The sequence below is a fragment of the Macaca nemestrina genome, chromosome 9 (assembly GCF_043159975.1).
Source record: "Macaca nemestrina isolate mMacNem1 chromosome 9, mMacNem.hap1, whole genome shotgun sequence".
NCBI classification, from domain to species: Eukaryota; Metazoa; Chordata; class Mammalia; order Primates; family Cercopithecidae; genus Macaca; species Macaca nemestrina.
The window spans coordinates 137,759,928-137,903,130 of NC_092133.1; the positions used below are offsets into that span (position 1 = coordinate 137,759,928).

General features: G+C 44.9%; 2 protein-coding genes, 3 long non-coding RNA genes and 1 other non-coding gene across 17 annotated transcripts; 3 read left to right on the forward strand and 3 right to left on the reverse strand.

Moving 5' to 3' along the window:
- Nucleotides 1-16,261: 16,261 nt before the first annotated feature.
- Nucleotides 16,262-72,176, forward strand: LOC105494366 (interleukin 2 receptor subunit alpha). 2 transcript variants are annotated; one of them, XM_071070517.1, is made up of 8 exons: nt 16,262-16,546; nt 53,625-53,816; nt 55,315-55,425; nt 57,969-58,184; nt 59,711-59,782; nt 60,152-60,223; nt 61,421-61,487; nt 72,034-72,176. In XM_071070517.1, the coding sequence occupies exons 1-8, from the start codon at nt 16,483-16,485 to the stop codon at nt 72,089-72,091; spliced, it is 852 nt and encodes a 283-aa protein (XP_070926618.1). In that variant the 5' UTR covers nt 16,262-16,482; the 3' UTR covers nt 72,092-72,176. The 2 variants fall into 2 exon arrangements, with proteins under 2 accessions (XP_070926618.1, XP_011761022.2); XM_011762720.2 differs by lacking the exon at nt 72,034-72,176 and adding an exon at nt 66,599-66,944 and having other exon boundaries at nt 16,263-16,546.
- On the reverse strand, nt 26,531-60,154 carry LOC105494365 (uncharacterized). Of its 4 annotated transcripts, XR_011608321.1 has the most exons (8): nt 59,121-60,154; nt 45,246-45,308; nt 41,797-41,940; nt 40,952-41,025; nt 36,583-36,699; nt 34,248-34,547; nt 32,193-32,298; nt 26,531-26,895 (listed from the first exon to the last, which is right to left on the reverse strand). It is a non-coding gene; the product is annotated as an uncharacterized lncRNA (long non-coding RNA). The 4 variants fall into 4 exon arrangements; XR_011608320.1 differs by lacking the exon at nt 45,246-45,308; XR_011608322.1 differs by lacking the exons at nt 36,583-36,699; nt 45,246-45,308.
- Nucleotides 60,828-65,810, reverse strand: LOC139356428 (uncharacterized). 2 transcript variants are annotated; one of them, XR_011608326.1, is made up of 4 exons: nt 65,719-65,810; nt 65,507-65,628; nt 63,149-63,217; nt 60,828-60,959 (listed from the first exon to the last, which is right to left on the reverse strand). It is a non-coding gene; the product is annotated as an uncharacterized lncRNA (long non-coding RNA). The 2 variants fall into 2 exon arrangements; XR_011608325.1 differs by having other exon boundaries at nt 65,507-65,624; nt 65,719-65,807.
- On the forward strand, nt 62,327-62,467 carry LOC112428976 (small nucleolar RNA SNORA14). The gene has a single exon (XR_003021058.1). It is a non-coding gene; the product is annotated as a small nucleolar RNA SNORA14 (small nucleolar RNA).
- An 8,711-nt stretch (nt 72,177-80,887) lies between the features above and the next one.
- On the reverse strand, nt 80,888-84,958 carry LOC105494371 (uncharacterized). The gene is made up of 3 exons (XR_011608327.1): nt 84,855-84,958; nt 82,309-82,553; nt 80,888-81,635 (listed from the first exon to the last, which is right to left on the reverse strand). It is a non-coding gene; the product is annotated as an uncharacterized lncRNA (long non-coding RNA).
- Nucleotides 84,959-108,039: 23,081 nt separating this feature from the next.
- Nucleotides 108,040-142,251, forward strand: LOC105494369 (interleukin 15 receptor subunit alpha). Of its 7 annotated transcripts, none has more exons than XM_011762726.3 (8): nt 108,484-108,684; nt 123,008-123,202; nt 125,554-125,652; nt 128,803-129,000; nt 129,582-129,614; nt 131,008-131,118; nt 138,545-138,620; nt 141,804-142,251. In XM_011762726.3, the coding sequence occupies exons 1-8, from the start codon at nt 108,597-108,599 to the stop codon at nt 141,913-141,915; spliced, it is 912 nt and encodes a 303-aa protein (XP_011761028.2). In that variant the 5' UTR covers nt 108,484-108,596; the 3' UTR covers nt 141,916-142,251. The 7 variants fall into 7 exon arrangements, with proteins under 7 accessions (XP_070926617.1, XP_011761028.2, XP_070926615.1 ...); XM_071070514.1 differs by having other exon boundaries at nt 108,495-108,684; nt 125,557-125,652; XM_071070515.1 differs by lacking the exon at nt 125,554-125,652 and having other exon boundaries at nt 108,495-108,684.
- Nucleotides 142,252-143,203: the final 952 nt, after the last annotated feature.

A 143,203-nucleotide genomic window follows, 5' to 3' on the forward strand; every position in this document is an offset into this window, starting at 1 on the left:
AAAAAAAAAAAAGCTTTATGTGGTCTGACCCCCCCAAGTAGGAAGAACACAAGGGTCTGGAAACCAAAGGGCATAAGCGGCCTTATCATTGCTCCCGACGACCCAGCAGTGGATCTTGTGTTTCCTAGTCCTGCAACTCTGGGCTCTGCAGGGCTGGAGGTCCTGATCCCCAAGGAATCACACTTTTGCCAAGGGACACAAAAGTCTCAGTGGATTATGAGTTGCAGCTGCAGCCTAGGCACCTCGGGCTTTTTGTATGACCCGGATCAGCAGATCAGGTGCACCTCAGCTCCTCAAGTCACTCCTTGTGCCACTTGTGATGCCAATTGGACTAGTGTATCCTTTCTAGTCTAAGAAGGACATGATGACCAGGGACACAGACCCCCAGGGATGAGGGCTGACTACCCCACCAGGTAAGCCCCCAAGACCAGCAAAGATGCTGTCCGGGCCCGCGGCTCTCCGGGACACAGGGTGCAGGTGAGGATGAGCATCCGCTGTGGCTCGGGGACAGCGGCAGCCACAGGAGTTGTAGGTCTTCCTTTCAACCTCCCTCTCCTCAGTTTCCCCAGAAGAGAGGTCAGCAGCAAGCTGGAGGTCCTGTTTCTTGGTGTCCATGGAGAAGTCTATCCGAGCAGTGTTGAGATGGATGAAGGGGAACACAGAGGTGCCCCAACCAGGCCCCTAGCGAAGGACATAGCCATCTGCTGGGAGCTAACAGCAGATATACTTTAGCCACAGTTGTATGCTGGTGGGCCTCAGCTGCAGAGAACTACCTCACCCACAAGGATACCCTTCTTCAGGGGATCCAAAATGACAGATCGTGGTGGGAGCAGACAGGGTCGGCCATGCCAGCGCACCCCAGGATGACTGACCCGCCAGGTGCTCTGCAGCTCCCACGGCTGGCGAAGGTTGTGTGGCAGTTTGGCTTCTCCCGCTGCCTGGTCCTGTCTCCTTCCCTGTCTTTTCACAGATGTTGATCCCAATCAATATCCTGCAATCCCAAATCCATCTCCTTGTCTGCCTCCTGAGTGTCTAGACGGCACTGATGACTATGTATGCAACATGCTTCTACACGCTTAGAAAACTCTCTGGACAAATGCACACCAAGAAACTGGTTTGTCTCGGGGAGGGGAAGTGGGTAGCTTGGGACAGAAAGTAGAGGGAAATATACTTTTTATTATTTTCCCCTTTTGGATCATATAAATTTTTGTACCATAAACATGTATTTCACTCAAAAAAAATTTAAAAATCCAAAGAAAAGAAGGTCTAAATTATTAGTATATGTTATTGTTTGATCTTGGTATAATGAGTGGGATAGAAGTTTAAAGAGAAGAAGTGTTCAAAATGGAAAACAGCAGGAGAGAAAGAGAAAAAGGAGGGGTAAAAAGAAGAGGAAAAATAAGAGCAAAGCAGAGAAAACACATTTTATGTGGTGGTTTGGAACGTTTGGGTAGTGTGAAAAGCTTGCCCTTGGTGCCTTCTAATTTCCCCTCTCAGACCTGCTCCCTATCCTAACAAGTGCCACCTCTATCCTCCACAACCTTCCACCACGTTATCTCTTGCTGTCCCTTGGAAGCTCCAAGCACAGATCTCTCTTTTGTTGTTGTTGTTGTTGTTGTTGTTGTTGTTGTTGTTGTTTGAGATGGAGTGTCTCTCTGCTCCCCAGGCTGGAGCGCAATGGCACGATCTCGGCTCACTGCAACCTCCACCTCCCGGGTTCAAGTGATTTTCCTGCCTCAGCCTCCCGAGTAGCTGGAATTACAGGTGCATACCACCACGCCCGGCTGATATTTTGGATTTTTTAGTGGAGACAGGGCTTCACTATGTTGGCCAGGCTGGTCTCGAACTCCTGACCTCAGGTGATCTGCCGGCCTCAGCCTCCCAAAGGGCTGGGATGACAGGCGTGAGCCACTGCACCCAGCCAGATTTCTTTTTTTTTTTTCTTCTTTATTCTTCTAGTGTCCAGACTTTGATTATAATTAATCAATTAATTCATTGAGCAACTATTTATTCAATATTCAGGGTATATTTACAAGGGAAGAACTGTGGTAAATATTCCAAAACACAATCATGTTGAGGTGTGCATGAATAACAGGACCCTGATTAAATGTTAGCCAAGGCGTTTGATTTAAACATTTAAAAAGAAAACTCCAAAGACAGAAGTGTTGGAAATACTTAGAAACTAATAGCGAGCTCACCTCTGCGCTGTCCTGGTGTGCAGGTGGTGTGTCTTTACATTGCTCCTGGTGCTACAAGAACAGCTACACGGCTACTGTCATTTTAAGACCGTGTGTACAGATTCCAACTGTCCAGGATTTCATCATCACAGGTAGTCACATATTCACACCCGAGTGGATGCAACTCAGCTGTGCACTGAATACTTTGTGCAAAAACACCCAAAGGGGACTGCGGGGTGGAGGAGACTGCGGGATGGAGGGGACTGCGGGGTGGAGGGGACTGCGGGATGGAGGGGACTGCAGGGTGGAGGGGACTGCGGGATGGAGGGGACTGTGGTGTGGAGGGGACTGCGGGGTGGAGGGGATTGTGGGGTGGAGGAGACTGCCAGGTGGAGGACTCCCAAGTGCACCAGACAGGTGACTGGTGAATATGCTACAGCACTCGGAAATATACCAACATACACCCCACACATATTTATTTTCAGGAAGGGCTGCCCACGCAATTTCACCCCCTTTCCTCCCAGAAGAATAGATCATACACAGATTAGTTGAAATGAAGTAGGTTCATCAGTTCTAACAAATGCACCACTCTGGTAGGGGTGTTGATAGTTGGGGTGCCGTGCATGTGTGGGGGCAGGAGGCACAGGGGAACTCTCTCTACCTTCCACTTGAGTTTGCTGTGCACCTAAAACTGCTCTAAAAACAAAGTCTATTTTAAAAGAAACCTCACAGTTGCAGTCGCCACAGCTGCCTCCTGCTGCTGCCCCATACCCTCGGAGCACAGCTTCTCAGATGAGCTGTTGGTCCAGCACCTCCACAGCATCTCCACGCAGGTCAGAGCAGAGCTCTCAGCTCCTCGTAATCCTAACCAGCTCCCGCTCATCTTCCCGATCTTAGTAACTGGCAGCATCTTTTTTTTTTTTTTTTTTTACGGAAACAGTTTTTAGTTTTTAATGAACTTGTAAACAAAAAAGCTCCCATTTCAAAATAAAAACAAAATCCCAGATCATATAGATGTTTACAGTGATTACATTTATCTAAGCAACATACGTACATGTTCAGTTGTAAGATGTCTGGCAACATCTTTCACTGAGTACACAAGCCAGAAATCTGAGTCATGCTGATTCTTCTCTTTTCCTCCCCCCAACCCCGCTGCATCCAATCAATCAAGTACGTTCCGTAGGTTCCACTTCTAAAGTAGATTCCCTAAGTGGTCACTGTTTACCATCTCCACTGCTATGACCTGAGACCTCAGCACTGCCACTTCGACTGACAAATGCGAAAACCCCATCACTTCTCCCTGCTCCCAACCTTTCCATCGCTTCCCATCAACTCTGAATATAATCCCAAACTCCTCACCTGGCCTACGAGGCCTTCACTGACCCAGCCCCTGTCTCATGCATCTCTGACCCGGGCCCCTGGCTCATGCATCTCTGACCCTGGCCCCTGGCTCATGCATCTCTGACCCTGGCCCCTGGCTCATGCACTCACGCCAGCCTGCTTGCTGTTCCTGGGACATCGAGTCATTCCTCCTCAGCGACGCTCTTCCCCCAAACAGCAACATGGTTTGTTCCATCACTGTATTCCAGCTCCACCCAATGGCTTTCCTCGACTTCGTCACCTGAACGAGCATCCTCTTCACCCCATCCCTGGCATGATTGACTTACCTGCGTTATTTTTCTTTGTGAGACTTACCGTCCAGAGCATTACACCATATTTTCATCGGTTTATTTGCTTCTTATCTGTTCTTCTCCTCAGAACTTGAGCAGTATTATAATACTTGAGCATGGATTTGGTCTGTTTTATTCTCACTATGATACAAGTACTTATGTACCTAGCACATAGTAGGTACAACAGAGCACCAAAAATGAGCTCGCAGAAAATGAAGAATTTCATTATTTGTCTTAAAAAGGCAAACAAGCTGGGCACAGTTGCTCACGCCTGTAATCCCAACACTTTGGGAGGCTGAGGTGGTCCAATCCCTTGAGCTCAGGTGAGAGCAGACTGGGCAACATGATGAAACCCTGTCTCTACAAAAAATACAAAAATTAACCAGGCAAGGTGGCACGAGCCTGTAATCCCAGCTACTAGGGAGGCTGACTGAGAGGATCACCTGAGCTTGGGAGTTAGAGGCTGCATTGAAATCATGCCACCGCACTCCAGCCGGGGTGACAGAGCAAGATCCTGCTGTAGCAAAACAAACAAACAAACAAAATGCAGGTAAGTTATTAACATGGGGAAATATGGGTCATAAAGGAGAGAGCTGACTTTTTCAGAAAAAGACAGTTATTAGGTATCCAACAACCGATAAATGGATAAAGAAAATTTGGTATATATACACAATGGAATACTGTTCAGCCATGAAAAAAAAAAAGAATGAAATCCTGTAATTCTCAGTAATACAGATGGAACTGGAGGAATTATGATAAATGAAATAAGCCAGGAACAGAAAGTTAAACACTGCATGTTCTCAGTCACATGTGGAAGCTAAAAAGTGTCAGTCTCACAGAAGTAAAAAGTAGACAGAGGATACTTGAGGCTGGGAAGGGAGAGAAGGGAGTGATAGGGACAGAGATATTAAAGGACACAAAATTATAGCTAGACAGGAAGAATAAGTTCTAGTGTTCTGTACCACTATAGGATGACTACAGTTAACAATAATGTATTACATAGTTTCAAATAGCTAGAAAGAGGTGGGGCGGTGGCTTACACCTGTAATCCCAGCACTTTGGGAGACCAAGGAGGGTAGATCACCTGAGATCAGGAATTTGAGACCAGCCTGACTAACATGGTAAAACCCTGACTCTACTAAAAATACAAAAAAATTAGCTGGACATGGTGGCGGGCACCTGTAATCCCAGCTACTTGGCAGGCTGAGGCGGGAGAATTGCTTGAACCCCGGAGGCAGAAGTTGCAGTGAGCTGAGATCGCACCATTGCACTTCAGGCTGGGTGACAGAACGAGACTCTGTCTCAAAATAAAAACAAAAACAAAACCCAAAATAGCCAGAAGGAGGATACTGAACATTCCCAACAGAAAGAAATGATGGATGTTTGAGATGGCGGATGTGCTAATTATGCTGCTTTGATCACTACACATCATATGTATCGAAACATCACTATGTACGCATGAAGACGTACAGTTATGATTTGTCAGTTTTAAAGTAAAATTTTAAAAAAGAAAGAGAAAGAAAAAGACAAGTGAGAGAACTAGAAATTCATCCCACACCCACCAGGGATGAAATTAGCCTAATCTCAACAGAGTTCAGTCTCTTCATCTAACAGACAAGGAACAGAGTCCTTCATCGCATGTTGGGGAGGGGAAGAATGAGGTTACTCAAACAAAAAGTTTCGAACTTCTCAGAAAAAAAATGAATTTCGTCAATTCGAGATACGGCTAATACCCCATCTGGCCATGACTGACGAAACAGACCTTTGGATTCCGTGAAACGAACCCCTTGCTAATGTCACTTCTGGTTCTTCAGGCCTCCTTGGCAGGTGGCTGGCTTCTCTGTTCTAACTTAACCCTCCAGATGTCATGTGAAAAAAGTATACTTGTTATGAAATAATCCTCTGGCTTCATTACCCAGGAAGTCCCTGCTTTGTGTTTGGTCTTTGTTTTTGTTTTCTCAAGCTCTGACAGCAGAAGTTTCTGGGGGAAACTGTGGGTCTTTATGGACGGGGGTGAAGTTGTTTAGAACCTAAACTAAACAAGATATTGTATTTTCTTCCTCACACTCTCTTACTCACGTACTCAGAAGACAAAGGTACTCCCTTCAGTTCCCAGAAGTTGGTCTGCTCTTTTTTGTTTGTTTTAATGGTAGAGACAGGGTCTCGCTCTGTGCCTAGGCTGGAGTGCTGTGGCACCATCGCTAGCTCACTGCAGCCTCAACCTTCCAGGCTCAATGATCCTGCCACCTCAGCCTGCTGAGTAGCCGGGACTACTGGCACGTGCTGACATACGCAGCTAAGTTTTAAATTTTTTCTAGAGAATCTGCTCTCACTATGTTGCCTAGGCAGGTCTCAAACTCCTGGTCCCAAGCCATCCTCCCGCCTCAGCTTCCCAAAGTGCTGGGATTACAGGCGTGAGCCACCACATCCAGCCCACTTCCGCTCTTAGGGACAGGCGAGAGCATCCCAGAGAGCACTCGGTGCTCCCAAAAGAAGGAGGTGACAGAGCCCACGTCCCCTCAGCCCTTCACGCAGCCTCCCCTTGCCTTCGTCTCCTACTCGGCACTGCGGCTGCACTAGGACCCCTCACAAAGACCAGGAGCCTCATGAAGAGGACGAGAAGTTCCTCCAGTACCAGTCAGGCCAACATGTCAAAACTCGCATAACTGGCAGAAACACAGAGGCATCGACCACTCCTCTTGACAACAGGGTTGGTAGAAGAATCAAGGGCCTGATTTTGATGCCCGGCACAAGTTATGGGAGCAGCAGGGTACATGCCGCCCAGGGGCTTCCGGAAGCTCCTGGTCCACCCCATCAAGGAGCCGGAGGTGCTGCTGAGGTGCAACACATCTCAGTGGGCTGAGACTGCCCGCAATGTTGCCCCCAAGAACTGCAAAACCATCCTAGAAAAGCAGCCCAGCTGCCCATTGGAGTCACCAATCCCAGTGCCAAGCTGTGCAGCAAATAAAACGATTAGACGGCTCGTGTGCACATTTTATTTGTTTTTAAATAAAACCACAAAAAAGAAAGAAGGAGGAGGTGGAGGAAGAGGAAGGAGGGAGGAGGAGGAATTTACATCAGCAGGCTGATTACATACTAGTCCTTGAATTCACGGTTGAGTGTACTGACCATTCTCCCTACGGACACTGGAAGGTTTCTGTCAAACCCTTCATAGCATAAATGTGGACTCTAGACTTGGGCCACAACTGAATGTTATTTTTTTCTCGAATCCAATTCCATAAAGTAAAAGCCTGATGAAATACAGTGAAGGCTGATGCCCTATTAACCGTGTTTCCCAAATCCAGAGCTCTAAAAAGTTTCTGCATACAGTCATTCATTCAATGCTTAATGACTGAGTATTAATTCCATTATCAGCACTGAACTCAGCACTAGGAGTAAGAAGGTGATCTAGAGGCATATCCTCTCTCTAAAGATGCATAGAGCCTCGTCAGAATGATCAGCCGTGTCTCCAGAGAACTACAAGGCAGTTCTAAATGCCCTGAGAGTGATGGGCTTGTGGCATGTGTAAGGGTTAGACAGACCTGAGACCTAGACATGACACCCCTCCTAACGAATTATGTGAGTGTGGGTGTTTCACGACCACAGTGAGACACGATGCCTGCACTTGTAACATGGAAATAGTGATGGCATGCCTACCCCGCCAGATTGCTGTGAGAAGTCAGCAGGAGAGACACGCAACATTCTCAGCACAGTGCTTGCCATGTAGTAAGTGCCTAATCCATGCTAGCGATTACTTTCAATATTCCTAAGATGCAGATAAGGGAACAGCCCGGAGGAGAGGGAGCACTTCCAATGGGGGGGATGCGGTGAGACTTCCTTCAGTAGGTAGCACTGGAGCTGGGTGTTAAGGAGTGAGTGAGCTTTGGGCTTATGGATTTAACAGAGGAAACCAAGAAAAGAGGAGGTGGCGTCGTGGGAACAGTGAGCAATTGATGATTTTTGTTTTGTTCTCTGGTTCGCTTGGGGACATTTTTGTGGCAAAGACAGCACGAAGGATAGCGAAGAATTAATATTGAAGAGATAGGCCAGGGCAGGTTATGAAGGATTTTGAATACCGGGCTAAGAAATTTGGGCTTAATTTCAAAGACGTTACGGACACTCCTAAAACGTTACGTTTTAGATAAGGGAAAAGAAAAGTGTTCTTCAAGAAGGTTAAATTGGGGCTGGGCACAGTGGCTCATGCATGTCATCCCAGCACTCTGGGAGGCTGAAGTGGGCAGATCACCTGAGGTCAGGAGTTTGAGATCAGCCTGGCCAACATGGTGAAGCCTTGTCTCTACTTAAAAACAACAAAAAAAATCAGCCAGGCGTGGTGGTGGGTGCCTGTAATCTCAGCTACTTGGGAGACTGAGGCAGGAGAATTGCATGAATCAGGGAGGCAGAGGTTGCAGTGAGCCAAGATTGCACCACTGCACTCCAGCCTGGGCGACAGAGCAAGACTCAGTCAAAACAAACGGCAAAAAAGGATTAAACTGGAAGCAATGGGTAAGAACGGTGGAATGGAGAGACATGTTTGAGTGAGGGAAGCCAGCCGAAAAGCTGTACAGACGTCTAGACAAAATGTGACACAGCATGCCTTCACCTCCCTGCAAAGACCACAGCCCACTGAGCTCCAACGGGGCTTTGGAATCCGTGTCCTGGGCCGCCATTGGTAACTCATCAGTGCTGGCTTGAGAGATAAACTCTATTATCCATCCCTGAACTAAAATCATGACAGAAGTGGCCACGGAGTTTTGCTGCTATCCCCCCAGCAAACACGTCCTCCACTCAAATGGAAACGGGGCCTTCTGACAACAGCACTGGTCACCATAAGCCGCAAACGTTAACAAAGTCAGTTTTCAATGGTTAGGGATGGGGCATTCAGTTCATGATTCATACAAACCACCTGTTCTCTCCCAGTGTTTTATGGGTGGCACAACCCACAAGTCAATAGTGGCTTGGGAACTAGACACTTGAGTAGAGTTGGTTTATTTGATTCATAGTGGATTTTGGTTTTCCACGGGACCCCTGTGCCCTTGTCTAGTAAAATCTGGTGGAAATTACAAACTGCAGAAATTCAACTCAGTGCTACAATAACAGGATGCACCTGTAGATTTCGTAGAACTAGCAGCAGCGTTTTCTCTACACCACTTTGAGAGAAATAACCCTGTTTGCGTAGTGCCAACCGGGGCAGAATCTGAAGTGTCTTGCCTGCCTGTCAGCCATGGGAGGCACTGATCTCAGTAACATCTACCCATCCGCCATCCACTTAACAAGCAAAGATGGAAGACCCTCGTGCTCCAGGCTTATCCTGCAATGGGTCATTTGCTTTTGATGGGATTATCAATTTGACAGACGTGCTTGCAATTAATTGGGGGCTTTCTGCTTCCAATCCAAATTCCCACAGTTAGATCGCTAGCGCTTTGGGAGCAAAAACCCTTCTTTGTTTGTTTTTGCTTCTCCCAGACCCTGGGCAAGAGCTCCCTGTTCCTGGATCCTACACTGATACGCACTGAATTGAACTATACTAAAGGGCACACCCAGGAGTGCATGAGCTGAGTAAAACGTAATTCGTGGGACCTCATGTGGACATTTCAGGTCCATGTCTAACAAGATAAAGGAGAGAAAATCCTGGGGGACGCCACAGGCCTGGGAAAATGACCTCCTACGAAGCCTAACAAGAACATCCAACACATAAACAGCAGGCTCTCTGCAACGGCTTTGGTCCTTCCACTGCCACGCTCCCAGAAAGCAAAGGGTTCTCTCCTGTTCGGATTTTGGCTCTGAGACCACAGCTCAGCACATCACTCCTCTAGAGAAAAGAAAGTCTAAGATGAGAGAGTGAGGCTGCTTTCATGTGGTGCCAGTGAGTAGTGCAGGGCAGGCCTGATCGCTGAACGAATCCCTGCAGATGTGAGCGGTCATCTCCCCTTTTGAGTGCCCATTTCTTTTCCTCTTTGAGGAGACTGTGAGCATCTTCCATGCAGGGCTATGTTTTCGCTTCTTGGCTCTCCCCACAGGTTCTAGCATAATGCTTTGATTAATGGCAGTCAACGTTTGTTGGTGGATTATGTGACAGAGGTGAAATTATTTGATCTGGGTTTCACCTTTTCCTTTCCCCCCTACCCCTCCCCTCCTTTTTTTTTTTCTTTTTTTTTGAGACGAGCCTCGCTCTGTCACCCAGGCTGGAGTGCAGTGGTGCGATCTTGGCTCACTGCAAGCTCCACCTCCCGGGTTCACGGCATTCTCCTGCCTCAGCCTCCGGAGTAGCTGGGACTACAGGCTCCCGCCACCACACCCAGCTAATTATTTTGTATTTTTAGTAGAGACGGGGTTTCACCGTGTTGGCCAGGATGGTCGTGATCTCCTGACCTCATGATCCGCCTGCCTCGGCCTCCCAAAGTGCTGGGATTACAGGCGTGAGCCACCGCGCCCGGCCTTTTTTATTTTTTTTAAGAGGCGAGGTCTTGCTCTGTGGCCCTGACTGGAGTGCAGTGGCACAATCACAGCTCATTGCAGCCTTGACCTCCTGGGCTCAAGTGAACCTCAATGCCTTGGCCTCCTGAGTAGCTGGGTCTATAGGCACGCGCCACCACGCTCAGCTTTGCTTTTTCCTTTCCTCGTGCTCCCCTGGCGGAGATGCTGGTAAACAATGAACCAGTCAAGAGGACAGCAGCCGACGGGAAACGGGAGAAACCCCGTGATTCCAGGACTAAACAGGCCTCCCGCTAGTCCTGGCTCATAGAGGAAGTCATGCTCTACGTTTCAACATGTCCTCAAAGCTCCTTCAACTCCAAAATGCGTGAAGACAAAATGGGAATTTTACTCAAGATTTTTGTGGGCTGTTGGGGAGAAGAGTTAACATTGCAAAGCATATTGCAAACCTTTATCTTCAAATGATTTTAAAATTTTCTTCCTAGTTCTTAATTATTTCTCCAGAACTCCCCTGCTCTTTCCACTCTGGGTCCTTTCTCTGCCAGTCTCCTCAACGTGACTTCTCCGTAATCGACCAGTATTTCTTTTATTCTACAGAGCAAGTTTTCTCACCCTGGGCACCTCTAATTTGCATGTTATGCCACCACACCAAGTGAGCGTCGGAGCACCAGTGTTTTAATCCCTGAAAACTGTCCCCAGGGGATTCAGCACAGAGGTCCTCCTGGCAGCCTGTAGTCTCCAGAGTGACACATCCTCAACAGTCAAAGTGAGCAAGCTATGGTGTCCATCGCCAAGCGGGGCTCACCATTCCCTTCTGTGTTCGCTTCTCTCCTACCTCCTTCCTTATCCCATCCTTCCTCCTTCCTTTTTATTTCTGCATTCAATTATTCATGGTTATTCATTTCATATGGGCATCTATGCCACTTGGTTCTACAGGCGTTTTTTTTGTTTTTGTTTTTTGTTTTTTGTTTTGAGACAGAATGGCCCTTGTCCCCCAGGCTGGAGTGCAGTGGCATGATCTTGGCTCACTGCAACCTCCACCTTCTAGGTTCAAGCAAGTTTCCTGCCTCGGCCTCCCAAGTAGCTGAGATTACAAGTGCATGCCACCACGCCTGGCTAATTTTTGTATTTTTAATAGAGGTGGGGTTTCGCCATGTTGGCCAGGCTGGTCTCGAACTCCTGACCTTAGGCGATCTGCCCACCTTGGCCTCCCAAAGTGCTGGGAAAACAGGCATGAGCCACCGCGCCCTGCTGGTTCTATGGGCATTGTCGAAGTGACCACTAACAAGCCCCGAGGGTATGTAAAGGAAAATGAAAGGTGATTGATTTCTCACCACCTCTCCCCGTTTTTCCTCTACACCTTTGCCCCTGCTCCCCAATCTAGACTCTAATAAACAGAAATGATTTCTGTTGCAAGCTGAAAACTCGTTAGAGTGGTTGGGGCTGGGAGGTGGCAAGTCAAACTTTACAGTTGTCTGGATAATAAATGCTGTCTTCAAGGACTGTCCGACATTGTAGGAACAAGAGAAGAACCCAAGTGAACAACGAACTCCTGTCCACAAACGCTGCTGCCTCTCTGCCATCTCCTAACCTCAGCCTCACACACTTGAATTTCGCCAATCCATTTGATGAGCTGGTATCAGTGAATTTTCTCCTGGCCAAAGCTCACAAATTTTGTTCCCCGCTTCTTGCCCCATATCCAGGCATTAAAAACCACGTTGTCCCTTTGCCTGATATTCTGGCATCAAGCCTCCTTGCCATTCCAATTTATTTCACCTTCCTCCAGTCCTTATTATTTCCTTCCTGGAGAGTATTTCAGCATCTCTATGCCTCAGTCTCCCCTGCACACCACACCAGTTCAGCCTTATTATCATATCACTGAGCTGTGTTTCGCCCGGGTTAGACAGCTTCAGTGGTTGAAGTCTATAGATCTTATTCTGTTTTTCGAGGTCCACTTGACCCTGAATTCAGCTGACATTTCTGCCCTTAGCTTCTACCCCATTCTACTTCTGGTTAACTATGGACCACACTGCTTCTTCGGGAACCATCTACCAAGGCCGTATCCATCCTTCAAGGGCAACACGTGGGCCATTCCTGATCATGTCAGCTCAGCAACTTTTCCCTCCTAAATTTCAATTGCTCTTCTTATCATAATCACTAGTATTCGCCCCACTGTACGTCTAGAAAGAAAGTGGTCTTAAACCTAAGGGAAGGCAGTCTGGGTCAGAAATGTGTTGTCCGCTGTGATGAGCAGTTTCTTCTGGGAAGTACCAAGCATTTCTGATAATAGAATTGAGCAATTTCCTGATGAAGTGAGACTCGGCTTTCACTGTTGACCGGCTGTCCCTGGATGAACTTAGTTACCTTTAACCAAATGTTCCTTTCTTGAACTTGAACTTAATCTACTAACGTTATCTACACGCCTTTCCCCAAACAAACAAACAAACAAAAAACACAAAAGCCCTCTAGTAGGAAAGAAATCTTTGAACTGGACTTATTGGAAATTACCTCCTTGCAGCAGGTTTGAAACAAAACTTTGAATTTGCCTCACAAAGAATTTGTCTGAAACTGCTTTAGTATATGCTAATTATGTTCGTATGCACATGTGGCTTCATACATAGTGGTTGGACACCCATATGTGCTATGCACTGTGTTGGGTGACGTAAGTTCACAGATAAACTGGACATAGGGCTATCCTCTAGAGGCCCACAGTTTGACACCTTAACCTGAGATCCTTGGACCTTTGAAGTTCAGATTGCCCACTACCATTGGGTGCGGTGGCTCACACTTGTAATCCCAGGGACCTGTGGGGCTGAGGTGGGAGGATCGCTTGAGTCCAGGAGTCTGAGACCAGCCTGGGCAACATGGCAAAACCCCATCTCTACAAAACCTACAAAACAATTAGCCAGGCCTGGTGGTGCATGCCTGTGGTCCCAGTTACTTGAGAGGCTGAAGTGGGAGGACCACTTGAGTGAAGGAGGTAGAGGCTGCAGTGAGTCGAGAGGGCAACACTGCACCCCAGAAACCCTGTCTCGAACAAAACAGAGCAAAACAAAACAAAGTGCCCATCATGCTCCTGAAACTTCCTACGGATTTATCCAGAGTATGTGCGGATGTGCATTTTTTCCAAGGAGAGAAACCAAAGGTTCTATCAAATTAAGAGAAGAGTTTTTACCATTGTGGAAGACAGTACAGCAATTCCTCAAGCATCTAGAATCAGAAATACCATTTGACCCAGCAATCCCATCAGTGGGTATATATCCAAAGGAATAGAAATCATTCTACTATAAAGTCACATGCACCCTGTTTATTGCAGCACTATTTACAATAGCAAAATGGAACCAACTGAAATGCCCATCAATGAGACTAGATAAAGAAAATGTGGTACCTATACACCATGGAATACTAGGCAGCCATAAAAAGGAATGAGATCATGTCCTTGGCAGGGACATTGATGAAGCCGGAAGCCATTATCCTCAGCAAACTAACATAGGAACAGAAAACCAAACGCGGCATGTTCTCACTCATAAGTGGGCGTTGAACAATGAGAACACATGGACACAGGGAGGGGAACAACACACACCAGGGCCTGCTGCAGGGTGGGAGTGGAGTGTGAGGGGAGGGAACTTTAGAGGACAGGTGAGTAGCTGCACCAGACCACCATGGCACACGTGTACCTATATAACAAACCTGCACGTTCTGCACATGTATCCTAGAACTTACATTTAAAAAAAAGAGTTTTTAATCCCAAACAAGATTAACAGCAACTAGAAGAAAGAAAGAGATATAAATAGTGAATTGCAATGCGGCATGGCAGGTGTTATGATGGAGTAGAAAGGAGTGGAAAAGGCCTCCTGGAGGAAGAGACCCTCAAGTGTCTTTCCATTTCACCTGTAAACTCATTAAGGGCAGAAGCTTTGCCATAGCTTCAGTATGAGATCTTGGGCAATTCATGACAAAATGGGTCTGCTTTTGCACTCCCCCCCCCACTTCCTCTCACATTACTGCATTGTGCCATGCAGCATCAACTGGAAACCTCAGTGTCAGCAAACAACGACAGAGCGTTCATCTGCAAGGTGAGCCAGAAGAGCCAGTTCAATGACTTGTTTCACCATGGTCCATCTCAGAACCAAGACTTGGGCCTCTTATTTATCAGAAAAATTGTGGGGGCTTTGTGATGTGGCCTTTAAAAAATCTTGTCATTGCCAGGCATGGTGGCTCACGCCTGTAATCCCGGCACTTTGGGAGGCCGAGGTGGGTGAATCACCTAAGGTCAGGAGTTTGAGACCAGCCTGACCAACATGGTGAAACCCCATCTCTAAGAAAAATACAAAAACTAGCCAGGTGTGGTGGCGAGTGCCTGTAATCCCAGCTACTCAGGAGGCTGAGGCAGGAGAATCGCTTGAACCCGGCAGGCAGAGGTTGCAGTGAGCCGAGATCACGCCATTGCTCTCCAACAACAGCAACGACGACAAAGACATTAGCATAAATTTAAATATTTTATAATGACAATCCATTAACTACTTAAAGCATAAGCTATTTTCCAGGAGAGGCAGGAAGTTCATTCTAGTTCCACGCCCAAGAAGAAAGGAGTTTGACTTTGGTGGGAATACTAGGAATTTCTACTGAAGCAGTCGCCAGCACAGTGAGAAGCGTTCCTAGAGAGGAAGTTATACCTGCTGTGGACTTTAAGAGAATCTTGTCACATTTGGATAAATTTTTTGAGACAGAAGTCTCACTCTGTCACCCAGGCTGGAGTGCAGTGGCGCGATCTCAGCTCATTGCAGCCTCCACCTCCTGGGTTCCAGCAATTCTTTTGTCTCAGCCTCCCAAGTAGCTGGGATTACAGGCGCCCGCCACCACACCTGCCTAATTTTTGTATTTTTAATAGAAACGGGGCTTCGCCATGTTGGCCAGACTGGTCTCAAACTCCCGACCTCAGGTGATCTGCCTGCCGAGGCAGGCAGATCATTCTCAAAGTGCTAGAATTACAGGCATATGCCACTGCACCTGGCTAATTTTTGTATTTTTTTTTTTTTTTTTTTTAGTAGAGACAGTGGTTTCACCATGTCATCCAGGCTGGTCTCGAACTTCTGACCTCAGGTGATCCACCCACCTCAGTCTCCCAAAGTGCTGGGATTACAGGCATGAGCCACCGGGCCCAGTCGACATGATGCATTTTGGGACCATGAATTCCTTTGCTTGCCCGGATGGTTTTCTTTTTGTTACTATCTTTGCTTGCTTTCTAGTATTTAAAAAATTGTATTTTGCTCTAACTCTGCAATGGCTTTAAGTCTTAGACAAATTTCCAGGGAGCAAAACACAGTCAACCATTTCACAATAATCAGAAGGGAGCTCTGATCAATAAATAAGCAAGACTGAATTTTACAAAAAATTCCAAAGTTTAAAACCAAAGCCCACTTTTTGCATGATCCTTTAAGAGAAAGACAAATCTGGAAGCAAAACACCTTATAAAATGACAATGCACTTTCCGAAGCCCAGGGAACCGTGGTGAAATCATGATGGCTAGTACAGGTTGTAAGTCTTGGGGAATTATTTATGAATTCTCAGGACCCATCAGTTCGCTGCATCCGTCTCCGTTATTTGAATATTGGAGGCTGCCTGACCAGAATCTTGGCAGGACTTTGCTCCTTCATCCCGGTGGTCCCTGCTGACTCCTCAGGACGTTACAGCCCTGGGGGAGGACTCAGCTTAGGAAGTGCTGGGTGAGACCACTGCCAAGAAGTGCTTGCTCACTCTACCTTTAACGGCAGGGGAATCTCCCTGTCCTTTTATGGGTGTAGCTGAAGAAAGGATTCATAAATGAAGTTCAATCCTTCTCATCAACCCCAGCCCACACCTCCAGCAATTGAACTTGAAAAAAAAAACCTGGTTTGAAAAATTACCGCAAACTATATTGTCATCAAAAAAAAAAAAAAAAAAAAACACTTCCTATATTTGAGATGAGAGAAGACAGTGCTAGGCAGTTTCCTGGCTGAACACACCAGCCCAATACTTAAAGAGAGCAACTCCTGACTCCGATAGAGACTGGATGGGCCCACAAGGGTGACAGTCCAGGCGGACCCATCTTCCCATCCCACATCCTCCAGCGCGATGCCAAAAAGAGGCTGACGGCAACGGGACCTTCTGCAGAGAAAGACCTCTCTTCGCTGTCCCGGCAGGTCCCAAGGGCCAGGAAGATGGATCCATACCTGCTCATGTGGGGACTGCTCACGTTCATCACGGTGCCTGGCTGCCAGGCAGGTAAGGGCCTGTGGGTGCCTCCGGAATTCCAGGAAGGCTGATGGGCCTCCCTCTCCCCAGCCACAGAGCCAGAGGGAGTCCCCAGGTAGATGGTTCCAAGAAGGGAGTTGAATCTTGGGTTCCACCTCTTGCCTGTGACCCACGGGGACCCCAGTTTATGCCTCAGTGTTCCTTCGTCCGTCAAGAGAGCCTGAAATAGCATTAGGTTCTCCTGTCCTTCTCAGTCCTTGACGATTAATTCTGGGAAGAATGGTGTGGCATGATATTTGGGATACTTGGATGTTAACAGGGCCCTGATGAGCAGGTTCCTCAAGAAATTATCTTTTATTCTTCAGTGAATTTCCTTTCTTCTCTGCACTCCCACCCCCCAGCTAAGAAGCTATCAGGAAGCTCTTTAAGTTCAGGTTAATTTGCTGGAGACATCAGTACTCATATATCAAACACTGAGATAATTTAAGATCTCAAAAAAGTTTAGCTTCAAGGTTGTATTCATTGCTTTTACTGCCTCAGGAAATAATACCTAGGAATTTCCTTACAAGTGCAACTTTACAGAAATTTTTAAAAATATGCATACTCTCTTTTAGAACATTACTACTTCTCATAATACCATATATATACATGATATGTATGTGTATATGTGTTTATATATGCAAATTTTAAATTTCATTCCTTCTTTCAAATGGATTTTCTCAAATTTTTTTTTTGACACAGTCTCTGTCAGCCAGACTGGAGTGCAGTGGCGCGATATTGGCTTACTGCAACCTTCGCCTCCCAGGCTTAGCGATCCTCCCACCTCAGCCTCCTGAGTAGCTGGGACTATAGGCACAAGCTACCACACCTGGTTAATTTATTTTTTTGTAGAGATGGGATTTTGCCATGTTGCCCAAGCTGGTCTTGAACTCCTGGGCTCAAGAGATCCACTCACCTTGGCCTCCCATAGTGCTGGTATTACAGGCATGAACCACCGTGCCTGGCCAAGACTTTTTTTTAAAAGAAATAAAAAACCACCAACTTCTACCTCAAACCACTCTTCCTAATTGAGTGTGAATTTTCTAATAATGTCTTCCCTTTGCTTACTCAGGAAGACAGATAAGAAAGTTTACAGTTTTTTTTGAAAGTCTACAATGACAACAAGTAGAATGCCAACTGGCTGCAGAAATAATTTATTAAGAAATGAAGCATGATGATGCATTTAAGGAGTCTGCTTGCTTGTTTAGGGGAACTGGCCAAGTCATGCTGGGCTGTGTGCTGGCCCAGATGTAGGAATGTCTTTAAAGAGGAAATTTTATTTACTTATTATATATTTTTCATTTTATTTTTATTTTTTGAGACGGAATCTCGCTCTGTCGCCCAGGCTGGAGTGCAGTGGCATGATCTCAGCTCACTGCAACCTCTGCCTCATGGGCTCAAGCAATTCTCCTGCCTCAGCCTCCTGAATAGCTGGGATTACAGGTGTGTGCAAACATGACCAGCTAATTTTTGTATTTTTAGTAGAGATGGGGTTTCACCATGTTGGTCAGGCTGGTCTCAAACTCCTGACCTTGTGGTCCACCGGCCACAGCCTCCCAAAGTGCTGGGATTACAGGTGTGAGCCACCATGCCTGGCCTATATTTTTTATTTTAATAGGTTTTTGGAGGACAGGTGGTGTTTGGTTACATGAATACGTTTTTTAGTGGTGATTTGTGAGATTTTGGTGCACCCACCACTGAAGCACATATGCTGTACCCAATGCATAGTCTCTTATCCCTCACCCACCTCCCACCCTTTCCCCTGAGTCCTCAGAGTCCATTGTGTCGTTCTTATAACAAGGGTATACTTTTAGGAAGATTTTCAATGTGATTTCTATGTCCACAGGGTCTTTGCTAACTCAGTCCAAGCCAAGAACAGCAAAATCTTGACAATTAATCATGCTCTGCCTCTGGAAGACACATTTCAAGTAAACTCGTGTTATTTCTAGCCATTGGTGACTTATCCAAGGGTCTGAGTGGTCTTGGTGGGAGGAGGGGAAGTAGAGTCCCATAAGGACTCTTTCACACCATTCTCAACATCTATCCATACACCATCTGCCTCTCAACACTATAGGGAATACAAAAATGAGCAAGACATAGCCCTGACACTTAAGCAATTTATAACCAGGTGAGGAGGAGAAAAGCATAGATATAAATACAGTAATACCAGTCAGAGTGTGGTAAGACCTACGGAGCCTGGGGCTATCAGAGAAGGCTTCATGAGGGTGACATGTAAAGGGAGCCCCAAGGGACCAGTAAATTTCCATCAATGAGATTCCGGGGAGAGAGGCCCCTATAAGCCAAAACACAGGAGCGCCTTAGGGAGCAGCAGGTGGTCCACTGTGCTCCTACCCTGGACAGGGAGGGTGGGGATATGGGAAATTCAAACTGGAAAGTTAGGACGAGGTAAAATGAATCATCTAAGGCATTAGGCATTTTTAGTCTCTATATTACTGGGCCCTGGGATGTGGTCAGAAAGAGAATTCTCCTAGTTATAACTTCTTAACTTCACTTAGTAGGTGATAAAGAACTACAAGAAAATTTAAAACTACCATTTAGAAAGTAACTTCTATGTGCCAGATGTGTGTCTTATTGTAATCTTCCTAGCCACTTTGCAGTATGGATGTCATGAACCCGTAGATGAAGAAGAACCCAAAACTCAGACTCGCACAGGCAGTGACAGTGCCAGGGTTTGAACCTGGTCTCCCTGGATTGTTCTGTTTCTGTTTATTGCAAACAGGGTCAGAGCTTTATGGAGATGAGGTTGGCATAGAGTGGAGGGAGATCAGGTGCACACAGACAGGTCATGAGGCTCTTAAAATTGTCCAATCACGAGGCAAACGAGGACCCAGTGGCCAAAGACAATGACATGGGTCGAGTTTCTGGAATCAACAGGAATTCTCTGGCATCACTCCAGGGTAAGAAACCATTTCATCACAGACTTTTTTTCTCCAAGAGGAACCCAGTCTTGAAACAAATCAGACTTTTTATTCCTCAGGGTGAGAGTTCTCTAATGAAATCAGACTGTCAACAGATGCAATTTCTAGCTGATTCATAAGGGCAGATTTTCATTCTGAAAATTTCCAAAGCCACCATTTAACATGGCAAGGGTTTATGAGGACGTATTAGTCAACTTGAGTGTTTTTAGTCTCTATATTACTGGGCCCTGGGATGTGGTCAGAAAGAAAATTCTCCTGGTATTACCAATATGGCACGTTATTGAAGGCACCTTTCTCAGAACTGTGGAAATTCTGAGAGCTTATGTGTCCCTTGATCATCTTTCTTTCATTCTAGGAATTCTGTGATCAAATCTTTATCCTCTAGACTCAAAAATAATTCTTTAAAAAAACAGTGCGGAAACCCATTGAGATCATGTGTTTGTGTAATTATCCCTTCTTGTAAAGACAACTGCCCACAATGGAATTTCCCATCTTCGCCTTTGTCAGTCAAACACAAAATGTTTAACCCTTCACATTTAATCTTTCAACTTCTTGAGATCCCAAAGTATTATTGCTACTGTTACTTCTTCATTCATCTTCAAGACATGCCTTGAGGCTGGAAGGGCTTTTCGTAAACATTGGGAGCGCTTCATGAGACATTTGCTACTTTCCTTAAAACAGCATGCCTTAAACAGACGGTTTGATAAATCACCTGGGCGTATGCTTCATTTTAGATGGGAGAATTGAAAAAGAAAAAAATTGACTTTGCAATTCTGCACCAAAAGAATGAGTTTCACAAATGCGTCAGTTAGAGGTGCTAATATAGAATGGTTGGTGGGCTCTATAACTCCTCCATCCCACTCCCCTGATAGAGAAGTATTCCTAGGCTGGTTTTTGCCTAAAGGCTTGGGTATTCTGAATACTTCTTTGTGATTTTTTTTTTTTTTCTTTTTGAGACAGGGTCTCACTCTGTCGCCCAGGCTGGAGTGCAGTGGCGAGATATTGGCTCGCTGCAACCTCTGCCTCCCGGGTTCAAGCGATCCTCCTGCCTCAGCCTCCCCAAGTAGCTGGGATTACAAGCATGTGCCACCACGCCTGGCTCATTTTTGTATTTTTAGTAGAGACGGGGTTTGACCAAGTTGGCCAGGCTGGTCTCGAACTCCTGACCTCAGATGATCTGCCCGCCTCGGCCTCCCAAAGTGCTGGGATTACAGGCATGAGCCACCACGCCCAGTACTCTTTGTGATTTTTTGTTGTTGGAGTCATTCCTATGCTAGTGATGGGCACCATCAAGGCAGGCAGTCCCTCAATGTGGTGGCTGTTCCGGCTCCTTCCCCGCTCCTCTTCTTGCCCAAGGATGAGCAGAAACTTTACAGATAAGGAGAGAATTCCCTCAGGAAATGAGGCATGTTGCCTGAGGTCACAGGGAATAGAATTAGCAGGAAGATAAACCTTGCAGGAATCAGAAAGTGGGCCAAAGCACTGAGGAGAGGACACCGGGAGGGCGTGAGTTTTTGACAGATTTCTCTCTGTAAAATGAGGAGGTCACCCAGAGATCTTGAAACTCCCTTCCAGTTCCTTCACTCTATGTCAAGAATTACAGAAAGGAAATAAAATAAGCTCTGCTTAAAAGGCATTTTCAAGCTGGGGAACTTTGGGATGAAAAAGTTTCCCAAATGAAGACATACTGGCAGGGTCAGGGTTGAGCGACTGTAGTGTGTCAATGCACCAAAGCCTGATGTCTCCTTGTGGGTTATTTCCAGCTCTGAAGAAGTACTGCCTGGCAGCCAGCATGACCCATTGCTTTTGTAATTGCTGCAGCTGCAGGTGTCAAGGCAAAAACTCCACTCACTCAATTCTCAAAATCTATCCAATACCTTTTATGCCCCCTTTCAATACTATAGGAAATGTAAAAATGAGCAAGACATAGTCCTGATCCTTAAGAGAGTCGTAAGCTGGTGAGGAGAAAGGCATGTATATAATCATAGTAACACAAGTCATATGTGGTAAGATCTACTGAGCGTGGGGCTATCAGAGAAGGCTTCATGAGGGTGACATGGAAAAGGAGTCCTGAGGGACTGGTACATTTCCATCAGTGAGATACCAGGGACAGAGGCCACAAGACACAGGGCAGCAGGTGATCCACTGTGCTCCTACCCTGGACGGGGCGGAGGGGGGAGGGCGGTATCCTCTGCTGTTTGTTTGCTTGTGTAGGAATTTTCCCCTCAAACAATGTCCTTGTCTCCCATTGGAGAAGTTTTACATGAGTTGGAACCCGTCTCTCTTCTCTATTCCAGGCCATTCCCTGAGAGAAGAGAAAAGGAAATCTTTTTTTATTTGGACAGTCTCACTCTGTCACCCAGGCTAGAGTGCAGTGGTGCAATCTCAGCTCACTGCAACCTTCACCTCCTGGGTTCAAGCAATTCTCCTGCCTCTGTCTCTTGAGTAGCTGGGATTACAGGCGTACACCACCATGCCTGGCTCATTTTTTGTAATTTTAGTAGAGATGGGGTTTTTGCTATGTTACATAGGCTGGTCTTGAACTCTGAACCTCAAGTCATCCACCTGCATGGGCCTCCCAAAGTGCTGGGATTATAGGCATGAGCCACTGTGCCCAGTGGAAAAGAGAATCTTAATTCAGTTGATTACTTCTAAAAATGATAAGACCTTCTTCACTGAAAGAGTTCACATAGAAGCTGAACTTGAATCCAGCCCTCTTAAATTTCAGTTCAATATTCCCTGCACATCTGCAATCTATACATGAATTCTCAGTGGTATTCCTTCATCCATCCATTCATGCATAAGGATTACAGAGATGAAGAAAGTTCCAGCTCTTGTCCTCTTGTGCTCACAGTTTAACACGGGAGACAGAACTTCTGCTGAGTGGCTCCCACCCTGAAGTCAGCCAACAGTGTTTGCCGATAGCCCCCACTGAATACCCCCACCATATTCTCAAGTAACTCACTCATTTAGGGGAAGACAATAATATAATTGTCTCTAGAAATTTTAGGTATTTTCCACTCTAAGATTACTCCAGTTTTTGACTGATCTCAAGGCGACTCTGGGGTTTGCTTCTGTCAAAAAGAAACACAGTTCCCATTGGGAAATGTGTGGAAAGTAATTGTTCAAAACGCCAGCTGTACGTTAGTGTGCATCCAGGATGCTTTAAAAAGTGATGTCTGAGACTAATTAAGATGAATTAAGTGGACTCTCTGGGGAACAGAACTGAACATCACAATACCTTCTCTTCAGTTCCTTGTATACTTCCAAATTGCACGTAGGATTGAAACTCACCAAATTAGAGAGATGGAATAATGACTTTCATGGTTGGTCTGATTCACTAGGAACAGGTGTGCTCAAGCAGTACTTCTCAGCTTTTAATGTATTCAGAAATCATTCAGGGATCTTGTCATGGAGCAAACCTCGGGAGGTTAGGGGTTAGCGCCTAAGATTCTGGTGTAAACAGATTTCATAGGAGGCCTATGTTGTTGGTGCATTTTGAGTAACCCCATTTTGAGTAACAGGGCTATCGTGTCAGAGAAGAAATAGGCATTGCTTCTACCCACACAGAACTTGCGAGTGAAATGAGAAAATAGGCTGAGCATGATAGCTCACGCCTGTAATCCCCGCACTTCGGGAGACCAAGGCAGGAGGATCACGTGAGCCCAGGAGTTCAAAACCAGCCTGGGCAACATAGTGAGACTCTGTCTCTTAAAAAAAAATTAGAAAAAGGGAAAACCAATCTGGGAAAGATCAAATATTGCAAAGAATGTCATAAATGATCAGAATAGGGAGAGTGACATGCTACCTGGAGAACTAGAAAAAAAATTCTCAGAGAAGGTGGCCCTGGGACCTCCTGGCTCTGAATGGCGGTTCTGAATATCAGGAGAGGGCTGGAGGATGGTATTTTCTAGTGATGTTGCTGGAGTCATATACATGGACCATGTTCCATCAGTAGTGAGCTGACCAATTAGAGATGAGGCGTTTGCCAGGACAACTACATAATGAGCCATATTTCAACATACATGCAGTTTTGGGTGTGTGTGCTGAGCAAAAGGAGTCTCAGATTCTCGGACAAAAATGAATACTTTTGGTCAGACAGACAGCATGTGAGTGCTTCTCACCCAACTTCAACCCTGCAGTGTCTACAGGTGTCATTGGTCCCCAGCAGTTGTCCTTGGTGCAATGGGTCACTGATCACTTATTGCCAGCACCACATGACCCTGGACGGCAGCCAAAGAGTTCCTGAGCCTTGTTTCCCTACCTCCACATTTTTTCCCTGACCCAGCCTGAGCCACGTGCACACCACAAGGCTGGAGTCCCAGGGGTTTTGTCCTGATAGCCCATTCTCCCACTCCCACACCTAACCAGTTCCCCAGGGGTTCTTGACCAGCAGCTCTGCCTACAGCCCTCCACCCAGATCCTGCTTACAGGAGGGGTTCAGGTGGCTGGAAACTCCAAGGCAACAAAGTGTGGGTGGCATGGGTGGAGTTGACCGGAAGGTCACTGTGCTGGGAGGAAGAGGAACGGGAGGAAGGAAGGGGCAAGATACGGATCAGGAGTATTCACATCCTATGCCAGCGAAGGGGCTTGCCCCATGGTAGAAGGTGTGGCCGGACGAGCTCGCTGGCCCGTGTCCCCCCCTTTCCCAGGCCTTTCCCTCCCACGCTGTATGCAGTGCAAGAACAAGCTGATGCAATTGGACTAGCAGCAATCGAGTCCGTTTTTCCCAAAAGGAGAAGAAAGAGCAATGTTTTAAAAGAATAAAAAGGAAGCTGCAGCCGGGTGCAGGGGCTCATTCCTGTAATCCCAGCACTTTGAGGGGCCAAGAGGGGAGGATCCCTTGAGCCCAGGAGTTCGAGACCAGCCTGGGCAACATAGTGAGACCCCACCTCTATTTTTCAAAATGATAATTAATTTTAAATAAGGAAGTTGTATTGAAGCCATTGGTTTCTTTATTCTAAAGAGTGTGGAAAATAGGACAGTCTCCAACAGGCCCTGATTTCGTTTGGTAACAAAGTGAGCAAAGCTGTAGACCAGGGAACAGATGGCTAGTTCAGGCCGGCCATGCACCAACTCTGAGACTGAGAGCTATGTTTCTTTTTGGGCTTCTTTGCTTCAAGCTTTGTTCCAGAAAACATTTGAACACTAGCTAGAACCACGACAGTGAATACCCATTGCCTAAATGCTGTCTTTCAGGTATTACGTTCAGACATAGTATTACTTCAGTTAATTCTCAAAATAAAGTAGGTCATATGATCATCTCCGTTTTATTTTATGCCTGGCGAACTGAGGCTTACAGTGGTTAAATGGGTTGCCTGATGTAGCCCAACAAGGAAGGGGCTAGGATTGGAAACAGGCGGTCTCATTCCAGAACCTGCCTTTTTTCCTCCTGTCTAAACTGCTGCTAAAGGTCAAAGACGAAGGTGCCATGTGAGCAGGGAAGTTATTTTTGGTTTTTACAAAGGTGAAGTAATAGGCTATGAATAATGCCCACTGCTCCTTCAGCCCCAGGTACATTCAGTGAGGCGGTACCCACAGAGCTGTGTGGCACTCCTCAACCTGCTGGAGCAGCCGGCCTCCTGCAGGATGGCTCAAGGCCCATCTGGTCCTGGGGGTCTGGCTTCTCTGGGTTCTGATGTTCCCTGCAGCCCTCCTTCTACCCCCAGAGCAGCTTGGGGCATCTTTGGAGAAAGCGGCACTGTCGCACCTGCCCCAGCAGCCACAAAACAGAGGAAATTCTGAGCACCTCCGGGCGTGAGTCACCACACCACATTCAGGAATTGCCACCTCTGCCCACAGAATCACCCACTCTTTTCTGTTTGGGACCAAAATAGATACCTCCTTCAGAAGCTTCTGCTTTCTGTACTCTCAGCAATAAAAAAACAAAGGCAAGGATAGGTGTGTGCCTCTGAGGCGTGAGAGGGGCGCGTTTTCTCCCTTCGGAAGGTTTTCAGAGAGAAGTTGTTGCTACAGCAGTAGGGGCAGCAGATGGGTTGCGGGTACAGGAGGAAGAGGGAGAATCAGGGCGATCGGAAACAACCTCTTGTGTGGCAGGACTGCTGGCTACTGGTTTGCTCATTCCTTTGTTCATTCATTAATTCAGCAAATGTTCACTGAGGAACTGCTGTGTGTCAGGCACAGGTCTGAGACACAGAGATGAATAAGAGCCCGTCCTTGACCTCTGCACAGACAATTATGACCCAGGCTAAGTGCTGAGATCAAGTTCAAAGGAGTCGATGGAACACGCAGATTGATGTTCATTACTCCTGCAAAACCCAGCACAGCTCACATCAGGGACTGCCTCATTCACATCATGTTCGATGTGACAGAGAGGACAGCAGAGAGCACTGTTTTGTCATCAACTACTAAAATTATCAAAACCAAACGCCACTAATTTTGAACTTCAGGTCGACAGAGGATGTGGAGTTTTCCTTTGCTCAAGAAATTCCTTTACAGAGAAAATGGGAACATTTCAAGTGAGAGTATTTCAATTCCTTTAATAACAACCTGTTTGCCACCTCACATTGCCCAAGTATTCTAGAAGCACTTTTCTCATAGACAGCTCTGACCAACTGCCCCACGCACATGCATGTGAACCGTTCCCCAATCTTAAAAGTCTGTGACCCCTCCAAGGAAGGGAGGAAGGAAGGAATCGTATTAGTCCCGTTTACATGATTATATACTTTGTAGCAAAGCAGCAATGTTTCTTTAAAAAATTATATATATATATATATAGCTGGGCATGATGGCTCACGTCTCTAATCCCAGTACTTTGGGAGGCTGAGGCTGGTGGATCACCTGAGGTCAGGAGTTCAAGACCAGCCTGGCCAACATGGTGAAACCCTGTCTCTACTAAAAATACAAAAGTTAGCCAGCTGTAGTGCTGCATGCCTGTAATCCCAGCTACTTTGGAGGCTGAGGCAGGAGCATCCTTTGAACCTGGAGGCGGAGGTTGCAGTGAGCCGAGATGGAGCCACTGCACTCCAGCCTGGGTGACAGAGTGAAACTCTGCCTCAAAAAAAAAAAAAGAAAAAGAAAAGAAATATATATGTGTGTGTATTTTCTCCTCATGAAATGAGCCCCTTGAAGCAAATTGGCCCATCTTTTCAGAGAAAGATCAGTTTATTATGTTACCAAGTAAAGGGCAAAGGAATCATTTCTAAAAGTTTCGTTTGAAGTCCCCGGCATTTAAGTTGACGTCAGCCTCTTCCTGCCCCGGCGCCCTGAGAGTTTCCCGGGAGTTTTGGGGATGACACCCAGCGGCATGCGTGACATCTCGCTGGCTGGGGGCAGGCCTGGTGGCTTCCCCGACGATGAAACCAGGCAAAGCCTGCAACACAGCTGAGTACCGGTGTGGTCTCTGCTTCCTGTCCTTGTGGTGGCACCTCTGCTTAAAGCCTGATTTAGAACAAAAAGAACTTCTGTAAAGGAGAAAACTCCTTATTTTAAATGGAAAGCAAAACAAACAATTACAAAAAAAAAAAAAAAGTTGGAGGGGGGTTTCAGAATAAACGGGCCGTTTCTCCAGACATCTCGCTGACGCCCAGGTGGCACTGAGACCACACGGTGAGCTTTTCGGCTGATGATGTTGATCCCTGGTTTACTGCACTTTGGGCTTTCACTACCTTTCACCCACTGGACCTTCAGTTTCACTTTCCCTCTCCCAGAGTCTCTCAAGCTCTGCTTCTCTGGCCTCGTTTTCAATCCAGTGCAAGAGGACCTGTAACCAGGGCACCCGTCCTCCTCCTCGTCCTGCGCTGGGATCCCAGCTCTGAGCACTTCCAGGCCAGACAGGCCTTGCTGCATGCTCTGCTTCTGTGATCTCACAGATTCCTCACAACCACCCTAGGAGATGGGGACTGTTAGCCCCATTCCCCCCTACCCCCATTTTTTGAGACAGAGTCTCACTCTGTTGCCCGGGCTGGAGTGCAGTGGCGTGATCTCGGCTCACTGCAACTTCTGCCTCCCAGGTTCAAGAAATTCTTATGCCTCAGCCTCCCAAGTAGCTGGGATTACAGGCGCCCGCCACCATGTCTGACTAATGTTTGTATTTTTAGTAGAGACAGCATTTCACCATGTTGGCCAGGCTGGTCTCAAACTCCTGACCTCAATTGATCCACCAGTCTCAGCCTCCCAAAGTGCAGGGATTACAGGCTTGAGCCACCATGCCCTGCTACCATTTCGATTTGACAGATGAGAAAACTGAGACCATGAGGCAGTAATTCACTCGCCCAAGAAAGCAAAGAGCCAGTAGATCTGAGCAGAACCCATGCGTTCAGGCCTGACATAGGAAGCAAGCTGTCAACAGGCACCGTTAATCTCCTGGGCTTCCTAGGCAGGCCCTGAAGCTCTGGTTTTCAGTCACCCTGTTATTCATCCCCAAGTTGATCTCCCCTGAAAGCACCTGTCATGATGCCCTTTCCGCTGCAAGAGCTCCAGTCATTTCCATTGCATCAGGGGCACTTTGCTACCTCCTCTGCCTGGCACACAACACGCTCTCCCGCCAAGACTGTTCCCTCAGCACATAGCACATCTTGGCCAGTAGGTCTCCTCCTGTCCTTCAAAGGGAACCACCTCATTTGTGATTTCCAAGCTGGACTCCCAGGAACACCGTCTTCCCTTTCTGGATTAATCTTCCCTGTCTTGTCTGCCTACTGGAATTTTTCCCAACCAGAAAAGCATCTTGAGAGAATGGAAAAGTCTTATGAATTTGGAAAGTTGACAGACTTGAATTCAAATCCTAGCTTGAACTTGCGAATTTCTACTTTCCTTTACGAAAACCTTTGCGTGCCATTCTGTGCAGGCACTAGCAAGATGGTAGGAGTGAGATGGATACAGTAGGGTGAGTGCCGCGTAAAGAAAAGGGAGCTAAGTCTGGGACTGCAGAGAAATGCCACGAAGCACAGACAGGGGAAGGGTCCCGGAGGCTTTCTAGAGAAAGATGACAGCCAATGGGAGCTCTTCAGAGAAAGCAGGAGTCGAGAAGGCGGAAATGCATTAGGAAGTGTGGCATGAGCATGATGGTTAATTTTAATGTGTCAACTTGCATGGGCTAAGGATGCCCAGAGAGCTGGCTAAACATTCTCTCTGGGTGTGTCTGTGAGGGTATTTCCAGGAGACACTAGCGTTTGAATTGAATAGACTGGGTAAATTTCTTGTTGGTAGACTAAGTAAAGAAAAATCACCCTCACCAGTGTGGTGGGGATCATCCAACCATGGAGGACCAGAATAGAACAAGAAAGCAGAGGAAGGTTGCGTTATCTCTGTTCAAGTTGGGACATGTGTCTTCTGCTCTTGGACACTGGCACTCCTGGTTCTCCAGCTTTTGGACTCTGGGACTTACAGCAGGGCCCCTCTGGTCCTTAGACATTCAGTTTTAGACTGAGCCACACCACCAGCTTTCCCAGTTGTCCAGCTGCAGCTGGCATCTTGTGGGACTTCACAGCCTCCATAATTGAGTGAGCCAATTCTCGTATAAATATTCTCTTATTTTTCTGCATACATCCTATTGGTTCTGTCTCTCTGGAGAACCCTGAGTAATACAATGACCAAAGCCCAAGACAAAACACGTGGTGAGCTCCAAGAGCCACACAGAGTCCCGTATGGCAGGAGAGCTCAGACACATGGTGGAAGCAGAGATTTTGAAGCTGGGCATGAGCTGTGTCTTGCAGCCTCGCCATGTCACTGGGCTTAAACTGTGTCCTGGAGGGAACAGAACATCCCAGAGGGGTCTCAGTCAGGGCGTGGCTTGTACTTTGGAGAGACAGCACTGGGTTTATGTGAAGAATGAAGGGAGAAGAGAAAGCACTGGTCTATGTAAAGAATGAAGGGAAGCAGAAAGGCAAACCTGTAGGGCATTGAGTAACCTCCATGGAAGTCCATGAGGGCAGGTTTTTAACTTTGGTGGGCCTCAGCTTCTGTTCGTATGAAATGGGAATAACACAGACCCTGCTGGGTGCTGGAAGGCTACATAAGCTAGCCTGCCTAGAGTGACCAGAGCACAGTAGGTGCTCACTAAATGTGACTTGCTGGACTTGTAGTCTGCATGGCCAAAGGCCCTTCCCTTGGACCTTTCCATGTGGATGCCTCACAAGCTGCTCAGTCTACACATCCAGAACTGTCCTCCCTCCCCGGAACCTACTCTTTCTCCTCTCCTTGCTATTTCAATGAATGGCACCCCATCTTCCCCATTGCCCAGGAAATCTGGGCAAAATTCTTGTTTCTTCCTTTCTGTCCTCCATGCACCTAATCCAGCCTCAATTTTTGGCAATTCCAACTTCTAAAATCTCTTAACGCCAGCAACCCCTCTTCTTGCTTACTCATCACCACCCATCCCAGGATTCCCACGACAGCCTTCCTGTGATGCGAGACAGACACATGACAAGGGCAGTTGAGGGTCAGGGCCACAGGAGCAGGATGCAGCCAGCACATGAGGGAGGGCAGGCGGGAGGACAGGCGGACACTCGTGCATAAGAGCACACGCTTGTCAGGCTGCCTGGGTCCAAGTCCTAGCACCACCACCGAGGGGCTGTGTGGCTCTGGGCAAGTCCCTGGGCCTCTCTGTGCCTTAGTTCCTGCCTCTATAGAATGGAGATGAGAAGAACACATCATCTCATAATTAATTATTGCATAAGTATTAATTTTAATTATATTGACTATTATACTCTATTAGTGTATGATGTCTTTTATTATATATATTTATCATATAATATACTAATATTAATGAGTACACTATAGTATTTTATATAACATATCTTAATTGTTTATTATATATCTGTATAGTTATTATTTTATTATCATATAAGATAATTTCATATGATAAGATGGTATTTTATATATTTCATTTATGATATATTTATGTTATAGTTATATACTTTATTATATTTGAATTGTGATGTCTAATAAAATAATAGGTATGTTAATTATCCTTCATATTCATAATAAGCTCCTTCATTGGTGTCAGGGAAGCCTAGAACGTTTCTGCGTGTGAGCTCTGCTGTGTGCTCGGCATGCAGTGTGTTGCATCTCAGCTGATGTGATTGCCGTTCTTGGTGGCCAGGAGGCACAGGGTGCAGGATGCAGGGTGCATGCTACAGGCAGTAAGAGCTTTGGAGTGGGCTGACTCCTGAGCCTTCCTCTGGTGCTGTGGCTTCTGAGGCCCCCAGGTGACAACCAGCCTTTGCCATCCTAGTATTTCCTCTATGTTCATCCTGCCTTCTGAGTGTGGGACAGGCCACACTCCTGACACCACCAGCATCAGGTGCTGTGCACATGGCATGAGGTCGGGATGGAATGCTGTTGGCATGGGGATTGTTCCTTGGGCTAGCTGTGTCCACATGGTCTGATTAACCCCTTCTGCACATCAGCAAGGGTTCAGCCCCTCCTCAGGGCTAGGGCATGTGCAGGACATGCAGTGATTTGAGAGTCCTTGGATAATGCATACATGTTCTCCATGCAAGCATGCAGAGATGGAGAGGGTCTTTGTCCCTTTCAGTCCTAACATTCTGTGGCTTAATAACTACATGTCCTACACCCGAGTAAAAAGCAGGATCTCAGCACTGTGCTGAGGAAGCCTTTGAACCTTCCAATAGGACATGGGATCCCCGCCTGCATCTTAAGTTCCCATGTCCTTAAGAAACATGGCCACCTTGGAATTCAGCTTTCTAAGAAGCCCAGTGTGAATGCTCACCCCCACTAACCCTAGGTATCTGTTGAAAAGAATAGAACCCACCTACTGAAACTATCAGAGATCAAATGTTGTATGTTGACTAAGAATTTGTGTTAAGGCAGGAATAGTTGAGAACCAATACTTTAAAGGAACTCTGAAGAAATGCAGCCTGTGCTTCCTCTCAGCATGGCTGCAGGAGACGGCTGGGTCAGCAGACAGGCCTTTTGACCCACCCACAGCTGAATACAAAGACTGAACTCAGCAAAAGCCTTGAGGTTGCATTTACGTGTCTGAGGCCAGTCCCTGGAGCACAGGCATGGGCTTTTGGTACCATGTAACCTACAACTTTAACCTCTCTGTTCTATGCTGTCCACTCCACCAGTCCCACAGTGCCTGAAATGTCATTGTCTTCCCTGATGTCTGGGGTAGCATCTGTGAACATGTGGATCTGATACTTTCATGATGCCGTCTGTCTCTACTGAATCCTTCTTAAGCAAAATTACAGTAGACTAGCAGATCATGGTAGTATCTGAAGGCCCCAAGACCCCAGAACCTCAATCAGTGCTCCCCACTTCCCATGGTTTTCTCCCAAATGTGCTTTCTCCCAAATGTGTTTCCACATTTGGATTGTCATTCTCTGTGAAAGGGCATGATCCCTGTCAACAACACACAGTATATGCAATGTGTGTCTTGTGTAAAACTGAGTGTGAATTCTTGAGAGCAGGAAGGAAAAGGGGTACAACAGTGCCCCCTGGGAGATGGCTGAGGAGCAGGGCAGAGTGAGCCTGGCTGCTGGGAACCCCTGACCAGAACTCTGGGTTCTGGACCTGTGGGCTTGGCCTGCCTGACACAATTAGGATTTGTGTCAACAGGACCGGCCTTCACCTGACACCAACTGGGCTGTGGTTCCCAGGAGAAACACTTAGCATCATGACTTCGGAGGTTGCCATCGTTTTTGATGACTTTTTCTTTTTCCTTCTTTTCTGTTTCCTCCTTAAGTTTCTACCTGTAAGTAAGTTATACTTACTTATTCTGTCTTTCTTTACACTCTCAGGGGAAATTCCGTTGAGTTGAAAATTTCCTCAGCTCCTCGCTCCAGTTTCTCAGAAGAGTCTCTCTCCTTGCAGAAAAGACTGTGGGCGGGAGTCACCGATTTAGCATATTTCTACTAAAAATATGACTCCATCCCAAGAAATTGGTTTTAAAGATTTGAGGAAAAACTGCTTTAAGATTTCAGAGAAAGAAAAAGAGTCTGTTTCTACTTCCCCCTTTTAAATCTGATAACTTTTATTTTAATCGGGTTGACATTCTGTGGTGAGCTTGTGGTTAACTCTTTCATGCCCGGAAACCTGTTGTCGACCGAGAAGACTCCCAGGATTAGAAAATAACCAGCACCCAACGTTTCATTTGCGGAAGCATTTGAGGTCCCAAAATGTGATGGTTTAGCGGCAGCTGCTTGTAGGGGTATTTTTGGTTTCCTGCTTCTTTTTTTCCTTCTAAGTAAAGAGAAAATAACTAGATCCCTCCACCCCACCATCCCATCGTTGTGTTGTTGTTGTTTAACAAGTGTTGAGTAAGGCACAGTCGTTCTCCAAAAGGGTCTTACCCTGTGAGTTACTCATTTTAGGGTTGCGGAAACTCTGACTATTTGACCCAGTCAACCAGGCCTCAGAAACTGTGGGTCAGATAACAAATAACTACAGTGCTTCTGTGCTAATTACTACAGAGATGTGCTCAAGTGCCTGGAGATCTCCTTGAAGCAAAGGTCTCCTCCTTGAAGCACACGGCCTTCTTCTCCTTTCCCCAGGGAATCAGGCAACTTTTCTTTGATGACAGCAACTTCCTTAAATCCCCCAAGCCCTGAAACAGGCACTTTACTTCTCCCACATTTCCTTCAACATTTGTGCTTGCTGAATGAAACAAGGAAGGGGAATGTTTGTTTGAATGAACCAATCAATGGGTAACAGCACCAATGCTAATGCGAACACACTCAAGTACTCATTCAGAACCTACCATGGCCCAAGGTTTGTGCTCTGCTTTTGGGTGCTGATCCAGCCAAAAGAATGGGTGGAGAGGGAGTGGTAGGTGAAGTCCCAATACTACCACTTATATTTTGGATTCTCTTATTTTTTCCTCTGGTCACATGCATACATAAATTTTATATCTCTATAATTATGCCATTTAAAAATCCTCCTACTGAGGTAGAAGGTGGGACTCAACTCCAGAGGCAGAGCTCTGACACCGGACCAAATTGAGGACTAGCAAAAACAGGACTGGGGCAGAAGCAGCTTTCCATAAGAACACCCATGAGTGTGCCGTGTCAGTTTACCATTGCCATGGCAACACCCAGGCATTCCTGCTCCTTTCCATAGCACTGACCAGATGACCCAAAAGTTACTACCCCTTCCCTAGAAATTTCTGCACAAACTGCCCCTTAAACTGCATGTAATTAAAAGCAGATATAAATATGAATGCAGAACTGCCCTGACCTCCCACTCTCTGCCTATGTGGTTGCCCTGCTCTGCAGAAACAGTCATGGAGCTGTAGCACAGCAGGAACTATAACATCGCCACTTCAATAAAGCTATTTTCTTCCATTCTACCACTGGCTTGCCCCTGAATTCCTTCTTGGGCAAAGCCAAGGACCCTTGCGGGCTAAGCCCCACCCTGGGTCTCGCTTGTCCTGCATCACTACCACCTTCTCTAGGAAGACGCTCGAGGCTTAATCATTGTATTGAATTCAGCTGCTGAGGACTGAGAGGTGATTCGGATGATTGACTTAATAAATAAAATTGGGAGTTAGACTTTCCGGCTGTGGACTTGCCACTGAGTTGGGGGAGAGGGGGATTTCTTTCTCTGATAAATTTCCACATCCACAGACAGAAGGAAAAGACCCTGAACTAATCACTTCCTTTGGAAGAAGCTTTGGTAAAGAATCAACATTTGGGAGGTTGGCAAGAAGAACCTATTTGTTCTATAAATATTTAAAAATTATTAAAATTTCAAACAATACAGAAAAACATGAAGATTAATATAACCATCATGTGCCCACCATCAGGATTCAGTAAATGTTTACAGTTTACCTTGGTTGTTTCATGTCCTTTTTGTTTATTTTAAATACATGCTCTTGTCGTGCATGATGGCTCATGCCTGTAATCCCAACACTTTGGGAGGCTGAGGCAGGTAGATCACTTGAGGTCAGGAGTTCAAGACTAGCCTGGTCAACATAGTGAAACCCCATCTCTATCAAAAATACAAAAAATTAGCCTGACGTGGTGCAGACACCTGTAATCCCAGTTTCTCAGGGGGCTGAGGCAGGAAAATCACTTGAAACTGGGAGGCAGAGGTTGCAGTGAGCCCAGATCTCGCCATTGCACTCCAGCCTGGGTGACAGAGAAAGATTCCATCTCAAAAAACAAAACAAACACAAACAAAAAGAAATAAATACATGCTATGGATATAGTGGAGCTCCCTCTCTGTCCAACCCAATCCCATTCTTCCCTTCCAGTAACTGCTCTCTTGAACCTGGGTTGTATCTCCTGATGCAATATACACTACTGGTTTGTTTTTTATTTTATACTTAAATGCATAATATACTGTTTCTTTTTGCAACTTTGCTTTTTTCACTCAACACTGTTTTTGAGATTCGTTCTTGATGGTTATTCTTTATAACAACTGTACATTATTACATTGTATAATAATACAGTTATTGCTAATGCTGAGTTTATTAATCTAACCTTCTTTTGATGGACAATTAGATTGTGTCTGCTTTTTCCCTATTACAAGCAATGCTCTGATAAACAGCCTTGAATGTGTGCACATATGCAAGAATTTCTCTAGGAATATACCTAGAAGTGAAATCACTGATTCATCTTCAATTTTACTGCTATATTTAAAATTTTCTCATTGAAATTGCTATGCTAATTTGCAATCCTCATCAGCAATTTATAAAATTTCCTGAATTCCTCACATATTCCTCATCATCACTTACCACTGGGAAATTTTAACATTTTTTTGCCAATCTGATAATATAAAATAAAGTCTCATTACTATCTTAAGTTTCAGTGATACCTGGTGATATTGAGCATGCTTTCATATGTTTTTTTGGTCATCTCTGTGGCCTCCTTGTTCATATCCTTTGTCCCTATTTTTATTGGGTTGTTGGCTTTTTACTTATCGATTTGTAAGTCTTCCTTATGTATTATGGATACTAAGTCTTTGGATAATTATAGATTCTTGGATTTTCTAGGTAGATATTATTATTTATAAATGACAATTTTATTTTTTCTTATCCACTTCTTATTCCTCTGATTTCTTTTGCTTGTTCCATTGCATTAGCTGGGGTGTTCAATACAGTATAGAATAAAAGCAGGAATTATATATGTTTCCACCATTAAATAGAAAGCTTTTAAGGTATCAGGTACATGTCATTTTCTGTAAGATTTCAGTGTCTACCATTTATTGGTTAAAGAAGTTTCCTTCTATTTCTACTATCTAAAAAATTTTTTTTCTTTTAATCGATAACAGATATTCTTTTCATCATCATTAGATGCTCTTCTTCTTCTATTAAAATGATCATGTAGGTTTTCTCCCTTTATACCGTAAAAGTACTTAAGTACATCGAGAGATTTTCCAACGTTAAACTATTCACTATTGCTGGAATAAATTCTGACTGATCAGAATTTTTTTTTCTTAATACATTGCTAGAATCAGGTGCAAATGTGTTAACATTCTCCAGTTTGACTGTAGAGTTAATTTCTTTTTGTAATTCTTCACCTTAACCATATGTATTGTTGAGTGTATACATGTTCAAGATTACCATAACTTCCAGAATAATTTTTATTTGTGAAAATGCTTTTTTGGTCTAGTTTCTCTTATGTTATCGTAGCTATGGAGCTTTCTTATATCTGGCTACCTTATCAACAATATGTATTGTTGAGTGTACACAGGGTCAAAATTATTATAACTTCCACAATGATTTTTATCTGTGAAAATACATTTTTGGTTTAGTTTCTTCTATGTTATTGTAACTATTGAGCTTTCTTTTGGTTACTAAATATCTGCATATAATGTATTTTCCAGCCCTTTAGTTCAATCTTCACATGTCACTATATTTTAAAGATGTCTTTTGAAATAACAAAAATAGACCTTGTGCAGGACTTGGGGGAAAATTATTTCCCCTAAGTCGGAATATCTCTGTCTTTTACAAGCAAGCTTAATCCATTTATATTTATTGTACTACATTTGGACTTATTTATGCTATTTTACTTTGAACTTTTATTAACCATTATTTTTCTTTTACTGTTATATTTATCCTTTCTTGTCTTCTATTAGTTGATTGAGTTTCCTTTATTTTCTCTTTTCCTTCTACTAGTTTGCATATTATATGTTTTAATTCTACTTTTAGAATTAACTCACCCTTTAAGTTCTCAAAGTACTCTTGATGTTAAAAGTCCACAGTTAATTAACATCTCTCCCAGTTCTAGGATCTTCTGTTCAGAACTTAGCACATTTCTGGCAACTAAGGATTGGCAACTGTTAAAAAATGTCATTTTCCATTATATTTTTGGATTGGTTATTGCTGATATATAAAAAATGTTGAATTTTATAAATGAATTTTCTATCTGGCCATCTTATCAAACTCTTAATAGTTCTAATACTTTAACTGTCTTGGGTTTTCTAAGTACTTAATTAAATTCCTCACATAGAATGATTATTTTTGTCTTCTTTTTTCTAACAATTGTATGCCTTATCTATGTTACCAGTTTTATCAGATCACTAATAATGAGGGTTCTTTTAAAGTCAATTGGAGTGAGAAAAACCCAAAGATGCCACTAAGTCTTTGAGTGTCTTTGGGGAAGAAAAGGTAGATTTAGGAAAAGAGAGACAAAAGGCAAAGCGAACAACTAAGACAATACCATATATCACAAATTTAGGTTTGATTTAATGATGGCTAAGAAAAAATTTGTAATTGTATATAAAAGTGTATTTGTATATAGGATAGTTTAAATAAATAATAGGTGATGTGGGCAGCCAACAACAACCAAAAATCACTGGAAGTATTCAAATTCAACCATGGTGATTTGGTTGATAGCAACTGGAGAACCGACCATGCTTCAGTAGATTGAAATCCGTTATAATCTATTATTGTGAATATAGGTGACAGGAAACAACCGAATACAGTGTTCTCATAAATAGTTCTTAGAATATGAATTCAAAAGAAACTCTATTTCCTCATTCTGACACAATCAAGCTTAATCAATTAACATTTTAAGTATTGTTTTTCAGCTTAGAAAGTTGGCTGGGTTTGGTGGCTCACGCCTGTAATCCCAGCACTTTGGGAGGCCAAGGCGGGTGGATCATGAGGTCAAGAGATCGAGACCATCCTGGCCAACACGGTGAAACTCCACCTCTACTAAAAACGCAAAAATTACCCGGGCTTGGTGGTGGGCGTCTGTAATGTTGTTGCCCAGGCTGGAGCGCAGTGGTGTGATCTCGGCTCACTGCAACCTCTGCCTCCAGGGTTCAAGCCATTCTCCTGCCTCAGCCTCCCAAGTAGTTGGGATTACAGGCACCCACCACCATGCCCGACTAATGTTTTGTATTTTTAGTAGAGATGGGGTTTCACCATGTTGACCAAGCTGGTCTTGAACTCCTGACCTCAGGTGATCCACCCGCCTCGGCCTCCTGAAGTGCTGGGATTCAGGCATTTTTAAGATGCAGGTTAAATGAGCAAAGATGCAAATTAAATGAGCATTCAGAGAAAGAAAGCCAAAGAGATGAGGAACCAGGAGATTGTGATTCTTATGATACCAAAAATGAAATTTTAGGCAGGAAAAGTCAAAGGAACCAAGTGCAAAGCAAATTTTGAGGAGAATGAACACTACTGGGCTTGGCCACTAGGAGCTTCTTGGTGCACTTTGTAAAAATAGTTCCAGCGGAAGCAGAAGACGCACCAGAAGGTCATGGGATGAGTGGTTCGAGAGGAAGTAGAAACAGTGAGGCACACGACTCTCAGGAGGTATTGACTTGTGAGGAAAAGAGGACTGATTGCTGGGAGGACCTTTAAGTACCTGGGATGCTCATCAGTTGCGGAGGGGACCCCGTGAGACCCTCAGAGAGAGGGTAACTGGCGGGGGGCACAGTGCATAGTGGGGGAATTCACCTTAGAGAGATAACCACAGAAAAAAGAGCAAATGGGCCGGGTGCGGTGGCTCACACCTGTAATCCCAGCACTTTGGGAGGCCGAGACGGGCGGATCATCTGAGGTCAGGAGTTTAAGACCAGCCTGGCTAATAAGGTGAAACCCCATCTCTGCTAAAAATACAAAAATTAGCTGGGTGTGGTGGTGGGTGCCTGTAATCTCAGCTACTCAGGAGCCTGAGGCAGGAGAATCGCTTGAACCTGGGAGGCGGAGGTTGCAGTGAGCCGACATCGTGCCACTGCATTCCAGTCTGGGTAACAGAGCTAACCTCTGTCTCAAAAAAAAAAAAAAAAAAAAAAACAGAAAGAAAGAAAGAATAAAGAGCAAATGATGAGTGCAAATGGGGAAATTTTGACATGTGAAAAAGGAAAGTTGAGGGAGTGCAAAAGCCAAGGAGAAAGTTGAGAGTAAGTGAGAAAGAGCCATCAAGTGAATAAGCCACCTGACCTAATTCTCAGTATCTCCAGGGGTTAGGTGGCAGCAGAGGTAGAGGACTGTAGATTTTGTCTGCAGTCTGTAGAGGTAGCACCTCATCTTTCCATCTCTGATACTGGTCTGCACTACAAATTATGTAACTTCTTTCTTTCCCTTTTTTTTTTTTTTTTTTTTTTTTTGTTGAGACAGGGTCTCACTCTGTCCCCCAGGCTGGGGTGCAGTGAAGCAATCTCGTTGCAGCCTTTCCCTCCTGGGCTCAAGCGATCCTCCCAACTCACACTCCCGAGTAGCTGGGACCACAGGTGCACACCACTATGCCCAGCTAAATTTTGTACCTTTTGTAGAGACAGGGTCTCTCTATGTTGCCCAGGCTGGTCTCAAACTCCTAGGCTCAAGTGATTTGCCCACCTCATCCTCCCAAAGTGCTGGGATTATAGGCGTGCACCACCATGCCCAGCCTAGCTGTGTAACTTTCAACAAGTGACTAAGATTCTCAGCCTACATGTCTTGATCACTGAATGAGATTATAATACCATGCAAAGGAATGTTATAAAAAATCTTTGGTAAAATAAAAATAAAAAACTTGGCTGGGGGTGGTGGCTCATGCCTGTAATCCCAACACTCTGGGAGGCCAAGGCAGGTGGATCAGTTGAGCCCAAGAATTTGAGACCAGCCTGGGCAACATTGCAAGACCCCATCTCTATAAAAAATACAAAAATTAGCTGGGCACAGTGATGCACGCTTATAGTTTCAGCTACTCAGGAGGCTGAGGCAGTGAGGCAGGAGGATAGCTTGAGACCAGGAAGTCAATGCTGCAGTTAGCTGTGACTGGGCCTCTGTACTCCATCCTGGGTGACAAAGCAAGACCCTGTCTCAAAAAACAACAAAACAAAACAAAACAACTCTGTACCAAAAGATGGTATTACACTTTTCAGGCTGGTAAATCCAAATCTAAAGAAGCTCAGATTCTCACAAGAGTCAACTTCACCTAACCTCTGGTTCCAACAAACTCTTTCCAGTCTCCCACAGGGATTTCCTCTGGGAGTCAATGAGCTTAAGGTATTGTGAAATTTGGCTAGGGGTCTGGGAGGAATTCTTTTCATTTCATGTTACAGACAGAGCATCTGAAATGAGAAGGGACCACAGTGAGCCAGTGACTGAAGCAGGAGGAAGATTCTGACACCCAGAGCTTTCCCTTCAACATTTCCTTCTGTTTATTCCTTATCTAGACTTCCATTTTCCTACCCCATAGATACCCACTCTTATGCCCCTAACTTGCCTTCAACTCCTCTACTGTCTTGTAAATGTCCCATGTGTGCTTGAAAAAAGAGTAGGCTCTGCTATTGTTGGAATCAAATTTGTTAATTGTGGTTATGACATTTGATTATTCTTACTGATTTTCTGTCTGTTTGACCTATCCATCATAAAGGAAGACACTGTTAAAATTTCTCATTATGATAGTAGATTTCTAAATTTATCCTCGTTTTGTCAATACTTGCTTTGTGTATTTTGAAGTTATGTTGTTGGGTACATAGAAGTATGTAAGTGTTATGTTTTCCTGGTTCTTGTTTTGTATATTTTGAAGTAATGTTTTTGAGTGCATACACATATAGCATTTTTATGTTTTCCTGGTGAATTGAACCTTTAGCAATACATACTGACTTCTGTATTTCTATTAATGCCTTTGCCTTGAAGTCTGATGTTAACATAACTCCTTGGAATCAATTGTCCATTCTTTTAGTTTCAAAATTTTGGAGCCTTTATGCTTTAAGCATGTCTCTAATGAACAGCATATAACTGCATATTTTAAAAAATATATGCAGTCCAACATTCTTTAACTACAGTTAGTCTATTTACATTGGTAATTATTACTGATATAGTTTGATGAATTTCCACTGTCTTATTTTGTTCTTTACTTTTTACCTTCTCTTTCTATGCATTTTCCCCTTCTTTTGATTTAAGTAAGTTTTTATCCTATTTTATTCTTTTTTTCCAATAGCTTGTAAGTTATTCACTTTACTCTGTCATTTTAGATGTAATTTTTAACATTTTAACATGAATCCAGACTTTATAAAGCCCAGATTTAGCCAATACAATAGCCTTCTTCTCAAATAATAAATAACCTTAGAAAAAATTGCCTCCACAAACCTTTTCTACACAGTTCTGTCTTCTTCCTCCTTGCTTCTTTGTGTGCATTTATGTTTGCTATTTGAAAGAATTTCCTGAAAGTAAAAGTGAGATTTTTTAGAAGGCTGACATGAGGGCAGCAATGGTAGACTTTCACGTGACTCCTGTCCCATCACCTTGAGCTGTGTGGTTTAGGCAACTTACTTAATCTCTCTGAACCTCAATCTCTTGCTTTGTAAAGCGGGGATGACAATATCCACCTTTCAGAGCCATAATGAGCACTGAAGGTAATATATGCAAAGAAGCAGCACATATGCAGGGATCAGATATCATAGTTATTATTACATAGATAACCCCAAATAAAGGGCCTGGGCCCTCTGACTTCTTCAAAGATAATAATCTGAACTAAACCACAACATCACACAAACACCTCCCAGCACCCAGATAGTTTAGACATAGCTCCACCTCTTTGTGAGAGATAACCTTCAACAGATAGGTGAAAAGCATGCTCCTTCCTGAAGATTATGATTCTGGGTGTTGGAAAAGCACTGAACTAGGAGTCAGGGAACCTGGTGATCTGTTGTAATCCAAGGCTTGCCACAAACTTGTGGAATGACCACAGGCTCAGTGTTCTTATCTAGAAGATGTAGAGGTTGGCCTAAATGATCTTTAAGGTCTCTTCTCGTTCCTATATTCTATGATACCATTAAAAGGGATGTTTGACATGTTCTGTGGTATTTTATTTTGTACCCAAACCACTTACTTTCTAAAGGACTAAACTGCTGGTTTGAGTTTCCTAAGGAAGCAAGAGACAACCTTTGATATTATGCATATCTTTGGAGTTCTTATTAAACAGTAAACCTCACCTGACAATCAAAGATAGCCTCTGGCTCCAACATCTTCTTTCCAGTCTCCTATAGGGATTTCCTCTGGGAGTCAACGAGCTTAAGGTGAAACTTGGCTAGGGGTCTGGGAGGAATTCTTTTCATTTCATGTTACAGACAGAGCATCTGAAATGAGAAGGGACCACAGGGAGCCAGTGACTGGAACAAGAGGAAGATTCGGATCTCTGACACCCACAATCTGTCTGATTCTGACGCAGAAGATGAACCACGTTAGAGCAAGAACCAGACTCTCTTTACCCAGTGGCCCAAGCTCTTGATGCATACCTGTGTCCCTTGTAAAGCTCAGTGAATCATCATCTAGACATTTCCTGTGCTCCGTGCGTTATTCTAATCTTCACTGGGTAAAAGTAGAGCTTAAAGCTCTGATATATGGATAGGAAAGAGAAGAGGGATGAAGCCTTTACCCAGGGCTGGCTGGGCTAAGAGTAAAACAACTTGACCTTGATTCATCCAAGGGGCAAAGAATCTTATCTCAGACTCGGTCCACAGCCTTTATAAGCCTCTTTTTCCTTTATCTTTCATGTTGCTCATATGGGCTGCAGGGGCCAAATGAGTTTTCTTTCACTTTGAACATCAGAGAAAAAAACAATGACAAAAAGTTACTCAACCCACAAACGTTTCTCACTCACCCACGTTTCCTCCAGCCAGTGACGTTTTCACGGCACCCTGTTAGATGCTGAGTGAGAAAGTGTTGGGGCACAAACTGCTGTGGATGCAGATTGAGCAGTGCTCACTGTGCACTGGAGGCATGGGAGTCCTGTCGTCATGAAGCGGGCAGATGGAGGGAGGACTGAGCGAGCAGCCGGGACTTCGCGCACTGGAAAATCTCACTACTCCAAGTGTGGCCTGGGGATCTGCAGCCCTAGCATCATGTGGGAACTTGTTAGAAATAGCCTCAGCCTCCACGCCTGCCCTGTCAAATCCCAATCTGCAAGATCCTGGGGGATCTGCACACACGCTGCTGTCAACAACCTCAGCACCGTCCTGCTGGCTCTAGAGCAGCCAACCGGGATGTCCTTCTTCTTCAGCAGTGGCATCCACTCTCTAAAATGACTGTCCCTCACGTCTCCTTCTAGGGTTGGTATTTCTGGTTAACTCAAGGGACACAACAATTCTACTAATGAAGTGATAAAAAGTAAAGAGACACCTTTCAGATTATGGGAGTGGAGCGGCGGGTATGTGGCAAAATCAAATAAAGAGGGCTCATGACTCCACGTCAGGGAAGAGCCGCTGGCCCGCTGCTTATCTTTACTGTGAATAGGGTCTCTTTTTGTTTGTTTGTTTGTTTTGTTTTGTTTTCACTTAACCTCAGTGGCAAGAAAAATGTGGCCTCTTGCCCGGAGGAGCAGAGAGAGATGCGGAAGGCAAAGACCACCTCATTTCACCAAGTTCCTCGGCTTTTATTTAAAATCCAAGACATAGAAGCTGCACATTTGTCCTTCTGGGAAAAGTGACGAGTGACTGAGAGCAGAGTCCCAACAGTCAAAAGGAGAGAGCAGGTGCCTGGGAGTCAGAAAAGCTGGCTTGAATCCCTAAACCTGTCGCTGTTTGTCATGGATTAGGTCGTTCTGGTCATCTATGGCAGGAGGACTACAAACGCCTGGCTTTTCCCTTTCCAGCGGGCACACAAGGAGACAGAGAAGTTGAATCTCTAGCAGTCCATTGAAAGGGAACCCCACAGTGCAAAGAGAAGCATTGTCGAGGGCTCTTTATCTGCACCCTCCGTTCTCCCAGACCTGTTCCATGATGCATTCCAGAAGAGGTAGCTCTCCGTCACAGTCACTTGCGATTGCCAAGGTGTCAGCCAGACAAGGCAAAAGCTCCCAAGGGGTGTTACCCTTCAGCTGCATACAGAACTCATAGAGGCAACAAATTCACAAGGAAAGGTACACCCATGATCATGTATTTCAGCCATAATGATGCAGGTGAGGTGGAAAAGAACGAGGAACAAGTGGGATTCTGTCCATGTCTGAGCATTCACGGCAAAATCCAACGTAAGATGTGGAACATGCTCAACACCAGAAGAGCTCGGTTTGACTCTGTGCCTATGCCCTTGGTGTGGGTCCCAGGCCAAAGCCCTCAGCATTTTCAGGATTAATGAAAACTGCTGGCTGTCTCTTTTTCCCTCTGCCCACATAAAAGGCACAAAAACTAAAGGCAAAGGCCACCTCACTGCAGAGCCTGTGGTTCAGGATTTTCCTCCTGGGAGCCCTGATTTCTTTTCTTTTCTCACCTTAACAGTGTCCAGAGTACTTTTATTGCCAGAATGGAGATACAGCCTGCTCAGAGCCACATGTGGGGCCCACCACTCAGGAACAAAGAGAGAGACAGATACTAAGCATGCGTGCAACAGAGAAAATCCAGCCCACAGAAACCGTGTGCAAGAGCAGCTCTGTCCAGCCTGAATGTGGCTTTGGGAGGCCCACTTAGAACCTGGCCTGCCGCCAGTCACCAACTCAGAGCCTACTGCCGTGAAGGCAGGCCCTGACTCTCCATCCCTGCCCACACAGGGAGACCCAGGGCAAACAGAAAGCCCCTGGGGGGGCCCAAGGGACCCTTGGCTCTCTCAGGGTCCCATTCAAGTTTCTGGGCTAGTCCTGGCAGACTAAATACCACTGATTTGCCTGGTGGGAGTAGGTGCTGGGCAGGGTGGACAGGAGCCCCACTGCTTCTCAGCCCTGTGCCAACCCCTTTGGGTAAGACCCTAAAGCAGGGTGGGGAGCCCCAATTTCTAAGCCTGGAGTGTTTACCACCCTACACCCCCACCTCCAACTCCCGAATTGATCATCTCAAATTTTCCCACAGTCCGTAGACACCAGACACTTCAAATACTCTCAGAGAAGAAGGTGATGTCTACATCCAGAATTGTGCCAATACTTTAAAATTACGGGGAGAAAAATATTCCCCTTCCCCTCTTCTAAGGAAAATTCTGTCTGCCTCCCAAGCTCCCAGGTCCCTTGTGGTGTGAGCTGGGGGAGTGCATAGAGCTGGGAACTGGAAAATATTCCGGGAGAGAATTATTTATGCTGAGAAGACCCATTGGGAGAAGCAGGAGGTGGGTCTGGAAAGACAGGAGGAAGTGTAAAGGCAGAGAAAAGCCCTTGTTAGCTGAATTTTGAGAAGTAATTTTTAGCATTCTTAGTGAGTAAAACTAGAGAATGAGGGCAGTTGTATGCTGTCTTAAAAAATAAAAGAATGATAATATAGGGAAAGATGATTTCAACATTTTGGAGTCATATAAATGGAATCCTCCTTTGTTATTACTGTGCAAGACTTTTAGACAAATTATTTTTTATTCTTTTTCTGGATGTTGTTCTGTTGCTGCTTTTATAACACTATGCTGAGAAGGGCTAAAAAAAAATCCCAAATTTATTCCCATTAGATTGAAAAAGAGCAACCCTCCAGCGTACCTTTCCACACACTCTTCTACCTCCTGCTGCCTTCAGGTGATGTTTGGCACTTCCTGGCAAGGCCTTTCAGGGAAAAGGATTACAGTCAAGCTCTTTAGTGGTTACTGAGCCACAGACCTGGAGGTGTCATGTTTCTAAATTCCAGGAAAGATTCTTTATGAAAGGAAAGTCTGTGAGAATAAGAAGTTCTGGAACCTCCCCTTGTCCCCGCATGACCTCTTCAGACACTCAGATTAATTTATGATGACTCTGAAAATGCCCATTACCTCATCTAGCAAAACACACCCTCATGGAATTAAAGAGTTTCTAAGGTCACAAAACAGCTTCCAAGACAATTTGTCGCCTTCTTTTCCAATTGATGTGTTTAGAAATGTTCTTGGCTTGTGATTGGCATTTCAGATTCCAAAAGCATCTGTGGTCAATCCTGGCTGTTTGTGCGAATGAATAATTACAAAAGAGTTGCTAAGTATGCTTCTCATTGATTTTGTTGAGCTAAAATTACTTGTAAAGAAAGGCACAGATCTGAGGCATACAATTCGATGAGTTTTGACAAATGTGTACAGCTGCATAAACGTTTCCATCACTTCTGCCTTCTGGTCAATACCCACCTACCACAAGAAACCACTGTCTGCTTTCTGTCTCTGGATATAACTTTTGTCTTTTTTTGGACTTCGTATAAATGAAAGCAAAGTGTGTGCACTATTTTGTGTTTAGCTTATTTTGTTCAACATAACATTTTTGAGATTTATCAATTGCCCGTATCAATAGTTCATTATTTTTTGTTTTTGAGTGGTTTCTATAGTATGACTATATCATAAGCTACTTATCTGTTCTCCCAATGATGGATATTTGAATTATTGAGTTGATTATTATTAATAAAGCTACTATGTCCTAGAATGGAAGGGGCTTAATAAAAGAAAGAAGTAAATAAATATTTTATAAAAGTCTTTCTGTAGACATATCCCTTCATTCCTCTTAGATAAATACCTAGAATTGCTGAATTGTAGGGTAGATATATATTTAACTTCAATAAAAATACTTTCTTTTTGTTTGTTTGTTTGTTTTTGTTTTTGAGACAGAGTCTCACTCTGTTGCCCAGGCTGGAGTGCAGTGGCATGATCTCAGCTCACTGCAACCTCTGCCTCCTGGGCTTAAGTGATTCTCCTGCCTCAGCCTCCAGAGTAGCTGGGATTGCAGCCATGCACCACCATGCCTGGTTAATTTTTGTATTTTTAGTAGAGACAGGGTTTCACCATGTTGACCAAGGTGGTCTCGAACTCCTGACTTCAAATGATCCAGCTGCTTCAGCCTCCTAAAGTGCTGAGATTACAGGCATGAGCCACCATGCCCAGCCAAAATACTTTCAAATAGTGTTCCAAAGTAATTGCATTACTTACACTGCCACCAGTAATGTAAGAGAGTTCCGGTAGCTCTACTTCCTCTCCAGTGTTTGGTTTATCAGTCTTTTATCAATTTCCTCCATTTCCCTAATGGGCTATCTCATCATGGTTTTCGATTTGCATTTTATTGATACCCGATATTAAGCACACTTTCAAGTGTTTATTGATAATCATATATCTTCTTTGGGGAGGTGGCTGTTCAAGTCTTTGCCCATTTATTGGGCTGTTTGCCTTTTACTATTGCTTTGTTGTTCTTTATATATTCTGGACACAAGTGTTTGTGACAAATAAATATATTGCAAATATTTTCTCTCAGTCTTTTTCATTTTCTTAATGTCTCTGAATGAGTAGACATTTTCAATTTTTTTCTTTTATAGTTAGTGCTTTTGCATCCTCTATAAGCAATCTTTGCCTATCTCCAACCTGCAAAGTCATTTGCCTTTATTTTCTTCTAAAATCTTTGTAGTTTTGCCTTTTATGGTTACATCTATAAGGTATAGACCTAGTATGTAGATCTTTATCTTTATACAAATAATAAAATTAATTCTTGCATAAGAGGTGAGGTTTTTTCTCATACATTTATCCATTTGTTCCAGAAGCATTTGTTGAAAAGATTTTTCCTTTCTCATTGAACTTCCTTGGCACATTTATTTGTTTAAAAAAAAAATCAGTTGAACAAACATGAGTGAGTCCATTTCAGGACTTTCTGCTCTGTTTCATTACTGTTTGTCTTTATGCCAATACTATGCTGCCTTGATTTCCATAGTTTTATAGAAAGCCTGAATATCAGATGTCATGAATCCTCTAAATGTGTACATCTTTATGATTGTCTTAGATATTCTAGGTCTTTTGCGTTTCTAAGGAGGTTTAGAAATAACTTCCGAATTTCTACTAAATATTGTGTTGGATTTTTAAACTGCAGTTGCCTTGAATTAATTGATCAATTTAAGGTGAATAGATTTTTTAAATGAATGTTCCAATCTATAAAGATTGTATATTTTTCCATTTGCTTAATTCTTTTAAAATATGTCTCAGCAATATTTCAGAGTTTTCAGTTTAGTGGTATTACAAGTTTTTGGTAGACTTATTTATAAACATTTTATGTTTTTTGATGTAATTGTAAATACAATTGTTTTTAATTTTTAATTTTCTAATTGGTTGTGTCAGTATATAGAACTACAAGTGATTATATATATATATATACTGAAATTGCTAACTTGCTAAATTCTAGTAGTCATTTTGCAGATTCCTCAGTAATTTTATGTAAACAATCATGTTATCTGAGAATAATGTTCCTTATCTTGGAATCTACTTCCTGATATTAATATAACCACACCAGCTTCCTTATGCTTACCTTTGTAGATTATGTCTCTTTCTATCCTTTTTTCTCAACCCATCATTTTTATTGTATTTAAAGTGTATTCTCTTGAAGACAGCATATAATTGGGCCCTGCTGTTTAATCCAGTCTGAAAGTTTCTGTCTTTTAATGTATGGATTTTTGTCCGTTTATATTTAATGTAATTACTGATAGGACTGGCTTTAAGTTCACCTTCTTGCTATCTGTTTCTTAGTTGTTCCCTTTCTGTTTTTATTACTCTATTCTTCCTTTTCTCTCTTCAGTTTGGCTCACCAAATTTAATATTCTTTTTAGCTACACTCTTTGTGGTATTATTTGGTGGTTTCTCTAGGCTATTCAGTATGCATCCTTAGCTTATCACAATCTACTTACTTAATATTGTACCATTTTCTATATGATATAAAAACCGAAAACAGTACAATTCCATTCTTCCTAACTTTTATACTAGAACTGCATGTTCAACAGAACCCACCATACCATATTATTATTTTTGTTTTAAACAGTTGTCTTTCAAAGATGTTAAAAACAAAAAGTGGTCTTTTCACTTATCTAAATATTTATCAGTGTTCTTTATTACTTCATGTAGATTTATGTTGCTAGCTAGTGTAATTTCTCTGTTGCTTGAAAATTTTTCTTTAGCATAATGCAAATGTGCCATAATAAATTCTCTAAGCTTTCTTTTATCTAAAAATATACTAAGTTCACCCTCGTTTTTGGAGGATATTGTCTCTAGGTAGATTTCAAGGCTGATGGGGTTTTTTCTTTTAAAACTTTGCATATGTTGTGCCATTGTTTTCTGGCTTCCATTGTTTCTATTGAGAAGTCAGCTGTTATTCATCATTGTTCCCCTGTAGGTATGTGTCCTTTTCCTCTCACCGCTTTTAAGATGTTCTCATTATCTTTGGTTTTCAGCAGTTTACCTGTGATGTATCTAGATGTGCTCTTTGGTTTTCAGCAGTGTAGCTGTGATGTACCTAGATGTGCTCTTCTTTATCCGTATCCTGCTTGGTGCAGTGAACATCTGGATCTGTAAATCCATATCTGTCATCAAATTTCAAACATTTTTGGCCATTATTTCTTCATATATTTTTTCTGCTCCATTCTTTCTCTCCTCTCTCCTTGGGATTCAATGAAATGTAGGTTAGGCTATTTGATATTGTCTCACAGGATGCCAAAGGTCTATTCTATTTCAAATTTCTTCTGTTCATCAGTTTGGATAATTTCTATTGATTTGCCTTCAAGCCCTGGCTAGGCTCATTTCAGATACTGTAACTTTTAGTTTTATTTTCTTATTTTTAAAAATATTGGTTGGCCATGGTGGCTCACACCTGTAATCCCAGCACTTTGGGAGGCCGAGGCAGGTTGATCACCTGAGGTCAGGAATTCGAGACCAGCCTGGTCAACATGGTGAAACCCTGTCTCTACTAAAAATACAAAAATTAGCCAGGCATGGTGCCATGCACCTGTAATCTTAGCTACTTGGGAGGCTGAGGCAGGAGAATCACTTGAACCTGGGAGGCAGAGGTTTCAGTGAGCCAAGATTACACCACTGCACTCCAGCCTGGGCAACAGAGGAAGACTCCATTTCAAAAGAAAAACTTACTAGTTTTCATTTATCTACTGAGATATCCTATTGTTACACTCATTATAACCATTTTTTCTTTAAATTAGCAGTTGGCAATTTTTTTCTGAAAGGGTCAGAGAGTAAATATTTTAGGCTACCTGGCCATGTTACTCCACTGCAACTACTCAACTCTGCCATTATAGCAGAAAAGCAGCCATAGACAAAATGTAAATAAATGGGTGTGTCTTTCTTCCAATAAAACTTTATTTATAAAAATAAGCCACTGACCATGGTGGCTCACTCCTGTAATCCTAGCACTTTGGGAGGCTGAGGCAGGTGAATCACCTGAGGTCAGGAGTTCAAGACCAGCCTGGCCAACGTGGTGAAACCTCATGTCTACTAAAAACACAAAAATTAGCCAGACATGTTGGCGCATGCCTGTAATCCCAGCTACTTGGGAGGCTGAGGTAGGAGAATCGCTTGAACCCAGGGGGCAGAGGTTGCAGTGAGCCAAGATTGCACCGTTGCACTCCAGCCTGGGCAACAAGAGCAAAACTCTGTCTCAAAAATAAATAAATAAATAAATGGCAGCAAATCTGCAGGTCGTAGTTTACTGACCTCTGCTTTAAGACATTGAGCATACTTATTATGACTGTTTTAAACTCCTTTTGTGCTAATTCCAAAATCTGGGTCAATTTAGGGGTCTGATTTTTTTTTTTTTTTTTTTTGACAGACTCTCACTCGCTCTGTAACCCAGGCTGGGGTGCTTGGCTCACTGCAACCTCCACCTCCCAGGCTCCAGCAATTCTCCTGCCTCAGCCTCCTGAGGACCTGGGACTACAGGCATGCGCCGCCACACTCGGCTGATTTTTTGTATTTTTAGTAGAGATGGGGTTTCACCATGTTGGCCAGACTGGTCTCTAACTCCTGACCTCAGGTGATCTGCCTGCCTTGTCCCCACAAAGTGCTGGGATTACAGGCATGAGCCACTGCACCCAGTCAATCTTACAAGTCTGTTTCTATTGAGCACTTTTTTGAGTAGGTCAAGTAGGTCACATTTTCCTGTTTCTTCACATGTCTAGATTTTCTTTTAACTTGCTGGATATTATGAACTATGCATTATAAAGGGTCTGGATTATCTTGTGGTCCTTTAAAAGGTAATGCATTTTGCTCTGACAGGCAGGTAAATGACTAGCACATCCTCTTGTCTATTAGGCTTGGTTTTAATCTTTGTAAGGGCGGGTCTATTTCGGTTTTGAAATTCATCCTAGGGATGTCTCTTTCTCTAGAGCAGGATTGGAAAACTACAACCCACAGCTCAGACACCTGTTTTTATAAATAAAACTTAGTATAACTATTCTTCTCTTAGCCCTCACAATGGGCGATCAGGGCTAAGTCTCTCTAAGTTCTGCCCTGTTCAGGTTCAGACCAGCTCTTGGCTAAGAACCTGGGGTGGACCCCTATACATACTTTTTGAGCACCCTTCATGTAGTGCCCTCTCCAGAGCCCCACCCCACAAATCCCAGTCATGTCACGTCAATGAGCCCACCACTCTGCTTGGGCTCCACTTGGGTGCTGCCTGGGAGGAAAGCACCCCAAGAAGGAAGCCAGGGCAACCGTGGGCGCCTCTCGTGTGTTTCCCTCCTCCCAAATCATGTAGCCCTGAGCTGCCTGTTGTTCAGCACCTGAAAGCACTTGCTGCATACATTTGGGCTGGTTTCACAGCTATTTCAGCAGAAACGTAAGTTTTGGTCCCAGTTACTCTGTGATGGCTGGAAGCAGAAGTCTTCACTGGTTTTTCTGATTATTATCCATGTCTGGCTTTAGCAACAGATTTATCTTCTGATACGTAAAATATTGGTTGGTGTTGATCTATAATAAGTGCCAACAAATGGTACCAGTGATATGAGAAGTACAGAGAGACAATCTTTTGCGGGAGTTAAAGGTTAAAGTAAACGTCAGTCCAGTCTCTATCTGAATTACCATTCTCTTTTTCTGGACAGTGAAAAAAAGGAAAGGAACAGAACTACCATCTATTCCACCTCTGTTATTTTCTGGGCTTTCATCAAGTTACCTTAGTATATTATTTGCTGTAATCATTAAATCAATAAAATAATTATTATTACACCACAAAACTGAGCCTTAGAGAAGTAAAACAATAAAACTATGTAGCTTGTAAACTGCTGGAGCTAGAAGTTAGAAACCCATCTTTCTCCCTTCCCACCATGCTGCTGCTCTTGCCTTATCATGAGATTACCAGAATTTAGTGAGCACTTACATTGCCTGTTCCTGTTCCACCATAATTTCTAGCCCATGGAGCCCATTTAAATTGCTTTTGCTTAGTCCCTTGTTGGTTAGAGATGGGCCAAGCTGTCTGATTTCTCCCTACCTTTGGTTCCTTTTGTTTTGTTTTGTTTTCTTTTTGGAGACAGAGTCTCGCTGTGTCACCTAGGCTGGAGTGCAGTGGCGTGATCTCGACTCACTGCAACCTCCGCCTCCCGGGTTCAAGCGATTCTCCTGCCTCAGCCTCTCAGCCTCCCGAGTAAGTGGGACCACAGGCACATGCCACCACACCTGGCTAATTGTTTTGTATTTTTAGTAGAGACTGTGGTTTTCACCAGGCTGGCCAGGCTGGTTTCGAACTGCCGATCTCATGTGATCTACCCTTGGCCTCCTAAAGTGCTGGGATTACAGGCATGAGCCACTGCGCCCAGCCTCGCTACCTTCAGTTCTTAGGGGTGTCAGGAGAGTCCTGAGTCATTGGACGGGGATGGTCTTCTAGATGACAAGATGCTGGGCAGAAACTAAGTGCATAGAGAAGCTTCACTCAACCTGAACGACTAATACACAACCGGCCAACCCACAGCCATGAGTACAGCCAGCAGCCCTGATCAGCCTCCGTGTGGGCTTCCATCGATGGAGAGGCCACAGACTTCTGCTTTCCTGCCTCTTCCTGTCCCTGTCATCTCCCCGTCCACTTCCTTTATCCAGCATGTGATATTTCCCCCCAAAATCTAATCTCTTAAAGCAGAGAAACTGTTGCAAAGTAGGCAATGGAATTATTTTTCTGATTAGACCTGTGCCACTTTTCCTTGTAACAGTTTAATGTTTGACCACTGCTTCTGGTGTCTTTAGTGAGATTCCAGGGTCCATTTTTCAGACTGAGGGAGGGTAAGGTCTTCATAATATAAGAAGGTATTTGGTGAACTCAGAGGTGAGCAGGTGGGTGAGAAACACACATTTCCTATTTGCCAGACATTGAGTGAAGTTCTTTCTGTATATTTCTCAAAAAATGGCACAGAGTCATTAATTAGAGAAAGTCTAACAATTTGTATATCCTGAAAAGTATTTTGCACAGACACATTTTGCCCCTCAATTAAATGTACGTAACTTTGCTCCTTCCTTTCTTCACTTTCCTTGGCCCTCCTCTCTCCATACTTGCTTGACATGAGGCATATTCAGAATAAAACCTCATTAATTTCTACTCATCTAGTTTGAAATACATTGTGCTTTGGAGAGGAGCTTGGTCGTAGCTAACTTTTGAGCCAGCTCTGATTCAAAGGTTTCTGAAGAACAATGGTAGCAGCCTTAGTTCCTTTCTCACAAAAAGTGGGGCATACCATCTTTTATTTTTTTATTTTTTATTTTTTATTTTATTTATTTATTTTTTTTGAGACGGAGTCTCGCTCTGTCGCCCAGGCTGGAGTGCAGTGGCGCGATCTCGGCTCACTGCAAGCTCCGCCTCCCGGGTTCACGCCATTCTCCTGCCTCAGCCTCCCAAGTAGCTGGGACTACAGGCGCCCACAACCGCGCCCGGCTAATTTTTTGTATTTTTAGTAGAGACGGGGTTTCACCGTGGTCTCGATCTCCTGACCTTGTGATCCGCCCACCTCGGCCTCCCAAAGTGCTGGGATTACAGGCGTGAGCCACCGCGCCCGGCCTATACCATCTTTTAAATAAAGTGAAGAAATATGTGATGAAAGTTATTATAGGATTAAATATGTGAGTACTTGCTCGAGGCCACTTGAGCTCCTAATAGTCTTCTTTTGCTTTGCAGAGCTCTGTGACGATGACCCGCCAAAAATCACACATGCCACATTCAAAGCCGTGGCCTACAAGGAAGGAACCATGTTGAACTGTGAATGCAAGAGAGGTTTCCGCAGAATAAAAAGCGGGTCACCCTATATGCTCTGTACAGGAAACTCTAGCCACTCGTCCTGGGACAACCAATGTCAATGCACAAGCTCTGGTAAGTGTCCCTTCTGTGACTACCGAGAAAAAGAGAACAATGTCAATGCACAAGCTCTGGTAAGTGTCCCTTCTGTGACTACCGAGAAAAAGAGAACTGCAGCAAAGAGTGAGACAAAGCCCAGCTTTGGTTCACTCAGCCCTATAGACACAAATGGGCCAGTCCAGTCTACAGGATAACTAATTTTAGTGGTTCCTGAAATAGTCATTCACTAAACACAATTTTTTTTTTTGAGACAGAGTCTCACTCTGTTGCCCAGGCTAGAGTGCAATGGTGCGCAATCTTGGCTCACTGCAACTTCCGCCTCCCAGGTTCAAGTGATTCTCCTGCCTCAGCCTCCTGAGTAGCTGGGATTACAGGCTCCCAAAAGCACGCCTGGCTAATTTTTGCATTTTTAACAGAGATGGGATTTCACCATGTTGGCCAGGCTTGTCTCGAACTCCTAACCTCAAGTAATTCGTTCGCCTCAGCCTCCCAAAGTGCTGGGATTACAGGCATGAGTTACCGTGCCCGGCCACACAATTCTATTTTTATTTTTGAGACAGTCTCACTCTGTCACCCAGGCTGGAGTGCAGTGGTGCAATCTCAGCTCACTCCTGAGTTCAAGTGATTCCTGTGCCTCAGCTGCCCAAGTACCTGGGAGTACAGGTGTGCACCACCATGCCTGGCTAATTTTTTTATTTTTAGCAAAGATAGGGTTTCACCATGTTGGCCAGGCTGGTCTCAAACTCCTGGCCTCAAGTGATTCTCCTGCCTGGGCCTTACAGGCTCACACCACCATGCCTGGCTAATATTTTGTATTTCTTGTTAGCGATGGGGTTTCCCCATGTTGTCCAGGCTGGCCTTAAACTCCTGGGCTCAAGCAATCCTCCTGCCTCAGCCTCCCAAAGTGCTGGGATTATAGGTGTGAGCCACCACGCCTGACCTAGACACCCTCTTTTATCCTGAGCCAGAATTCTGATCACCCCCCTCATTGGGGCACTCAGACTCAACTCCTTTGCCAAATTCTTCACAATAGACAGGACTGTTCTAGAAGTTTCTTTGTCATTTTGTTAAGATGGTGTCTCTAACTTTAAGCATTCTGAGCAGTCTTAGGGAGCAAAGGATCAGTGCGTTGTGGAGTGAGACCACTTCTGCTGCCGTCAAACAACTCAAAAACAATTGATAGCAAGCAAGGAGTCCCTTTTGGTGAGACACACACACATACACACATAACATACATGACATACACAGACACACATACACACGTTCAAATACATGTCGTGGGCATTGCCATATGCACATGAATACCCAGAGGCCGGTGCTGGGAGGTGTGTGAGCAGGCCCCACCCGAGGGAGGGCGTGCTCTGGTTTCATCTTTGTAAGCTCAGCAGCCAGACACCGCCAGACACATCGTGGGCACTGGACAAGTGTGCTTCTCAAGTGAATGAATACATGAACGGTGTTTTCTATTAAGCATTTGTGGAATTATCTGCATCATTCCATCTATATTTTTTAGCTGCTCGGAACACAACAAAACAAGTGACACCTCAACCTGAAGAACAGAAAGAAAGAAAAACCACAGAAATGCAAAGTCAAATGCAGCTGGCGGACCAAGTGAGCCTTCCAGGTGAGAGATGAATCTGCCCTCCAGCTAACTCCTGAGAGCCCACCCTTCTCTTGCAGGCGGATGATGTGTATCCAAGGGAGGAAAGTCTGCCCTGCCTTCTGTAAACACATGCATGTTGCTCCCTCCTCCCAGGACATCATTGCAGACAAGAGCTAGTGCAGAGCTGCCCAAAGGCTGTTTGCTCAGCAACTCGAGCCAATCTGACGGCAGCCAATCCAGGTCTGGGCTCACTCCCTGGTTTGGTAACTGGCCAAATAGAATTCAACCCAAATTCAACTCAACTTACAATCATCTGTTGGGTCTGTGTGCCAGGCCCTGCTGACAGGAGACACAAACAAGAGTGTGACAACGATCCCCGCCCTCCAGGAAACGCTCTGCGTCTTCCCCTTAAGCACAAAAGAACGCACCACAAAAAAATTATTCACTTCCCCATATTTCTTCCAGGGTAAGGTTGTAAAATGGACATGCCACACTTGTGAGTCTCAAAAGTTTCAGACGCATGTGTCCTGGCCAGCAGTCTGTGCATGAGTGAGCACTGCGGTTGTTCCTTGCCTGCCCTCAGCTTTCCCATGACTGAATGGTGGTTCACTCATGGTGTCAAGAAAATGGGCCAGGCGCAGTGGCTTATGCCCGTAATGCCAGCACTGTGGGAGTCCGAGGCGGGCAGATCACTTGAGGTCACAAGTTCAAGACCAGCCTGGCCAACATGGTAAAACCCTGTCTCTACAATCATACAAACATTGGCCGGGCATGGTGGAGGGCGCCTGTAGTCCCAGTTACTCAGGAGGCCAAGGCACGAGAATTGCTTGAAATCAGGAGGCGGAGGTCGCAGTGAGCGGAGATTGCACCACTGCACTCCAGCCTGGGTGACAGAGGAAGACTCTGTCCCCTCTCAAAAAACAAAACAAAAAAGAAAAAAGAAAAACAGAACCTGCTAGGAAGAATTGAGCTTTCTAAGGTCAGGGGCTGACCTTAGGAGACTTCAGAGCCCTTCGCTAATTTTACAGCCTTACAAAGAACTGTATCAGGCACCATCCCATTTGAGCCTGGCAATACAATGAGTCAGGACCAGGAAGGGTTACTTCAATTTACTGAAGAAACTGAGATGCAGAAAAGATCAAAAGATTTGGCTAAGCTCACATAGTAGGGCTGGAATCAGACCTCAGGTCTCCCCGATTAGATGAGGAAACTTTCTCCTGATTACTTATTTTAAAAGAGTTTGAGTTTATAGCTTCCATTATTTTATTTTTTTAAACAGACTAATCTAAGGGCACAGTTGCAACACGATGTTCTTACTCCTTCCCCCTCCGACTTTGTCCTGGACTGGTGTTTCCAAGCACATTTGTTTGTTTTGTTCTTCTTCCCCCATATCACCCTGCACAGTTATTGGAAAGCTTCAAAGAGGCCAGTGCTTAGTGTCCTTTCTCCAAGGCTGGCTCTGCCTGAGGGATGTTTCAAAGATTGTCTCAGTTTGGGTGTTTTCATTGGAAAGAAGCAAATCCAATTCCAACATGTTCAGACAGTTATGATTTGTATTGGTTGTCAAATAACCTTTTATCCTGAGACAAAAACACAAGTTCAGTCGTGATGTTCAGCGTGCCACACGACAGGAGCCAGCCTGGGACAGGACCACCCAGCTTTCTGCTGGGCCAGAGGCTCTGTAGGACATTTACAGAGGCTCTGTTGGGTATGCAGGGTTGGGGAGAGTCTGGAAGTTCAGAGCACGTGTGCAGTTTCACAGGCTAAGGTTAGAGGGCACATACAATTCCATATGTCCAGGTTGGGGGCTGTGGGTGGGGAATTCAGAGATTTAATCAGAATAAGACATGGTCTCAGGCCGCAGGTCAGTCAGACCTGGGATGTAGTTGGGTGAGTGGAAAGTTCTGGGAATGGGAAATTTTGAGAAGCCTTGAAAGGGCACACGTGTGTCAAGCTTCAGTGTGGCTTGATCAGAGATGGTGCTCTATTTCTCTGAGGTTCCCTCAGCCCGTCCCTCCTCCTGGCTTTGGGTTGCCCCCAGTCCTTCCGCCATCATCCCAAGATGTCCACCGGCCGCCCCCAAGAATGTGCTTCCTCACTTGTCCAGCAGAAATCCAAGGTGGTCTTCATGCTCCATTGGCCCAAATAGGCTTGAGCCTGCCCTTGTGTCTCAGCGGAGACTGACCCGCCCACTCCTGTCCACTGTCAACCCCTGCACTGTCTTCCAAGAGCTGGCTGTGGTGTTCCTCTCTCGGGGCAGCACCAACCGGAATAAATCGCTCATTCCTCTGTGTCCCCATCGCCAGCGTCTGCTATCCTTCACATGCCTTTCTTACACAATCCACTGTCCGCCCCTTGCAGGAGTGACAGGGTCTTCATGCCTTCCTACGGGACCTAGCGAACTTGCCCACACTCAGATGTTCTCAACATATATTGGTTGAATGAAAGGATGAGCAAGCAGTCAAAAGAGTAAGAACCAAGGTCCAGTCCCTAGCAAGAGGCAACCTGGACTCACTCGCAGTGCTGTCCCCAACTGCCTTCAGAGCATTCCTTCCATCTTCCAGGTCACTGCAGGGAACCTCCACCGTGGGAAAATGAAGCCACAGAAAGAATTTATCATTTCGTGGTGGGGCAGACGGTTTACTACCAGTGCGTCCAGGGATACAGGGCTCTACACAGAGGTCCCGCTGAGAGCGTCTGCAAAATGACCCACGGGAAGACAAGATGGACCCAGCCCCAGCTCATATGCACAGGTGAAACGGAGCCCAGTCAGTTTCCAGGTATGGTGGCTCCCTTCTGGGATCCACAGTGTTGCTTTTCTCCATCAGGCTGACCAGGGCGGAATCCCTGACCTCTCCTGCTGTGTGTCCTTAGACAAGCCCCTTGATCTCCCTGGGCTTCCCTTTTTTCTCATTCTGAAAAAAAAATTTTTTTAAAAATAGACCAGATGGACTCCAAGGGCTCCTTCAATGAAGGTTCCCCTGTGCCCTGAGTGGGGAGAAAGGTTGGAGACAGAAGAGAAGGAAAGCTCTCTCCTAAGCACCCTAGATGCTGCCTCATAGTTGGTCCTGAGTCCACTACTTCTCTAAGCCACCGAGGCCTCCTCTGGCTCCAAGGGCAAGTCCAGTTTCCCACTCACGCATTTTTCCTCTTACTGGTGATCGTGCAAATGCATGATTTGAACAGTACTCTGCAGTCAGCATGCTCCTTGCCCATGTGCCATTCCCCAGCGGAGCTTGGATAAATCAACACAAAATGTGCAGTGTCGGGACTTACTCAGTGCACATGCACACACACACATGCATGCAAACGCTCAGCCCACCGATGTTGAGGTCTCCTGCTATCTTCCTTCTGAAATCTTATTAGTATCGCGACAATCAAAAGTGACTTACATGCAGGCTGGGCGCGGTGGCTCATGCTTGTAATCCCAGCACTTTGGGAGGCCAAGGCGGGCAGATCATTTTAGGTCGGGAGTTCGAGACCAGCCTGGCCAACATGGTGAAACCCCATCTCTACTAAAAATATAAAAATTATCTGGGTGTGGTGGTGGGCACCTGTAATCCCAGCTACTTAGGAGGCTGAGGCAGGAGAATTACTTGAACCCAGAGGGTGGAGGTTGCAGTGAGCTGAGATCACATCACTCCACTCCAGCCTGGGGCAACAGCAAGACTCTGTCTCAAAAACAAACAAACAAACAAACAAACAAAGCGACTTACATTCAACCACAAGTATTCCTGGTTTTCTTGCTCACTGCACTTCTCATACTCCATGTCCTTCTCTTGGGTTCCCTGGGGAGGCTGTTTTGTTCCCGTAGCAACCTCGCTGGGCCACCCTGACAGCCAGGGAATGCCTGCCGCTTCCTTGGAAGAGGGTGAGAGGCAGGGCAGAGCCAGGACTGCTACCCCTCAGGAGGACTGGAGAACCTGGCACAGAAGCAGCTGTCCCTTAGTGCATCTCTGCTCCATCCAATGGTTCAGTGACATTTGTATTATTATGACCTGTTTCCAAGTCACAGATGGAAACCCGGACTGAGTAGGGAGGCTGGGGAGAAACCATTGCTCAGAGATCTGGGGACAGCCAGGGTCAGAGTTAGAATTCAGCCTCGTCTGCTCTGCTGAGGCCACTTCACAGCTTCCCAGTGCCCCTGGTGTGGAACCATGTGGGGTGGCATCCCCAGCGAAGTGCCCACACCAGGATTCATGCCTCCTCAGGATATCTGGGGCCGGCTGCCCAGGGCAGGCGGGGTGGGAGTGAGGCCCTGACTCCTGTCTTTAGCTCCACCAGCATCATTCACTCTCTCCCCCAGGTGAAGAGGAGCCTCAGGCAAACCCCGACGGCCTTCCTGAGAGTGAGACTTCCCGCCTCGTCACAACAACAGGTGCGGGAGAAGACAGACGCTGGACCCCAGAGGCCTAGTCCAAAAGAGCAGGGGTGGCCAGGAGCCAGGCTCAGAGAGATGGGCAGAGGTGACCTGTAGGGGAGACGCCCACATCAGCCTCCTCTCCCTCTCAGCAGGGAAAGGGCCTCAGCGACCTGCAGGCCCCAAAGCAAGTGTCAGAAAGAGGGAACCCAGGACCAGGACCAAGCACGGTCCCCAGGCAGAGATGGAACTCCTGTCCTCACCACCACCACGTGTCTCCTACCAGCCTCTGAGCTCTCATCCACAGAGACGCCCTGACTTCCTTTAGCCTCGTGCCATCCTAAAGACACAATAGCAGGAGTGTCTCTCTTTATCTCTTTTTCACAGATTTTCGAATACAGACAGAAGTGGCTGCAACCATGGAAACGTTCATATTTACAACAGAGTACCAGGTAGCAGGTGAGTGGGGCACTGGCTTTGTGGACAAAATGTACACCAGGCTGAGATATGGACAGGTTGACTGGTTGGTAGGTTAGTTGGTTGGTTGGTAGTTTGGTTAGTTGATTGGCAAGTTGGTTTGTAGGTTGGGAGGTTAATTGGTTGGTTGGTTGGTTGGTTGGCAGGTTGGTTTGTATGTTGGTGGATTAGTTGGTTGGTAGGTTGGTAGATTGGCAGATTGGTTGGTTAGTTGGTTGGTAGTTTGGTGGGTTAGTTGGTTGGTAGTTTGGTTGGTAAGTTGATAGGTTGGTTGGTAGGTTGGTTGGTAGGGTGGTAGGTTGGTAGTTTGGTTGGTTAACTGGTTGGTTGATTGGTTAGTGAGTTGGTTGGTAGTTTGGTAGATTGGTTGGTTGGTTAGTTGGCTGGTAGGTTAGTTGGTTGGTAGGTTAGTTGGTTAGTTGTTTGGTAGGTTGGTTAGTTGGTTAGTTGATTGGTAGGTTGGTTGGTTGACTGAAAAGACCCCTTCCTTACACTGCAGAATGTGTGAGTGAAAAGCTAATCCAGATGCTGACAGCTCAGAATCCCATGAACCAGTTACAGGATGCTGTGAGCGAAATCTCAAGTCAGTCGCATCAGCCCCTCTCAAGCTGATCTGGAAGGGCTGTACCCTGAGCCTCTGTCAGGGGTCAACAGTGGGAGGAAGGAGCCATGTAGCCAGGCAGAGAGGACAGGCTTCCAGAAACATGGCCGTCGTTTCCTGGTAGGAGGGAAAAACACACTCTGAGGTTGCATCTGCCTAGAAAGTAAATAAACGTCAGGCTCCAGAACCTCAGCAGAGCAGTATCCGGAAGACCTGAACCCTTCCAGGAGACGTTAATGTGCTTCTCATTATCTGCATATTTTAACATTTCTTTTACCAGGCGCTCTCGGTGTCCTTAAACGAGGCCTGGCCTCTGAGCCTTTCTGAGGGGCTTGTGTGAGAGAAGGGTGCATACTGAGGGGAAGCTCCCTCCACCCTCACCCTGTCCTCCCCGCCCTGTTCCTCAGGACTCCTAGGAAATCCCACGGGGAGGGACCTGCGTCCTGAGACAGGGAAGAGAGGCTGCAACCTCCACCTTGCTCTTTGGGGATGTCCTCAGCCTGCCCTGTGGGCCTGGCTCCTGCTGCCCCCATGCCAAGCCCAGGGCCCTTTGCTGAACTCCCTCTCTCTATTGACAGTGGCCGGCTGTGTTTTCCTGCTGATCAGCGTCCTCCTGCTGAGTGGGCTCACCTGGCAGCGGAGACAGTAAGTGCGGTATCACCAAGGCAGCACACGGTCAGATCAAAGTCCTGCACCCAGCCCTGCCCACCCTGCCCCATGCTCGCTCTAATCACCTGCAGTTCAGGGACTGGCAAAAGGAGAGGCCAATCCATGCCTCCAAGTGTCAGTAAAAAAGCATTAAAGCACCGCCAGGTGCGGCGGCTCACGCTGGTAATCACAACACTTTGGGAGGCCAAGGCTGAGTGGATCACCTGAGGTCAGGAGTTTGAGACAAGCCTGGCCAACGTCTCTACTAAAAATACAAAAAATTAGTTGGGCATGGTGGCAGGTATCTGTAATCCCAGCTACTCAGGAGGCTGAGGCAGGAAGATCGCTTGAACCTGGGAGGCAGAGGTTGCAGTGAACAGAGATCGCACCACTGCACTCCAGCCTGGGTGACAGAGCAAGACTCTGTCTCAAAAAACAAACAAACAAACAAACAAAAATTAAAGCACCAGGGAAACGGGAAGGCAAAGGAGCCTCACATTCATTGAGCACCTACTATACACCAGGCTTGATGCTTGTTTTATAAACATTATTGAAATCTACCTTCTCAGAAACCTTTGGAATAGCTGTGGCCTAGAGAGATGCAACAGCTTGAAGAAGATGGCACAGCAGAAGCCAGCACTGCAACTTGAATCTAGAGCCCATGGTTTTCCCACCCAGCCCCTACCTATAGAGGACCCAGGGCAGCATCTGTGCTGAGCTTTGCCTATCCTGTGCTCCCCACCCTTCCTTCTGCAGAGGCTCACACCAGTATCCCCTTGACCAGGAATGTAACCCATGTGTGGTCTTTTTGCATTAACTCAGATTTCCAACCCTGGATGCCTCTTAGAACATCCAGGAGAGAGTCTTCTAAAATACCAGTGAGTGGCAAGGTCCGAGTAAATGCCACAGGAAAAGGAAGGCGGTCCAAAGGGCTGTGCTTCTCCTGTGGCTCAGTGTTATTCATAGCTGTGACATCTTTTAAGAGAGGTTTACAAGAGGGAAATCATGTCACCAAAACCATTGTGACCCACTTTCAATTTGGGGGGAATCTTCATTTGCAACAATAGAAGAACAAATTTGTTGCAATAAGAAATATTTTTGTAGCTTATGTAGGTTGTTCAGTCAAAACAGCATAATAATTTAAAAAGTTAAAAGATAGGCCAGGTGCGGTGGCTCACGCCTGTAATCCCAGCACTTTGGGAGGCTGAGGCAGGTGGTTATCTGAGGTCAGGAGTTCGGGACCAGCCTGGACAACATGGTGAAACCCTGTCTCTACTAAAAAATACAAAATTAGCCGGCATGGTGTTGAGCACATGTAATCCCAGCTACTTGCGAGGCTGAGACCGGAGAATTGCTTGAACCCAGGAGGCAGAGGTTGCAGTGAGCCAAGATCGTGCCACTGCACTCCAGCCTGGGCAAAAAGAGCGAAACTCTGTCTCAAAAGAAAAAAAAAAAGGTAAAAGGTATCAATGACTGGGCTCCAATCAGAATCTCTGGGGGTGAACCCAAGACATCAGTACCTATTTTTAATTGAGATCAAATTCATCATTTAACTGTCATAAAGTGTACAGTTTATTGGTGTCTTAGCCTGTTTTGTGCTGCTGTAACAGAATGCCTGATACTAGGTAGCTTATAAAGAACAGAGATTTATTTCTTACCATTTTGGAGGCTGAGAAGTCTGAGGTCCAGGGGCCCCCATGTGTCAAGGGCCTTTGTGCTATGTCATCCTGTGGCAGAAGGCAGAAGGGCAAGAGAGTGAGAGAGAGCAAGAGAGGCTGAACTCAGCTTTTATCACAAACCCACTCCTGCAATAACAACATTAATCCATTCATGAGGCAGAGCCCTCGTGACCTGATCACCTCTTCAAGATCTCACCTGTCAGCATTGCTGGATTAGGGATTAAGTTTCCAACACATGAGCTCTGGAGGGTGTATTCAAACCACAGTAAGTGGTATTTAGTATATTTGCAATGTTGTGCAGCCATCCCCACTGATTCCAGAATACTTCCATCATTCCCAAGAGAAGCCCCGCACTGCCAAGTTCCGCATTCTCCCCAGCCCCGGGAAACCACTACTCTGTGTTCCTTCTCTATGTATTTGCCTATTCTGGACATTTGGTGTGAATGGAATCATGTGGCCTTTTATGTCTGGGATAGTTGTACGTTTTAAAGCCCCTCGGATGTATCTAATACATATGCATCCAGGTTTGACAACCCTACACTAGGCCATTGGTTTTCAAACTTGAATTTGCACCAGAATCATCTGTAGGAACATAAAGAAATGATAAATGTTTGAGATGATGGATATGCTAAATACCATGATCTGATTGCTGCACATTGCAGGTATCAAAGCATCCCTACATACCCCATAAATATGTGTAACTATTGTGTGTCAACTTAAAAACGTTTGTTTAAAGAATCATCTGGAGGGCTCCTTGAAGCACAGATTGCTGGGTTTCACCCGTGGAGTCTCTGCTGCAATCGTCTTGTCTTGCTTAGGTCTGGGAATCTGCATTTCTATCAGGTTCCCACGTGATACTGATGCTGCGGTTCCAGGGAGCAGACTCTGAGGATCACCGCACTAGGATAACAGCATTAAGAATCAGGGAAGCTGGCCACACTCACGCTTGTAATCCCAGCACTTTGGGAGGCCAAGGCGGGTGGATTACTTGAGGTCAGGAGTTCGAGACCAGCCTGGCCAACATGGAGAAACCCCGTCTCTACTAAAAATACAAAAATTAGCTGGGCGTGGTGGTGTGGGCCTATAATCCCAGCTACTTGGGAGGCTGAGGCAGGAGAATCACTTGAACCCCGGGAGACGGAGGTTGCAGTGAGCCGAGTTCATGCCACTGCACTCCACCCTGGGTGACAGAGCAAGACTCTGTTTAAAAAAAAAAAAAGGAAAAAAAAAAAAGATAAAGAAAAAGTAAACTCTAGAAACTCACTCTGTATCTCTCTTGATTATCCAGGGCCTCCCTGACCCCTGCCAGCATATATTCTGGCCAACCCTAATATAAACTCCACAGTAAGACCCTGAGAAAATGCAGATCCATGCCCCCAAAACCGAAGCACTTAGCCTAGCCAGAGAGAAAAATAAAATATCTCTTCCTTTCTTATATGGGTCATCAGGCCCATAATATACCCTAATTTTCCTCCTGGAATTTAAAAGTATAAATTACTGCAATGCAAATGATAAGCCTCCCAGGGTTATTGTAGCAGGAATGATCCATATAACTGACAGTCTACCAGTTTCTCTAAGGGGTCAGCGGATTCCCAAGGTGTCATTTTAGGATTCCAGGAGGGGAAGGATGTGACATGGCTGACGTGTTGTAGGTGTACTCAGTACTTGCATCCTCTCCTTCCTCAGGCTGAACACTTGACAAGCCTTAACACCTTACAAGGATTTTTTTTCATTTGTTAGTTTGAAGACCAAAAGCCTTCGGGCCCAGAGGACAAAGCTATTTGGAAGTAGGAATGGTTCAGTGTTGATGTTGTGAAACAAAGAACTGTGTGAACCTATGTGAGTTCCCACAAAGTCTCCCAGAATTACAGTCTTTAGGGAGACTCAAACATACATCTAGAAATGACTCCTCTAGTCAGTTTGTCCAAAATCCTTCCTAGAATCTGCTATCAACTCGTGGTGCCCTCTTGTGGCAACAGAAAAGCTGCATTTGAATTACCGAAAGATCACTGTAGCCTAGCCAAAGAGAGTTTTGTTTGGGGAAATATTTTTTGTTTGTTCTGGGCAATGACCAGGAGTCCGTGACGTGCTAGAGAAGGCTCACGGTGGCTTGTGAGAGGCAGCGGTTAAATTTTCAGGACCTTCTGCAAACTGGTTTTTAAGCATAGCCATTATGTAAAACTAAAGCATTTAGGCTGGGAGCAGTAGCTCCTGCCTGTAATTCCTGCATTTTGGGAGACTAAAGTGAGAGGCTCGCTTGAGACCAGCCTGGGCAACAAAGCGAGACCTTGTGTCTACAAAAACATTTTAAAATTAGCTAGGTGCGGTGGCACATACCTGTAGTCCCAGCTACTGGTAAGGGTGAGGTGAGAGAATCCCTTGAATCCAGGAGTGCAAGGTTGCAGTGAGCTGTGATCACGCCACTGCATTTCAGCTTGACTGACAGATTGAGACGCTGTCTCAAAACAATAAAAAAATAAAAATAAAATAAAGTATTTAAATTTACAATTCAATAAACTACATGAAAATCAAAGACAAGAATTACTTACAACTAATCACTTCCTAATTATTTGCTACATTTTACTGTTATCTTTGTTCCCTGGGTGGTTTACATCGATTGTGTCTGCATGGTGGAAATACCGTTCAACGGTGGCTACTACGCAGCTCTTTCCAATCACGTGGTCAGTGATGTCACATTGCCAGCTGGAAGCTGGGTGTGGAGGGAGGATTTACACCAGGGAAGATAGGCAACGTCGTCAGAGAGCTGCTTGTTAAACATCACCAGCACACCTCTGCTTGGAGCCTTTTGCTGTGGGAACTCTGTGTGAAGTAGGGAGTAATTAGAAATTCCCATGAGCCAAATAAGGACTGGGAAAAGACTAAGACCGTATTGTCCAATACAGTAGCCACTAGCCACCTGCGGATACTTAAGTGTATTTAAACTCAAATAAATTAAATACCATTAAAACTTCAGTTCCTCGGTTGCACTAGCCACATTTCAAGTATTCCCTAGCCACGGGTGTCTGTGTTATTGGACAGCACAACTAGAAAAGATTTCCATCATCTCATAAAGTTCTATAGCAGAGTGCTGGCTAGAAACTAAGTGCTTTACTGCATGCAAATCATTTAGCACAGTTAGTTGCTGTTTATTATTCTTGTTCCACAGCTATTGTCTGCTGTATAGTTTTTAAAAACTTAGGCCAGGCGCAGTGGCTCATGCCTGTAATCCCAGCACTTTGGGAGGCCGAGGCGGGCAGATCACAAGATCAGGAGTTCGAGACCAACCTCGCCAACATAGTGAAACCCCGTCTCCACTAAAAATACAAAAATTCGCCAAGCATGGTGGCGCGCACACTGGTTTAGAGTGGGGACCACATGTTTTTGGTGCCATATTACACATATGACCATGACTTTGTTACACCACTACAGGAGGAAGAATAGAAGAACAATCTAGAAAACCAAAAGAACAAGAACTTCTTGGTAAGAAGCCGAGAACAGACAACAGAAGTCATGAAGCCCAAGCGAAATCAAAGGTGCTAAATGCTCGCCCAGGAGACATCCCTTGTGCTCGCCTGGGTTTTGGAAGCTCTGAAGTCACATCACAGGACACGGGGCAGAGGCAACTTTGTCTCTACGCCAACTCAGTCCCATCAGAGAGCGAGCGCTACCCACTTCTAAATAGCAATTTCGTCATTGAAGAGAAAGGGCAAGACCACTAGAACTGTCCATCTTATTTTCATGTATACGTGTTCATTAAAGCATGAATGGTGTGGAACTCTCGCCACGCTATGTGTAGTATAAAGAACAGTAGGTTTACATTCATGTCATTCCAACTTCCCAGTTCAGGAATCCCAAGGAAAGCCCTAGCACTAATGTAAATACACAACACACACACACCCTGTACCCGATACAACTGGACATTGTCTGTGTGGTTCCTTTCCCAGCCACTTCTGACTGCTGATTCTCCCCTTCACGTTACCCAGTGAACATCGTTCAAGAACTCTGGGCTGCTACCCAGAAATCGTTTTACCCTTGGCTCAATCCTCTAAGCTAACCCCCTTCTACTGAGCCTTCAGTCTTGAATTTCTAAAAAACAGAGGCCATGGCAGAATAATCTTTGGGTAACTTCAAAACGGGGCAGCCAAACCCATGAGGCAATGTCAGGAACAGAAGGATAAATGAGGTCCCAGGCAGAGAATCATACTTATCAAGGTTTTACCTGTGCATTACTAATAGGCCTCTTTAAGAGTTAGTTTCTTTGGGATTGCTATGAATGATACCCTGAATTTGGCCTGCACTAATCTGATGTTTACACGTGGACACACAACGTGCAAATCAATGAGTACGTTTCCTGAGAAGTGTCTAAGAACACCAAAAAGGGATCCGTACATTCAGTGTTTATGGATGGAAGGAAAGAAAGAAGGAAGTGAAGAGGGAGAAGGGATGGAGGTCACACTAGTAGAATGTAACTGTGGAAAGGAGCACATCAGGCCGGGCACGGTGGCTCAGGCCTGTAACCCCAGCTACCTAGGAGACCAAGGTGGGAAGATCTCTTGAGGCCAGGAGTTTGAGACCAGCCTGGGCAGCATAGCAAGACCCATCCCTACAAAAAATTAAAAATTGGCTGGATGTAGTGGCATATGCCTATAGTCCCAGACACTCAGGAGGCTGAGGCAGGAGGATTGCTTGAACCCAGGAGTTCAAGGCTGCAGTCAGTCACGATGGCACCACTGCACTCCAGCCTGGGCAACACAGCAAGACCCTGTCTTTAAGGAAAAAAAGAAAAGAAGAGCATACCAGCAGTCCTCAAACATTAATCAAAATCTTCAGCATATCAGAACCACCTGGAGGCCTTGTTAAAGCAGTTCGCTGGGCCCGTCTCCAGAGTTTCTGAGTCGTCAGTCTGGAATAGAGCCAAAGGTTTTGCATTTGTAACAATTCCCAGGTGCTGTTGCTGCTACTACTATTCCAAGGAACACACTTTGAGAACCATTGTGCTATCGCTCTGCACACCCATCCACTCTCAACTCCCACAAAAAAAATCAACTTCCAGAGCTATTTCGGTGGAAGTCCTGGTTCCATATCTGGTGTCAGATCTCCCCTCACGAATCAGTTGAGTCAGCATTCTAGCTCAACATCATCACATGGTTAAGATTAACGAAAATTATTCATTCAGGAAACTATCAGCCAGTTTTCATTTCTGAAGGGGCAGGAGAGTGTTATGAAAAATAACGGGCAGTTTTCAGCAGGGTCCAGATTCAGATTAAATAACTATTTTCTGTCTGTTCTGTGACCAACCACATACAAACAGACTCATCCATGCACCCTCCCCCTCCACCTTCAGGTATATGTTTTCTGATTAAAGTTGAGAAGAATCTCAGACCAGAAAAAAAATATATCTATATTTAAATCTTACTTGAGTAGAATTGAATTACTCCTTTTGGGTGTTGAGGGGTCTATAAGATCAAAACTTTTCCATGATAATACTAAGATGTTATTGACCATTTCACTCTCCTTCTCTCAAAAGTGTATGGTGGAATTTTCCAGAAGCTATGTGATATGTGATGATGTCATCACTCTGCTGTTAGCATACAATCAATTTATTGCTATTGTTTATAAAAGAATAAATGATATTTTTTAAAAACTCTTGGTTTTTATTATAAATATGGTAAGTATTGCTAGCTATAATTTACATAACCAAAAATGCTTTATAGTTTTTTGGGGTTTTTTTGTTTTGTTTGTTTTTTGAGATGGAGTGTTGCTCTGTTGCCCAGGCTGTAGTGCAGTAGCACAATCTTGGCTCACTGCAGCCTCTGCCTGCTGGGTTCAAGTGATTCTCCTGCCTCAGCCTCCCAAGTAGCTGGGACTACAGGCACCCACCACCAAGCCTGGCTAGTTTTTGTATTTTTAGTAGAGATGGAATTTCACCATGTTGGCCAGGCTGGTCTTGAACTCCTCACCTCAAGTGATCCACCCACCTTGGCCTCCCAAAGTGGTGGGATTACAGGTGTGAGCCACAGCACCCAGCCTGGTATCCTCCATAGTTTTTAATAGTTTTAAATAACATGAAAAGGTCCTGTCAAATGGCCAACAAGCATATCAACATCACTGGTCATTTCAGAAATGCAAATCAAAACCACAATGAGATACTACTTCATACACATTAAGATGACTTTAAGAAAAAGACTAGGAATGCTCACAGATGGCTGGTGGCAATGTCAAAAGGTGCAGCCACTGTGCAAAACAGAGTCTGTTTTGGCAGTTCCTCAAAAAGCTAAGCATAAATTTGTCCTATGACCCAATTCTATTCCTAGGTACACACCCAAACAACACAAAAACATGTGTCTAAACACAAACTACGACTGTTTATAACAGCATTATTCACATTCACCAAGAGGTAGAAACACCCAAATACCCAACAACAAATGAATGGATAAAGACCAGGCATGGTGGCTCACACCTGTAATCCCAGCACTTTGGGAGGCCAAGGTGGGCAGATCACTTGAGGCCAGGAGTTAGAGATCAGCCTGGCCAACATGGTGAATCCTCATCTCTACTGTCTCTACTAAAAATACAACAAATTAGCTGGGCATGGTGGCATGCATCTGTAATCCCAACTATATGGGAGGCTGAGGCATGAGAATCCCTTGAACCTGGGAGGCAGATGTTGCAGTGAGCCTAGATGGTACCACTGCACTCCAGCCTGGGTGACCAAGGGACTCTTTTCTCCCAAAAAAAAAAAAAAAAGAATGGCTAAGCAAATCATGGTATATCCCTACCAGTGGAGTATTAGCCACAGGAAGGGATGAAGTATTAATCCATGCTGCCATTTAGATGAACCTCAAAAACATTATGCTGAGTGAAGGAAGCCAGACACAAAAGGTCACTACAGTATGACTCATTTTATATGAAATATCTAGAATAGGCAACTCCATGGAGACAGAAAGGAGATAAGTGTTCGCCAGGGGATTTTTCTGGGGTGGTAAGAAAGTTTTGAAACTAGAGAGAGGAGGTAGTTGCACAACGTGTTGAACACATGACAGCCACTGGATTGTATACTTTATCATGGTTAATTGTGTATGTAAATTTCACCTCAACTTTCTAAAAAGGAGATCCCAAGACCAAAATATTTGAATATTGCTTATCTTATTCAAGATTCTCAAAGAAGGGTCCTCAGCCCAGAAGGATCCTCCTAAAGTCTTTATGGTGACTTTAGTATTCTATTAAGTGAGTTATCAGGAGACCCTGAATTTTTGTTTTCAAAAACTAAAATTAGCATATTACTAAAGTTTATGGAAGACTCCAATTTGGTATTCTATCAAGAACGTAAAATTTGCATAGCACCCAGGAAAGGCTGCTGTTCCTGATGCATCACCAGAACCATCGTGAACTGGTTTTAGTTTTTACTCACTGGTATTCCTTCAGCTAAATGATGAATTCCTGCCAGTGATTTTCATGGAGGGGTTGTGTTGGCTGGCTGCCAATGTGCATAATCAATTAATTTGCTGTGGGTTGAAAACCTGAACAAACTGAAAGTCAATAACTCTTCTTAGGTCTGTAGAAGTAACAGTACAGGGTAGCTCACTGTCCTCAATATGGGAGAGGCAGACGGGCTGATACAAGGAAATCACAACTTCCCGGAGCAGAAGCCCAGGAACAAACCCTGCTACTGGAACCAGCAGAGGGGCAGGAAAACCGAAACTGGGAACTGACAAATTGCTGGAGGCTCAGTGTGGACACTTCTGAGAGACGAAAATTTCAGGGGAGCAGCCCAGTCACAAGGGGTCCCCACTTTCATGACCTTTCCCTCCAGGAACTCAATGAGGTCTTCACAGTGAAGATGGGAGAAAAACTTCCTTGTGCTTTTGACAGGAGAAAGAGAAAAGGTAGTGTCGCGTGTGTCCGTGTGAAGAGAGTCCACCAACAGGCTTTGTGTGAGCAACAAGGCTGTTTATTTCACCTGGGTGCAGACAGGCTGAGTCCAAAAAAGGAGTCAGCAAAGGATGGCGGGATTATCATTAGTTCTTATAGGTTTGGGATAGGCGTGCAAAGTACATTCTCAAGGGCAGGGAGAATATTACAAAGTACCTTCTTTGCAGGGAAGAACATATTGTATCAGTTAGGGTGGAGCAGGAACAAATCACAGTGGTGGAATGTCATCAGTTAAGGCTATTTTCACTTCTTTTGTGGATCTTCAATTGCTTCAGGCCATCTGGATGTATACCTGCCGGTCATGGGGGATATGATGGCTTAACTTGGGCTCAGAGGCCTGACAGGTACCATTTTGAAATATGCCAGAGCATTCAGTTCTTGTCCAACAAGGCCTGCCCTCAAGGAAAGTATTTTCCTCACTATCTTCAATTTTACCATAGTCTAACCAACCTGAATTTTACCAGTGTCTAACCAACCTGAAAGAAGGGAAATAACCAACTCTAGCCTCTCTGCCCTTCTTGTCTCATCTAAGGGAGGAGGGGAATGAAAAGCACTTGTGAAGATCACAGTCCAGGGATACAGGCTTGCTGAAGACTGAGCCTAATCATAAGACTATGGAATGAAAAAAAAAAAAAAAGACTATGGAATGGTTCCTCACCCCCTGCACCTTACCACTACATGAATGGGGTTGTTGTGTGTCACAGGGGACTACAGCTGAAACAACTGCATGTTTCAGTCCCTCTTTAAGAAGCGGTCTCCAGGGAAGCCCAAAGATGAGAGGGGAGACAAAAACAAAGACACTAGAGGGAATTTTATCCTCTGACACCTACAGCTACAGCAAATAGTAAACACAGCCTAACTCCTAATCAGATAAACATAAAGCCTCACACTAAAGGCCTATTTACCTTGGTTCCTTTTATGTTATACATCAGGTCCAGCTTTCAACAAGAAATTACAAGGCATGCTAAACGGCAAAAAAACACAGATTAAAGAGGCAAAGCAAGCATTGTAACCAGACTCAGATACTACCATGTTGGAATTATCAGACTGGGAATTTAAAACAACTACGAAAATAAACCATTATGACAGAGATTTCTATGGTCCTGTGGATCCATTCTTCCCTTCCACTATCAGTAATAAAATCCCCAAGTTTTAACCCAACACATTTCTCCCCCTAGCTAAAGATGATATTTTCTAGCCTCCCTTGCAGCTAAGTGTGGTCATGTGACTAAACTGGGACAATAAGATGTAAATTAAAAAGTATCTGAGACAGGTCTTAATCCATTTAGAGGTTTATTTTGCCAAGATTAAAGACCATGACCTGTGACACAGCCTCAGAGTTCCTGAGAACATGTGCCCAAGGTGGTTGAGTTACAGCTGGGTTTGATATTAATACATTTTAAAGGCACAGAAATTATAGGCAAAGACATAAAGCAATACATGTAAGGTATACATTGGTTCAGCCAAGAGAGGTGGGACATGTCAAAGTGGGAGGCTTCCAGGTCATGGTTGATTCAAAAGTTTTCCTACTGGCAATTGGTTGAAAGAGTTAAGCTAAGGCTGAGGAGTTGAAGTCAGTAAAAAGAAATGCTTGAGTTAAGATAAGGGGGGTGGGGTTGTGGAAGATAATGTCCTTGTCATGTACACGAAGCCTCCAGATAGCAGGCTGCAGAGAGAATAGATAGCACATATTTCTTATTGGACCTTTACAGATGTCAAACTCTCTGGAAAAGACCCATTAGGAGAAAGGAGATTCCTCCAGTATGGAAATTAAGAGACAGCTTTGCAAGGTCACTTCAAAATATGTCAAAAAATATTTTGGGATAAAATAATTTTATTTCCTTCTTGGCCTGTTATATGTCACGTGATGCTATACCAGAGTCAAGTTGGGATTGGGTATCTTACTGCTAAAGGGTCTGTTTCTTCAGTCTTATGATCTCTGTTTTAATGTAATGCTGGTCAGTGATGCCTGAATTCCAAAGGGAAGGATTACAATCAGGTGAGTCAACCCCCCACTTCTTGTCATGACTTGAACTAGTTTTTCAGTTTCTTGGGGATCCCCTTGGACAAGAAGGGGCCCATTCAGTCAGTTGGAGGCTTAGAATTTTATGTTTGGTTTACAGAGATATGAGCAGAAGTGACATGTGACACCCAGGGTGTGCCCTTGAAGAGAACACGCACACCCTCCTTCATCTCCTCTCACTGGTGGCTGTGTGCTCTTGCTCTCGTGAGCTAGAATCACTTGGAGGACAGAAGCCACACATGAAGCCTGAGAGGAAAAGAAAATTAAAGGAGGCTAGGAGTCTGACCCATGAGGTGTCCCACCATCTGTGCACGCACTCGGACTGCATGTGAGACAGAAATAACCCTCCCATTTGCTGTGATTTTTGCCCTTGTTAGGGCAGCAGCCTAACTGTATCAATCACCCACACTCCTACTGAAATGACACCCTTGGCTATTGTTTGGATATGGTTTTGTTACCAGAAAGGGGTCCCGATCCAGACCTCAAGAGAGTTCTTGGATCTCACACAAGAAAGAATTCAGGACGAGTCTGTAGCGTAAAGTGAAAGCAAGTATATTAGGAAAGTAAAGGAATAAAATAATGGCTACTCCACAGACAGAGCAGTTCTGAGGGCTGCTGGTTACCCATTTTTATGGTTATTTCTTGATGATATACTAAACAAGGGGTGGATTATTCATGCCTCCCCTTTTGAGACCATATAGGGTAACTTCCTGATGTTGCCATAGTATTTGTAAACTGTCATGGTAGCAGTGAGGATGACGAGAAGTCACTCTTGTCTCTATCTTGGTTTTGGTGGGTTTTAGCTGGCTTCCTTACTGCAATCTGTTTTATCAGGAAGGTCTTTATGACCTGTATCTTGCACCAACCTCCTGTCTCATCCTGTGACTTAGAATGCCTTAACCATGTGGGAATGCAGCCCAGTAGGTCTCAGCCTTAGTCTATCTAGCCCCTATTCAAGATGGAGTTGCTCTGGTTCAAACATCTCTAACAGTTGTTTATCCCAACCGAATCTCATGTAGGAATGTGATTCCCAGTGTTGGAGGTGGACCTAATAAGAGATGTTTGCGTAATGAGGGTGGATCCTTCATAAATAGATGATTGTCCTCCCTGAGTGAGAGCGGTGAGTGAGTTCTCATTCTATTCATTCCCATGAGAGCTGGTTGTTAAAAAGAGCCTGGCATCTCCCCCCACCCTTTCTTCCTCTCTTGCCATATGACCTCTGCACACACCAGCCCCCCTTCACCTCCCATCACGAGGAGAAGCAGCCTAAGACCTTTCCCAGTGGAGATGCCCAATCTTGAACTTTCCAGACACCAGAACTGTGAGCCAAATAAAACGTTTTCTTTATAAATGACTCCGTCTCCAACTGGGTGTGGTGGCACGCACCTGTAATCCCAGCTACTTGGGAGGCTGAGGCAGGAGAATCACTTGAACCCGGGAGTCAGGGTTGCAATGAGCAGAGATCGTGCCACTGCACTCCAGCCTGGCCACAGAGTGAGACTCCGTCGAAAGAAAAGAAAGAAAGGAGGAAAGAAAGCAAGAAAGCAAGAAGGAAAGAAAGCAAGAAGGAAAGAAAGCAAGAAAGCAAGAAATCAAGAAAACAAGAAAGCAAGAAAGCAAGAAAGGAAGAGAAAGAAAAAGAAAGGAAGAAAAGAAAGAAAGACTCAGTCTCAGTATTCTCAGGTTACAGCAACACAAAAGAGACTAAAACACCCTCTCCACCAAAATTCTGTTTGTGTAGTCATATTAGTATCAAAATCTTTTCAAGGGAAAATGGACTCAAGAATCAACATTCAACATGACAGCAGACTTTCAAGTAAATACATGTTTTCTGTTCCATAAATATTATCTGAAAAAAATTTCTCTACAGGAGGTAAACAAGTAGATAAGAAAAAATAGCATTGGTTCTCTTTATTAATTTGAATACTCCCCTACTCTTCTTCAGAAAATCACTGCACTCGGTCTCCAACACCCCTGAAGGCTTTCTGAAATGTTGGCTCATGTGGAGGTGTTCCTTTCTCCTGATGGATTCTGGCTAAGTCAGAAACCACAAAGAGAAAGCTGCTGAAATTTTAAAAACTTCTCCCTGCTATTTCCATTTCTCCTCTTAAAGAGTGCAATGCGAAACATATGTCCTCTTCTTCTACGATATCAATGAACATACCTTCAGAGCTAGCCTACTGATATGAGGGTAACGATGAGAAGAAATCTTGTTATCTCAGGGCAATAGGATTATCAAGCACTGTATCAGCAAATGCATCACTTAAGACTGAGTTGTAAATACAGCCATGCACTGCATAACAATGTGTTAGTCAACAACAGACTGCATCTACACGACAGTGGTTCCATAAGATTACAATACTATATTTTACCATACCTTTTCCATGTTCAGACACACAAATATGGCCAGGTGCAGTGGTTCACGCCTGTAATCCCAGCACTTTGGGAGGCTAAGGTGGGCAGATCATCTGAGGTCAGAAGTTCAAGACCAGCCTGACCAACATGGCAAAACCCCATCTCTACGAAAAATACAAAGTTAGCTGGGTGTGGTGGTGCATGCCTGTAATCCCAGCTACTCGGGAGGTTGAGGCAGGAGAATCGCTTGAACCCAGGAGGCGGAGGTTGCAGTGAGCCGAGATTGCACCATTGCACTCCAGCCTGGGTAACAGAGTGAGACTCTCTCTCAAAACAAACAAAAAGATACACAAATATATACCATTGTATCACAATCGCCGCAGTATTCAGTATAGTAACCTGCTTTACAGGTTTGTAGCTAGGGGAGATAGGCTACAGCAGCCCCGGTGTGGTAGGCTCTGCCATCTAGGTTTGTGCAAGTTCACTCTGTGGTGTTTGCACAACAACAAAATCACCTAACAGTGCATTTCTCAGAAAGTGTCCCCATCGTTAAGTGACTCGTGACTGTAATAGAAAATCAAAACCCACTCTCTCTCATAACCGTGTACCCTCCAGTGGTGCTTCCTGCATGACTCAGCAACTTTATCAAGAACCTGGTTATGGGTATTTTTTCTTCTCTCTTTTCTGTCTCCAGTGATGTCAAGTTTATCCAAAGACCAGCTTAGCCTCGTGATAGCCAACAGTTTGTCGCTATTCCAGAATTAATATCAGATGATCACATCTAGAAATAAGAAAAGAAATAAGGTTCCCCATTTGGCACTTCCAGCAAATGCCTTCTCCAGTCTTGTTGACTCAAACTAGGTCTCATATCTACTGCTGCACTGTGACCAGAAGATGTGAGATGATTCTGATTTCGTAAGGCCCAAGCCACAGACCCCACTCCTAGAACCAGTAATAAAGAGAAGATCTTAAAAGCAGCCAGAGAAAAATGAACCATTGCAGAGAAATATAATAAGGATGACAGCCAGGCCCGGTGGCTCACGCCTATAATCCCAGCACTTTGGAAGGTCGAGGCAGGCGGATCACTTGAGGTCAGGAGTTGAGACCAGCCTGGCCAACACGGTGAAACCCTGTCTCTACTAAAAATACAAAAATTAGACAAGCATAGTGGTGCATCCCTGTAATCCCAGCTACTTGGAAGACTGAGGCAGGAGAATCACTTGAACCCAAGAGGCGCAGGTTGCAGTGAGCCAAGATCGCACCACTGCACTCCAGCCTTGGTGAGAGAGTGAGACTCTGTCTCAAAATAAATAAAAATAAATAAATAAAGGCAGCAGATTTCTCTCTGGTAACAGTGTAAGTGGAGCAATATCTTTAAACTACAGAAAGCAAAAAACTGTCAACCTAAAATTCTATATCCAGGGAAAATAGCCTTCAAAAATGAAGATGAAATAAGTATTTTTGGACATATAAAAGTTGAAAGACTTCATAACCCGCAGGCTTACATGGCAAGAAATATTAAAGGCCTCAGCTAAAATTTCACTGGGTTGAATAACATCTCCCCAAAATTCCCGTCTACTTGGAACCTGCAAATGTGGCCTTGTTTGAAAACAGAATGTTTGGAAATGTAACAAAGTTAAGATGAAGTCATACCAGATTAGGGTGGACCTTAAACCAATATGACTGGTGTCCTCATAAGAAGAGGGAAATTTGGATGCGGACCCACACAGAGGGAAGACAGCCAGGTGAAGACAGAGTCAGAGATTGGAGGATTTTTTTTTTTTTTTGAGACAGAGTCTCACTCTGTCACCCAGGCTGGAGTACAGTAGCACCATCTCAGCTCACTGCAGCCTCTGCCTCCCGGGTTCAAGAGATTCTTGTGCCTCAGTCGCCCAAGTAGCTGGGATTCCATGTGAGTGCCACCACACCTGGCTAATTTTTGTATTTTTTTTTTTTTAGTAGAGACAGGTTTTTGCCATGTTGCTCAGGTTGGTCTCAGACTCCTGGTCTCAAGTTATCCACTTGCCTCGGCCTCCCAAAGTGCTGGGATTACAGACACGAGCCACTGCACCCAGCTGGAGAGACTGAAGTTTGATACCACGAGCTGAGGAACACCAAGGACTGTCAGCAATAATCAGGTTAGGAAGAGGCAAGGAAGGGGCTTCTGCTGGAGCCTTCAGAGAGAGCACAGTCCTGCTGATGCCTTGAGTTCAGACTTCCAGCTTCTAGAACTATGAGAGAATGCATTTCTGCTGCTTTAAGCCACCCAGTTTGTGGTACTTCGTGACCGCAGCCCTAGGGAGCTAATACAGAAGTCTTCAGACAGAAGAAGAATAGTACAAGTTGGAAATACAGATCTATGGAAAGGAAGAAAGAGCACAGGAAATGGTAACTACATGGGTAAAATGATGGAAACTTTTCTTACTTCAATACCTTTAAAAATACTTTAACAAAAATAATCACAAATGTAGGGAGAGTACATAACATAATTATCAATAACATGTAAGAAAGCAATAGATAAAAGGGAGAAATGGAAGTATACTATTTTCAAGTCCTTGTACTATGTGTGACTGTGATAATATCTGTTGAAGGTAGACAGTGGTAAGTTAGATGTGTACTGAAAACCCTGAGGCAACCACTAAAACAACACAATGAAAAGTTATAGTAATAAACCAACAAAAGGCGGTAAAAGGGAAAGATTTAAAATTCACTTCAATAGAAGGCAGACAGGAGAGAAAGGGTAACAGAGAACAGACGGGATGAACGGTTTTTTTGTTTGTTTGTTTTAAGCAAGATGATAGATTGAAACCAAACCATATCAATAATCCTCTTTTTTTTTTTTTTTTTTTTTTTTGAGATGGAGCCTCGCTCTATTACCCAGGTTGGAGTGCAGTGGTGGGCTCTCAGCTCACTGCAACCTCCGCCTCCTGGGTTCATGCAATTCTCCTGCCTCAGCCTCCCATATAGCTGGGATTACAGGCATGCACCACCACGCTCAGCTAATTTTTGTATCTTTGTAGAGACGAGGTTTCACCATGTTGGTCAGGCTGGTCTTGAACTCCCAACCTCAAGTAATCTGCCCACCTCCCAAAGTGATGGGATTACAGGCATGAGCCACGATGCCCGGCAATAACCACTTTAAATGTAAATTGTCTACACATTCCGATCAAAAGACAAAGATTATAAGAGTGGATTTTAAAAGCAAGAATAAACTATATCCATACATAAGAAATAAAAAATTGAAAGCAAAAAGATTAGAAACACTTAGCACAAGAAAGCTGGAGTGGTGCTACTAATATCAGATTAACAAATTTGAGAGTAACGAATATAACCAAGGACAAAGAAAGTCATTTCATAATGCTAAAAGGATCAATTCATCAGGAGGCCAGAGCAACCCTAATACTAGGATTGTTTGGATTGCTTTGTACTTCATACTAGAGCTTCAAAATACATGAAGTGAAAACTAATTGAACTGCAAAAGTAAATAGTCAAATCTGTGACCACAGTGGGAGATTTCAATACGTTTCTGTCACTCTCAGAAACAGGTTGAACAAGTAGAGAGAAAAACCAATAAAATATGGAGGACTTAAACAACATTATCAAGCATTTGACTTAATTGAAATGTATAGAACCATTACCAAACAAAGACTGAAGAAACATTCTTTTAAAATGCATAAGGAACATAAGGAACATTTATCACCACAGGCTGTTTACTGGGATACATTTTTTTTAAGCCTCCACCTCACACCCTTTAGGGTGGCTACTATCAGAAAGAAAACAGAGAATAACAAGTGTTGACAAGGATATGAAGCAATTGGAACTCTGGTGTACTACTGGTGGGACTGTAAAACAGAGCAGCTGCTGTGGAAAACAGTATGGTAGATGCTAAAAAAAAAAAAAAAAAAAATAGAATTACAATATGATCCAGCAATTCCACTTCTGGGTATATACCCAAAAGTACTGGAAACAGGGTCTCAAAGAGTTTATAGCAATATTATTCCCAATGGTCCAAAGCTGGCAGCAACCCAGGTGTCCATCAACAGATGAAAGAATAAACGAAGTGTGGTACATACACATGATGGAATATTATTCAGCCTTGAAAAGGAAGGAAATGTTAACACGGGCTACAGCACGGATGAACCTCGAGGACACTAGGCTCAGTGAAATAAGCCAGACACGAAAGGACAAACACTGTTTGATTGCATTTATCTGAGCTCCTTCGAGTAGGCAAATTCACCAAGACAGAAAGTAGAATGGTCACTGCCAGGGACTGGGGGAAGAGGAAGGAGGAGTTATGGTTTCGTTTTGTTTCTTTTTTTCTTTGGAGACAGAGTCTCACTCTGTTGCCCAGATTGGAGTGTAGAGGTGTGATCTTGGCTCACTGCAACCTCCGCCTCCTGGCTTCAAGCGATTCTCCTGCCTCAGATTCCCGAGTAGCTGGGACTACAGGCCCACACCCCCACGCCTGGCTAGTTTTTTTGTATTTCCGTAGAGATGGGGTTTCACCGTGCTGCCCAGGTTGGTCTCAAACTTCTGAGCTCAGGTCATCCGCCCATCTTGGCCTCCCAAAGTGCTGGGATTACTGGCATGAGCCACCACACCTGGCCAGAGTTAATGTTTAATGGGAACAAAGTTTCAGTTTTGCAAGACTAAAAAGTTCTGGAGAAGGATACTGGTGATGGTTGCACAAGGTGATTGTACTTAATGCTGCAGAATTGTACACCTGAGAATGGTTAAGATGGTGAATTTTATATTATGTGCTTTTTGCCACTATATATATATACAAAATATATATATATAAATATATATATATATATACTGCTTGACTCCGTTTATATAAATTTCTAGAAAATCCCAACTGCCCTATAGTGACAGAAAGCAGATCAAAGACTGTCAGGGGAAGAAGACAAAGGAGCATTATCTAGATTGTGGTTTTATGGGCGTGTACTTATGCCAAAACTTACCAAATTGTGTACTTTGAATATGTGCAGTTTTTTAACGTTCACTAAACCCCCAATAAAACCCTTTCTCAAAAGTTACCTGTTTGAAATTCCTAGCCAGGTTCTGTTTTTTGGACTGGCCCCTGAGTGAATCTCTCCTGGCCTCACCAGCCTGCAGGTCCAGATGAAACTGTGCTCTTGGTAATAACCTGTACATACACACAAACATGATCTCCTTCAGAGCCTGCAGACTCAGGTGAGGCCATATTCTTGATAATAGCCTGTAAATAACACACACACACACACACACACACACTCACACACCCTCTCTCTCTCTCTCTCCTTCAGAGCCTGCAGGTTCAGGTGAGACTGCACTCTTGGTGATAATACACACACACACACACACACACATACACACACATACACACACATACACAGTCTCCTTCAGATATTTTTAGGAGTCCTCGGCATCCTGCCAGGCAGCCTTCCTGGGCTCCACCTATGGGAGGGGAACATGCTCCTCCTTCCCATTATATGTCGTATTTTATCACCTGGGCACTAAGACAAGTTAACTGTGTCCTAGAGTCTCACAGAATCCTTCGTGAATCCTGCGTCCCCAGCTTCTGCCCCCAGCTTTGCTTTCCACAAGGTTTTGACACAGACCCACGGAAGAATCTCTGAGACAGGTACCAGGACATCCTCTGCGTTCCTCCCTATTCTTCTCCCCCAGCCTCACTCTTCCAAAAATGCAACTAGAGTCACGGATCCTGCCCCATAGGTTTCCCAGAGGTGCCCAGATCAATCCGAATTCTAGGGGTGAACACAGGTGGTCGGAAACTGTCCACGTGCCTCACGATAGGATGTAACACCATCTGTTAAGGCCTCTGAACTCTAGGCTCTTTATGTGTTCATTTTACAAATATTTAGCACCACCCCTTAAGGAAAACCTAGAAACAAGAGGCTCCATTGCTGTTGGGACAAAATGACGTGTAAAGTGTTACAGTGTGGCAGAGTTCCCACACGAAGGCTCCAGACTGTGTGCTCTGTTCCCATGCAACGCCTCCAGGCAGACTTGTGAGAACAAAGTCACCAGGTGCTGCTCTGCCGGAACATTCTGCCAGGAACACTCCACCAGGTGCAAAAGCGAAAAGGTGGGGCAGCAGGAGACAGGCAGGAGAACTGGTTTCCTTCCCACCCACGCCGCTCTCTGCTGTCACTGTGACGGAAGAGAAAAGGAAAAGAGGGATGGTGAAGTCTGTGCCCCAAGTCTCTGCTTTTTGCTGCTTTGCAGTTTGTGGAGGAAGCGTAGGTTTTAATACGCAGAATCCATTACATTGTGATACCCCAAAAACTAGGACAGTCAGGCTGCATTTTGGAAGCAGCAGCCAGGAGTACAAGTCCTGCCCATGGGAAGGAGGAAAAGCGGGAGAAAGCTTGACAACTCTCTGAGTTTCCCTCAGGCAAATGTGGCCTGAACGAGATCCAAATGTCCCCGCGTGTCCAACCGGTGAGGGATGGCGAGCTGAGAGCCTGAGCAGGCACACCTCTCGGGGAATTAACAAGGGAGGGGCCTGGGCTCCCCATCCATCCCCTGCAGACCCGCAGGCAGCTGGGGCCAGAGCTGCAGGCAGGTAAGCCTGCCAGGAACGGAATAGGCACCCGGGATCTACAGGTGCCACCCACTGGGAATCCTTAGCACCTGCAGACACCAGGGACAGAAATTGAGGGAGACCTGCCCGCCTCCCATGTGTGGCCCATCGTAACCATGCCAGGCCCCCTCCCCAGAGGGCTCCCCGGCTGCGGACCCCTAACAGGAGCTCTCCAAGGAAGAGGAGAATGAAATCCTAAGGAGTTTTTTGAACCAAACTCTGACTGAATTAATAATTCACCTGACAAATTACTGAAGTAGACAAAGGGAAAGACACAGAGTGGATAAGGTTCAATCAAGAGCCCCTGGCAGATCAGGGGTTTGGAAGGGGAAATGACGTGTGGGGACTCTCAAATATGCGTCTCCCCCCAGGTCCTGCGAGGATCGTCTGCCGACTCTACCCGGAAGAATCAAATGGCATCTTCGCTCCACGAACCACAACTTTGGGGTGTACAGGCTTTTCTTTCCTCTTCTCCAATAGATTCCCTGCCCAGAAATGTCTCAGGGTTAATCATTTTAGTTTTTAATTTCTATTTTAGATTTGGGGGTGCATGTGCAGGTGTGTTACATGATTATGTTGCATGATGCTGAGGTTTGGACTTCTCATAAGGACAGTTAGTCATTTAAAATTAATAAACCAGCCAGGCACGGTGGCTCATGCCTGTAATCCCAGCATTTTGGGAGGCCAAGCTGGGAAGATCATTTGAGATCAGGAGTTCGAGACCAGCCTGGCCAACATGGCAAAACCCTATCTCTGATAAAAATACAAAACTTAGCTGGCGTGATGGTTCATGCCTGTCATCCCAGCTACTCGGGATCCTGAGGCAGGAGAATCGCTGGAACCTGGGAGGCAGAGTTTGCAGTGAACTGAGATTGCACCACTGCATTCCAGCCTGGGCAACAGAGATGCTGTCAAAAAAAAAAAAAAAAAAAGAATTCTAAGGGCTAGCCATCAAACCTGACACTTGATATGCTAGAGGGACATTAGCAACCATTCTCTCTGGAGAAAGCAACCTGGCTGAGAGGATTATTGATTGTTTTGCTTCAAAATCCTATTTTAAATATGCCCCTACTAGATGACCCGGCCATGCTTCTCCTAGAAAAGTTTCAGATAAATTAAAATGTATATATATATATGTGTACACACACACAAATATTTGTACAAAAGTGTTCATCACAGCTTTATTTATTATTGCCAAAAACAGGAAACAACCCAAATGTCCATCAACAAATTATATGTTCATCTTTTTTTTTTTTTTTAAAGACACTATTTCACTCTGTTGCCCAGGCTGGAGTGTAGTGACACAATGTCAGCTCACTGCAATCTCCACCTCCTGGGTTCAAGCAATTATTCTGCCTCAGCCTCCTGAGTTGCTGGGACTACAGGCATGTGCCACCACGCCCAGCTAATTTTTGTATTTTTTTTTTTTTTCAGTAGAGATGGGATTTCACGATGTTGACAGGACTGGTCTCGAACTCCTTACCTCAAGTGATCCACCTGCTGTGGCCTCCCAAAGTGCTGGGATTACAGGCGCGAGCCACCGCACCTGGCCCAAATTATATATTAATCTAATGGAAGACTATTCCACAACCAAAGGGACAAGTTATGAACGCACACAACAGGCAGAAGTGCAAAACAAAATGCTGAGTAAAGAGTCCAGACGAGAGATCATGTACCACACGATTCTGTTTCTATGACTTTAGAGTAGGCAAACTCGTCTGTGGCAGAAGAAATCAGAACCATGTTTGCCAGGGACAGAGGATAGTGTAGGAATTGACTGGAAAGGGACGCCAGGGATATTTCTGAGGAAAAGGAACTATCCTATGACTTGATAGAGGAAAGGGCGTTTGCATTTGTCAAAACTCATGTAAAGCGGATCTTAATTTAAAACGTCAATGCTAGTTGAGTATCAGAAGTATTTCATTAAATCTACGATGCTATAAATTATAAGATTCACCATGCTTTTATTTTTACTCCTAAGAAATAAAGGGGAAAAGAGCATCACCACTAAAACTGCGACACACTGTAGGCTGTAAGACACACCTGATTTAGAAATGCTAAATGTGAGGGTTAACATATGTTTTCGAATCAATGATCTTTAAGAGTTTAGTCCTTTCTTTGCGTTTCTCTGTAACAAACCTAAACTCATCACTCCCCACAAAACAGGTAGGTGTCCCAGGCCAGCAGAAAAGACTGAGATCTCAGGAAGACAAAAAAGAAAAGCACATTAATTATTTTCTAAGTATAATTCTTATAAAACAGGGATATCGGCCCACAGTTCTTAATTAACTTGTCTAAGTTCAAAGTCTGTCACTAATTACTGAACTAAATTTTCATCTGATTACTAAAGAGACAAGGATACTCTTCAGCCCTGACTTTAGTGCAAAACTGTTCTCTTTACAGCAAACTGAAATCTGCGTTTATTACATTTAGCTTCTGCTTGTGGAAATCTGTTTAGCAAGCTGCCCTTCTAGAATACAAGTCTCTAGATTATAATGGTTGGTGAACAGTGGAAAGAAATAAGTCTTTAAACTCAAAATTTATTTTTTCCCCTTATTTCGCAGTGTGTCTGGGAAGGTGGAATTTACGTTGACTTAATCCTAGGTCCCAGTCTCCTCTCTGTCAGGATGGATATTGCTGGTTACCGTAAAACACAGCTTCTTATCCCCATTGTGAGTACTGGTCCCTTCGTTATGCAAATGTGCAGCAGTGAAGCCACTCTGCCGCTGAGGAAAGCGGGTGACAAGACCTTTAACCAATGGAAAGGCCCCCCTTCCAGAACTGACCTTTCAGCTTGCAGAGCTTCTCAGTCGGCAGTAAGTAAATTTCCAAAAGCACTTCCTGGGAAGAGGGAATCTGATACCCAGACCCCTTCCTTTGTGAGGCTCAGTGTGTGGAACTCCTCTAATATATGAAGATGATCCCAATGAGGGGTGCTGATGGAAAAAGACATCACAAGTTACAACACACTGTGAGGTCACAAGCAATCTGTATTGGTGATCCAGGCCCAAAGCCAGGTCTTGAATATTTCTGGGAATGGCTAGAACTAGCACAGCACATAAATAAGTCTGTTCTAGTAAACATGCACTGAGAGTTGTCTCTATCAGTATCCAGCCAAGAGGATAAAAATCTTTCTATGGGCCAAGTGCAGTAGCTCATGCCTGTAGTCCCTGCACTTTGGGAGGCAAAGGCGGGCAGATCACCTGAGGTTAGGAGTTCGAGACCAGCGTGGCCAATGTGGTGAAACCCCGTCTCTCTTAAAAACACAAAAATCAGCTGGGCATGGTGGTACATGCCTATAATCCCGGATACTTGGGAGATTAAGGCAGAAGAATCGCTTGAACCCGGGAGGCAGAGGTTGCAGTGAGCCAAGATCACGCCACTACGCTTCAGCCTGGGCAGAGCAAGACTCTGTTTAAAAAACAAACACCTTTCTATGTATTTCAAACAGAAGGGGATTTAATACAAGCAATTGGTTACAAAAGTTTTGGAATTTTTAGCAGAGCAAAAGGTGGGATTACCTACAGATCAGTGTCTAAAGGAAGTCCCTACTGCCCCTAGAGTTTGAGTTACAAAAGGTATTATTACCCAGAGCCTATGAGCACATGCTTGCTGCTATGGCTGCTGTTACAGCCACCTCTGGCACCAGGGAAGTGGTGTTCCTACTGCTGTTGAGGAGCCTGGAACTCTACGATCCTTCTAAATTTGCTGCCAGGAGCAAAATGGCTTGTGGATTCTTCCTACTTACAATTTTGTGTTATTGAGCAAAATCACCTGGACTTAGCTGGCAAGAGAGATTAGGAAATGTAGTTTTCAGGCTTCTAGACTGAGCAGGAACAGAGAGTATATGGAAGGACTACTATGGGACTTAATACCAACAGTCAATATCTGGCACAGGAAGAATGGTTGAATGTGAGCGAACTTGAGTGAAACTTCATTGAATTCTTGGAGAGGAAATCCATCACTACAGTAATGACAGAAATATATCAGGCCATGCCAAAATTATTTTCAACAGTGACACTAGGCAGGGCGTGGTGGCTTACACCTGTAATCCCAGCACTTTGGGAGGCCGAGGCAGGAGGATCACGAGGTCAGGAGATCAAGATCATCTTGGCTAACACGGTGAAACTCCGTCTCTACTAAAAATACAAAAAAATTAGCCAGGCGTGGTGGAGGGCACCTGCAGTCCCAGCTACTCGGGAGGCTGAGGCAGGAGAATGGCGTGAACCCGGGAGGGGGAGCTTGCAGTGAGCCAAGATTGCGCCATCGCACTCCAGCCTGGGCGACACAGCGAGACTCCGTCTCAATAAAAAAAAAAAAAAAAAAAAAAAAAAAAACAGTGACACTAGTATATGGTAATATCAGAAACAATAGAAGTAGTAGACTAATTAATGTCTCAAATTCTCTGCCTCTGGTTTTGGTCAGATATGGTTGGAATGGCCGCAGAATTTGATATTCTGTGAATATCAAATTATTTTTTTGACCTTTCTATGGAAAGTGATCTTATAAAATCATTGTTGGCTGGGGGTGGTGGCTCACACCTATAATCCCAGCACTTTGGGAGGCCAAAGTGGGCAGATCATTTTTGGTCAGGAGTTGGAGACCAGCCTGGCCAACATGACAAAATCCCATTTCTACTAAAAAAAATACAAAAAAAAAAAAAAAAAGAAAAATTAGTCGTGCATAGTGGCTCATGCCTGTAGTCCCAACTACTCAGGAGGCTGAGGCACAAGAATCACTTGAATCCAAGATCATGCCATTGCACTCCAGCCTCAGCAACAGAGCAAGCCTCTGTCTAAAAAAATAAAATAAAATAAAATAAAATAAAATAAAATAAAATAATAATAATAATAAATGCAGCTGAAAACATTATAGAAGTATGTTAGACGATTAATTTTAATACATTATTTTTCTAAATTTTGTAATGATTGTGTTATTTGCAAACTTTTCAAAATATGTAATTTGTTGTGTTTTATGTTATCATTCTTTCACTTTTCTACCTATAAAAAAAGAGAAAGGTTATGGCCCAATCTGCTTTCAATGACCATTAGGGCCCCAAACTGCTTTCCATCCGTTCTTTAACTCATTTTATTTTTAATTTGTGCTTTATGTCATTTGAGAAAATAGTCTGGGATTGGTAAGTGGCACTGGTGTTCATTAAAAAGTCCGGCTACAGGGTTGTGCATTTTAATGCTTGTTTCAAAACAAGCTATTAGTATCCTCAATTTTCTCTATTAATTTTGTTTTAATTTCATTGGCTTCTGCTATTTATTATTTGTTTCATTCTGCTTACTTTCAGTTTAATTTGCTTTTCTTTTTATATTTTCTTTAGGTAGAAGCTGAGATCATTGAATTGAGATTTTTCTATTCCTGTAATATAGGCATTTAATACTATAAATTTCCCTCTAAGCACTGCTTTGGCTGCATCCCTCGGATTAAATAATGCATTTTCATCCCATTCGGCTAAAAAAAATTTCTATCTTGTGATTTGTTCCTTGACCTGTGGATTATTTGAAAATGTTTTGTTGAATTTTCAAATATTTGAGAATTTTCTAGATAACATTCTATTAATGATTTTCATTTTAATTATGTTGTGTAGATAATATACTTTATATGATATGAATCCTTTTATGTTTATTGAGGCCCAGAATAGAATCTATTTTCAATGGTCCAGAAAGGGATCTCTCTTGGTGAATGTTCCATGTGTGTTTGTAAACAATGTGTATTCTCTCTGCTGTTGTTGGATGGACTGTCTTGAAAGTGTTTTCAATCTTTTGTATTCTTCCTGATTTTTTTTCATCTACTTGTTCTATCAGTTACTGAGAGAGGAGTGTTGGACCACACTTCAACAATAATTACAGATTTTTAAAAATGTCTCCTTTTAGTTCTATCAGTTTTTGCTTAATGTGTTTTGAAGCTCTATTCTTAAGTACATTCACATATAAGATTGTAATGTCTTCTTGATTAATTTACCCTGTTAGTATGTGATGTCCTTCTTTATCCCTGGTAATATTCTTTATCCTGAAGTCCACTTTGTCTGATATTAATATAGCTATTTTGGGTTTCTTTTTATTAGTGTTAGCATGGTATTTTTTTTCATTGTTTTACTTTTAACCTAGCTGTGTCTTTATATTTATAATGGGATTGTTGTAGAAAGAATATAGTTGGGTCCTGCTTTTGGAAATCCAATCTGATAATTCATCTAATTTCTGGAGCTGTTTAAAACATGTATATTTAGTTTAATTATTGATATGATCAAATTTAAATCTGTCATCATGCTATGTGTTTTCTATTGGTCCCATCTATTCCTTTTTCCTTTTTTTCTTATGCCCTGTCCTTGTTTTTGATTAACTGATTGTTTTGTTTTGTTTGTTTGTTTATTTGTTTTGAGATGGAGTCTTGCTCTGTTGCCCAGGCTGGAGTGCAGTGGTATTAGCCTAGCTCACCCCTACCTCCACCTCCCAGGTTCAAGCAATTCTCCTGTCTCAGCCTCCTGAGTAGCTGGGATTACAAGCATGCACCACCATGCCTGGCTAATTTTCATATTTTTAGTAGAGACAGGGTTTCACCATGTTGGCCAGGCTGGTCTTGAAGTCCTGATCTCAAGTGATCCGCCCACCTCAGCCTCCCAAAGTGCTAGGATTACAAGTGTGAGTCACCATACCTGGCCAATTAACTGAGTATTTTTATGGTTCCATTTTATCTCTACTCTTGGTTTACTAGCTATACTTTTATTTGTTTTTTAGTGGTTGCCCTAGAATTTATAACATACATTTTTAACTTGTCACAGCCTATCTTCAAATAATAACACTTCCCCTTAAATGCATAATCTTTTAGTAGTATATTTTTATTTTATTTCCCATCCTTTGTGCTGTTATTAAAATGCATTATACTACTACATGTTATAAATCTCATAATATATTGTTACTATTTTTGCTTTAGGGAGTCAATTATCTTTTAAAAGAGATTAAAATAAGAAAAAATGTTTTCCATATTTGCCCACATTTTAATATTTTTTTCTGTCACTACGGCAGAACAGTGGTTTCAAGCACTCCTCATTCCTTTGTGTACATCCGAATTTCTTTCCAGTCTCAGATTCATTCTGCCGGGAGAATTTTAACATTTCTTGTAGTGTAGTACTTATGATGAAAAATTCTCTTCTATTTGCCAAAAAAAAGCTTTATTTTTTATTTATGAAATATTTTCATAATTTAAAATTTTTTCACTGAATATAAGATTCTAGGTGGATTTTTTTTTCTTTAAATATGTTAAAGATGTCATTCCATCATCTTCTGCTTGCATAGTGCCTAATGAAAAGTCTGCTTCATAGAATGTCTTCCTTATGGACTATTTCCTTATTCTCTGGCTACCTTCAAAGATTTCCTCTTCACGCTGATTTTCAACAGTTTGTCTAGGATGTGCCTAGGTGTGTTTTTATTCATTTTTATCTTGCTTAGGGTTATCTGACCTTCTTGCATCTGTGGATTGTTGTTTTTCAATCCCCAGTTTTCAACTGGGGAAAACCTCAGTTGTTATCATTTCTTCTGGCCTTGTCTCTTGTGTCTTCTTCTGGGACTCAATTACATGTATGTTAAGCCATTTCATATTATCCTACGGTTTTTGAAATGCTAGGTTTTTTTTTCTCCTCTCTTTTTACTTGTTAAGTTTCAGTGTGGAAAATTTCCACTGACCTCTCTTCATGTTCACCAATTCTTTCTTCTGCTACATTCATTTTGTGAGTAAGCCTGTTGAAGGAATCCTTTAAAGCTGAGACCATGATTGTATTAGTCTGCTAAGACAAGCTCTATCTCCAAATACAGTGACATTGGGGACTAGGCTTCAATATATACATTTTGGGATACACGAGTCAGTCTATAACAATCATTTTCATTGCTCATGTTTCATTTAACTCTTTTTCTAGAGTTTCCATCTCTCTGATCAAATTCTCCATCATGTGTGTTGTCCACCTTTTCACTAGACTCTTTAACATACTAATCAGTTAAAATCTCTGCTAGTTTGAGCATCTGCAGCATTTCTCTGTCTGATTCTGTTGACTGTTTTGTTTTGGGACTTTCTTACAATTTGGATTGAATGCTGGACTTTGTGTGTAAAGGAATAGCAGAGACTGAGGTAAATAAGACTGACACCTAGAAATGGCATGTATCTTCTTCTATCAGTTGATTAATGTGGGAGCTGATTCAATTTAGGATCTACCCAAGGCTGGGTTGATGGGCATGTGGCCTGGGCTGTAACACAGGGCTTCATTGCTTAGAAGGGCCCTGAACTTGGTTTGATGCTGTGCTGTTACCACACTGAAATTCTTAGGAATTTTGAACAAGGGGCCTCGTGTTTTCATTCTGCACTGGGCCTTACAAATTATGTCGCTCATAAGTATGAGTTTTTGCCTGCTTCAGAAAATCTGGAGATAAGAAACGCTCTACAGAAATGATGAAAAAGTCAGGAGGACTTTGTGTATCAGTGTCACTAAGTTAGGGAGTACAGATGATTGAGTAAATATATCCAGTTAATAAGATAGTGTTTTTCTTTTCTTTTTCTTTTTTTTTTTTTTTTTGAGATGGAGTCTCACTCTGTCGCCCAGGCTAGAGTGCAGTGGCCGGATCTCAGCTCACTGCAAGCTCTGCCTCCCGGGTTCACACCATTCTCCTGCCTCAGCCTCCTGAGCAGCTGGAACTACAGGTGCCCGCCACCTCGCCCGGCTAGTTTTTTGTATTTTTTAGTAGAGACGGGGTTTCACCGTGTTAGCCAGGATGGTCTCGATCTCCTGACCTCGTGATCCGCCCGTCTTGGCCTCCCAAAGTGCTGGGATTACAGGCTTGAGCCACCGCGCCCGGCCAAGATAGTGTTTTTCAAAAGCCACTGAGATCTGCTCTGGAAATTGAAGGTTAGAGACCAGTAATACAACCAGCCATTTCCTCAAAGACCTAAATCATAAAAATTTGTCAATTAGGCCAGGTAGATAATATAACTAGCCAGAATTTCCCTTTAAAATCCGACTCACCAGGTTAAATGAAGAAATGCCCAATATGAATATGTTTTTAATAATATAATTCTTAGAATAATCTTGTATACATTGTAACTTTATGAATGTTCTTTCTATTATAAGTTTGGTTATTAAGTTTCTTATAATAATAAGCTTCTTTCTCTTTAAAAATATAATATCACTATATGTTCTATATAAATGTAATATAATGAAATGTGTTTTAAATCACAAAAATGTAATGAAGATGTGGGGATCCGCTTACTAGTATGTTAAAATTGATGAAAATAAACAATATACTATATGTCTTTACTTCCATCAAGGAAATGAAAACACTATAGCTAATACAAATGAAATCTACAAGGGAAAAAAATCCAAGCCTATTGGAAATGTATTTTCTCTTTTTAGATATACTGTCAGGAGAAAATTTAGTTGTTAGGGTCTGGTGTGCTGGCTCATACCATGTAATCCCAGAACGTTGGGAGGCCAAGTTCGGGAGGATCCCTTAAGCCCAGGAATTCAAGACCAGCCTGGGCAACATAAGGAGACTGTCTCTTAGGAAAAAAACAAAGAAAAAAAAAACAAAGAAAAAAAAAAGTTGTTAGAGAAAAACCGAAAAACCAAAAATAATGACAAACAACATAGATGTTCTCCTTCACATTCAATAAGTTCAAAGAAAGACAGACCAGGCTGGTTTGGTCCTTCTGGTGTCAGGGACTCACCGTCTTTCCATCTTGTTCCTACTCTATGGATGGCTTGTGGCTTCCATTTTCAAGAATCCTCGTGGTCCAGTATGACTACTGGGACTCCAATCATTATGGCTGCATTCCAACCAGCAAGAAGGAGGAAGGGTTTAGAGTGGCACATTTTCTCCTTTCAAGTCCATTTAAATTAAGTCACAAGATACAAAGCACATCTCTGGTTTTCATATTTACTTTGCATCGATAAACAAACTTTGCCTATTGCTTTTCGGAGAACATGTAGAGAGAGTTTCTGAAATAGATGAAGCTTCTTTTAGTTCTAACAGTCTTCCCTAGCTGAGCTACCTCAGTCTACCAAGATCCAAATTCTAAATCTGTTCTTGGAGCCAGCTGTGGTGGCTCATGCCTGTAATTCCAACATTTTTTGGGAGGCTGAGATAGGAGGATCACTTGAGACCAGGAATTTGAGACCAGTCTAGGCAAAACAGGGAGACCCTGTCTCTTAAATTTTTTCTTAATTAAACTAAATTAAAAAGATAAAATCTAGCATTGGTTATGTATTTTGGAAACAGTTTCATTTTGAAGCCTGTTTACTTTATTTTATTTATTTAAAGCAGCTGTGTTGGGTGGTTTTTTAAAAATACTTTATGACAGCTAAAGGAATAATTTAGGGAAAAAAGAGAGCGAGAAATGACTTTAACTCCAGAGAAATAATTAAAATAGTTTTAGGTTCATAAATAGCTTATGTTTCAACTTAGAAGCCTATAAGTTTTTACATTAAAAAATTATAATATCTGTAAAATGTTACACCTCATAGACATTTTATGTTTAACATTTTAGGTCAAGGACTCTTGAAAGAACTAATAAATAATTATTTGTCAATTTGAAAAAAATAGGCTGGGTATGGTGGTTCACGCCTGTAATCCTAGCACTTTGGGAGGCCAAGGAAGATGGATCACTTGAGTTCAGGACTTCGAGACCAGCCTGGCCAACATGGCGAAACCCTGTCTCTACTAAAAATACAAAAATTAGCCGGATGTTTTGGCATGCTTCTGTAGTCCCAGCTACTTGGGAGGCTGAAGCAGGAAAATCACTTGAACCCAGGAGGCGGAGGCTGTAGTGAGCCAAGATTGTACGACTGCACTCCAGCCTGGGCAACAGAGTGAGACTCTGCCTCAAAGTAAATAAATAAACAAACAAACAGGAAAGTAAAATAAAATGAAATTCATGAATGAAATTCATTTCAAGTAAGGTAAATATTTCTGATTTTCTAACACGGTAGGGGAACAGAAACACTTCTAATAGTTGCCTGGCTAAAAGAAGATTGCTATGGATTCGATGTCGCAAAGGCTGTGGTTTGACTTTGACTTGCATGGGATTTTGATTTTTTTCTTTTTCTTTCTTTTCTTTTCTTCCTTTTTTTTCTTTTGAGACAGAGTCTCACTGTCATCCAGGCTGGAAGTGCAGTGGTGCCATCTCCTGGCTCACTGCAACCTCCACCTCCCAGGTTCAAGCAATTCTCCTCCCTCGGCCTCCTGAGTAGCTGGGATTACAGGCATGCATCACCACACTGGGCTAATTTTTATATTTTTAGTAGAGATGGGATTTCACGCTGTTGGGCAGGCTGGTCTTGAACTCCTGACCTCAAGTGATCCACCCACCTCAGCTTCCCAAAGTGCTGGAATTGCAGGCGTGAGAGGCTGTGCCTGGGAGGATTTTGATATTTTTTTCTAAAACCATAATCACTATTTATAAAGTGGGAGATTTTACACAAGGACCTATAATTTCAAAGTCTCTTCAAAAACTGAAAATATGCTGGCATAGTGCCTCATCCCTGTAATCCCAACATTTTGGGAGGCCAAGATGGGAGAACTACTTGAGCCCAAGAGTTCAGCACCAGCCTGGGCAACATGGCAAAATCTGGTCCCTCCAAAAACACAAAAATTAGCCTGGTGAGGTGGCGTGCTCCTGTAGTCCCAGCTACCTGGAAGTCTGAGTCAGGAGGATCATGTAAACCCAGGAGGTAGAGGCTGCAAAGAGCTGTGATCACGCCACTATACTCCAACCTGTGCGACAGAGCAAGACCCTATCTCAAAACAAGACAAAAAACCTAACTAAAAATATGAGGTAGTAGACATGCATTGCTCTCTTATACCCTACCAGAGCTGGCAGCCCACTCCCTCCTGTCTGGTGCCCCCAACCCTGTGGCCTGTACCCTGTAGGCGTTTGAGTTTGCGATTCCCAGACACATCTTGGGTTTACATTTTTTTAAACCCTGAGTTTCTATCACTCTCTCCTTTCATTTTATCCTGAGATCATTAAGAGATGAACCAAAAAACAAAGGTGAAGGCAGAAAACTCTTTAAAGATTTCCCTTCTCCGGGATTCTTACCAGGAGGTAAGGAAGGTAGAGGGGGAGTTGGAGATGGAAGAGAAAGGGCAACCAATCTTCAGTGAGGTGAGGGAAGAGACTGGTGGGCAAGAGGCCACGCTGTGCTCTTAGGAGGATGATGGCAGTAGGGGAATTACAAACAGGAGGGGACATTAAGCCACTTCCTCTTGGGGCAATCCGCTTCACAGTTTTACCATCTTAGTTGGGCATTGTCTTGCTGTAAAAAGGGACAGCAAGAGACCTGGAACATTGCTCCCAGCTGTTGGGACTTCCACTCAGGGCGGGGTTTTTGTCCTCACTATCTGTTCATGGGACCTCCCCACCCGCCTTCTCCTCACTCTGGCATTCTGCCTGGACAGATGGCCCTAGCTTAGTATCACAGATAATGTTTCTCCAGACACTCTTCAGCCCCTAAATTGTACTTAACATTTTTAGCTAACAACTTTCTCTACAATCACCTTAGATAGTTTACCAAGGACAACATATTATAGAGTATCTGTTGCATATTTCATATCTAACATGTATTGAGAGCTTATTACATGCTAAGCACTCTTCAAAATGCTTTTGTTGACTCATTTAATCCTCTCAAACACCTTATGGTGTAGGTTCTATTATTTCCATTTTACAGATGAGGAAAGGAAGACACAGAGAAGTTAATAACTTGCCCAAAGGAACCCATTTGGAGATATATATATAAATAAATACATAGATATAGATGCACACATACAGACATAAAGCATACATAAATATAAAAACCAGGCTGGACACGGTGGCTCGCACCTGTAATCCCAGCACTTTGAGAGGTCAAGAGAGGAGAAGCCATTGAGGCCAGAAGTTTGAGAACAGCCTGAGCAACATAGTGAGACCTCATCTCTACAGAAAAAAATGTTTTAATTAGCTGGGTAGAGTGAGCATGTGTCAGTAGTCCTGGCTACTTGGGAGGCTGAGGCAGGAGGATTGCTTGAGCCCGGAAAGTCAAGGCTGCAGTGAATTATCATCGTGCCACTGGACTCCAGCCTGGATGACAGAGCAAGACTATTATTTTTAAGACTTATGAAAACCTATCTCATAATTCTCATTCACAACATGTGATGCTTAAAAGCAGATATTCACAGGGCTCCTGCATAAAAGGTGCAAGGTATTACAGAAATAAGAAAGCAAAAAAAGAAATAAGGTAGAAAATAAAGAGGGGCTTCTGACAGTGAGTGGTGGGTGTAATTCAGATGTTCTTGAAGACTCAGAAGAGGGTTGAAATTGTGCAAAGCTGCTGTTTTATTCACATGACATTATTTATCATTGCCTTCTACATGTGCACGGTGCCAGGAACAGAGACTTATGGTCAATAAAACACAAAAACTGGAGAGAATGTGCTTCCAATTAAAAAGTACAATTGCAAAACAGCTTTGAGTTCAACAACAGGCTGGGCGCAGTGGCTTACACCTGTAATCTCAGCAATTTGGAAGGCTGAGGCAGGTGGATCACCTGAGGTCAGGAGTTCGAGGCCAGCCTGGCCAACATGGTAAAACCCCGTCTCTACTAAAAATACAAAAATGAGCCAGGCATGGTGGCACACGCCTGCAGTCCCAGTTACTCTGGAGCCTGAGGCTTAGGAGGCTTCGAATTTATACAATTGGGTGAATCATCAAGAAATAGATTGGTCTCTTGGGAATTTTTCCTTTCAAAGATTCATCACAGGAAAAAAGAAAGTGAAGGGTGATTTTCCCTGAGAGCAGGTCAGTTTTGTCTTCTAGAATTTGGGGTTCTCTCACCCCAGGGATGTAGTTCACTGACTGTTTATGTGTTCGATGTTCATTTGTTTATCTGACTGCAGGGTGCCAGGGAGACTGACCAAATAGGCATTTTTTTTTTTTTTTTAGAGGAAGAACAAGGTTAATTAAAATAATCTGGCTAGATTGTCAGTGAGGATAAGTGGATATGCAAAAAGTGTTTGGGAAGAGGTTAACTAGAGGTTAACTAACTAGAGGGGAGTGAGGCGGGTTTGCTGAGGACAGAGGGCAAGGTGGGTCTGGGCAATGACTGTCTTAGTAGTGACCAAGGCCACCCAGGCCCAGGCCACTTCCCCCTATTTTTCCTGGGTTTTGGTACAACCCCAGAGAAGGGAAGAGAAGTATTTGCCACAGCAGGGAGTGGAGGGAAAAACAGTGTTAGATTTTCGTTGATCTTGGCAAGTGGAAGCTCAGAGCCACATCTGATATAATTTACAAAAATAAGGAAATGCGATTTTTTTCTACTTGAGTATTGAAAAGCAGTTCCTTCTTCTATACCTATACTCTTAAGGAAACCCCTTCTGTCAGTCGACTCATTTTCTTTCATTTTCTCCACTTCAGTTTCACTGCCTTGAGGTCTCCAGGTTGGCAGCAGCAGTTCGATTCCCTTATAGGGACCTCTACAGATTCTAACTGGCCCTTGTTCCTAAGTCAAAAGCCAAGTACACTATTACTAGGTGACCATTAGAAATGCATCACCTCGGCTGGGTGCAGTGCAGTGGCTCACACCTGTAATGCCTGCACTTTGGGAGGCCAAGGTGGGAGGATCTCTTGAGTCCAGGAGTTTGAGACCAGCCTGGGCAACATGGGGAAACCCCATCTCTACAGAAAGTACAAAAACCATCTGGGCATGGTGGTGTGCACCTGTCGTCCCAGCTACTTGGGAGGCTGAGGTGGGAGGATTGATTGAGTCCAGGAGGTCTAGGCTATAGTGAGCCATGATCACTCCACTGCACTCCAGCCTGGGTGACAGAGTAAGACCCTGTCTCTAAAAATAAAATGAAATAACATGGTGAATTGTATGTCATATGAATATATCTCCATTTAAAAATTTAGGATTCTAAAGCAAAAATAAAAAAATTTTTTAAATCCCTTACCCTGGGCCCTCTTCTTCCTGATGTCTCTGTCTACCGTCCTCCCCTCTGCCTGGCCCCGTCCGCCATCCTCCCCTCTGCCTGGCCCCGTCCGCCATCCTCCCCTCTGCCTGGCCCCGTCCGCCATCCTCCCCTCTGCCTGGCCCCGTCCGCCATCCTCCCCTCTGCCTGGCCCCGTCCGCCATCCTCCCCTCTGCCTGGCCCCGTCCGCCATCCTCCCCTCTGCCTGGCCCCGTCCGCCATCCTCCCCTCTGCCTGGCCCCGTCCGCCATCCTCCCCTCTGCCTGGCCCCGTCCGCCATCCTCCCCTCTGCCTGGCCCCGTCCGCCATCCTCCCCTCTGCCTGGCCCCGTCCGCCATCCTCCCCTCTGCCTGGCCCCGTCCGCCATCCTCCCCTCTGCCTGGCCCCGTCCGCCATCCTCCCCTCTGCCTGGGTCCCCTCCCCAGCTGAGTCCTCTGTCTGCGTCTTGCCGACAGTCTATGGCCAAAGACCCTGTCACTAGGACTTTTCTTTCCTGAGCCTGAGCCTCATCCCCACCTCCAGCTCTGTTCTGAATGGTAACTGCCGAGCTGATCCCCACCCTGCATGGATCCCCTGCGAGAAGCCCTAGAACGACCCTCACCTGAGTCTCTCCTGAGTGGTGGATGCTCAGCCAAGGCAGCCCACTCTTCCCAAGCCACCTCATTTCCTTCCGTCTGAGAAAACAGATACTGGACTTTGCTCTCAAAAATAATGATATCGTGTTGTTATGAGTTGAAATGTGTCCACCCAAAAATATATGTTGAAGTCCTAACCCCTAACCCTCAGAATGTGACCTTATTTGGAGATAGGGTCTTTTTGGTTTTTGTTTTGTTTTGTTTTGTTTTGAGACGGAGTGTCCCTCTGTCGCACAGGCGGGAGTGCAGCGGTGGGATCTCAGCTCACTGCAGCCTCCACCTCTGGGTTCAAGCAATTCTCCTGCCTCAGGCTCCCAAGTAGCTGGGACTATAGGTGTGCGCCACCATGCCTGGCTAATTTTTTGCATTTTTAGTAGATTCAGGATTTCACCATGCTGGCCAGGCTGAACTTGAACTCCTGACCTCGTGATCCACCCGCCTCGGCTTCCCAAAGTGGTGGGATTACAGGCATGAGCCACCACACCAGGTCTGGAGATAGGGTCTTTACCAAGACAATCAAGTTAAAATGAGGTCACTGGGATGGGCCCTGATCCAGTATGACTGGTGTGCTTATAACGAGACAGAATTTGGATGTCGACATGCACAGAGGCAGGATTCTGGGAAGAGATACAGGGAGAGGACAGCCGTGTGGCAGGAGCAATGGCAAAGGAATGACAAGGACAGCTGGCAGATATCATAGCCTGGATGCGGTCAGGAAGGACTCTCCCCTAGAACCATCAGACACCTGCTGACACCTTGATTGCAGCCTTCCAGCCTTCGGAACCATGAGACAACAAATTTCTGTTGCTTCAAGCCACGCGGTGTTTGGTGCTTTGTTGCGGCAGGCTTAGGAAATTAATACACACAGAAAAGGCCAGGCATGGCTGAAGTTTGGATGGGAGGGTCACACATTCTAAAGAGACTGCCATGCTGCTCCTAAAAAGGACCAAGCAGGCTGGGCACGGTGGCTCACACCTGTAATCCCAGCACTTTGGGAAGCTGAGGCAGGCGGATCACAAGGTCAGGAGATCGAGACCATCCTGGCTAACACGATAAAATCCCTTCTCTACTAAAAATACAAAAAATTAACCGGGTGTGGTGGCGGGCACCTGTAGTCCCAGCTACTCGGGAGGCTGAGGCAGGAGAATGGTGTGAAGCCAGAAGGCAGAGCTGGCAGTGAGCCGAGATCGTGCCACTGCACTCTAGCCTGGGCGACAGAGTGAGACTCCATCAAAAAAAAAAAAAAAAAAAAAAGGACCGTGCAGCAGCTTGAATGGATCTACAGAGAACTGCACTGTTTGCAAAAGCTGATCTCGAAAGGCCACCCACTGGATGGTTTCATTTATATAACAAACATTCTTGAAATGACAAAGTGGCAGAGATGGATAGCATCAGTGGCTGTCAGGGCTTAGGGAAAGGGGATAGAGACAGATGGCTGTGGCTATAAAAGGGCAGCACAAGGGAGCCTGGTGTGCTGACTGCCTTGCCTCTTGGCTGTGGAGGGGCCACAACCCAACCACCTATAATGTGACAAAATTGCTTGGAACTACACACACACACACACACACACACACGCATGTAACACTGGCAAAATTCGAATGTCTATGTGTTGTATCCATGTAAATTTCCTGGTTGTGATATTGTACTTTAGCTATTCAACATGCTACCATTGAGGAAAGCTGAGTCAAGGGTATACAGGATCTCTCTGTGTCATTACAACTACATGAGAATCTCCACTTATTTCCAAACAAAAAGTTTTTTTAAGATACCGTCAAGTCACATCAATTTAACCCAGGAAAGCAGTCCCTATGGAATATGGATGAAATTAAGCATAATTTCCATCTAAATACAATTCAAGTGTTGGATCCTTTTTTTTTAAAGAAGTTAACTGATGATCGGAAATAAAAATTCAAAATTTCATCTGGATGAACAAACATAAGAATATTCTTTAGAAAGATAGCAAAGAAACCTCGAGGAGTGGGAACTTATGAGGCAGACCATCTCCTGCAAGATTTGAAAACATTACAGAGCTATAATAACTGGCAGAGACTGTGGAACAGAGTGAGTATCCCAGCAATGGACTAATTATCTAAGTGAAAATAATTTATGGAGACAATATTTCTAAAAAGTTAAAAAAAGAAAAAAGAAGAGCCTTTGAGTGTACAGTGGCATTCTAAATCAATAACTGGCCTTGGTCTTTTCCAGTTTCCTGTGAAAACATTCAATTTATACAATGAGGGAAAGTCTAGACCAGCACTGGACACTACCTGAAGCTTTTAGGAGTTATGGCAGAAAATAGCGCAGATAATAGTGGAGAATAGCAGGGTGTGACACTACCTAACAGTTAAAATTAATGACCTACCACTACATGTATCAATGGAGAAATTAATGCTAAGGGAAAAAGAAAGTTTTGGAATGACATGACAGCGCAGGTTGAGTCTCCCTTATCTGAAATGCTTGGAATGTGAAATATTTCAGATTTCAGATTTTTTCACATTTTGGAATATTCACATATACACAATGAGATATCTTGGGAATGGGACCTAAGTCTAAACATAAAATTCATTTATGTTTCATATGTACCCCATACACATAGCCTATAAACTACACATAGTTTCATACAATATTTTTAATAATTTGTGCATGAAACAGTTTGAGTCTATTGAACGCCCAGAAAGCAAAGTTATTGCCACTGCAGTCACCCGCGTGAGCATCTACGGATGATTGCCATCACCAGCATTCCTGACTCTGAATTTATGTGCTACCTTTATAAGCAATTGTTTTCTTACACTTATTTACACATGAGTACTTAACAGTAAAAAATATGACATAGCATTAAACCAGTGAAAACATAATGTGTTCAGGGTCACTAAGCAGCCCAGTGGCGTCATCAGAGACCTGGATCAGCTGACAGACAACAGCAACCATGACAGTGGGCTTCCAACTCCACCTATGATGCTGTGTTCTGATTAAAAGATTACTGTAGGCCGGGGTCGGTGGCTCATGCCTGCAATCCCAGCACTTTGAGAGGCCAAGGCAGGCAGTTCACCTGAGGTCAGGAGTTTGAGACTAGCCTGGCCAACGTGGTGAAGCTCCATCTCTACTAAAAATACAAAAAAAAAAAAAAAAATTAGCTGGGCGTGGTGGCAGGTGCCTTTGATCCCAGCTACCAACTACTCAGGAGACTTAGGTGGGAGGATCACCTGAGCCTGGGGGCTCAAGGCTGTAGTGAGCTGGAATCGTGCCACTGCATTCCAGCCAGGGCAACAGAGTAAGACCCTGCCTCAAAAAAAAAAAAGGAAAAGGAAAAGGTCCCTATAAGCTAAACCTTGAGCCTAGAGCCTAGATGCACACGCGGAACCCTGGAGAAGTCCCTACCCTCAAGGCAGGAGTTCGTAGCTAATAGCTTCTTGGGCTTTTGGTGCCGATTGGCTGGAGACTGGGGTAGCTACATCATGAATAAGGGGCTTTTGTTCTCTTTCCTGGGCTGAATCGGGCAGCAGCAACTTGTAACCATCTGGCCATCTGCTGGTATCCTGTAGGGTGGCTTATCTTGCAAAAGCGCTAGGTGCTGACGCAGGAGAGCTGCAAGCAAAAGGAGACTCTGCAAAAGGGTTCTGCAGGGCTTCACACAAGGGGACAAGTTGGCACAGTGTCCTCATCTTGCTTATCCTGCCTCAAACACACACCGATCTAGTCCTTCAATGAGCCCGTGGCATACTTTCATCACGGCGCCTGTAGGTGCTTGTTCTGCAGTGATAACAGCATTATCTTCATCATCACTGTTACCACAAGCACCTTGGTTCAGAACCGTTTTGCCATTGTTCATCATCGGTCAGTGAACGAACAACTGGAGCCTCAGTATGGATGTTAAAAACTTGTATATCCACTTCTCCCAGCATGCTGACACACTCTGAAGGTATATTTTTTGCCTGCGTAGGGAGGTCAGACATCGCTTTTTTTCCCACTTCATGTATGGAGTGCTTCCATGTCATCACCTTGTTCATCGTCATCACTGAACACAGTCGCAGACCAGAGGTTGTGCCATGCACACATGGCTATGTCGTTAGTCACTGTGTTCCAAGCATTGGAAACTGCATTGGCATCTTTCATGCTAAATGCCTTTTGAAAACTTCCACACCCACCCCCCTGTTCACTGCTGCTAGTGTGCAGTGTTTCCGTATTTACTCTCCATTGATATCCATTGATCTAAGGATACCCTAGTCACATGGCTGAAGTAATGAAGTCACGTCTGGAAGAAAGCCCATGGCATAAACATCACTTTTAACGAGAGTTTCAGCTGGAGGATGAGCAGAGCGGTTGTCAAAGAAAAACAAAATCTTGCAGTCGTCATCCAGTCCACCCTCCCTACAGTGACACAAGCCACTGGTACAAAATGTTTGTGAGACTAATCAGCAAAGATGTCCCTGATGGTACATATAATCTCAGCTACTCAGGAAGCTGAGGTGGGAGGATGGCTTGAGGCCAGGAGTGTGAGACCAGCTTTGGCAACATAGTGAGACCTCATCTTTAGAAATAAATAAATAAATATCAGCCAGGTGTGGGGTGCACACCTATAGGCCCAGCTGCTTGGGAGGCTGAAGCAGGAGGATTGCTTGAGTCCAGGAGTGTAAGGCTGCAGTGAGCTATGGATTGCACCATTGCACTCCAGCCTGGGTAACAGAGTGAGACGTCAACTCTAAAAAAATTTTAAAAAAAGAAAAAAGAGGCCAGGCGCAGTGGCTCACACTTATAATCCCAGCACTTTGGGAGGCCGAGGTGGGTGGATCACCTGAGACCAGGAGATCGAGACCAGCCTGGCCAACATGGAGAAACCCTGTCTCTACTAAAAATACAAAAATTAGCCAGACGTGGTGGTGGTCGCCTGTAATCCCAGCTACTTGGGAGGCTGAGGCAGGAGAATTGCTTGAAATGGGGAGGCAGAGGTTATAGTGAGTCGAGATTGTGCCATTACACTCCAGCCTGGGCAATAACAGTGAAACTCCGTCTAAAAAAAAAAAAAAAAAAAAGGCCAGGAGCGTGGGCTCACGACTGTAATCCTAGCACTTTGGGAGGCCGAGGTGGGTGGATCACCTGAGGTCAGGAGTTCAAGACCAGCCTGGCCAACATGGTGAAACCCTGTCTCTCAAAAATACAAAAATTAGCTGGGCATGATGATGGGTGCCTGTAATCCCAGCTACTCGTGAGGCTGAGGCATGAAAATGGCTTGAATCTGGGAGACAGAGGTTGCAGTGAACTGAGATCACTCCATTGCACTCCAGCCTGGGTGACAGAGCAAGACTCTGTCTCCAGAAAAAAAAAAGAAAAGAATAGAAAAGAAGTCCCTGGTAATTCATGTATTGTGTTAGGATAATAATGAACTGGTAAGAAAACCACTCCTTGAAAACAGCAAGGATGCAGCCTTTGCCTATCACAGCAGTTTGGGCTTATGTGTGCCTGTTACATTAGCACAACCCGGCACAGTTTTGTCTTTGGGTTCCTTAATTCCTGTTGGGACCATCTGATCCGCAGGCGTCAGTGTGTTTCTGGGACAAGAGCACCAAAACAGTGATGTTTCATGGCCATTATAGACTCGTTCTGGTATCAGATTTTCAGCGGCGATGACGTTGGCAAACTAGCCAATGAATTACTCTGCTGCTTTGTGATTAGCAGATATTTTATCGCCAAAAATCTTTAAAAATTTAATGCCATATTTTTTCTTAAATTCTACAATCAACCTTCAATATTCACAATTCCCTTCAATTTTTAGTTCATCATAATAGATCTTTCTTGTTTCATGATCAGGGTATCATTAAGTGGCATGTGTCCACTGTGATACTGATGGATCACTTTTCCAGTGCACAATCGAGATCTTCCCTTATTTTATGCAGGATTTTTCTATTTTCCATTAACTCCTGTTAGTCACTTGCAGAACAGAACTTCAACAGTCTATCCCTCTGTTTCTTCAGGTCCTATGTGGTGGTCATTCCAACACCGTACTTTTCTGTAAGATGTTTCACACTTACACCACTGCCTAGTGTCCCCAACAGTTTGACTTTCTGTGTTATAGATACACATAAATGCTTTATTTTTCTTAATGCTATTATCCACAGGGGTATCTGCAGACCTTTGTGACATTTTCTTTTTTCTTTTTCTTTTTTTTTTTTTTTTGAGACAGAGTCTTGCCCTTTCACCCAGGCTGGAGTGCAGTGGCGCGATCTCGGTTCACTGCAACCTCGGCCTCCTGGGTTCAAGTGATTCTTGTGACTCAGCCTCCTGAGTAGCTGGGATTACAGGCACCTGCCACCACAGCAGACTCATTTTCATATTTTTAGTAGAGGGGTTTCGCCATGTTGCCCAGGCTGGTCTTGAACTCCTGAGCTCAAGTGATCCACCTGCCTTGGCCTCCCAAAGTGCTGGGATTACAGACGTGAGCCACTGCACCCGGTCAATATTTTCAACAATATCATTAGACCAGAGAGCAGAGAATAAGCAAAAATACCACAGTGAGAAGTGCACAGGAGCAGGCCTTGGCTCCATATGGGGAATTGTGGGGACCTGTCATGGGTGTGTTTGACCAGCACACATGCCATTTTACCACCCTGTGTGTGTGTGCTTGCATGGGGGAATCTGGGTGTGCACAGAAAAGATATCTCCCAGCTGAAGGTGGCTAGGAGAGTCTTTTTCCCCTTGGGGATGCTGAATAAACAGTGTGTTATGTGCCTGTGTTTTGATTGCAACCCACCCCACGAGATCAGGTGTGGAATCTTCCACTTGTGGTGTAATGTCAGAGCTCAAAAAGTTTTGGATTTTGGACCATTTTGGATTTTGGATTTGGAGATCAGGAGCGCTCAACCTGTATGGTATTATTCAGATGAATTTTTTTTTTTTTTTTTTTTTTTTGAGACCGAGTCTCTTTCTATCGCCCAGGCTGGAGTGAAGTGGAGCGATCTCAGCTCACTGCAACCTCCACCTCCCGGATTCAAGCAATTCTTGTGCCTCAACCTCCCAAGTAGCTGGGTTACAGGCGCATGCCACCACACCCTGCTAATTTTTGTATTTTTAGTAGAGATGGGGTTTCATCATGTTGGCCAGGCTGGTCTCGAACTCCTGACCTCAAGTGATCCTCCTGCCTCAGCCTCCCAAAGTGCTGGGATTACAGACGTGAGCCACTGCACCCAGCCTTATTCATATGAATTTTTTAACATATAAACCTTCCTGTCCGTTGCACATGGACATACACATGGAAAAGGGGCCTAAGAATGCCTGGGAATAATGAGTACCAATTTCAAGAAACATTACCTGTGAGAAGGTAGAAGACGGAGGAAGAGAAAGATGCAGGAATACAAAGGGGCTTCAACTTTATCTGTAATTTTTTTATTCCAAAAAATACCTGAAGCAAACATTGGGCAGACATATTAAGATCTGACAGGATGAGGCCGTAGGCTCATGGATATCCACTATATTTATGGATTGCTATACTTCAAAGTATGTTTGAAATTTACATTATTTAACAACACATATATATGTAATGAAATAAAGTTCTTTTAAGCAAACAAAATTTAAAATTTTATTTTCAAATTTTAAAATGTACTTTTGGCCAGAATGCAGTAAAATGGATACTTTAACACAATGCTAGTTAGAAGGTATATTGATACAAGACTTTTGGAAAGCAAGATAGAAATATTTGTTTAAAAGGAAAAAAAGCCTTTAAAAATATTCCCTACCACTTGACTCAATAGTTCCACTGTAGGAAATCTATTCTAAACAATCTTAAATTCACAAGACTTTGTAGAAAGATATTTATGACAATCTTATTTTTAATATTAAAATAATAGAGGGGATGTTAAACTATGATAATCTGCAACTATTAAAAACTTTTACAAAGAATCTGTAAGAATGGAGAAATCTCTACTTCATAAATGTTCATAGAATAAAAAATGCTCTATTTTATACATGGTATGCTCAGACTGCATTCAATAAGGCCTGAATATATTTGACAATATTAAGGAATATTGTTAATTTTAAAATTTGATCTTATCATCTTGAGATATATTCTTTTTCTTTTTCTTTTTTTTTTTTTGAGATGGAGTCTCGCTCTGTCGCCCAGGCTGGAGTGCAGTGGCCGGATCTCAGCTCACTGCAAGCTCCGCCTCCCGGGTTCACGCCATTCTCCTGCCTCAGCCTCCCCAGTAGCTGGGACTACAGGCACCCGCCACCTCGCCCGGCTAGTTTTTTGTATTTTTTAGTAGAGACAGGGTTTCACCGTGTTAGCCAGGATGGTCTCGATCTCCTGACCTCGTGATCCACCCATCTCGGCCTCCCAAAGTGCTGGGATTACAGGCTTGAGCCACCGTGCCCGGCCGAGATATATTCTTAAGTATTGAGGGAAATTGAATAACGTGGAATTTCCCCAGTTGGAATAAGGGTAGCTATTCCTGCTTAGAAAAAAGAAAGGACCTTGTGTGGTCACTGCCAGATGGTAGGTTCATTATTCTTTCTACTTTTTTTTTTTTTAACTATTATTTAAGAGACAGGATCCGGCTCTGTTGCCCAGGCTGGAATGCAGTGGCACCATCATAGATCACTGCAGCCTCAAACCTCACTCCGGGGCTTAAACAGTCCTCCTGACTCAGCCTCCCAAGCAGCTGGGACTACAGGCAAGTGCCACCACATCAGGCTAATTTTGTTTTGTTTAAAGTTTTTGTAGAGATAGGGGTCTCACTGTGCTGCCCGAGCTGGCCTCCAACTCTTGGCCTCAAGCGATCCTCCTGCCTCTGTCTTCCAAAGTGCTGGGGTTACAAGCGTGAGCCACCGCATCTGGGCCCTACTTTTGATATTTGAAAATGTCCATAACAAAAGAAGTTTTCATAAACCTGAAACACACAAAATGTTGACATTGATTATATTTACAGGTTGGATCCAAGTGGGATTACCAATCCTCTGCATTCCTTTGTTCAGTGTGTTTTACATTTATGCCAATTTTAAGCTTTTTAGGGAAAGAGGAGCAAGAACAGTCATGCCTCACTTACTAATAGAGATAGTTTCTGAGAAGCTTGTCAGATGATTTCCTCATTTTGCCAACATCACAGAGGACTTACACAATTTGCATGGCATAGCCTGCTACGCACTGAGGTCACACGGCCTAGCCTGTTGCTCCGAGACTGCAAAGCTGTGCAGCACGAAGCCTTGCTGAATACTGCAGGCAACTGTAACACAGTGGTGAGGATCCGTGTCTCTAAACATAGAAAAGTTACAGTAAAAACACGGAATCATAATCTTATGGGACCACCGAGGCATATACCAGCTGGCATTAACAGAAAGGTCATGAGGCTCAACATGACTGTAGGAAAAGCTTTCATCTACTCTTTTCCCACTGTGTGTGTGGGGTGGGGGGAGGGGGATGCATAACAACCTACGTTTTTACGCCATTAAATTCTTTTGTTTGTTTTATTTTATTTTATTTTATTTTATTTTATTTTATTTTATGTTTGAGACGGAGTCTCATTCTGTTGCCCAGGCTGGAATGCAGTGGGGCGATCTCAGCTCACTACAATCTCAGCCTCCCGGGTTCAAGAAATTCTCCTGCCTCAGCCTCTGGAGTAGCTGGGATTACAGGCACCTGCCACCACGCCCAACTGATTTTTGTAATTTTAGTAGAGATAGGGTTTCACCATGTTGGCCAGGCTAGTCTCGAACTCCTGACCTCAGGCGATCCACCTGCCTTGACCTCCGAAAGTGATTGTATTACAGGAGTGGTCACTGCGCCTGGTCCTAAATTCTTTTATTTAACTTTTATTTATTTTAAGTTTAGGGTTATATGTGCAGGTTTGTTATATAGGTAAACCTGTGTCTTGGGGGATTGTTGTACAGATTATTTCGTTTTCAAAGAGAATTTGCAAGTATGTCACAAAAGCCTCATAAACACGTCGTGAGATTTTAAGAGACAATGACCGAGGCTCGGATATGTCTCATCCTGTCCAATGTGACCCCTAGACCTGAGAATCTGCACTTCGGAGCTTACAGACTCGGTTCTCAGGCTTCACTTGAGACCCCAAGAAAGAAAAACCCCACCTGCCAAAGAGGGGGAAGGTAGCCTGGAAGAACCTAAGGAAGCGAGGCGCAGAGCTGAAGCACTGTGGCTCCTCTCCCCCGTCACCCCACTCGGCCCCCTCTCCTAATATGAGGCATTTTCTGGGGGAGCAAAGCTGCAGCAGTAATTCGGCGAAGTGGCAGAGCTGGGACCCCAGCGGGCGCCGGGCGCCGCGGGAGCCAGCAGGTGGCGGGGCCTGCGCTCCGCCCGGGCCTGAGTGCACCAGGCAGGTGCCAGCGCCTCCGCACCGCGGCGACACCACCGCCGGCACTCACCCAGGCCGGCAGCTCAGAAGCGATTGCAGAGCCCCGGAGGGAGACCAGGAAAGTCGAAGGCGGAGCAGCTGGAGGCGACCCGCGCGGGGCAAGGTCGAGTGGATCCCAGCCGCAGAGGGGTCTGGAGAGAGTCTGCTGTCTGATGGCTTTGCCCACTCTCTCCGCAGTGGGGACACCAGACCGAGTGCACGCTGGAGGTCCCGGAGCACGAGGAGCGCGGAGGACCGGGAGGTTCCCGGGCTTGCGTGGGTAAAGTCCTTGGTCCCCACCGAGCACGGCCCGTGCGTCCCCGGGACAGGGGTGGCTATGCGGGGCCGCGGCGGTCCGCAGGGCTCCTTCGCCAGCAGGGGTGGGGACGCTGAGTCACGGATCTGTCACCGCTCTGCACCTCTCCGAACCCTCGGGGGCCAAAGCAAAAGCGAAAGCGACTGCGCCTGGCGGGGCCGCAGGTCCCAGAGCCGCGCTCGCCACCTCCCCCGGGCCTGGGCAGCGTTCGCCCGGGGAGTCCAGCAGGACCCTGTAGAGTTGCGGCCATGGCCCCGCGGCGGGCGCGCGGCTCCCGGACCCTCGGCCTCCCGGCGCTGCTGCTGCTGCTGCTGCTCCGACCGCCAGCGACGCGGGGTAGGGAGCTGGGAGCAGGGGCGCCCGGGCGGGACCCGGGAGGGGGCCGGGACGTGGAGCTGTAGGGAACCGGGCTCCCCATCTGCCCCGGCCGTGCGGGGCGTCGGTGCCCTCGGGAGCGCGGTGCGCGCAGGCCCGGGCCGGGGAGGGGGCGCGGCGCCCGGCAGGAGCGACACGTGCCGGGAGCCGGGGTCGCAAGGAGAGCGCCGCCGCCACGCCCGGGTCACCCACGTAAGGGAGCGGGCGGTCAGGCTGGGGTCTCCGAGGCCGAGGTCAGGAGCAGTTCTGCGAAGCCGGTTTTGGCCACCGGAGCGCGGAGCCGGCGGCGTCCAGCAGTTGGGAGACACGGGCTAGTGCGCTTCTCCCAGGCGCTGGGACAGCAGTGCGGCTATTGCACGGCACGCGGTCCTCGGAGGGGTCCGGGAGAAACTACCCTCCCGACTCCCAGGCAAAAGTAAATTTTGTCAGTGGGAGCTGGGAGGGTGGGGAGGTGCCGTGTCCCGGGGGGAAAAGCGTCGGGCAAGTTGCACACTTGGGGACCTGGAAACAACTTCCAATTCTTAAGCGCTCAGGAAACCAGCAGAGGCCGTCGGGATCGGGTGAGGGTGGGGGTGGGGGCCAGCCTGGAGTCTACACTCGCATGAAAAGGGGGAAGAAATCTGGTGATCGCTTGTATTCGAGAAGAAAGCGGGTCGCGGAGCTCTGATCTCGGCAGGGAGGATGGAATGAGCGATTCCTAGGGGTTTTGTCCCGGGAGCCAGAGGAAGGAGGAGAAACAGTAGCTGGGTCTAGCTCTATCCTTGCCAGCGCTTCTTTATCTTTTTATAGCCAGGGAGCTCTTGGAGGGTCTGATGAAAGCTACGAACTCCCTCGCCGGAAAAATGCGTGAATGCACATACTTACAAAATGTGGATATGATTTCGGGATCAAAGACCCACTGAAGGCCATCCATGGACTCTCTATCGGAGTTAGTAATTCCATGATCTGTGTGTGTTTTTCAGCGAGACCCCAATAATTTACATCCAGTCGGGCCAGTCTGCCCAGGCCCTGGCCTAAGCCATTCCACGCACAGTTGCTGCTGGCTGGTGTGGCCTGAACGCCCCCACTCCCCACCCCACCCCCACCCCAGCTCTGCGAATTTTCGTGAAGTTTCGTTTTCGTGAGACTCTGATGCTTGGATTTTCCCTCACATCTGAGAAGCAGAGTTATGTTGGTGACCTGGTTGCTTCCTCCCAGCTGGCTAGCAGTGTCACAGGCCCCCGATAGCTGGCAGCTGGGGCAGCTGGATTGCACAATGTGAAAGTGAAATGCAGCCTCAGTGAGCCCAGGAGAGAGGAGGTGTCTTCCTTAAAGACTGAGTGGATAGGGAGCACCACTGTGAGATCTCTAACCTCATCAGCTGCACGGCCTTGCTTTTTGACCTTAGAAAGGTGTTGCTGCCTTCCCTTCCCAAAGCTCTCGATGTTTTTTTTTTTTTTCTTTTTCTTTCTTTCTTGTTTTCTTTTTTGAGATGGAGTCTCACTCTGTGGCCCCGGCTGGTGTGCAGTAGCGCGATCTCGGCTCACTACAACCTCCGCCTCCCGGGTCCAAGCGATTCTCCTGCCTCAGCCTCCTGAGTAGCTGGGATTACAGGCGCCCGCCACAACACCCGGTAACTTTTGTATTTTTAATAGAGACGGGGTTTCACCATGTTGGTCAGGCTGATCTTAAACTCCTGCCCTTGTGATCCGCCCGCCTCGGCCTTCCAAAGTGCTGGGATTACAGGCGTGAGACACCGCGCCCAGTCGATGGGTTTTTTTTTTTCTTCCTTTAACAGCCTTATTGAGGTATAATTGACAGACAATAAACTGCATATGTTGAAGTTGCACACTCTGATAAGTTTGGAGGTAAATGCATACATACTCATGAAACCATTGCCACCACCCAGAGTGAATACAACTATCACTCCCAAAGACTTCCTCATGCCCTGCACAATCCTCACCTCCCACCTCGCCCATCTCCCAGGCAACCACTTATCTGTTTTTTTGGTCACTATCAGTTTGATGCACTTTCTGGAATTTTTTATGAACAGAATTATACAGTAGGAACTCTTTCTTGTTTGGCTTCGTTCACAGACAGTAATTATTCTGAGAATTATCCATGTTGTAATTTGTATAAATAGTTCATTGGGGCCGGGCGCGGTGGCTCGCCCCTGTAATCCCAGCACTTTGGGAGGCCGAGGCGGATAGATCACGAGGTCAGGAGATCGAGACCATCCTGGCTAACATGGTGAAACCCTGTCTCTACTAAAAGTACAAAAAAATTAGCCAGGCGTGTTGGCGGGCTCCTGTAGTCCCAGCTGCTGGGGAGCCTGAGGCAGGAGAATGGCGTGAACCCGTGAGCCAAGATCGCACCACTGCACTCCAGCCTGGGTGACAGAGGGAGACTCCGTTTCTAAAAAAAAAAAAAAAGTTCACTGGTTTCTACCACTGAGTAGTATTCTACCCACAGCTAGCCCACCATTTGTTTACCATTCACTTGTTAAGGGACATTTGGTTTGTTTCCAGTTTGCGACTATTACATAGAAAGCTGCTCTGAACACTGACATACAGGTTTCTGATGGACACATGCTTTCATTTCTCATGGGTAGAGAATGGTTGGGAGTAGAGCGGCTGTGCTATATGGCAGGTGTATGTTTAATTTTTTTTTTTTTTTTTTGAAACAGCCCTACACCATTGTTGCCCAAGCTGGAGTGCAGTAGCATGATTATAGCTCACTGGAGCCTTGACCGCTCAGGTGTTTAATTTTTATTTATTTTTTAATTTATTTATTTTGAGACAGAGTCTCACTCCGTCACCCAGACTGGAGTGCAGTGGCTCCATCTCTGCTCATTGCAACCTCTGCCTCTCGGGTTCAAGAGATTCTCCTGCCTCAGTCTCCTGAGTAGCTGGGACTACAGGCATGCACCACCACACCTGGCTAATTTTTGTATTTTTAGTGGAGATGGGGTTTCACCATGTTGGCCAGGCTAGTCTTGAACTCCTGACCTCAGGTGATCTGCCTGCCTTGGCCTTCCAATGTGCTGGGATTACAGGTGTGAGCCACCACACCTGGCCTCAGAAGTTTAATTTTTAAAGAAACTGCTAAACCATTTCCCAAAGTTGTACTATTTTACATTCCCACAGCAGTGTAGGGAAGTTCTAGTTCCTTCACACCTTTGTCAGCCCTTGATATGATGAGTCTTTTTAATTTCACCCATTCTAATAGGTATGTAGGGGGTTTCTCCTTGTAGTTTTAATTTGCATTTTTCTGACAGCTAGTGATGTTGAGCATCTTGTCATGTGCTTATTTGCCATGTATATATCTTCTCTGGTAGTGTCTGTTTATATCTTTTTTGCTCTTTTAAAACTTGAGTTGTATCAGCTGGGTGTGGTGGCTCACACCTGTAATCACAGCACTCTGGGAGGCCACCGCGGGCAGATCACCTGAGGCCAGGAGTTGGAGACCAGCCAGGTCAACATGGTAAAATCCCTTCTCTACTAAAAATACAAAAATTAGCCAGCTGTGGTAGCCCATGCCTGTAATGTCAGCTACTCAGGAGGGTGAGGCAGGAGAATCACTTGAACCCTGGAGGCAGAGGTTGCAGTGAGCTGAGATTGCGCCACTGCACTCCGGCCTGGGCGACAGAACGAGACTCTTTTTTTGAGTCTGTCTTAAGAATAAAAAATTGAGTTGTATCATTATTGAATTTTGGGAGTTCTTTATATACTCTGGATACAAGGCCCTAATCTGGTATATGATTTGCAAATATTTTCTCAGATTCTGTGGCTTACCCTTTCTCTTAGCAGTGTCTTTTGAAAAGCAGAAGTTTTTAATTTTTATGAAGTCTAATTTATTAATTTGTTATGTTGTGTTTTGGGCTTTTGGTGTCATATCTAAGAAATATTTGCCTAGCCTAAGGTTACAAAGGTTTACTTCTATGCATTCCTGTAGAAGTTTTATAGCTTTAGGGTTTACATTTATGGCTGTGATCCATTTTGAATTAATTTTGCTTATAATGTGAGGCACGAATTGAAGGTTGTTTTGGGGTTTTATTCATTTCTATTTATGCATATCCAATTATTCCAGCATCCTTTATTGAAAAGATTATCTTCACTGACTTGCTCTTATGCCTTTTGAACATCAGTCAGCCATATGTGGGTAGGTTGGTTGCAGTACACGAAACACCACTACACAAAAGTTAGTTCTATTTCTATACATTCACAATGAACAATTAGAAATTAAAATTTTTTAAAAAGTCATTTGAAATAACATTAAAAAGCATTACTTATGGATAAATCTAACAAAAGGTGTAAAAGACTTGAATATGGAAAACCACAAACCATTGCTTAGAGAAATGAAAGAACTAAACCAATGGAGAGACATACCATGTTCATGGGTTGGAGAAATCAATATCACTAAGGTGTGAAGTCTCTCCAGATAAAAATTCCAGGAGGTTTGCTTGCAGAAATTGACAAAACTATTCCAAAATTCACATGTAAATGCAAAAGACCTAGTATGGTCAAAACAGAACTGAGTTGGAAGCACACGACTTCCTGATTGTGAGACTTAATATGAAGTAACAGTAATCAAGACAGTGTGATGTTGGCATTAAAGATGGACAGAGGGATGACAGAGCAGAAGATACCTGATGTTTTTCAATGAGTTTGGAAGAGAAGTGGACCCAAACTGTTAAATTTGCTACATGGTAGTATGATTCTGGTATGAAATTGTAGAGAACAGCACATTTCTCATCACTGAGAGAGTAAATAACATTGTCTCCAGCTTGTATATGGAAAACCAGAAACCATTGCTTAGAGAAATTAAAGAACTAAATCAATGGAGAGATATACCATGTTCATGGGTTGGATAAATCAATATCACTAAGGGGTGGAGTCTCCTTCTTGTGCTACTAGGCATTTCAGTCTGAAAGATTGCGGGCGATGGCCAAAAGCAGCTGAGAAGACAATGCTTTCTTTGAAGACAAATATCCCTAGCCACCTATTTCAGTTTGCTTTTTTATATAAGGTATAAGCTCACTTGGGGGTGTTTTCACACCTTTTTATGTGTCTTTAAGTATTTTTAAGCCATTTTTGAGAACTCTAGGGGTCTTTTCCCAAACCTTTTATTTTTTATTTCCTATCCATTTTATCTAGTTGTTACTGCTTCTGTGCCCCTACTGATAGCAAAAAAGTGGTGAAAACATAAGCACACAAAACATGAGATTTGTCGAAATCAACCTAAATGTTAAACAGCAGAGGACTGCGTGAATAAAATGGAGTTGTTTTCAAGTAGTAGACATCATATGATTCATGTTTTACTAGAAGATCAAGAAGTAGTTGTCATTGAATAGGGAATATGTCATGTTGGTCATATGTGGCCGTGTATGCAGTTGTCTGCCTTTTCTTATTTTTTCTGCCATAATTTGAATTGTTCTGTAATAAGAAAAGTAAATAAATAAAATTACAAAAGAAATAGCACGATTAAGATCTAGAATTTTGGAGTTTTTTCTAATTCACCTTTAATTATAGCTGATCTTGTCTGGCAATGTTTTCATGACTTTACAAAAGCTTGTCCAATTCACAAAAGCTTGTCCACTGCACTCCAGCCTGGGCGACAAAGCGAGAGTCTGTCTCAAAAATAACAATAAACATAATAATAGTAATAACAATATGTATCTAAATGAATAAATATATATAAAACTCCTCAGTATATATCCTGGGAGTCATATCAGTGTTGCTCATCGGACATAGTTGATGTGATTTGAATGCTTCTTCTTGGAAAGGCTTGATTCCCTTCTGTGCAGTGGGGAGCCCCTGAGGGTTTCTGTGCAGGGGAACATTACTGGAACTGCATGGTGAAAAGGTTGCTCTTGTGTAGAGTGTGAAAAATGAACTGTAGTCAGGAGAGTCCAGAGAATAGGAGCTATGTTGAGGCTTTTGCAATCGTTCTGGTGGGTGGTGATGAAATCCTGAATGCAGGCGGTGTCAATGCAGGAGGCAGAAGAGGCCGGATGTCTTCTCGAGTCCTAAAATTATAGAATGCATTTCATTATTTTCCTTTCATTTGCTCTTTAACCTGTAGCCCTCAACTCTCGCAAGCCTCCAAAAATCATTATTTAAGGATTTGAGCTATGGAGAAATTCACCTGGCACACAAGAGGTGGGTCGGGAAGCTCAGTTAATGAGTCTGAGAGAGAAAGAAAAGAATTGCCAAGTTTCAGGCAGTGAGCTGGAGACAGTCTGTACTTGTAGCCAGCTCCAAAAGGAAGTGTGTTGACTTGGCTGACATTTCAGCGGGGCAAATAAGGAAGGAAGGTGGTGGGTGACTGTGAGGCCAGAGGCCTCTGCCTTTTCCGTACACCAGCTCCACAGTGAGCTTCCTGAGGGCAGGAACCACATCTGACACTTCTCTGAATCCTACTGCCCTTAGCTCGTGCAGGCATTTGAAAGGTGCTGTAAGCGAGGAGAATGTTGGAGTCGATTCTGACTCTGCTTACAGGGCAGGGGGACCACGCTAACCCGACAACCTCTGAACTCTGGATATGAAACCAGGGCCGAGGCTGCCAGCTCTTATTAGACTCTGTACACCAACCTGATAGATAAGGAGCTCTGATTCACAGGTTCTGGGAAGCAGAAAGAGGTGTGGCCCATACACTATTTTGGTAACTTCATTTAAATGATCGTTAGGACTTGTTGTATATGTTTTTGGCTACTTCAGAGTTTTGAAAGTCCCAGAGCCATAAGTTTACTCCAATTTCCATTACTTCATAATTCCGGTATATGTATTCAGAAAATATCTATTGTATACCAGGCTTAGGAATGTGAGAGTACCAGAGACTGTAAACTATACATACCATCTGCAAGGAGCTTATAATATTGTAAACAAGGTGAGACTTGTTTACATTGAATAACTAGGGAACAATGTTATGAGAAAATATATAGAAAGTATAATTGAAGTATCTAAAGATATGATTCAGGCATGTGGAAATGAAGTTATTGCTTCAATTAAATGTATTATCTCTGGAGGATGGCTTGAGTTCAGGAGTTTGAACAGGCTAGGCAACATGGTGAGACCCCATCTCTAGGTTAAAAAAAAAAAAAATTAGCCAGGCACGGTGGCATGCGCCTCTAGTCCCAGCTACTCAGGAGGCTGAGGCAGGAGGATTGCTTGAGGCCAGGAGTTTGAGGCTGCAGTGGGGCATAATCGTACCATTACACGCTAGCCTGGGTGACAGAGCTAGACCCTGTCTCAAAATAAAATAAAATAATAAAATAATAATGAAATAAAATAAAATCATTTTAAAAATAAAATAATAAAATGAAACAGTGTTAGTAATATCTCCAATATAGTGATGAGACAGTCCAACTTTACAAAGTAAGTAACTGGCCATCATTTGCCTGGTTGGATTGGCTGCAGTACAATTGATATCCTTGTACATTCAAACATCATCTATTCACGGATTTATCTTGGTTTGAGGACCGTTCATAATGGAAGAACCACTGATAAGACTTCCTTTCTCAGCAAAATGACAGAGTAGATACCGAAAAACCCCAGAAATGATAAATAGTGTAGTGCAAATGCCTTTTAAAATCCTTAGCTAATCAATAACAATCAACTGTCTAAAGCAAAATAATAACAATGTGTCATAGGGTATAATGTATGTCAAAGCAAAACGTATAACAACAATAGCACAAGGGCTTGGGGGAGAGACTGGAAGTCTGCTGTTTCAGATCCTTACAGGATATGTATGCGGTGGTATAACATCACCGGAAGGAAAACTGGGATAAGGTAAAGATATATAGTGGATGCCCTAAAACAACCACTAAAATAGTACAATGAGTTATAGTTAATAACCAACAAAGGTGATAAAATGGAATCATAAAACATACTCGGAGAATCCATGATGTGATCATCTCTATAGAAAATCATATGGAATCTACAAAGCTGCTATTAGACTAGAATAGAATCTACAAAGCTACTGCACCGAGCCTATTCTTTATCAAATTTACTCCCAGCTACCCTTGCACTTTTCCAGGGGCATGTACCAACAACTGTAACTAAACAACACCAGTCACTTCCTGCAGAGTGGAGCTGTGTCCGTCGGTTCATCCACTCTCTCTCCAACGCACTATATCCCAGGAATAGAAAGCATTCTAAAATGTATGAATGACCAACCAGAACTGAAAGCAACAGCAGCCTTTGGGAAAAGGATGCTTCATGGGGAACAAGGTGTCTTTGCAGTTGCAAAGAAATGGTCTGATCTTGGCCGGGCGCGGTGGCTTACGCCTGTAATCCCAACACTTTGGGAGTCCAAAGCAGGTGGATCACAAGGTCAAGAGATCGAGGCCATCCTGGCCAACATGGTGAAACCCCGTCTCTACTAAAAATACAAAAAGTAGCTGGATGTGGTAGTGCACGCCTGTAGTCCCAGCTACTCAGGAGGCTGAGGCAGGAGAATTGCTTGAACCCAGGAGGCGGAGGTTGCAATGAGCCAAAATCATGCCACTGCACTCCAACCTGGCGACAGAGTGAAACTCCGTCTCAAAAAAAAAAAAGAAAGAAAGAAAGAAAGAAAGAAAAAGAAAAGTAAAAGAAATGGCCCGATCTTGCAAGTAACTGTGTGGCATTTGGGATAAGGGAGGGGTTCTTAGACTCCCCCCGCCTTCCGAGGTTTCAGAATAACTCATGGCAAGGTTTTCAGTCCTGGGGAGACCAGGAGCTGACTCTATGAGCTGGCAAGGTCTCTCCAGGGCCAAGACAGCCATGCTAAAGAGAAGGCTGGGGGTGAGGAAAGACCAGTTAGTCACTCTCCCAACTAAAATCCAGTCTTTCTCTTGACTTTTCGCCTGGGGACCTCGTGTCTCCCTTGTTTTCTGGAGTCACTGCCCTGTGGCTGGTGGGAGACTGACTGTTCAGCCACCAATGATATAATAGCACCCAGAGAGGAACACATGTCCAGGTCGATTCAGGCTTTCACAGAAGGAAGGAATATTTTATCACAGAGCAGAGTCTTGTGTTTTCATGGGACTATCCATTCTGACCTGCTATCAGATGTTTCTGGAGTTGATTTGAGCTGATTTTTATGGTTATTCCTCTCTGCCCTGCCCTACCCCCACTGCCTACCTAAGTATTTTCCCAGATATTTTAACATAAAACAAAGCAGCACAGGTGCAGGTATAAGATTTTGGTAGCAGGGAGTGAAACCTACGGTTCTACCAAGCTAAACGCGCACATGTGCACACATGAGGGGGTGGATTTTTGAGATGGAGGTGGGAGAATTTGATCCAGTTAAAAGCTATTAGAATAGAAATTCAGGGCCTAACACGGTGGTTCATGCCTGTAATCCCAGCACTTTGGGAGGCCGAGGCGGGCAGATCATTTGAGGTCAGGAGTTCAAGACCAGCCTGGCCAACATAGTGAAACCCTGTCTCTACTAAAAACACAAAAATTAGCCGGGCGTGGTGGCGGGTACCTGTAGTCTGAGCTACTCAGGAAGCTGAGGCAGGAGAATCACTTGAGCCTGGGAGGCAGAAGCTGCACCTGCAGTGAGCTGAGATCACACCCGTGCACTCCAGCCTGGGTGAGAGAGTGAGACTGTCTCAAAAAAAAACAAAAAAAGAAAAGAAAAGAAAAGAAATTCAGAAGAGCATAGTAAGAGGAACCTATAAATTGATTCATTGATAGAGTCAATTCCATGACCTGAAAGGGTATGAACAAGGTATTACTCATGACTTTAAGAGAAATTTTAAATGAGTGCCAAAAACTCCCTTGTCGGGCCAGGCAGAGTGATTCATGCCTGTAATTCCAGGACTTTGGAAGGCCCCGGAGGGCAGATCACTTGAGGTCAGGAGTTCGAGACCAGTCTAGCCAATATGGTGAAACCCCATCTCTATTGAAAATACAAAAATTTGCTGGGCTTGGTGGCACACGCCTATAATCCCAACTACTTCAGAGGCTGAGGCAGGAGAATCGCTTGAACCTGGGAGACAGAGATTGCAGGCAGTGAGCCAAGACTGTGCCATTGCACTCCCAGCCTGGGTGACAAGAGTGAGACTGTCTCAAAAAAAAAAAAAAAGACAAATTTACTTAATTAGTCTCCTACTGACAACATACAAGATTAGTTACAGATACTGGCTGTTATAATCCATAACTTTGTATATACTCAGTTTGCAAATATACCAGCATATCTGTAAAATAAATTCTTAGGGGTGGAATTGCTAGGTTAAGGAATATGTTGTAACAATGTCTCGCAGGTATGCAGACATATCTGTAAGATAAATTGCTAGGAGCAGAATTGTGGGGTCAGAAAGCATGTACCTCTATAATCTTCGAGATTGTAAATATGCCCTCACTAGGGTGTTACAAGCAATCTGAAAGTTCTGGTTGACCTAAAAGGTTTATTATTCAACTTTCAGCTCTTTTCTGATTTGGCAGCTAGAAGTGCCGTCTCCTGTAGCTTTCTTTTTAACACTTCTTTCATTGTGAATAAGATTGAGCATTTTAAAATATATTTAAGAGCCATTTGTATTTCCTTTTCTGTAAGCTTCCTATTTTATCTTTTTCTTGTTTTCCCATGGGATTTGGCACACTTTTTGCTGATTTTCAAGGGCTTTTAACATATATGAGGAGGTCAGGTATGGTGGTTCACACCTGTAATCCTAGCACTTTGGGAGGTGGAGGCGGGCAGATAACTTGAGCTCAGGAGTTTGAGACCAACCTGGGTAACATGGTGAAACCCAGTCTCTAAAAAAAAAATATATATATATATACACACACACACATAAACTTAAATATATATATATAAACATATGTAAACATACGTATAAACATAAATATACACATATATAAAAATATATACATATATATAAACTTATCCAGGCATGGTGGCATGTGCTTGTGGTCCCAGCTACTGGAGAGGCTGAGGTGGGAGGATCACTTGAGCCCAGGAGGTTGAGGTTGCAACAAGCCATGATTGTACCACTGTACTCCAGCAAGACCCTGTCTCCAAAAACAAAAACAAAAACATATGAGAGGAATGGCCCTATATAACATGGGATGCAATTTCTTTTTCATTTCACCATTTGCCTCCGGTTGATGCTGGGTTTTGCCACACGGAAACTATTTTATTTTGAAATGGGCTAGATCACCTTAGTCAACCTCAGTTACCAGGTCTGCGCTGATGCACGGGGCAATTGGTCTTACTAACAAAACAAATGCAGTACTTTGCGTAAAGGCTACATAGAGCAGGGGTTGGCAAACTTTTCCTGTAAAGGGACAGATAGTAACTATTTTACACTCTGCGGGCAGGCAGGTCTCTGTTCCAACTATGCAGCTCTGCCATTGCGCGTGAAAGCTGCCATTGACAAGACATTAATGAATGAGAGAGGCATAAAACGTTACTCTCAATAACAGGTGGAGGCTGGATGGGGCCTGTGGGCCACAGCCTACTGACCTCCGCACAGAGGCCGCCAGGGGCCTCCCTATCCCAGGCTGCAAATCTTCCTGCCACTGCATTTGGTCTCCCCGTCAATCCACCCCAAGGCAGCAGGAAGATGACCTCACTCAGTTCTCTTGTCTGGGACCCAGCCTTTGCACCAACTGCTCAGCAGGGACTTACCGAGAGCTTCCTGACCTGGAACCAAAGAGACAAGCCCCAGCAGCTGGAGGCAGCCCATTGGTTTCCGTGTTTTACAGCTGCCTTGGTAACCCCCATCGCTGCCCTGTACCAGTGTCTTAGCCAGTGACACTCAGGGCCTAGACACACTCAAATAGTGGGGAGTCTGGGGGAGATGTTTCTGGCCACGTCCCCATGGGCACCAGGACCCAGAGTGCCCTCCAGCACTGCCCACCCTCAGCCCCTCCACACCCAAACCATTTCTTACTCATCTTTTCAATGCACAAGAAAACCTAATAATGTGATTCGTTCATAAGAAAAATAGTAAAAAGAAAATCTTACAGTTATTTAAAGTGCCTAAAGAAAAACCTTGCTTTTTAAATTTAGCCACAATTGAATCGTGCAGACCAGGCATGATGGCTCACGCCTGTAATCCTAGCAGTTTTCGAGGCCAGGCAGGAGGATCGCTTGACCCCAGGAGTTCAAGACCAGCCTGGGCAATATAGAGAGACCCCCATTTCTACAAAACAAACAAACAAACAAACCAAACAAACAAAAAACAAATTAACCGAGCATGGTGGTACATGCCTGTGGTCCCAGCTACTCAGGAGTCTGAGGTGGGAGGATTGCTTGAGCCTGGGAGGTTGAGGCTGTGGTGAGCTACAATCACACCACTGCACGTCCAGGGACAGAGTGAGACTTTATCTTATATAAAAAAAATCTTTCTGGCATTGGACAAGACCTCATCTTAAACAAGGAAAAGCCAACCATATTGGCATACATTAGCTGCCTCCTTGCCTTTTAAGAACTAAGGGTGATCTTTTAGGAGTTTCTTTATAGAACCACAGTCTACAAAATTGGTGCCAAAGGGGATTGTATGTTAACTGTCATTAAGGCCTTGAATAGATTCTTTCCTGGGATCCACAGATTTTTATATTAGGTACATGATCAATAACACCAACCTCATTCATTTTTGCCTACTGGAAAACAAGTCAACCTTTCTTTTTTACAGTTTTCATTGTTGTTGTTGTTACGTAACGTAGGAAAAAAGCCTGAAGTTCTCCTATAGCTCACTCAAGTCAGGTTGTCTTTAACATTTACGTTATGTGCTTTTACATAGGAAAGGAAATTTTTAAGGACAAAGAAATATCAATAGTTGTTAATAAATAATTATCAACAACAACTAAAAGCCATTAGTGAATACAGTGTCCCCAGAATGGAAATGGAAGTGACACCCATTTCCATCTTTTCTTTGCTTCTGAGGCCAATCCCCTTAGATGTGGACTCGTAAAACCCCTCATTTCCACAGAACTGAGCTCCTGCACCATTGCCGGATGTGTAGCTGAAGTTTGGAGTCTGAGTCCAATTCCACCTGTCACAAACGTAAAGCTGTCTGGAGCAATTCATCTTGCTTCTGGTTTCTTCTGAAAAAGAGAGGATAATGAGATAAACTGGTTACAAAGGTAGAAATGAAATAAATTGAACTCACTTCTATGAGAAAGTCAGGCTGAAGACTGTGGTTGAGTAACAGAGTTCATCCATTCGTTCTTCCAACAAGGATTTCTTGAGTACCTACTAGTTTCAGGTATAGTGCTGGGCTCAGGATCCCAGTGTTAGCAAAAACAGATGTGGCCCTACCCTCATCTGGCTCAGAGCACACACAGTGGGATGCACGTGAATTACATAATCTCAACATCTCCAATACAAACTGTGGAAGAGACTAGGGGAGAAAGAACTCAGCCCAGGCCCTTGCGTACTCAGGGAGAGGGACGGTCTTCCTTAGGAGGCGGTGTTTCAGTGAGCTAGGAAGGGTGGTGGGAGACAGAGTGCCACGGTGGGTTGTGCTTGGGAAGAGGTGGGTAGCGTGGTGAGTGGTGTGAGGGGAGCCCAAGACCATTATGGCTGGGGGAAGAGAGCTAGAGGGGCTGGCCGAGCCCTGAAGACTTCGTAAAGATTTGTTTTTATTCTAAGAGTACTGGGTGGTCAGGGACGAGTGAAGTTGTCAAAGGTGCATTTCTTTTCTTTTCTTTTCTTTTCTTTTTTTTTTTCCTGAGACAGGGTCTCACTCTGTCGCCCAGGCTAGAGTGCAATGGTGTGATCTGGGCTCACTGCAACCTCTGTCTCCCAGGTTCAAGCAATTCTCCTGCCTCAGCCTCCCCAGTAGCTGGGATTACAGGTGCGTGCTACCATGCCCGGCTAATTTTTTGTATTTTTAGTAAAGATGGGGTTTCACTATGTTGGCCAGGCTCAAAGATGCATTCCTAAAGGTGATGCTGGCCGCAGAGGCCTGTGGGAGAGCCTGCAGGGGGCCTATCTGGAGGCAGTTGCTGTCGTTCAGTGAGAATTGGAGGCTCTGTCCACAGTGGAGAGGGATGAAGACTACTGAGGGCTTGGAGAGGAGTGGGAAATGAACGGAGAGGATGTTTCATCGATGACCCTCTCCCCACGCCCCCATCTCTAGTTTTGCTGACTGACTGGCACTTCAGGTGAGGCTCTGGGAAGGCTTCTGGGTGATGGATGCCCTTCCTGCACATCCTCCATGTGCCTGGCACCTGGGGCTTTTCCTAAGGCACCCCTAGGATAAGCTGAACTCAGCCCTAAAGTTACTGACTACCGCCGCGTGTGCCTGGAGAACGCGTCTTACAAGTGGAAACCTCTTCACCCTCCCCTGTCCTCTGCACTTTTGCAGGCATCACGTGCCCTCCCCCAGTGTCCGTGGAACACGCAGACATCCGGGTCAAGAGCTACAGCTTGTACTCCAGGGAGCGGTACATTTGTAACTCTGGTTTCAAGCGTAAAGCCGGCACGTCCAGCCTGACTGAGTGCGTGCTGAACAAGGCCACGAACATCGCCCACTGGACAACCCCCAGTCTCAAATGCATTAGTGAGTAGCCCACACCACCCCACCCTCCTCCCTCCCCCACCCCGCCAAGGCAGCACAGAGAGAAGATACCATCTCAGGGGTCAAGGGATCTTTGCTGAGGTCTGAGGCTAAAGGCACCAGTGGGGGCCGGGCATGGTAGCTCACACCTGTAATCCCAGCACTTTGGAAGGCTGAGGTGGGAGGATCACTTGAGGTCAGGAGTTCTAGATCAGCCTGGCCAACATGGTGAAACCCTGTCTCTATTAAAAATACAAAAATTAGCCGGGCATGGTGGCATGTGCTTGTAATCCCAGCTACTCGGGAGGCTGAGACAGGAGAATTGCTTGAACCTGGGAGGTAGAGGTTGCAGTGAGCCGAGATCACACCACTGCACTCCAGCCTGGGTGACACAGCAAGACTCCATCTCAAAAAAAAAAAAAAGACACCAGTGGGATCCTCAGCAACAGCTCCTGACGTTGGAAATACACAGGTGCTGGGGTCACAGAATTCTGGGTTTCAATCCTGGCTTTGCCGCCTACCACCCAGGAGGCCTTGGGCAGCTCTTGTGACGTTCTGGCACTCTGGCTGGTCATCTGGAAAACGGACTTGATATCCACACTGCGGGCTGTGGGAGGGTGGCGTGAACCCTGGTACTTGTTAACTCTTATTGCATGTAGTGCTTTGATTTGAGATGATGCTGGCAAGAGAATTTGGCTGCAGAGCTGGGTGGGCACTCACGAACACACTAGTGTGCGAAATTTTGGGATTTCTCATGAGAAGGTGGATGTTGGAAGCCATCACTGCTCCTCGCTCATTACCCAGCCCCGAGGATGGGCGCAGGCCCTGCAGCAGGGCTGCCCTGTGCTCAGTCAGCTGTGCATGGTGTCCAGCAGGAGGGAGGGAAGGTGGCAAGAATCGACTTTTTTTACCTGCACCTGGATAAACATCCCAGAAGCGGCCAAACCGCCTCGGGTGGGAGCCACTTGGGGCTGTTTCTGGAACACTCAGGCCTGCTTCTGCCCCCCTCTTCCTCCTTCTGGAAAAAATAAAAAATTAACCCGGGGGCTTTCAAGAGAACTCCCATTTGACAAACGTTGAGGGCAGGTTTCTCTGCTTCCCCAGCTCGTCTCTGGGGCAGGGATGAGCGCGCCCCTGCATGGAGCGACCCCATCGCTCCCGCCCTCTGCAGTCGGGGACAGAGGGGAGCTCCGTGAGGCGCTGAACATTGCCACTGGTTTGGGAGTGCGGGCTCAGCCTCCTCCCCCAGAACAGAGCGAGTCCCACAGGCAGCAGAGGGAGGACAGGGAGGAAGACTCCGACTTGTTCGGAGAAACCGCTCCTGGGGACACAGCACCCCGTGGTATCAGTGAGTGAATGAGAAAGCTGAGCGTGGCGGGGAGAGCAGGATCTGTGGGAACCACGGTGGGTCTTAACCTGCCAGTCCTGGGACTCCCTGGAACCTGTAAGCCCGAGGTAAAATAAGGACTTTCTCACTGCAGGGAAAGTCAGGTCTCCTCAATGCTCCATGTCCTTTGGGCAAATGAATGTGGGATGGAGAAGAGCTGTGGGCTCCAAACAGGGTCAGGATAGGAGAGGAAAGAAGAGAACCCAGAATCAGGGTTTTAGCGCCCAAAGACTGGATGCCTTTTTAGCTTTCACCTAGTCCAAAGATCCTTCCGCGTTCTGATCACTCACGACTCCCTCTGTGACGCTTCCCAACCTCTTGTGCTTTGAATGATTTTTTTTTCCTGCTAAACAAGCGAAATGTAAGCCAGGTATGGTGGCTCACACCTGTAATCCCAGCACTTTGGGAGGCCGAGGTGGGAGGGATTGTTTGAGACCAAGAGATGAAGATCAACCTCAGCAACATAGCAATACCCTGTCTCTACCAAAAAAATTTTAAAAATAAAAAAATAAAAATTACCTGGGCATTGAGGCACGTACATGTAGTCCCAGCTACTCAGGAGACTGAGGCAAGAGGATCTCTTGAGCCCGGGAGGTCGAGGCTGCAGTGAGTTGTGATCACACCACTGCACTCCAACCTGGGCAACGGAGCAAGACCCTGTCTCAAACAAACAAAATAGAATCTATTGAGTGATCATTTATTTTCCCAAGAATAGCCATTATTATAAAATTGAATTGATATCATTAATATCATCTCAGCCAAAATAAATTTGATATTTAACTTGTGCAGTCTTCGGAAATGCAAGAAAAATAGTTTGCAGTCTGTCTTTGCATTTGGGTGAGGAAACATTGTTTCTCATGCCTCCACTGTAAGCATGTGTTAATATATTTTATTTGTATCCAGTTCTGAGGCTAGCCCAGGATCCAGGCTCAGGATCATAAGTGCCATGTGGTTATCCTCTCTCTAGGAGACCCTCTCCTGGCTCGCCAAAGGCCAGCGCCACCCTTCACAGTAACGACGGCAGGGGTGACCCCACAGCCAGAGAACCTCTCCCCTTCTGGAAAAGGTAGGAAGGTCAGAAACTTCTTGAGGACATTTATTCCCTCCCAACACCCAAAGCCCCCATCACCAAGCCTGCAGACTCATGGACCTCCGTGGTGTGCCACTGCAGACTTAGGCAATAGCACAAATGTCTTATTCAATCAAGAATAAGAACATCCAGCTTAATTTTCTTTTTCAAATCAAGGTTGCTTGATATCCAGGTGTTATATGTGCAGAATGAATAGTGGTTTAAAACTCACTAATATGTCATATCATGTTTAGTTGTAGACACTTACCTTCAAGAACTGAAAGTAGACTGAGGTTTGAGGTTGCACGTGTCTCAGCCCTCAACATTTTCATGGGTGCTGGCAGAAACGAGGGCACTCCAGGATGGGAGGCCAGCAAGCAGCGGGAGCTTCAGCATGTTTGCATCAATTCCCTCGTCCCCTAGCCAGCAGGGACAGTACAGCTGGGCCTCAACAGATGCCTGTCCGCTCAGCGGGCTGCACTGTGGGAGAGGAAGCCCCGGCTTTGGAGACCCAAGTGTTTTGTCATGGGCAGTAATCACGCCTGCTCTCTGCTCCAGGGGAGACCATGTCCCTATCTTCCAAGGCACTTGCTATAGAAGCACCCTTGAGAGGATGGTCCAGAGAAAGGGCAGTCAGCTCCCCTGTCTACAAGATGTGCAGAAATGTCAGAGACCCGTGGAGAGCTGCCCCCCACCCAGACCTAAACACCAGCACATCACGGTGACTGCTCTATTGTAGAGGCATTGCCTGAAGCTGCCAGTGTCCCAGGCTTCAACAGAGTCTTTGGAGATTGTCAGGACCGATTTCCTCAGCACTTTCTCAGTGTTCAGAAAATTTGAAATCTTGGATGCTTTCTTGGGATCCTCTGCCCTGCGTGCTATGATACCTTCATGTTATAGTTCACTCTTGACTTTAGTGTTGCATCGTCCAGCCTGTGGCTGTCCCTGGCCCCTGCCTACTCCTTTGCCCCCAGGGATGGGCCTGTCTGTTGTCATTCATACTACAAAACGCAGCCATCCTTTGCAGAGTGTCGGTTGTCAGCTGTGGATACGCACTAACATCTGAGCACTCCCGTTGGCCTGGGTGCAAGCTGGAAATCACTGCTCTCCAGCCCCAGGTAGATCTTTTTTTTTGAGATGGAGTCTTGCTCTATTGCCCAGTCTGGAGGGCAGAGACGAAATCTTGGCTCACTGCAACCTCTGCCTTCCAGGTTCAAGCGATTTTCCTGCTTTAGCCTCCCGAGTAGCTGGGATTACAGGCGTGCACCACCACGCCCAGCTAATTTTTGTATTTTTAGTAGAGACAGGGTTTCACCATGTTGGTCAGTCTGGTCTCAAACTCCTGACCTCAGGTGATCCGCAAGCCTCAGTCTCCCAAAGTGCTGGGATTACAGGTATGAGCCACTGCACCTGGCCCCCAGGTGGTTTTTAAGTGGCCAAGGCTGAGGCCTGCAGCTTAAGGGAGGAAGAAGCAGCTAAACAAGGTTCCCTCCTAGTGAGTCACCTGCACAGGGAGGAAGGGGTTGAGGGGCTGGCTCCATTTAAACTTGAGGTAATTCTACAACCCCTTTGATCTGAGTCACACCTCGTTAACCCAAGGAGGAGAATGATCCAGTAAGCCTCTCCCATCCTCCCCACTCTCGCATCCCAAATGCCTGGTCCGATGGCCATTGTCGAGACACAACTGTGCAGTCAGAAGCTCCGACGTGACAGCAGCCTTTGACCTGAGCTGGCACGACCGTGGGCACTTGGCTGAGGACGCTGTGGTGTGCCCTGTCTGCAGGGAGCCCTGGAGCGTTGGCAGTGAGGGCGGGGCAAGTTGTATGCGAGGTGGTGACAAAGGATTAAGGGGATGTGAGGACTTCTCATGACCTGTGTGGCTGGGAGACCACGGGAACGCAGCAACAACAGTGCATCCAGAGAGCCACAGCGCTTGGCCCCACATTTGCTAAATTCCGTAGCTGTCACAACGGAAGACACGTTTTTCATGGAGAGGGAACAGTACCTTTACAGTGCAGGGGCAGCCACCTTCTGGGGAATGACAAAGAAGGGAAGACTCTGAACCCAAGGCAGCCTCTTTTCCTGACAGCGAGCTCATCCGGATGCTTTCCTCCAACAGCCCAGAGAGTTCAGGCCAGAGCCCAGGCTTCATGTGTTTCACATTCAGCCGCTCCGAGCATCCTCGGCCAACGCAGCTTCACCTGCTTTCAGCTGAGCCTGCAATGTTGGGCCTGCCTTCTCTAGTAAACAAGCTGAATGACTCAGATCTTTAACACCTTTCTTTTCTTCCCACCCACCCCCTGCCCTCCCCGCCTTTTTTTTTAAGAGACAGGGGTCTCACTCTGTCCCCCAGGCTAGAGTACAGTGGTCACTGCAGTCTGAAACTCCTAGGCTCAAGTGATTCTCTTGCCTCAGCCTCTCAGATAGCTGGAACTATAGGCACATGCCCACCACACCTGGATAATTTATTTTTATTCTTATTTTTGTAGAAACAGGGTCTTGCAGCAGGGCACAGTGGCTCTCGCCTGTAATCCCAGCACATTGGGAGGCCAAGGTGGGTGGATCACCTAAGGTCAGGAGTTTGAGACCAGCCTGGTCAACATAGCGAAACCTCATCTCTACTAAAAATCCAAAAATTAGCTGGGCATGGTGGTGTGCATCTGTAATCCCAGCTACTCGGGAGGCTGAGGCAGGGAGAATTGCTTGAACCCGGAAGGCAGTGGTTGCAGTGAGCTGAGATCATGCCACTGCACTCTAGCCTTGGTGACAGAGTGAGATTCCATCTCAAAAAAAAAGAAAAGAAATAGGGTCTTGCTATGTTGCCCAGGCTGGTCTTAAACTCCTGGACTCAAGCGACCCTCGCACCTCAGCATCCCAAAGTGTTGGGATTATAGGCATGACCCACTGTGTCTAGCTGATCTTTTCTTTACACGTGCCGTGATAGTAGCCATGTTCTTTAGTGTTTTCACAGGTCCTATGGCCCTTCCAGAGGAACAGCTATGTCACCCTCTTAAGGAGCAGTTTGCTGTGGGAGAGGGAGGGCTGGCCCGGGTGACTCACTACGGCAGCACCCACATCACCCCGTGCTGCAGCTGAGAGGAGGGGAGTCTGCACACTGATGCTCTCCCTGCCTTGGCCTCTCTACAGAGCCTGCAGCTTCATCTCCCAGCTCAAACACCACAGCGGCCACAACAGCAGCTATTGTCCCGAGCTCCCGGCTGATGCCTTCCACATCACCTTCCACAGGAACCACAGAGATAGGCAGTCATGAGTCCTCCCACGGCCCCTCTCAGACAACAGCCAAGACCTGGGAACTCACGGCATCCGCCTCCCACCAGCCGCCAGGTTAGCACTTGCTTTGCCCCAGGAGAGGTCCATTTCTCACTATTGCTTCTGAGATCGGGGCTGAGATCTAGCACAAGGCGGCTTTAGACCGTCAACCCAAAGTCGGGATTCACTGGGTAGCCTGCTGCCCCCAGCCACCAGCCACAGCCTCCTGGCCTGTCCTCTTTCTCCGTGGCTTTCTCTGTGGCTGGGGCAACTAGAAAAACAAGCCCACCCGCCAAGATGTGACAGGGCCAGCCTTATCACCCGCACAGCAGAGCCCGTGCTGAGACTCTGAGTGGCATCTGTGCCCTCTCGCAGTAGGAGGTGGTGGAAGCTCCCTGCAGTCCGGGGCCAGGATCCGTGGAATGGAGGAGCTGTGGGTAACGTGGACCTTCTCTAAAGCTTATCTGATTCTTAAGTGTGGCCAGCACCTCAGTGAGCTACCCTGCTTGTTCTTTGCTAAAACGAGTCTGGTTACGCCAGCCACGAGTCTCCGAGGGTGCTAAGATGGCAGCCGAGCTGTGCCGAGTTTCTCCTGCTTCATGAGGATCTAGGACCTCTAGGACTCGAGCCGTGATGCTCTCCTCTCTTTTCCGCAGGTGTGTATCCACAGGGCCACAGCGACACCACTGGTAAGTGTGTCCCTTTGTGAAGTACGTTTATGATCAGGGTGACCACAGTCCCAGGTGCTGGGTGGTCCTGGCCCAGGCCTGCCGCCCAGCACAATCCTGGCAGCAGTCCCTTCCACACTTAGAAGGCCTCCATCACATAGAAAGTTAAACAATAGCTGCTTTATGGAGTTCTCTGTTTGAGGTGCCTGTTTTTCTAAATATTGGTAGCTTCTAGCGGTCAGGCTACTGGAGTTGAACCCAGAGTGTTGGCACCCCACAAAAGGGCTCAAGGTCAGCTCTTCACAGCTCTACACAGCAGGGTCCACCTCCCTCGCACGGAGCATCCAAAGCCACAGGTGCCAATGCCAGCACTGACATTACAGCATCTCTGCCAGAAGCTGCCGGTCCCCTGCCGTGCACTTAACAGAGAAGCTGTCCACATTTTCAGTATAAAACACTCCTCTTGGCCAGGCACGGTGGCTCACATCTGTAATCCCAGCACTTTGAGAGGCCGAAGTGGGAGGATCACTTGAGGCCAGAATTTGAGGCCAGCCTGGTCAACATAGCAAGACCCCATCTCTATTTAAAAAGCAAAAAAAAGAAAAAGAAAAAAAGTTAACAACACAAAATAAAACCAAAAACTGTTCCTCCTTACAGAAGACACATGCAATGCTAAGGCTAGGAGAATAGAAAAGAGAATGTGCAAGTGACGATAAGGAGGAAAAGGGGAAAGCGTTTGCAAGACTAAAAGGAAAACCTGAAGGGAGGGGAGGAGAGCTGAGAGAGGAGGGGAGAACAGGAGGAAGAAGGGAAGCAGGCAGGGAGGAAGAACGCAAGTAATGAGAAGAAAGCAAGTCATGCTCCAGGCTGACAAGCTTCCAAAGTAACAAAAAAAACCAACTGTAATTTGATATGGGCAAAAATTATTTTAATCTTCTGTTCATAAATTTTCCTGCTAGAGAATGACTCATATTTTTGTGGTCTCATTTTTACCTGCATCAAACGTCATCTGGGAAAACATCAAGTGACTTTGGACATTTTAGCAGTTAATTGATTAGAATAGTTTAAAAAAACAATCAGACTGGGCAAGGTCGCTCACACCTATAACCCCAGCACTTTGGGAGGCCAAGGCGGGCTGATCACTGGAGGCCAGGAGTCCAAGACCAGCCTGGCTAACATGGTGAAACCCCATCTTTACTAAAAACACAAAAAATTAGCCGGGCATGGTGGCACATGCCTGTAGTCCCAACTACTTGGGAGGCTGAGGTGGGAGAATTGCTGGAACCCAGGAGGCAGAGGTTGCAGTGAGCTGTGGTCACGCCTCTGCACTCTGGCCTGGGCAACAGAACAAGAACCTGTCTCAGAAAAAAAACGAAAAGTAAATCCCATTTCTAACTCAAAAATCCCCTTGCAGGAAGGAAGCAGCACTTGCTACCAGATTTCCAGGCATCCTTCCAGAGAGACTGTACAAATAAACACATAGAGGATAAGGAATGCTGGACAGTTGCTTCATTTCTTCTGTTTGGTACTGTGTTTGTTTCCACTTGCTGGCATACCTTGTAGATCCCCCCATATCAGGACACAAAAACCATCTCATCGTTTTTAACAGTTACAGAATATTCCGTTGTATGGAATTCCCACCATTAATTTAGCCAACCCCCTATCTGGACATGTGATTGCTACATTCTGTGGTTATCTTACAAACAGCCATTAATTGAAAATCCGTAAGTGCAAGAATATCTGTGGGATAAAATCCTACATGTAAAGTTCAGGGGTCATTTTTTCTACATAGATTTTCCAACAACTATTTGATGATAGGCTATAATCTATAATCTGCCTTTTCCAGTTCATGACTTTTATTACATTAAAAAAGCAGCCAGGCACTGTGGCTCACGCCTGTAATCCCAACACTTTGGGAGGCCGAGGTGGGCAGATCACTTGAGGCCAGGAGTTCGAGACCAGCCTGGCCAACACGGTGAAACCCTGTCTCTACTAACAATACAAAAATTAGCAGAGCATGGTGGCGTGTGCCTATAATCCCAGCTCCTCGGGAGGCTGAGGCAAGAGATTGTTTGAACCCAGGAAGCAGAGGTTTAAGTGAGCCGAGATCACACCACTGCACTCCAGCCTAAGAGACAGAGCGAGACTCACACACACACACACACACACACACACACACAAACTTTCTCCCAAATTCTGAAATGTAATGTAATAAACATTAACCAAATGCCTACAATGGACAAAGATAATTCTGCACAAGGAACTGTGGAAATACAGAGACGCCACACACAAAAAAACTTCAGGTGTTTTATGTTGGATCAGCCACCCTGAGATCCAGGAGCACAAGTTATGTGTGGGAGATCTACTCACTGGTTCCTTGAACATCAGTGGATGTTGCTACTTCTGCATGAATAAGCAATCAGTTGAGCCCGTCTTCATAAGAAAGTATTAACAATGCTTTACCACAGTGGTTGCTCAGTAAATTAACTGACGTTTCAATCAACCCATTGATACTACCAATATCATAATTTGCTTTTTAAAATAAGTTATATAAATGATTAGCTCTATGCTTTTGCTCTTTTTAATTCAACAGTAAATGCTACATAGTAGATGCTCAATAAATATCGAATGAGTAAGCAAATGAATGAGTGAATTTGAGGGCTTCAACATTTTAATAAATTTTAAGAAATATGGTTCATAGTTTCATTGTCTTAAATATCTACTGGCTTACTTGGCAGCCCTTTTTTTATTATTTAATTTAATTTTACCTTAAGTTCCAGGACACATGTGCAGGACATGCAGGCTTGTTACATAGGTAAATGTGTGCCATGGTGGTTTGCTGCACCCATCAACCCATCACCTAGGTATTAAACCCCACATGTATTAGCTATTCTTCCTGATGTTCTCCCTCCATCTGCCTCTCCCAACAGGCCCCAGTGTGTGATGTTCCCCTCTCTGTGTCCATGTGTTCTCATTGTTCAACTCCCACTTATGAGTGAAAACACGTGGTGTTTGGTTTTCTGTTCCTGTGTTAGTTTGCAAGGATGATGGCTTCCAGCTCCATCCATGTCCCTGAAAAGGACATGATCTCACACCTTTTTATGGCTGCGTAGTGTTCCGTGGTGTATACGTACCACATTTTCTTTATCTAGTCTATCATTGATGGGCATTTGGGTTGATTCCATGTTGGCAGCCCTTTTTATCAATAACTTTCTACAATTATTCCAATATCTGGTCTCCCATCCCTGATGAAGCTATTCTTGAGGACTCTTGATTGTAAACTAAAAGGCCAGCATGCCACGATGCCAGCACTTAGTATGCCAGGTTTAGTATGGTTTAGTGTGATTTAGTATGCCAGGTGTGAGGACTTACTTCTCAGGATGGCAATATGCCTCTGGGCTTTCATGGCTGAAATGAATTTGCCGCAGTCGATGTGCTCAGCCTTTGACAGGAGCTGCCTCTATGTTTTATCATTCATCCATTCAATGTAAACTGAGTTTCTGTTCTGTGCCAGGAATGGTCCTAAGCTATTATGAAATACAGATCCCTCATTAAAAAGCAAATGTCACTTTAAATTTACTTCAATTTATAGAACTTTAAAAGCTTAACTTGATCAATCAAGTATTTATTGAGTATCTACTGTGAACCCAACACCTGCCACATGCTTAGTGCAATAGAGATAGAAAAGAAACCACTAGGCCAAGCACGGCGGCTCACACCTGTAATCCTAACACTTTGGGAGGCCAAGGCGGGAGGCTTGCATAAGCCCAGGAATTTGAGAGACCAGCTTGGTCAACATAGTGAGACCCTGTCTCTACAAAAAATGAAAATTAAAAAAATTATCCAAGTGTAGTTGTGTATACTTGTGGTCCAAGCTACTTGGGAGGCTGAAGTAAGAGGCTCGCTTGAGCCCAGGAGTTTGAGGATAGAGTGAGCTATGATGGTGCCACTGCACTCCAGTCTGGGCTCCAGAGTGAGATCCTGTCTCAAAAAAAAAAAAAAAAAAAAAGGAAAGAAAAGAAAAGAAAACAAGGAAAGAAAGAAAGAGAGAAAGAGAGAAAGTGAAAGAAAGAAAGAAGAAGAGGAAGAAAGGAAGGAAGAAGGGAGGGAGGAGAAAGAAAGAAAGGAAGAAAGAAGAAGAAAAAGAAGAGAAGGAGGAGGAGGAAAGGAAGGAGGGAGGGAGGGAGGAGAAAGAAAGAAAGAGAAAGAAAAAGAGAGACAGAAAAAGAAAAAGAAAGAAAGAGGAAGGAAGGAAAGAAGGAAGGAAGGAAGGAAGGAAGGAAAGAAAAGAGGGAGGATAGGACCAGATGGCTGCTCAGAGTACTTGAGTTGACGCTCTTCCCTCAAAATCGCCTTCATCCGATGTAGGCACTCAGGAGCTCTGGCCACAGTGACACACGGGTATTAACACCCAGTGATTGGCCTAATTGGTCAGGGTGTTGCTGAGGAACGGCTATTCCCTGCATATGCCCAGAGGATATTTTCATCATCCATGCCAAACACTGGCCCCCGGCTGTCTCAGCTACCTTCTCTGTCCTGGACCCAATCCGTGCACAGGCTGAAGGTGGGGGCTGGTGGGGAGATGTGGTTTTCATGGCCTCCTCTGCAGTAATCACCTTTCCCCTCTCTCCTTCCTCCTCGCTCCTCCTCTGTCTCACCAGATCTCTTTCTCTTCCTTTTCCTCCAATCTACACACCCCCCAGGAAACAATAAAAGGTGGAGGGCTTGGCAGGTAAGCTGTTAATTCACTGCCTTGGTGATTCTGGTTTCCGTGTCTTCACTGGAGTTGCCCGGATGTCACTGAGGGAGAGGCCAAGGGTCTGGCGCTGAGTTCAAGTTGCTTTGTTTTATCCTTGGTTCAGGAGCCCTCTTCTCTCTTGAGTTTCATTCTGCAGATTTTCTTGTCACTTAAATAGAAATGGGGAGGGATCTTCTGAAGGTAGAAGCACAGTTTATGTCATGTTGCCTTTTCCAATAAAACACCCCCTACACCGTCAATGTGCGTCAACTCACTAGCCAACATGAAGACAGAGCTTACTGTCAGGTGCAGCATCTCCACTACGACAGATTTCTTTTTTTAGTCATAATAATGATTCATGTTAAGTCTGAAAACTCAAAACATTTTTCATTAGTTTCTCGTGTTTTCTGTTACTTCTTTTGTAACAATTTTTCTATGCTTTTTTATTTACTTACAAGTTGTTTTGTTTCTGTAATTTTACTATTTATTTTGATTACAGTGTCATTGCAAATATATGAGAAAAAAACAAACTTTTTTTAAAAAAAGAAATAAAGATTATCTCGAATCCCACCATTGTATATATTCCTCAAGACTTTTCTGTGCATATGGACATGCAAATGGCTGGTTGGAGATTATTGTAGGTGTTTTTTGTTTGTTTGGTTGGTTGGTTGGTTGGTTTTTTTTTTTTGAGACAGAGTCTCTCTCTGTTACCCAGGCTGGAGTGCAATGACTCTCACTGCAACCTCCGCTTCCCGGGTTCAAGCGATTCTCCTGCCTCAGTCCCTCAACTAGCTGGGATTACAGGCGCCCATCACCACGCCCGGCTAATTTTTGTATTTTTAGAAGAGACAGGGTTTCATCATGTTGGCCAGGCTAGTCTCAAACTCCTGACCTCAGGTGATCTGCCCACCTCAGCCTCCCAAAGTGCTAGGATTACAAGTGTGAACCACTGCACTCAGCCTATTGTGGTTGTATTTTGTGTTTGTTTGTTTGGTTTGTTTGTTTTTTGAGACAGACTGTTGCTTTGTCACCCAGGCTGGAGTGCAGTGTGCGATCTCGGCTCCCTGCAACCTCCACCACCCGGGTCCAAGGAATTCACCTGTCTCAGCCTCCCAAGTAGCTGAGACTACAGGCGCACGCCACCATGCCCTGCTAATTTTTGTATTTTTAGCAGAGACGGGGTTTCACCATATTGGTCAGGCTGGTCTGGAACTCCTGACCTCAAGTGATTCACCTGCCTCAGCCTCCCAAAGTGCTGGGATTATAGGCGTGAGCCACTGAGCCCAGCCTGCAGGTTCATTTTTATCTCAATATGTTTTTAACTTAAGATATTGCAGACATCTTTCCATGTTAATAAATGCAGATCTATTTTATAATTTTTAATAGTTGAATAGTATTCCATCATATGGGCATACCACATTTTATTTAACTAATTGTCTGTCGATAAGAGATTCAGATTAGCGTCTTGAAAATTATTTTAGGCCAGGCATGGTGGCTCACACCCGTAATCCCAGCACTTTGGGAGGCCGAGGGGGGCGGATCACTTGAAGTCAGCAGTTTGAGACCAGCCTGGCCGATGTGGTGAAACCTCTTCTCTACTAAAAATACAAAAATTAGCTGGGCTTGGTGGTGAGTGCCTGTAATCGCAGCTACTCGGGAGACTGAGGCAGGAAAATCACTTGAACCTGGAAGGCGGAGGTTGAAGTGAGCCAAGATCATGCCGTTGCACTCTAGCTTGGGTGACAGAGCAAGACTCCATCTCAAAAAAAAAAAAAAAGAAAATTAGTTTAAACAATACTTGAGTGAATACCCCTGTATTTGTCTATTCCCTAAGAGTAAATTCTAGTTGAACTAGAGAGTCAAAGAGTGTGCGCTTCTCAACTGCCCTTGGGAAAGATGGCACGAGTTTACACTCCCAGCCACAGGGCTCTGAGTGTCCCTACACCCTTATACTCAGATGTTTTGCAGTAGAGTTGTATTGGAAGGCCAAGCCCTGGGAGGTTTATTTTGGTATATGGACATGGCCTGGAGGTCATGCAGCAAAGGCCCTCAAAGCCCCCAGGGTCCATGAGACGTGCGACCCATGGTCTTCAGTGAGCGGCAACCACTGCTCCAGATCTCAGTGTCATCGTCTTGCATGCAGAGCACTGGGTGATGTTTTTTCAGGGAAATTCACAATAGTCAGGATCATTGGTCAAACCTGCAAGTGCATTTTGTTTGTTTTTGTTTTTGTCTTTAGAGACAGGGTCTTGCTGTCGCCCAGGCTGGAGTACAGTGGCGTGATCACAGCTTACTGCAGCGCCAGACCCCTGGGCTCAAACAATTCTCCCACCTTAGTCTCCCAGATAGCTTGGACTACAGGTGTGTGCCATCATGCCCAGCTAATTTTTTGTAGAGATGGGGGTCTTGATATGTTGCCTAGGCTGGTCTTGAACTCCTGGCCTCAAGCGTTCCTCTCCACTAAGCCTCCCAAAGCACTGGGGTTACAGGAATGAGCCACTGCACCAGGCCTGCAAGTGTTTTTAACAATAGTTCTGTTCCCCTGACCTCCGACTAAGCCCCTAGCTCACACAGAAAGACCCCCTTCTTCCTATGCTATCTGATAAACTTCAGGTGACACCTGTCAGTGCCCCAAGCTGTTCATTTCAACTCATTCAAAATGGTCCCAAATCCTAACCTCCTCCTATATATAACATCTCTCAAAAGACCTCTTCTTTCTCCTTACTGCTCTTTCTCTGCCATCAAAAGCTGTAGGTGGCCAGGATCCATGGCTCACGCCTGTAATCCCAGCGCTTTGGGAGGCCAAGGTGGGCCTGAGATCAGGAGTTCAAGACCAGCCTGGCCAACATAGCAAAACCCCGTCTCTACCAAAAATACAAAAATTAGCCAGGTGTGGTGGAAGGTGCCTGAAATCCCAGCTACTTGGGAGGCTGAGGCAGGAGAATCATTTAAACCTGGGAGGGAGAGGTTGCAGTGAGCAAACATCGAACCACTGCACTCCAGTCTGGGCAACACAGCGAGACTCCGTCTCAAAAAAAAAAAAAAAGAAAGAAAGAAAGAAAAAGAAAAAAAGAAAGAAAAGAAAAAGTTGGCTGGGCACAGTGGTTCACGCCTGTAATCCCAACACTTTGGGAGGCTGAGGCAGATGGATCACGAGGTCAGGAGTTCAAGACCAGCCTGCCCAACATAGTGAAACCCCGTCTCTACTAAAAATACAAAAATTATCCAGGCATAGTGGCACGTGCCTGTGGTCCCAGCTACTCAGGAGGCTGAGGCAGGAGAATCGCTTGAACCTGGAGCTGGAGGTTGCAGTGAGCCGAGATCACACCACTGTACTCCAGCTTGGGCAACAGAGGGACACTTCGTCTCAAAAAATAAAAAATAAAAAAATAAAACAAAGTTGTAGGTAGACTGGATGCAGTGGCTCACCTGCATAATCCCAGCACTTTGGAAGGCTGAGGCAGGTGGTTCAGTTGAGGTCAGGCATTTGAGATCAGCCTGGCCAACGTGGTGAAACCCCGTCTCTACTGAAAATACAAAAAATTAGCCAGGCGTAGCGGTGTGTGCCCAGAATCCCAGCTACTCAGGAGGCTGAGGCAGGAGAACCACTTGAGTCCAGGAGGCAGAGGTTGCAATGAGCCGAGATAGTGCCTCTGCACTCCAGCCTGGGTGACAGAGGGAAACCCTGTCTCAAAAAAAAGAAAAGAAAAAAATGGCAAGTGAGAAAAAAATGAAATTGGAAGGAAAATGGCACTGGGTGCTATTGTTTCTAAACCTGTGAGTTGAAGAAAAGGGGGCGTTGTACTGGGGACTGCAGAGGCGGGGTGTCCCTGTCTGCTTTCTCAACCCTGGCTTTAGCAGCAAGAGCACTCTCTCCTCATCCCACTCCTGGCTTTGCCCTTGAGGCTCTTACTGCTGCCTCCTGACTTGCCCCGTCCCTGCCCTGTCAGCCCAGGCACTCTGCCTGAGAAGGACAAAGATGAGGAGCAGAGGTGTGGGACGACAGGGAGCTGGCACCCTCAGCAGGAAAGAGAATGTGTTTTTACCTAGACATAGAATAGAGGGAATTGCATGGACCTTAAGAAATGTCCATAGCAGCAGGCTTGTTGGGAGGCCCTTGGATCCCTCTGTAAGAACGTCCATGGTAAAGAATTTGCAATTCATAGCAATGAATATGCTCCTGGGTGTCTCAGCGTGGTCTCCTCTCTTTCAGTGGCTATCTCCACATCCACCGTCCTGCTGTGTGGACTGAGCGCTGTGTCTCTCCTGGCATGCTACATCAAGTCAAGGTGAGTTGCATGGCTACTCCCTCTGCAAGAGGAAGTATTCCCTCACGAGAAAAGAGCTGCACCTGGCCAGGCGCGGTGGCTCACGCCTGGAATCCCAGCACTTTGGGAGGCTGAGGCGGGTGGATCACTTGAGGTCAGGAGTTTGAGACCAGCCTTTCTAATATGGTGAAACCTTGTCTCTACTAAAAATACAAAAATTAGCTAAGCGTGGTGGTGCACACCTGTAATCCCAGCTACTTGGGAGGCTGAGGCAGGAGAATTGCTTGAACCTGGGAGGCAGAGGTTGCAGTGAGCCAAGATGGCGCCACTGCACTCCAGCCTGGGCAACAGAGCAAGCCTTTGTTTCAAAAAAAAGAAAAAGAAAAGAGCCGCACCATAGTGATTCCAGAATGCCCCCTCCCAAGAAGGACCCCTTTCCTGGCCATTGGCTACCACACACCCCTTCTGTAGGGGCCAACGAGCGCCAGAGCTGAGGAGCAGTGAGCCAGCCCCAAGCCCAAGTGCCCGCTACCCCTGCCCACGGTAGAAATGGGGCGGCCAGAGAAAGTGCACCGGGTGGCCAACGCATGCAGTCCTATCCATTCTTCTTGTGATATCCCCGTGAATATATTCTTGCAGGTCCTCATTGAATAGGGGTATGCCTTCTTACAAATATATTCATTCATGTTAGCCTTAATTTTGTATTCCTGATCATTGAAATTCTACATCTTAGCATTTCTGGCAAAAATGTTTCTGCCACTTGCTGACTTCTTAAATTTTTCTCATTTTTCTAATCTTTAGGCAGTGTTATTATTATTTGATTAAATCCTCAAATGGCATTCTGGCCTTAATTTTGTGCTTCTATCAATTACTAACCAGTATTCCAGCATTCCATACTGATATAGATTTCAGATTTGTCCAAACTAAACTTTTAGTTACTATTAATAGTTATAAAACGTTCTTTTCTAAATGTGATATCAATATAAAAATTATGTGACCCTTTGAGCCTAATTTTGACAAAATGAACATTCCATGAAATGCTACCATAAAGTCAAAATGAAAACCAGTATCTAAAACTTCACATAAATCTTCAAAAGCTGTGAATACCATCCCAACCAATAAAAAATGCCATCAACCTCATAGACAGTTGAGAAATTAACAAACATTGATGTTACTCAAAAATTTCTCCAAAGAATTCAAAAAATGAAAAATGTTGACAAAACAGAAAATGACTTTTAAAAAAATTTTCAAAATATCATTATTAATAACTACAGAATTTCCATATAAAATGCTGAATTTGGAATTTTATATATATATATATATATATATATATATATTTTTTTTTTTTTTTTTTTTTTTTTTTTTTTGAGACGGAGTCTCGCTGTGTCTCCCAGGCTGGAGTGCAGTGGCGCGATCTCGGCTCACTGCAAGCTCCGCCCCCTGGGTTCACGCCATTCTCCTGACTCTGCCTCCCAAGTAGCTGGGACTACAGGCGCCCGCTACCACGCCCGGCTAATTTTTTGTGTGTGTATTTTTAGTAGAGACGGGGTTTCACCGTGTTAGCCAGGATAGTCTCGATCTTCTGACCTCGTGATCCACCTGCCTCGGCCTCCCAAAGTGCTGGGATTACAGGCTTGAGCCACCGCGCCTGGCCTGGAATTATATTTTTAACAGGTTATAATGAATACATATATTCACTGAATATATGTTTAAATGTATATACCACCTTTTTATGAAAATTACATTAAAATATATTCTTAAAAAGGATTTGTAAATTTGGTATATACAGCCAATAAGTATGTTCATAAGAGGAAAACAGCAATATTTACTGGCTATATGAAAGATATTTCAGTTGGGCATGGTGGCTTATGCCTGTAATCCCAGCACTTTGGGAGGCTGAGGTGGAAGGATTACTTGAGCCCAGAGGTTTGAGACCAGCCTGGACAACATAGTGAAACCCGATCCCCACACAAAAAAAAATTTTTTCATTTTTAAAAAGCTCAAAAAGTGAAATAAATATATCTTTAGGAAGAATTGGCATGGTCAGGCATAGTGGCTCACACCTGTAATCCTAGCACTTTGGGAGGCTGAAGTGGATGGATCGCTTTTTTTTGCGACCAGCCTGGCCAACATGGTGAAACCTGATCTTGACAAAAAATACAAAAAGTTAGCTGGGCGTGGTTGTCTGCAGAGGTTGCAGCAAGTCGGCATCACACCACTGCACTCCAGCCTGGGAGACAGAGCGAGACCCTGTCTCAGGAAAAAAAAAAAAAAAAAAGAAGGAAAAGAAGAATTGATAAATTTGATAAATTACTTGGTCATTTGGTGAACTGATGCTTTCCATAAACTTGTTTTTTGCAAATGGGTTATTAGATTTGCCATTTGACAAATTGGCTGTTAGCAAATTATTTTCAGTGAATGCACCCGCATCCTGCCTTATTTTAGCTCTCACTCCAGGCAGCTCACACTGCTCACCTTAAAATGGCCTAAAGAGCTGCTGCTCCTCCGGAGGGACGTTTCACCTGCCCCGGGAGAAGGTGCCAGCCAGATGCCCAGGGCGTCGGCACCCAGTGTCCTGCCTCCCCTGTGCTTGTCATTCAGGAGCTGATTGACTTGTGTATTTCTGTATTTATTTCACACATACTAAGTGCTAAGAACTGTTTTTAAAAGCTTCATGAATATTAAATCACTTTTTTCAGGATGATCAAGTCTGGTTTGGCCAGGCTCCCAGTCACTCTCTCCTTTTCTTATTCCTGCCATTTGAACGGCTTTTTGGCAGAGGACTGGCAAAGCGTGGGGTGAGCGCGGGGTGGCGTGAGTTGCTCCAACAACATTTGGTGGATCTTTGGTGGATGGGGAGGTTGGAAATACCTAGAGAGGATTTATTATTCTCATCATATTGCCCTGGTTGGTCTTGAACTCCTGGGCTCAAGCGATCCTCCCACCTCAACCTCCTAAAGTGCTGGGATTACAGGCATGTGCCACCACAACTGGCCGCTAGATAGGATTTAGTACTCTCTGTAGAGGTAGGCATTCTAGGTTCTCTCCATCTCTGAGGACTAAGTGCTCTCTGTCTGACTCCTGCGGCAGGGCCTCTGTCTGCTCCTGCCATCCCCACAGTGCTGGACATGCTCAGTGGGAAGCGTGTTGATTTGAGGCCAACCCCCTCCTCTTTTCAAAACCTATGAACCACCTGCTTTGCAGGCAAACTGCCCCGCCGGCCAGCATTGAAATGGAAGCCATGGAGGCTCTGCCGGTGACTGGGGAGACCAGCAGCAGAGATGAAGACTTGGAAAACTGCTCTCACGACCTCTGAAACTCGGGGAAACCAGCCCAGCTACGTCCGGAGTGAAGGAGCCTATCTGCTTTAGCTAAAGATGACTGAGAAGAGGTGCAAGGAGGTGGGCTCCAGGAGCAAGCCCACCAGGCCTCTCAGACGTCCCAGCAGGATCTCACGGACTGCGGGGTCGGCGCTTCCTGCACGGGGAAGCAGGTTCTCCGCATTCCCATGGGCACCACCTGCCTGCCTCGGATCCAGGACCCAGCTTCCCAGGAGAGACCAAAGGCTTCTGGGCAAGGGTTTTATTTTATTACAGTGTGAGCTGCCTGGAATACTTGTGGTAATGAAATAAAACCCCTGCCCCGAACCTTCCGTCCCTCATCCTGACTTGCAGTTCACAGAGAAAAGTGACAAACCTGAAGCTCTCTGTCAACTACAAGGCTCCTCCTGGCGTGGGAGGTGTCTCCAGGGAAGACACCAGCGTTGGGGCTTCTAACCACCCTGTCTCCAGCTGCTCTGCACACACAGACAGGGACCCGGGAAAGGTGGGAGAGATGCTGAGCCAAGCGAATCCTCTCCATCAAAGGATTCGCAAAGAAGAAACCTCAACTCAGTGCCATTTTACATATATATGTGTTTATATTTATACTTCCTTGTCTATTATAGCTACACATTATATATGATTTGTATTTTGACATTGTACCTTGTATAAACAAAATAAAACGTCTATTTTCAATATTTTTAAAATGCACTAAAAGAACCACCAAGGAGAAATGTTCCACACAAAGGAGGAGAAAGAGTAGGAAGGCAGAGTCCGAGGTGACTGAGTTCAGGTGTTCTTTCCAGAAGGAGAAAAAGCCTTGCCTAAAGCTGGCTCCGGTCACAGTTTTGGGGAATTTCCCACAATTCCATGTGAGGAGAAGCAGCATTATCTAATCCACACGGTGGCAAGTCCGGGCTCAGCTCAGCAACGGTTTACACATCGTCTCTTCCCTTCTTCTCTTACTTTCTTTGCTGTTTTTGATGTTTATTTCTAAAATCATGGGCCTAATCCCACCGCCTCATTTTATAGATGAGAAAATTGAGGACTGGAGAAGTTGTTCTGCCCGCAGCCACGAAGCTCGGTTAATGCTAGAGCTGGATCAGAGCAGGAGCTGGGACACTGGGCCCAGTGACTCACACCTGTGATCCCAGCACTCTGGGAGGCCGAGGCAGGAGGATTGACTGAGCCCAGGAGTTCAAGAACAGCCTGGGCAACATAGTGAGACCCCATCTCTACAAAAAATTTTTTTTCTTGAAACAGTCTTGCTCTGTCACCCAGGCT

Coding starts and splice junctions, on each gene's coding strand:
- LOC105494366 (XM_071070517.1), top strand. CDS start 16,483: ATGGATCCATACCTGCTCATGTGGGGACTGCTCACGTTCATCACGGTG. Junction 16,547..53,624: donor GGTGCCTGGCTGCCAGGCAG/GTAAGGGCCTGT, acceptor TTTGCTTTGCAG/AGCTCTGTGACGATGACCCG. Junction 53,817..55,314: donor ATGTCAATGCACAAGCTCTG/GTAAGTGTCCCT, acceptor TATATTTTTTAG/CTGCTCGGAACACAACAAAA.
- LOC105494369 (XM_011762726.3), top strand. CDS start 108,597: ATGGCCCCGCGGCGGGCGCGCGGCTCCCGGACCCTCGGCCTCCCGGCG. Junction 125,653..128,802: donor CCTCTCCCCTTCTGGAAAAG/GTAGGAAGGTCA, acceptor GCCTCTCTACAG/AGCCTGCAGCTTCATCTCCC. Junction 138,621..141,803: donor GCATGCTACATCAAGTCAAG/GTGAGTTGCATG, acceptor CCTGCTTTGCAG/GCAAACTGCCCCGCCGGCCA.